Here is a 121,896-nt window from a genome sequence, read left to right on the forward strand (position 1 = left end):
GGATAGAAGCACACACCATACAAGCAAATATAAACCAGAACTTAAACAAGGTAAAACAAAGCATAGTTGTTGTTTTTCAGATCCGCCTGTTTGCAGAAAATATTCTAGAAGGGATGTATCCAGATGGGACTCGCTCACACACACATACTTGCCACAGTTGTAAAGGTCACAGCAGTAGCAGGTGTTGCTCTTCACACGCAGGTTACAGGAGACCCGAGATGCAGTTTGACAGTGGACCTGCAAGACAGATGTGTTTTCAAAATGGGATGCCACCATACTAGTACATAACCCTCAAATTCAGAGGCCTGTAAGCTGGTGAAAGCACTTCTCTCAGGTTGGCGACTCACATCTAAATCAAACGCAGTCCCACTGGAGTAATATTCACATCGGCCAGCATATAGAGGTCTGAGGTCCTTTAAAACAACAACAGCAGTATGCCATGACAGAGCTTTATCTAAAGAAATGCATTTTACATTAACATGGTGTGGAAGCACTTACTATATGTCTTGCAGCAAAAACGCCATCCACTATAGCACAACAGAAGGCCGCCACCACACCGAAGCTGATGAAGACAATGGAGGCCACCAGCTGTAAGCAGAATAGCAGTGTCAACATATTCACCTGCTGCAGTAGATCAATGCACGTGCATTCACATCTGGGCACTACTACTACTACGTACGATTTCTTTATAGATACAGCTTGAAATGGTTTGTGTAAGATCTTGGGAAGATGTGTCAATTACAGGACATGGAGATAGTGTGGTCTGATTGGATTATTTCTTTTTGCCACTTAACTTCACTGATTTCACTGCCTTTTCACAACCAGCCATTTAGATACAAGTCGCTCAATTCTGCCTGTAATCTAAAGCACTTTGCAGAGGCGTCTATCTTGTAGCTTTGTATAATACAGGACAACTAAACACATTTAATTGCCCTTATCTGAATAATAAACAATGGCATTTTGAGTGTTATTCTTGATATAATCTAAATCAATCCATCTTACAAAAAAATTAATTCTCTCTTAGAAATTTTTTCCCCCAAATGAATCCCGGGCGGATGTCGGATGTCACAATAGTGAATCACACAGTTTTACCTACTGTGCACCATTTTCAAGTCCAAAAACATGTACCTGCAAACGTCACCTACTGGTTATTTACAAGTCAAGACATTTCAGAGTGTATGAAGTCCTTCTTTGTCCAACATGCAAATTCTTCTTGGCAGAATTTGTGCGGGATGTTCTTGTAGGCCTGCTGTGACGTTATGGAGGTAGTGTGGTTCTACTTATGATCACAAAGCCCCCTTAACTTAACTTGCCTGGCAATCTGAAAATGCTGTGGTCTATGTACTGGTAAGAAAATTGTGGTATGATGTGTTGTACATGTGGTGTGACTTTTGTTTTTCTTTGTGGCATTTTGTGAAATGCCAAGAAAAAAAACCTAAACGGTGGGGGTGTTATGTCTAGTGGACGTATTTGTAATATATGTGTGATTTGGGAAGAGTGATAGTATTTGTTGAGCATGTTATGTGTTGTGTACGTGCTCTCCTCTCTCTCCCTCTCTCTCTTTCCTGTCTGTCTTATTTGCAGGCTGCTAATTGAGTTCCACCTGATGCTCATCAGCTGAGTGCATGTTGCAGAGATCCCAAACACTATAACAGAGTAGAGAAACAATGCTGGAGTGCTGAGGGAATGCACTTCTTTTCCCTGATCTAGAATTGTTATTGGGTATTTTCTCTTGTGAGTTCATGTGTAGAACTCAATGCAGTCTTGCTCTGCTCTCAACTTTTTGAATGAGTTGCATAACTGCTTGCTGTGAGAGAGTGTGCGTTGTTCTTTTCTTATGTTATCAATATTTTGTTTTCATTCTTAATGTGTGTACATGTGTACAGTCATTTTCGTTTTATTTATTATTTTTATTTTATTTACAATAATTGTTGCTTCTACCCCTAGACAAACTGGGAGGTTTGTAACATGTATAGACATTTTATATAGATTTTTAAAGAAATTAAACTTTTATTCACCAAGGAATTGATCAATAGTGACCGTAAAGACATTTATAATGTTACAAAGATTTCAAATAAATGCTGTTCTTTTGAACTTTGTTTATCGAATAATCCTGAGAGAAAATGAATCAGTTTCCACAAGAACATTTAAAGGGTTAATTCACCCAAAAATGAAAACTCGAGAATATTTTTGGTGAGCCAAAAAACAAAAACAAAATAACGACTTATTTAGTGATGGCTGATTTCAAAACACTGCTTCAGGAAGATTCGGAGCACAAATGAATCAGCGTGTCGAATCATGATTCAGATCGCGTGTCAAACTGCCAAAGGCTAAAATCATGTGACTTTGGCGCTCCGAACAGCAGATTCGATACACTTGTGCTCCGAAGCTTCCTGAAGCAGTGTTTTGAAATCGGCCATCACTAAATAAGTCGTTATTTTGTTTTTTTTTGGTGCTCCAAAAATATTCTCGTCGATTTAATATTAGTATTGAACCACTGTACTCACATGAACCGATTGAAATATGTTTTTAGTACATTAATGGATCTTGAGAGAGGAAGTGTCATTGCTCCCTATGGAGGCCTCACAGAGCCATTGGATTTGAACTAAAATATCTTAATTTGTGTTCCGAAGATTAATGAAGGTCTTACGGGTGTGGAACGGCATGAGGGTGAGTAATTAATGACAGAATTTTTATTTTTGGATGAACTAACCCTTTAACATTGACAACATTTTCAACATTGATAATAATAAGAAATGTTTCTTGAGCATAATGATGTAATGATGCCATCACAGGAATAAATTACATTTTAAAATGTAATGAAATAGAAAACTTTCAATTGTAATAATATAGCACAAACTGTCTTTTTGATCAAATAAATTCAGCTTTTGTGAGCATGAGACTTGGTGACAAAAGATTATTTATATTTGAAATATACAATTTATGTTATCATTGTAACAATACAAGTGAAAAGTTGAATAAAAAAAGAAAATATACATTTCAGAATGTCTTAGTATTTGGTTGGTCTGCCTTTTGCTTTAATGACTTCAGCACTCAGGCAGCTGGGTAAAACATGATGATCATGTTCTCCAGCATGATTTGACAATGATCCAAAGATCATCTTGTGCTTTAACAGAAACAAGAACATATGACCGTCTGTAGAAAAGGATTTGACATGCTCAATTCAACAAATTTGCTTATTTGATTAGTGACCTAGAAATAGCGCAGAAATGCCAAAACGCTTCTTTATTGTTTTACATTGTTCAAAAACTAACCATTGTTTATTTCCAGATTTTTTCAAATTCTCTGAATTCTGGACCTCACTATATATGCTCTAACCACTTCCACTATAAGGCTTGGAGGAATGTTTATCCTGCACTCATCCAGCAGTAAGCGTTCCTGTGTTTCTATGATCTGGCCAGCCATGCCATCCTCATGCATTCTTTATTTGGATTGTGGCACCTCCTATTCCCTCTGCAATGCAATGGCTTCTGAACATTCCTGCCTGGACATCCACCCCACTCCCCTTACACTGAGCTATTTCTGGGTGCATCTCACCACAAGGCCTGCAACATGTCTTGCTATTCGAGCTCAAACCTGTGAGCCTTTTCTGCCATTATGATTACTAAAAACAAGCAGTTGATTCTTGAAAATGTGTTTGTTTCTGCAAGAATTTGGTTAAAAATGTAAATTGGATGATGGAATGCACAAGCACAGAATCCAATATGAGCAGTGTAATGGAAGACTCCTTACCATCTGCCTCTTATTCTCTATCAAATGGGCGCCAATGATTCCCAGAAAGGACCCGAAGCCGAGCTGAAAATATCACAGGGTGAAACTCTGTCACGATTCAAGTCTATGTAAAATATGAACCTATTTCAAAGTCTTAAAGGTAGATGACTTCACTCAATTACGATCCCACATACAATCTCCCGTTCCCACAAAGCCTTTAGTCTTTCTCCAAGCAGTATAGTTTATTTTATGCTGTGGTCAATGGCCAAGTTAAGAGCTATATATGCAATCTAGCCATGCCACTAGCATATAGTATTTCAAAACAGTCGGTCCCTGCGGAATACCAGGAAAACACCTGTTACTTGTACAAAACATTATGGAGTATTATTTAAGCTTGCATGTTTCTCCAAGAGTGTTGAACATAATGATACTTGCTGTTGAATAATTAATGGATGAGTTCACTCAGTTCAACCTTACAGTAATGAGGTAATGGTCACCATAATGGTGGGCCAAGTGGAAAATAATTAAACATGAGGCCTTTTCCTCCCCACAGTGCTTTACATCACAAACCCATTTATAGACCAAAAGATGGTTTGCAGTCTGTTCAGCGCACGACTATGAACATTAGCAACATACTTACAATCACTCCTGGATAGTAGCCACCAACAGTGATGTTTTGTGTCCTGGTGGTAGCGGCCAGACCAAAGACCAGGATGAGTATGGAGACGATTAGGAGCATCACTGTTACTATGATGGACTTTCTTTTCCTCCTCTTAAATGATCCTGTAAATGACAATGGAGTAGGAAGATGCCACAGCACAACACGCCCTTCCCTTGGGCAACATTTTGTTACTCGTTGTCTTATTTTAGGCACGTTCGTTTTGGGGGAAAACAAAACAATCAGTGTATTTGGCCTCTTGGATGTCTGTAGTATCTGCAAAGGCTCTACCACAACCCAGAAACCCAGATAAATGTAGGTACTACTAGGTGATGTAATATGAGGATTTTCAATCACTAAACAAAAGACATTTTAATCTTAGATTGCATTCAAATACATGGTTGGGTATTTTCATGAACATTATCAGTAAATGTTCCATCGACATTCGTTGGGGACATCCGAGACACGTAGGAATGTAGGTTACGGGACGCTTATTTCTCTGTTGTGCACTGCAAGTCTGTTCTAATAATTACGATTAATAAATGTTAATCGCATTTGAACGTAAACACAAGCGTAAATTGTCCTCCGTGAGACTATAATGGTGTGCAGTCGCAGTGAATGCCATTGACCTTGTACTTACCCATCGCATCAGAGATAGGTATACCGCTGCCTTGCGCATTCAGCCCCGCTGGCATTGTAACGTCAGGATATGCAGCATTAGCTGCAGTTATGACTTCAAGTCAAAAACAAAGAACGTAGTCACTGAGACAGTTATGCCTTCCCTCAGAGTTAATGACTGGAAATTCTTTTCTTGCCGTGGCATTCTCTGACACCATTCGCCCGCCTTCTAACCACTCTTCTCTCATCAGCATCTGGGTCTGTTGTTCATGAATCCGCTGCCCTCATCCCTTCAGCAGAACGCCGCACGGAGCACAGCACTGCGCATGCGCAAGGCAGAACCCCTCGCTGTTTGAGTGGGTCAGGAGCAGTAGTGATTGGAAGTGCGGCTCATTTCGATTCGGTTCTTTCGAACGTTCCGTTTCAGACTGGATACAAAATAGATTCTGAGGTTCTTTACGTCATGGCGTTGTCACTGGCATCCCTGACTAACACGTTTTAAACTTTCGAGTGAAGTCAGGCATGGATGTTTGTTAGTAATTTCATGTTTCTTGGCGATTTGTTGCAGCCATGATTCAGCTTATATAATTTAGAACCTAAAGATAATTTTATTCACAAACAATACCATCATTTTAGATCGTTCTTATGGTTTTTTTTTAAATAAAATGCTATTTATTTATACTTACTTTCGTTTGTGTAGTGATAAAACTGTCATTAAAAAAGAAACGATATTCTTTCAACCCCTCAGTAGCTAAATATCATGGTTCACTCATCGACACTTGATTCAATGATTCGGTACCTCGAGATTCAGTGTTATTCGTGACTGTTATTATTTATTAAAAACATCCAACTCCAAAAGAACAACAAAATGTATACAAGAACGTGTTGCTTCTCACTACATAATTCTGCATATATTTATGTTATTTATAGAGAAATTCGTTTTAGAATAATTATCTTACCTGACACACGCCTACAAACAACTAGGCTACTCATATATCTAAAACGTATGCTAACAGACTGAATTAGATGAAAACACTTTAAGAATGTTCAATATAATCTAGAGAATAATAATTTTGTGTTGCTAGCTTTCTCGGCTGATTTTGAATGTCTCCAGAACCTGAAAACATCAAAGTAATGAAATTGCGCCATCAACTGGTCTTGTAAACAAACACAAATATGTTTAAAAATAAAAATGAAAGTTTCTGAGGGGTTTTGCAATAAGTTCTGAATAAATCCCCCCAATATGTTTTAAAATTTGATTAATTTTAATTCCTTACATGTATGCATTTTTGTTTATTTTATTGTTCACTCGTGCAGTTTGGCATACAGACTCCTTATTTTGAAAAAAGTAGCTCACCCATTTTTTTTATATTGATAGTATCTCACAAACTCAAATAAGAATAAAATTATAGCTTTTGAGGTGATTCTAAAGTTCAAGACGTGTGAAATTAAACACTGTGAGCCATATGTGATTTCAGTTATATATGCTTTGATTACATGTAATCTGGCATTCGTAATCAAATTACAAAAAAATTACTTGTAATCAGATTACATTTTTAAAATACTCGTAATCAGACTACAGTTACTTTTTTATTGATTACATGATTACATTATTCCCACAATGGCAATAAATTATTCATAATTCATTGATTCTCCCCACTACTTTTATTTTTTTATCTTTAAATGTTCTTTCTAAAAAAGTCTAGTGCTTATATACGTTCAGAAGGTCTTCCAAGTTTGTGGAATTCAATTGCACACACAGACCAGCCACTAGTCATGTGAATATCACTGAAAACAGACCCACACAGCTGATCACTGGATTTACAGAAATCATTTCACTTTTAAAAAGTGTTTTCTCAACATTGCAGCACTGCATATCTAATCAAGTGATGAACTTATTAATCATTATTTAAATTATCACTCTCTGAGTCATTTAACCATAGTGTCTGTCTTTCAGACACATTAAAATGTACAAATTCACAACATTTTTGTCAGCTGAACCTCCTGAGATTTTAAGTTAATAAGTTAGGACAATAATCAAATAATAATAATAATAAATTAAGTTCACAGCTCTCTGATGTCAGTTAATGGTCACATGACATGGTAAACAAATAAAATATATATTTTTATCTTTTTTAGTAAGTGTTTTATTTTGATTGTTTTTTTTTTAATTATTTATTTTAAATGCTAATTGTTTTATGATTTAACTATGTAATAGCTTTTCATTAAACTCACAAACTCCTGTGGAAACCCTGACGTAATGTAATATTTAACATACTTCATGTTGTTGATAAAGAATGGAATACATTTTCTTTTTCTTTGTATTTTTTTTTTATCAATATGGTACAAGATTATCCTATTCAACTCAGTGTGATAAATTGAGTTTAGTAATCTAAAAGTTATCAAAAAGTAGTCAGATTACATTACCTTAAAGGTACAATTTGTGATATTTTTTTCCGCTAGAGGTCGCTAGAAGCCTATTCAAAACAAAGGCCTAGTTTGATGACGTAAAGTTTTAGAGTGGAAACTTGGGACATGTGGTCTCCATATCAACGGACGGTGCAAAAGAATAGGGATTGGAGTCTGGAAGAACTCATGTTCGTGGATGCGATTATTAACGTTACCGTAGTATGAAGTAGCGCAGGACCGAGTGTTGCAGGAGCTGAACGAGGAGCTGGAGCGATTGATCAACACACGCCTCACGAGCAGCGGGACTTTTATTATGACACAGTCGCCGGCGCCGCTTCCGCTTTTCCGGTCATGAGTTTACGGGAGCTGTCCTTGTCGACAGAACCAGCGGCAGATGGTAAACAGTAAATATGTTCCATAAAAAAGTAACACAATCCACCATAAAACGTGCAAGAAGTAAATAAGGAACTGCTTGAAGCAAGCTAGTGGTTTGCTGGACGCTAGACTCTACTTCCGCATTTGTCCACGGCACTGTTGTCATGTGGTTTCTACGTCAGTAAAGGCGGTAACAAAGGTAACTGACGTCATTGACAAGCGACTGCACTGCCCCGTGTCACTGTTTAGAATGGGAATTTTCTCATGATTTACAAGTAGTTGAAAACATTAGAGATATTGTTAGTAATCAGCTGAACAAAATATATAACACTAGCCTAGTGGTTTTTGGATATTTTACTGCAAAAATTTTACAAACTGTACCTTTAAATGTGTAATGTAATGGATTACGTTACTAACTACAATTTTTGTCATGTAATTTGTAATCAGTAACTGATTACAATTTGTAATCTACCCAGCTCATATAGGCTACTTTGCTTATATTACACTCTAAAAAATGCTGGGTTAAAAAACAACCCAAGTTGGGTTGAAAATGGACAAACCCAGCGGTTGGGTTAAATGTTTGCCCAACCTGCTGGGTAGTTTTATTTAAACCAATTATTGTTTAAAAATTGCTATATGGCTAGCTTAAAATGATCCCAAAATAGTTGGGAAATTAAAAACCAGATGCAACTAGCAGCAACAATAATAGACAAAAGGTAAATGTTTATTAATAAGCTTTAATATTTTATTAATATAAATTTAATAGTTTAATAGCTTATTAATATAAGCAATTTAATAATTTTTTATTGTTTAATAATTATTAATTGAACATTAATAAATATTCATTTCCAACATACTTTGGGTTCATTTTAATTAAGCAATACAGTAATTTTTAAACAATAGTTGAGTTAAATAAAACTACCCAGCAGGTTGGGCAAACATTTAACCCTACCGCTGAGTTAAAACAACCCAATTGCTGGGTTTGTCCATTTTCAACCCAACTTGGGTTGTTTTTAACCCAGCATTTTTTAGAGTATACCCACAGAGTAAAATACTTCATATAGGCTAGTTGTAGGCTATTTAAGTAATGGAATTGAATGGAAGTTAATCGATGCTTCAATCACCCTTAATTTTTACACAAGCAATCAAAAGCATACTGCTTAGAAAGCTTTCCTGTTTCTGTAAGGAAATAAAACGTAACGTAACATTTTAACCTCTGTTCTTCCAGCCTAGTTTTGTCACAAAGTAAATGAGTGCATTTGCTCGTTTCAGTCCTTGATGGTCTTTCTTTGAATGACCTGCTCTCCACCAAAGAAAGCAGAAAGAACCAGACAAGACCGAATTTTCCATGACGCGAGTTCTTTTCAGGTTTAAAAAAATCAGCGGGTTTAGGGAGCTCAACGTGATCTGTGTACAAATATAAGCTTGATGACAACTTTATACATTTATTACGCTTCTGACGCCAACACAGACCAAAGCTGGCCCATATTTCACAATTTTGCGTTTGTCTCCTTAAAGCATTATAATGCGCGCGAATAGCCTACTCCCACCAGTTTAACAGTCAATGGGGATTGTTTAGTGAGGTGTCCTGCATACTAAACCTCAGTTTTATGTAGTTGCTGATGCAGTACTTAGTGATTGACAACGGCAAATGTAGATCAGAACAGAAACTTATAAAGCTGCGGGTCTTTGCATAGAGCTTGTTTCAGCAGACAATGAGACTATGTGGTGTGCGTGTGCAGAATTCCACACAACACCAATCCAAGCTGCTGCCAAAAAAACTCCACTTTGTATCCCACCCCCACTTTCCCTCTCCAGCTCAACTCCATTCACTATGATGCTCGACTCCTAGCAAGAAGCTCCTCGGCACCCGACATCCGCTGTAAGAGGAAAACTCAATGAAATTCACGAACACTTCTTGACCAGAATTAACGTTTGTTCGGCCAGCGTGAAGTGAACCTGAAGACATCACCTCAGTGCCTTCATCAAGACATTATTTTGGGGGGGCACTTTGAGCATTAAGGTTTTCCTTCCCTCCCCCTTTTCTTTCCTGAAGACTTCGAAATATTCGCTTATCATCAATTTTCTAAAAAAGAAACTATTTGACACAGTATTTGACTTCCTTGGACTGCTGCAGACTTGATTCGAGGATTGAAATCTCTCAGTAAATCGCTTGGACCGCTCGTATATGTGATTGGTTTAACAAGTACCTTTATTCTTCAGTGAGAGATCATGGAGCGCGACTCTACCGCGGGAGGGGCGGAGGACCTGCTCCTGGAGGACAAAGTTTCAAAACTGGCAAGTGACCATAACCACAATGCACCAGAGTAATGTGGTTACTTTTGATTAGGGATGAGGGCATTGTAATGCTGCTGGATTTAGTGCTCTTCAATATAAAGTAGTAAACATTATAGTACCTAGATAAACGTGGTTTACCTCAAATGTTTTGTATCATTTTTTAAACTCATTACTGGTACAGAAGGAGTATCACCAAAAGCGTTTTACCTGCTCATCATTGTTTAGGTAAATGAACATCATCATTAGTATAATTACACTTTGTTATATTGCAGTAGAGGCATTTGAAGCTGTTAAAAATGACTAACTGGATTTAGGCAGGAGGTATATATTTATTTATTTCATTCATTCACGATGCATTAATGTTTTTGCATACAGCTTGAAATGTAGAAATGAACATTAACCTAGATTAAGAAATGCCTCAAAAGAACATTCCACCAGTTTTTAAAGCAAATTGTATGATATTGAGAATGAGTGCGTAACATCTGGCTGAAGAGTGACCCTGCAGATCTTCTGCAGCTGTGAGAGGTTAGATCTCCCAACATGGGTCAGCGAGTGTGTGGGTCCTCTTCTGCCTCTCATAGATCAATGGGATTCTGAAACTTCTTTCATTCACACTGAATGAGATCCTACACTTGCTTTTCACTGTTTTGAAGACAAATATTTGTCTTCTGACCTTTTTTTTAAGAGCATCAGACAATATTATCCACATTAAAGTGAGTTTTTAAGTGTTTAATGCTTGTTTTTTTACACTACTTGCACTGTGTGATTCAGAAACGTACTATTTTTAACTTTCCATGTTGTCTTTAGCGTGCAGGATCACTTCATAAACACGAACTAGCTGAGGCCATGGAAGTGGAACAGGAAGGACTGGTAGAACATCAGCCTCTGGAGCAGGATGACCTTAACTTTGAGAAATGGAAGCCCAAGCCAAAGCCCAAGAGGACGCTGCATGAGAAAATCGACGACCTAAAGACTTACCTGTGGAACGCAGAAACAAAGGAGTTTATGGGCCGCTCAGGGAAGAGCTGGAGTGAGTAAATTCTATTTGAATGTACAAAATGAGAAAAATGGCAAAACAAAGGCTATTTGTCTGTGGGTGAGGGAGTGCATCTAAATTGTACTTGGACTGTAAACAAAGTCTTTAATTAGTGAGGTCTTGCTGTAGAAGCAAAGGCAAGTGAGACCATTGCTTATTGTTTTTGCTCATTATCTTCCATTTTAGTGGAGTTATTTGTAGTGGGAATGAGTTGCGGAGATGAATTGTGCTTCTGCGGTGTGTGTGTGTGTGCGTGTACACGCTGTCACCGTGGGTGCATGTGTGTCCAAGCTTACTGTTTACTTAGGTGCACAGATAGCTTAGAGACATCTTGACAAAAACAGACTGCCTGGGGAATGGTCCTCAGTGGGAGAGCGATGTCACAGTCCCTTTGCTGGCCCGGGATCACATTCCATTTACCCCTACCGTGCTTTCCTCTCCCTCTTTCCCAAAGCCCCCTTGACCTCCAGATCTCCTCCAACACACTCTCAGATCTACAGCGCAATTTAACATGTAGTGCTTTTTTTTTTTTTTTTGTCCGAGCTCAGAACTTTTTTGGCAGCGAGCATTTCCTGAAGAAGCCCGATGATGACAGAGCGGCCATTCGCTGCCGCTAAACGTCCGGTTGCTAAGCAAAACTGCAAATTCCCATTGGGATGAGCACTCTAAACAGCAATTTGAAAGTATCCTGGGGATAGCAGAGGGAAATGTCAATGCACCATTGCCCTCGTATCGAGCACAGACGCCGTGTTTGTCGTAATGCAACATCTCCATGCTTTACATGGGCATGATATGATGGGGAATGTGCTTGAGGTGGATTAAATAAACAGCCGTAGTCTTCCTTAGAGCAGGGGAGGGGCTGCTGGAGTGCTGTGATGCGTGTCCCATGAAAGGAGAGTGCAGAGGCCTCACAATGCCAGAATGGGGTGATCGGGCTCCTTGGAGCTGGCCGTGGCTCTGTATGGCTGCAAAAGACCGTCACTATGATGGCAACCGGAGGTTCACTGTGTTCCTGAGTGAAAGGACAGCTGGGAGAATTTTCACTAGGCTCAAACAGAAAGGCCTTTGTGGCTGGGGGCTGTAGCTAGTCCCTGCAAAACTGTCTGCGCAGCAAAAGACGCTTAGTTTGACGCCACATCCCATTTGATCAGCTGTTAATGGAGTCTTAATTAAAAATTAAAGGACAATGGCTGTGTTTGTTTTTTTGTTAGCTCTCAAAGTTTCATTGACTTTAGGGAACACTTCCAGAATGGAAAGGTTATGGAAAAATTATAAAAGTTGAATGTATTTGAATGGTCAATTGATTGAAAGATACATACAGATACAAAATGTTATCTCACATTCTGTTTAGATATGTACAAAGGGTTTTCTCAATGAAATCTTGCTTTTTCATTTTTTTTTTTCAGGCCTTATTCTTCTCTTCTACTCAGCATTATACATTTTCCTCGCCGCCATGTTTGCTGGTTGTATGTGTTGCCTGATGTGGTCAATTAGTCCATATTCTCCCACCTACAATGACAGGGTGATGCCACCAGGTTGGAAAAATAAGCATTTTATTTTTGGATTTTTTAAACTTTTATTTATTTATTAATTAATTTTTTTTTTTTTTTTTTACTTTTTTACTTTTAAAAAGTATATAAAAAAAGATTAATTATTGTGTAAATCTTTTATTTAATTATTTTTTATTTTATTTATTTTTAATAGAAATGATTTAATATGTATGTAATTTAATAGTAATTTGTAGATTTGTAAATCTGTCACCCTACAACAGATTTGTATTAATAATTAATAATCAAATTAATAATGATTAGTAATTGAAAATAATATATTTATATATAAATATTATATATATAAACACACACATGTATATATATATATGAATATATATATGAATATATATGAATATTATATATATATATATATATATATATATATATATATATATATATATATATATATATATATATATATATATATATATATATATATATATATATATATATATATATATATATATATATATGAATGAATATATGACTATATATGAATATATGACTATATATATATATATATATATATATATATATATATATATGAATATATGACATATATATATATATATATATATATATATATATATATATATATATATATATATATATATATATATATATAAATAAATAAATAATTTTTTTTTTTTTTTTAATTTCAAACAAAAATCATTTAAACTATTTCAATCATTATTTTATTATAATAAATTATATTATTATGTAAGTTTTAATACAGAAGTTCAATACTATCATTCTTGATGTTCACAATCTTCTCTGTCTCTTGGCAGGTATGACAATGTCACCTCATGTAGATGTAGCTCATGGGTTTGACATCGCTTTCAACGCCTCTGACCAAAAATCGTGGAAGAAGTATGCAAAAGCACTGGAAGCCCATTTGAAACGTAAGTCCTGCATGAGAGAACAAGTTGAGTTGAGTTGGGAAGATACGTTTTCTGTTCAGCAGGCAGAGATTCAAATCACTCCAGCACACTGTTTAACAAGTCCTGCTGTCTATAGAAATACTGACAAGGAGGGAAACCCTTTTGTGCACTCAGTGTAACTGCTCAATGCTGCCAGGGCCCCACTTTTTGTGTGGGCCTGTAAGTTGTAGAGGCCAGGCTGGGCGACAGCCATTGTTTAGTTAATATATGTTCTCTCTCTCTCTTCCATCTCTTTTATTACGGTTTCCCGCCATGGCCGTATCCAGCCTATGATGATAGAGTGCAGGACAGGCGGAACATTCCATGCCAAGGAAATACGTATTTCCTACAGGATGATTTAGAGGAGAGTGCTGAGCGCAAGGCATGTCAGTTTAAGAGGTCCTGGCTAAGGGAATGCTCCGGTCTGCAGGACAGAGATTTCGGCTACTCGAAGGGAAAACCCTGCATCATCGTCAAAATGAATCGGGTGAGATTACATTAGTGTAGAACATACTATACAAAAATTATTTTGTTTACAGAACAAAGCTTCCCCCTCACCAAAAAAAAAAACAATAAAAAAGCTCTAGTGCCATCTTGTGGTTAAGCCATGACTAAATGAACACATCCTTCAGTTTATAACGTAATCAGTCCAGTCTCAATTGCTAGTTAAGTGGTGTGTAAAATGCTTGTTTTCTGACAGATTCTCGGGTATCTGCCTGGTCAAGGCACTCCAATAAACGTTACATGTGGAGTAAAGGTAATAACTAATGACTAGAATAATCTGTTTATACTTTGAGTTATAAAATAAAGATACAATAAATATTCCTTTGCAGTATTTGTCATTAAACTAACAATTTTTGATCTTCTCCAATGTTTTTTCCAGAAAGGGTCAACTGAAGGCCTAGGAGAAGTCAAGTTCTTTCCAGAAAATTTCTTCAACTTGCAGTACTATCCCTATTATGGGAAACTGAGACATGTAAGTGGTCCTATTTCATATCTCAGAATTCCTCCAAATTTAATAGCATTTCATAGCATTTTCCACTATTTCTACAAACAGGTAAACTACTCTTCCCCATTGGTGGCTGTGCAATTTCCTGGAGTCCAGTACGACACCCAACTACACGTTCAATGCAAACTAAACGGCAAAGGCATCATCAACGATTCACCAACCGACCGTTTCCTGGGTAGTGTGTCTTTCACTTTAGAAGTGGGTGCATAGGATCACTGTAGACCTAGAGAAATTGAAATTAAAATTCTCAGAGTATGTTATAATGAATGAAATAGCACACTGGGTGCTGTCTTTACCTATTAGCCCTCTGATTATGCCTCCGGCAGCCACTGTGCTATTCGCGTCAGAGCTGTGTTACTACACTACTTTTTCAAACAAGGGATTTCGCAATAAGCAAAGACTAAGATTTATAGATTTATCACATTCAGTAACGTAACATTCAGTACCCAGCCACTAGAGACTGACAACTGCCTGGATTTCATTATTGGATAAATGAAAATATGAAAAGATGTCCAAATACGTAGGTCGCAATTATAGCTATTGAGGCATAATCACTCAAACGAACAGTCTACAGTGAGACATAGGCGAAACAATTCTCTAGATCTGTTTAGATTGTAGAATTAACATGTATTAAACTTTTTCGATCAGTTATTTTGGTAATTCAGATGTGTATATAACACATTAAAACATCATTTTTTAAATGTTTTCTCTGTTAAGTCACTGTCTCCATTAAATTCCCCCTCTGGATGAAAAAAAAAAAAAAAAAAAAAAAGGCAGAAATGACTTAACATTATCCTTTACTTGCTCATTTTAATGGAATAACAATCAAATGTGGTTTAGAATTAATTGATTGTACATTTTGAACTAAATTTTCTTTTGCTTTTATTTTTCGGATACTAAATTTCAGTTCCAGAGGCAAATGTATTTGACTGAAATGTGGGACAGAAATCCTGTGTCATTATTTTGAGAGCTTCATAATGAAATACAAGTTCTCAAAATTCATCTTTCTTTTGTCAAGCATGCAACCAACACTTCTTAAAAAACAAGAGTATTTCACATAATTCATCTCTGAGTGAAAATATCTGCTCAGTTACCTGTAAGAAGGATTTCAACAGTATTATTTATTAATTGTATTTGAATATATTGACATGGTAAAAGCAGTGTAATAGTGAGATGGAAATTGGTAACTGCACATCTTTGTTATTCAGTAAATACAATGAAATATCCACTGACTGACAAAGATTTTCCAGCTCATGTTTTTAAACGCACTCATGTTCTAGCATAAACAATAAAGATGGATGAGAATTAACGGAATCAAACCTTTCTGCTCAGTTTTCCATTCTCTTTAAAAGTAACATCAGTGGTGATGTGTATTGCAAAAGTCTCATGATAAATTGTATGTGATGATCCTTTTTGTTGGATAAATGACAAAATGAACTCAAATCATGTGAACAAAAACATCAGCACTGCACGCAATCTTTCATGTGCATCCAGTGATAAGCAGTTTACTGTAATATGCGGGTCAAAGATAGACGCTTCTAGTATTCCAGTAAGAGAAGCGGAATTTATGATATCAGTAATGTTTATAGCAACACATGCTGATCGAAGTCCATCAGGGGAAACTAGGAGGTTTATGACCGTAAAAGTCATGTGAACCATGTAAAACTACAGTGGCTTAACGTCATGTCTAACAGATTGAGAAATGTTGATTTCATAAAGTCAAAGAAAGAGAACAAAGAAAGAGGAAGTAGAAAAACAAAAAAGCTATTTTATTTAATTTTTCCACTCTGAAACTTGAACCAACATTCTTAACCTGACAGATATAGGTCCTATAGAGAAGGAACAGAGAAATGGCAATGCAACTAAAAGGCACGCTATAGTACAACAATGATATTCTGTGTTTAATTGTGTTCATTTTAACAGCTAAATCCTTTGGGCAGGAAAGAATGATGAAAAATGCATATACATGAAATGGTTTGGACACAGTATTCACTATGCTGAGCAGGAAATAAGACTGAAAATGCACTGGAAATTGTAGCTTTGGTCTTAGAAATGGTGTATTTTGTACATTTTATGCATGTGTGCAGAGAAATGACAACTAAATTCACAAACCCATGTACTAACAGGCCTATTGTAACACTTCCAACATTCCCTGAGAGGGACCTAATGAATCAACAAAAGCATAAATCAACAAAATACTCATATTCAAATGCTGGTAAGTGTCACAAAAAGTGTCCCTTTATAATACTATGTGCTAAGTGCAAGAGTGTGACTTATCATTAGTTCTGATAATTAAAAAAAAAAAAAAAAGTGCCAGGATACTTTTCACTCCTAATTTCGGCAAACAAAAATTTCCACAAGAGTACAATTACAGAATTCATTTACATTCAATGGTTAATAAACAAGGGATTTCTAATTCTAAAATCGCATCATTCATTCATAATAGTTCACATGAATATAAGTCACAGCAACCAGAACTGAGCATCCTTAGAGCAAGAAACTGCATCAAAAATCCCATAAAAAGGGAATCATCTTTTTTTTTTTTTTCATGCATTTAACATACAGCACAATGCCAGGTTATTTAGACAGCTTGTGCTTACACTAAACAACTGAATCATGCCTCTTGACATTGCTTTGAGTGTGATTAAGCAGAAATATACCACATCATTCATAAAATGGTTAAATCGTACACAGGAAGTGATTAGAGCAATCAAATGTGTTAGAAACTGGGGTATCAGTGTTTAGCTCCAGCAAGTGAGGAGGGTCGAGCAGTTTGCAGGGCAAAAGAAGAAGCCAACAGGACCAGAAGAGAGAGAGGAGGAGGAGCAAATATAAATGGTAAAGGACTAGCCGGGGTTAGAGGTAAGATGGCAGCAGCTTGGGTTGTTATACAGACTGGTAACCAGTGCGACTCTTCCGCCGGCCAATCAGGTAAGAGATAAGCACTAGGATGATTAGGAAGCTGAGAGCCACACCCACAGCAATGGGAACGAGGAAACTTAAATCAGAATCCAGAAAGCATTCCTCAGCTGGGAGAAAAGGGAGAAAGAAATGGGTGGTGAGTGACTTTGGAAGTAACGGTACGGTTAGGCACTCAAATGATTTTATTCACAACAGAAGAGACAATTCAGTCAGATCGATGTTGAACAGGTGTTCTATTATGTGCCATACAAATCACAAATCTACCTTATAAATCACATTACAAAATGTATTGGCAAGAGAACACAAATTTATATAAAATATTTGACTCATTTCAAAATAACTTTGATGTGCACAAACTGAAATTACTTGATTTCTGAAGTTCTGCAAGATTTGCCAGCACTTGCACGGACACTTTACATATTCTCAGATTATTATTATGAATCAAATTGCTCATAGCCAGAGGTTTGACTTCTCTTTCTTCCAATCACATAGGCCAGTAAGACAATAATAATGAGGACAGCCAGGGCAACTCCCACCGCTATAGGGACAATGAAGTTATCAGGCTCATCTGCTTTGCAATCCTCAGCTGAAAATAAAGAGAATGAGTGAGGGGAAAAAAAAACAAAACAAGAAAAAAAAGCCATTATGTTTTAAACTGCAATAAAAACACATCTGAAACATTCTTTGACATTTGCATGAAAGTTTGTTAAAGGGTGAAAAGATGGCCCACACCAGTTTTAATGTATACACAATTATCTTTCTCCGTTTATTGCAGCTAAAAGCCAATTAAAACAGCCATTTTCATTGCAAAACAAAACAACCAAAATCTCATGAAACATCAAATATTAGGGCAGTCAGATAAGGAATCCCTTTTTACAAGTCTGCTGGCAGAAAATAGTCACAAAAGTATGCTCAGGGAAAAAACAAACAAATATATATATTCATTTTTATTTAAAAAGTTATTGATAAGTGATTGCAAGCAAAAGTAATTTCATCAAGCAAGGCACAAAATTACCAGTAACCAGTTTGGAAGGTTTAATTTATCCTGGCTATAGTGAAATACATTAACACAAGATTCTGTGCAGGTGGTGCATAGACTAAATTAGAATAGTGCATAAACAGTGTGAATGGAAGAGAGAGAGAGAGGGAAAAGGGGTGGGGGGGGTTGCATTACATGTAACAAAAGCAGAAAGACACGAGAACGCAAATTAAACTTATTCTTAAAACTAAATTATTCTGATCCACAGCCACTACCAACGCAGGTTCAAGCAGGTGCAAAAAAAAAAAAATTATCTTGCAGCAAATACAATTCACAGTTGTATTAGCAAAGAGCAGCACATATCTTTTAGGCTAAAGGAGCTGTAAATAATTATAGTAAAGAGTAGCTGACAAGATATATTTATAATTCATCGTCCCTTTTTAAACCCCCCCCCCCAAAAAAAGTTAAACTACCAAAACTATTTAGTAACAGCATTTAAATGGTAGTTACCATTTCTTTGTTTTGCGCTTTACACCAAGTCACTCAAAAACACCAGGCCTACTTTTACTACAATGAAAAAAAAAAAAAAGAAAAAAAAAAAAAGCTTGTCATGAAGTTTAAACATTCAAGCTTTTGTTTTTCTGTTCTACAATTTCAATAGTTTGAAAGGGCCATCCAGCATGTTTACATATTTTCTCAGTGTAGCAATCTCCCACACAGCTGCTCTGAATACACGATGAACATATTGCAAAAGATGATCTCAATAAATGTGAGCAGTCAAGTCACTATAGTGCACAGTAACAACCTGTTTCTTGAACTGCTTTTAATATTAAACCAAAATGCCACAAGACAGGTGAATAAAAACACTGTTTCAGCCTAAAGCTGTGGACACAGTAATGATGGACTTGGGCACAAAGTAAAGGAGCTAAATCAATTGCAAAATGAAAATTAAAGGAATGCCTAAGAGAAGCAAGTGCAGGGTCTGCTACGGAGCAATGATACTTTAAATTGGCCACAACCCACGATCTATGAAACAACATTGTTCTTGCATATAAATATTTTGCATGGTACCATGACTGTAGCACTAATTTGCATTTCAAGAGAAAAATAATTGGGCTCTAAGCCAAAACCCAAGACCATGCACTTACTTCACAACACAAAAAAAAAAGGGGGGGGGGGGGGGGGGTGCACACAATAATTTCACAATAGGGAGCTCTGGTCCTGGAGTGCCACTGTATCTTCAGATTTTAATGTGTTGCAGTTTAAGGGCCAGAGGGTTAATTAATTGACCACATAAGGACAATACATTTTTTGACTCCTGTGGCCCCGAGTCAGTTGCCAATTGAGATTGCACAAAAACCCACAATATTTACAATGGTCCAGGAACAGGCTTGTGTGTCCCTTAAAATGCTCAGGATTTGATTCTTTGATTTTGTTGCATTACAATGTCTGATATCCAACATAGGTCCTTCGTCGACCAATCACGTATGCAATCACAACAATGACAATCAAACCAGCCAGAGCGGCACCAACAATGATTGGGATTAAGAGGCTGGTGTCATCCATTGAACATTCATGGGCTGCAGACAGAGAGAATATGAATGAACATAAGATGAAGCTGCCATCTTCTAATTAATACCACTGCAGATAGTCATAACACTTCAGACATAAAAATCACTTGATCTGGTAATACTGGGCCTCACTGGTAGTTGTACAATTAAGCATTTGTTTTTAGAAGAAAAAAAAAAATGATTCGCACATACAATTTTTATTTATTGAGCAGCAAATCAGCATATTAGAATGATTTCTGAAAGATCATGTGACACTGAAGGCTGGAGGAATGATGCTGAAAATTCAGCTTTTTCACAGGAATGTTCTCTTTTTTTAAAAAAATAGATTAAAATAGAAAAATTTGAAATTGTAATTTTTGTATTATATCAAGTAATTCCAACCTTCAGTATATATAAAAATCCTACTTTATATAGACCAATCATTCATCTGTGTGTTTGTCATGTTAATTTTTGCATATACATCCTTCCTAGTATCAGTTATCTTGCTGTAGCTAGTCACATCCATTCTGATATCATCACAGGAAACCATGGGTTTATCAGATTTAGCTGTGCTTTAGCTGTGCATGAGGGCAGAGCCTGCATTTCAAAATTCACACTAACTGCTTCAGTTTACATAGAACTGCTTTAGTTTTTCACTGGTCACAAACCACTCTGAAAAGCAATGCTCAGTGAAACAGTGTGCCTCTAATGAGGTAATTAGCTCAGCTTTATTCTTTAGCATCACAAACGCACTCAAATACATACCTGTGCTAAACACGTTCTTCTGGACTGCGAAGGGCTGCACTTGAAGCTCGAAGGTTTTGACGGTAAGCTTCTCGGTGATGTTGTAAATCAGCTCTTTTTTGCACATGTATGAGCTCCCAACAGATGCCTCCCACAGAGACAGATTATTATTGGAATCACTGAAAATGCTCCCTGTTGAGGTCACACCAATCAGAGGACAGAATATGATTACATGAGAAGAGATGCAGCACCATTAGTGATGCACAATATATTGGTATCATATTGGCTATGGCTGATATTAGAGAAAAAAAAAAAACTTTAAAAACACTAGTTTAAAAAGTAATCTTTAGCTAGTCTCAAAATGAATATCCATTTCTTATTCTGTACATAATGGGGATGCCTAAATTCACTTGAAGTCATTTTAAAAATGCCAATTTCAGTGTTGCATTTTTGTTTTTTTTAAGACAAAATACTAAAATAGATATCAAAATATATACACACAATAACATACTCAAGTAGAATTTTAATATTGGCTATTTATCGGCTTATCTGTGTATCCTTGGGCAGTATGGAAATAAATGTATATAAAAATAAGTTTTTCCACATTAATCTTACCATTTCCAAGATCAACAGAGAGCATCAAAGCATGTAGACGGAACTTGTCTGAAACCTGTGAAAACAATAGTAATCGGATATCAATGTAACATTGAATTGGCAATTTAGTATTAATTGGCATGAAAACATAAGTTTTCTCATGAAGGTCCACCCCAATCCCATCCCTAAACCTAACCCTCAGTGGGGCATAAGCAAATCATGCAAAAATGAGATCGTACAAGACCCCCTGTGGTGAAAATCAAGTTATTAAATGTTTTTAATACATCACGCACAAATCAGTCAACACCATTGCTGAGAAATTTCTCCTTAAAACTGCAGTGTACAAAATCTGGTGGGGCTTTTCCCATTATTCTTATGCTCTGTGGACATTTTAACAATGAGCACAAGAACATCTTTAAGAAAGGACAGGAAAAATCTGGTACATATAGGGGGTGAATTATGTTTATGAGGTATTAGAGGCACAATATGCAAGACATTTAGATTAAAATATACAAAAATCACTAGAACCATTTTTTACACTTTTTTTTTTTTTTGGACTTGTGTACTTACATTTTAACCAGCATAAAGGACCTGCGTCACCTGTCAATGACATATCCACACTACCCTTGATTTCCAGTTTTACTTTCGTAGAAACCATGGAAACACCAAAGCCACTTTAACATACCTTTTATTAGACAGGTGAGCAACTGTTTGGATATATTTATCAACTAAAAACTAATTGTTTTATAGCTCAACACGGACACGGCCCTATCATACACTGCAGCGCCAGGCACTACGCAAGTGTTTTTTGCTAGTTTCAGCCTGACAGTTATTTTTGTTACTTAAAGGGCAAGTTAGTAATATGCGCCTACAGGCGGGTGCACAATGCACATAAACTCTACTTATTACACACATGCAGCAGCACACAAGCCAAATATTAAAAAAAAGGATTACAAATGTAAAAGATTATTATTGTGTGCATAAAGATAAAAAAGCTTTGGTGGAATCCGGCTTGTCCCATAGATGGTAGATCTGTTTCCTCGCTAGAGAAGCGTTCAGTTTTTCCGTTTGCAAATTCCTCCACACAACTGGCTTTTAAAGTGAATGGGAGATGAGACTCTTGTTTATTGCACATTACACCCAAAACACCCCCATTACTCATTAAAAGAATAGGGACAACCCTTTTAGACCATGCACCAGGAGCGCGGACCATTTTTCCCCATCGTTAAACTAGCAAAAGTGGATTTGGACACGCCCTAAGAGCACCTGCACCATGCACTTTAGATCATGCGCCTAGATCGTTAAAATAGGGTCCTTAGTCTTCTCGTTTGAACTATTGTTTACTTGATTTACCATAAGTGCCATGTTTGTACCATTCCTCAAAACAATATATTTAAGTTAGTTGCATGTCATTTAGCAACACAAGTCATCCAGTTTTAATATGACATTCTAATATCAATCTAGATTACTGCAAAGTGCAACAAGTGTCTCATACCAGCCAAAGAGTGAAAGCACAGAGTAGTTATAACTTTCAACAAACTCAAATGTATTTAGTATGATTGCTTTAACTATGTAGAACAGCAGCGTGTTACCCCACATACACAACGAAAAGAGAAGCGGCCAACTGCAGCGCAAACATAATAAATGCTCCACTGGATTCCCACAGCTATCGGCCCACGCTGCTTAACCACAGTACTTTTTTTTTTTTTTTTTTTTAATAAAACTTTAATACATTAGCTTATCCATGAATGTGATTTCTACCAGAGTTTGGACTGCGGTCTATCAGCTGTGGAAGTAAAGAACTCCCATGATTCCACGCTCATTCACGGCATCATCAAGCTATGCCTTTGTTTTAAATAAACGACCTCTAGCAGCAAAAATTACATATTGTGCCTTTAAGATGTTATGATGAATTATGACTTGCTCTACCGACTTCCTGTGATGTTCAAAGCACTAAGGATTCTGATTTTTAGAAGGCAGCTCTATGAGATGGTGAATGGGAACATGGTTTTTAACATTACCACATTAGATAACAGACATGATTAGCCTTTGGCTTGACAACTACAATTATGTGTCCAACATTGTAGAGAGCGATACATAAGACGCATTACCATTCTGATACATCGACTTTTAGACAAGCCTGTATAATTCGCTCTCCCTCTTTCTTCTGAGTCAGTTTCTGGTTCAAACATACATGGCTAAATAAACGAGTATTTCCATGATTTTTAAGGGATAAAATTGACTGCAGGTGGACTTTAAGAACTGCAGTGAGAGTGTGTCAGTCAGATAATAAAAACAACCCAACCCTGACCCTGAATATTTATCTCCCTTTTCCCCTTTTTATATTTGACTCACTTTTTAAAAGACTTACGTTTGTGAAGACAAAATGAACTGTGACTTCCTTGGACTTCAGTACAAGGGAAGAGTCATTTCCACCATCTCCGCAGGTTCCACTCACTTCCGTTACATTTGGGTCAAGATTAACAGTCTGAACGCTGGCATTCTAAATGGCAACAATAAATTAAGACTTGCAGTGGTGTGACCGTTTATTACAACAAATTTGCAGACCGTTTCATACATACCCCACTTATTTTGAAGCTGAACTGAAGGCCCATCTTTGCCAACAGACATGTGACGTTGTTAGACTTTACGCTGTAGTTTCCAACAGTTGGGTTGGTGACAGGAGGAGAGGTCGGAGTAGTGGTCGGAGCAGCAGTCGGGGCTGTTGTAGCATTAGTGTGTGCGGTAGTTGGCGCTTCGGTGGTAGAATTAGTTGTGTTGTGATGTGTGGTAGTTGGAGGTTGTGTGGTAGAATTTGTCGTGTTGTGATGCGTGGTAGTTGGAGGTTGTGTGGTAGTCGGAGTTTCTGTGGTAGTCGGAGTTTCTGTGGTAGTCGGAGTTTCTGTGGTAGTCGGAGTTTCTGTGGTAGTCGGAGATTTTGTGGTAGTCGGATTGGTCTGCATGATACCTGGAGCTTCTGTAGTCACACCAGCATGAGTTGTAGCTGAAGAGGTGGTTGGAGAAGCTGTAGAAGTCTGCGTGACTGGGGTGAGTTTGCTTGTACTGGGCTCTGACGTTTCAATTAACGGTGATGTCACCTGATCATCAGCATGCACAATACCTGTGGAGGGTGAAAGTAGAATATAGGTTAATGTACTCATTTCCTCATACTCAATATCATTGTGGGGTTTCCCCATGTGACATTGAGAATACACAAACCTGCCTTTTTATCGTTCCAAAAGTCAACTTATACATCTTATTGTATAATAAATGCTGTTAAATATATGAAGACTGGTTCATTAATATTCCAAAAGTGTAAGACAATTTAAGCACACCATAGCCTGTCAACCACCTCCATGCATAAGGAAATAAAAACAGCAATCCAAGCACATTCCAAAAGCTTCAACTTCCCGACTGACTGACTGGAAATGGAAGCAAACTAACACTCAAAAGATTGAAATTTATCTGCTCTTGTATTGCAATGCATTGCCTTAAGGCTGAAATACACCAGACAGCTTTTTCCCCAGATTTTGGGCAGTCAAGAGTTCATACTGCATTTAAAAAAAATAAATAAATAAATAAAAATCATGTCATGCAAGTTGGGCTCAGATGGAACTATGATTCCATACAGTCAGAGGATATCATGTTTGATATTTTGAGCTGATTTTAAAACACATACCCCCGGTTTCACAGAAAAGGCTTATGCTTGTCCTAGACTAAAATGCATGCTTGAGCGGTTTTAATTGAAAGCAACTTGTACTGACCCATCTTAAAATGTCCATGCCATTGTTTTGTCTCAAGATGCACACCTGTAATGTTTTTTTTTTTCTAAGTGTACATTTATAAAAGCCATTTAAATATCCTAATTGATCTAAGGCCTAATCCTGGCTAAGCCCTATCTGTGAAACCAGGCCATTGTCTTGGTTTGACAAGCATCTTTTAGCAACAACAACCTGAAAGCCTGGTAGTGTGTAATCTTCAGTCATTGATGCCCAGTTTGTCTCTGTAACCATTCACAAAGCTGGCAAGTGTATGATGCCAAGGGTTTTAAAATCTGTTCAGGTTTTAGAAGTTGCGTAACATATTCCAGCTTTAAGATCACAGGCACTGGGTGACTGTCCCATATCATAGTTTGATGAAATCATTAACCTGCTGCTTTCAGCTAAGGAAGTCTCTGGTGCTTCACAAACAAACCCATCACATGATGATGAATGTGTGGCAGAGAAATACACTGAACAAGCACTTCAGGATCACATGCTTGTGAAGTTAAATATGTGGCAAGTGAGATAAATCTATGGCGTTATTTCCTTAATTTTAGCTGAACACGGTTTAATTAAAGTAATTACTTAAAATCATTAAAGTGAAGATTGCAAAATCATTTTTTAAAGTTTGCCAGTCTGTCTCAACACTAACGTTAAATGAAATCCGTTATGACCGAAAATCTTATCTTATCATTAACGCACTTCAGTTATTATAGCAGCACGTGACTGGCTTTATTACAGCGCTAACTAGCTTGAATTAACCCGGCTGTGTCTGAAACCTAGTGAATTTCCAACCTATATACAATTTCTTGACATTAAAAATTAAAATGTTGCGTCCAGGATGCCCATTATTGCTGTCTATGTAGAAAGCGACTAGGTTGAGACACAAACACAGGAGTTTTTTTTTTACCGCTCAATTAATTATACAACGTTAACGTTACCTAAATATATTTAGCCGTTTGTTGTTTTAATCTAAATTCGCTAACAATATAACGTTAGCAGGTAAACAACAGAAGTTGCATGATAACGCTCAGGGTATCTATTAAAAACGAATGCATGTAATTTTATTAATTACTCTAACTTTTAAACACATTTATACAGTCAAAGACTGTAAAATATGTATCCCACAAGCTGACAGCCATTCTCATTATCTAACGCGTTTCTACTTGCGTAGCTAAGAATTCATGCTAATGCTAATGCTAAAGGCTCTCGCGCTCCTGTGGGCCTGAGTAAACCTCCCAAAAATAAACTTCAATATCTGCTTTTGTAATGTGACAACGTCTGAAATAAAGCACTCAACAACACAGTCGTACGTACCACTCAGCAGAATAAAGAGCAAGGTCACAAAACCGCGGACAGCCATTGCGACGGATGGATGTTTCCTCAGAGCAGACAGACAGTAATCGACGCCCGGACCGAGTGTGACCCGGTTCAGCAGCGCTGTAAGCTCAGCCTCAAACCTGCGCTCATATAAGTCATATGACAGGACTGCGCTCTCCTCCTCCTGCACATGTGCCTTACGTCGAGATTACGAACACTGGTAATTTGCCAAACCTGTGTGTAATTAATAAATCAGACACAGAAACGTTTTATGTGTGTGTCAGAGCGCAATTAATAAGACTGTGGGTCTAGTAAACAATAACATACAAAAGTTTTTGTGCTGTGTAAAGATTTTAATGTTATGAAAATATGTTCTGATCACTCAAAACTATTAATATAAATATTTTATAGACAATATATTATTATAAATATAAATATTATTATAGTCATTTTGTTATTAATACCAAAAAATATCCATGTAAGTGCTGATTTCCTCTTAACCCATAGTCAGGTTTAAAGGAGCACATTTTAGAGTCCCCCCCCCCCCCCCCCAAATTGACATTTAGCCCATATAATTCTTCCTTTATTAGCTTTCATATGTGTGAAATTTGTCAAATGAAATTTCTAGGGCTAGTTGTCACATCTTTTTCTACTTCTTTTGCAGTAAATATTTCATGGTTAGGGTTATTTTTGATCATCAGTTTCTGTATTGACACATATAATCGCCTTTGTATTAGGTTCAAAATATGGGTAGCCTGTGATACTTTTCGTTGAGGTCAAATTTACCATAGATCAATACAATTCACCAACAAAACAAAACTACAAACACAACAAAACCAAAATCTCTGGTAAAAACAGCAAACTTTTAACACTGATACATCTCACACTTTACATAGGCTAAGTAAAAATAAATAAACATGAGAACATATGATTCATAAACTGTGAATATTATAAACCATTTTGTAACTATTTTTCCTTAATGCATTTTAACCATTTCCGAATACTCAAAAACCAAAGGTTAACTTAACACATGTTGAACTTTTGTGACCCAATAGTGGGAAAATTATACAGTATATTCCACACATTTTTTTTTCATATAAATTAAAACAGTAAAACTCAATTAAAACACTTTTGAATCACAAAGCGGCAGCAAAAATGCAGTTAATATACATAATCAAACCATGATAGAATGAATTTTATCAAATTAACATTATTTGAAACTCATTTGACATCCTGCCCCCATTAAAATCAAACTGCCCTGACCTGACATTTCTGGATAATATCCTTTAAACCTTTCAGTAAAAATAAACCTTCATTATACAGTTGACCACAAAAAAATACAGTGATATTGAAATTTTAGCTTTTACACTTAATGGTCCTTTGATTGTTTTCAACGATTTAGTCCCATGGGGTCAGACTGACCCCAAACTTTTACAGAGCAATTGCATAAGGAAATATATTTTTTTTTACATGATAAACTATATATCATTTACTTTTCATCTATGCATTTATGCTGTGTTTTTGTGGATATTTTGTATTTTATATTGTTTTTTTTACCTATTTACTCTACAAATACTTAACCATGTCATAAATTGGCTTATGAAAAATTGATTTTTAATGAAAATCACTTTAATGATTAACTTAATTAAATTTAAATTGTATTTGGACATTGTTGACATATGTGTTAAGGATAGAATACTACCATCTATTAGGTTTGTGGAAAAACTTTAGGAATTATAGTTAAAGAAAGAAAGTGCAATGACCACAAATATTCAATAGAGGTCAATTACACTGTATGTTTGTGTTATGTGTGTGTGTGTGAGATAGAACATTCATTCCACTTTGTGTTCATGGTCAAGGACCAGACCTTTATTTACATGTAAATTTTTGCAGATTTAGGCCAGTTTTGTTGATTTTATTTACCAATTTCTACAGAGATGCCCTCTGTTGCTGTCACACACATGTGTGTGTGTGTGTGTGTGTGAGATAGAACATTCGTTCCACTTTGTGTTCATGGTCAAGGACCAGACCTTTATTTACATATAAGGATTTTTTCAGATTTTGGCCAGTTTTGTTGATTTTATTTGCCAGTTTCTATAAAAATGCTCTCTGTTGCAGACACACGTGTGTGTTTGTGTGTATTTATATGAGATAGAAAGTTCGTTCCACTTCGTGTTCATGGTCAAGGACCAGACCTTTTTGGAAATGCAGAACATTTCAGATTTATTCAGGATTTTTTTTTTTTTTTGACAAATGAAATGAAAAAAATAATAATAATAATTTACATATATACATTTTTCATATTTACATATTACATTTTCCCATTCTTTTTCAATGTGGGGTCAATCTGACACCAAACTCTGACATCACAGAGTTTCATGTCCCTGAGATGAAGGGAACACTTTTTTTTTATAAACGAAGGAAACTGTCAGCGGGGTCAGATTGACCCCAAGAGCCGATTAAGGGTTAAATATATAATTTACAAACATTATAGTAATCAAAGACAATCTTTGATGAAATATTTCAATTGTTTTTGAGAGTTTAGGGACTGAACTGCGCATTATGTGTTGGCGCCCCCTAATGGAGGATCGGAAACGTCAGGCCTCGCGCTTAACCAACACGCCTCAACAGCAGCTGCGCACAGCAACGGTCGAAAGTACTTCCGGCGGGTCAGCGTCGCCTCTTAGAAAAGTTACTATTTACCCGCAGACTTTTCCTCAAACCTAAAATACCAGCCAATCTCCCGAGCGGAAAGAAAGCGTTCAGCAGAATGCTTTAATGCAAACAGCCCTCGACAAAAGCAGTTTGTATTCTAACGGACTTTGTGCAGCGCACCGGAGTGTGTGCTCGAGCGAGAGGAAGCAGTATTCAACCATCTTTCCTCTGTTGGCAATAACAAGAGCAGAGAAGGGTCCAAGTGGGGCTGCACTTCTCATTTTATCCTCTTTTTCTCCTTATTCACACACGGAGACGCGAGGTTTTACTTTCCCCGACCGAGACCGAGGAATATAAAGCGTCCATACCCGGGATCGTAGCATTAGTAGATTAGCTATTTGATTTAGTATTTCTTTTTTCATGTTTCCAACAGGTTTACCTTCCCCTAATCCCCCACCGCCAGCCCAAGAGCCCAAACCGGCAGCTTCTGATGTTCACAACGACAGTAGCCTAACATCTTCTAAGAAGAGGAAAATTAACAGTTCCGAGAAGGAAGACATTGATTCAATATCTTCGTCTCCTAAAGCCATTTGTAATTCCTCCTCCACAACGTCCTGCTCTTCCAGTTCACAACAGCAGCAGCACATCCAGAAGAAGTTGAGGTTCGAGGACCCGCTGGATTTGATCGGACTGGATGTGAAGATGGCCGAGGAGTCGTGTAACCCTGCCGAGTCGTGTTCAAAGGCGAGAAATGTGTTCCTGACTGGAGGTGTTGGGCATCATGCGAACGGACTAACCAAGTCTGTGGGCTCCGCCACCTTCTCCAACAGTAAACCCGGTGCTGCGAAGAAACTTGTTATCAAAAACTTTAAAGGTAGGCGAAGAATTGTTCTTGTCTTCTTTGAAAACAGGCTGTGTTTGTTGCAGGCTGTGTCTCAGAACTTTGACCAAACGCACCTGAGTTGTCGAGAAATCATGCCCAATGCAGCCACGACTAATACAACAGTAAACAACTTTAATAATTGCCTTATAAAAGAAAATGCTGTTATGACTGAGGCCAGCTTTTACTACGCACTCATATAGACGTTCAGAATCTGACTGCTTGTTTTTTTTGCATCTTAACACATCCTTTTTTCTGTTATTGTAATGTTATTTTTTTATATATATGCTTTTAATATATATAATGCTTTTAAAATCTTAAATTAACAACTGTAACAACTTTTTTCTTCAAACTGAGGGAAGTCAAAAATATTTTCAGTAGTATTCAACATTGCCTATCAACATTTAGTCCCCATAGCCTTAATTTTGAAACTCAGCAACCCAGGTGAAAAAATACTATAGTGCTTTTGAACAATATTTTTGTAGTATACTGTATATTTTATAGTATTTACAACACTTTGTTAATGAATGCTAAAGCTTGCTGTAGTATTAACTATAGTGAACTGATAAACTAATAAATACTGTAGTATACTTCAGTTTTTACTACAGTAAACTGTAGTGTGTTTTAGTATAATATACTCTATAGTTGTAGAAAACTTAGTACAGTATTAGGTAAAGTAATTTGATTATATTATTATAGTTGTTATATTACCACAGCAACTATAGAATTACCACAACAAATTAATTTAAGCACTTTACTATAGTATGGTTCAAAAACACTATAGCAATTACTATAGTATTTTTTTCACCTGGGAATAATCATGTTGTATATTTTAAATCATTTATGAAAGTTAATTATTGATGTAATATTCTTAAAGTACACAATTGTCAACAGTATACAACTAATACAGTGGTAAACAACTTATTTTATTCAAGGAAATGTTACTGTCATGAATAAGACCAGATTTTTATCGGTGCGATCATAGCCTTTCTGTAATTTGCATTTGTTTATAGAGGCACATCACTTGTGTAAACAAAATCAAAACCTGAAACGCTTACCAGATTTTTGTTTCTTATGCAATCTAAGTGTTTGTACACATCCTTTTCTTTTGTTATACTTTATTAGAAAAGCCCAAATTACCGGAGAATTACACAAATGAGACCTGGCAGAAGCTGAAGGAGGCGGTAGAGGCCATACAGAACAGCACTTCAATTAAGTACAATCTAGAGGAGCTATATCAGGTAGGCTATGTGTTTTATGTATTTGTTTAATCATTTAGTAATATTATATATGGATTCTAATGTTATTTATTCCCTTTTATCTTTCCAGGCTGTTGAAAACCTGTGCTCCCATAAGATATCTGCTAAGCTTTATAAACAGCTCAGAGTGGTCTGTGAGGACCATATCAAGGCACAGATTGACCAGTTCAGAGAATATCCTTTTCCTCGCTACACATTTACATTCAGTTTCTTGCTGTATTGCTGGAGAGACTGAAAGTAAAAAGCATGAACCAAGGTTTAAAAATGATATGATTATTATTATTAGAAACACATTATTGTGCACTGCCCTTGAGTTGGGGTCAGTAATATTTTTAAAATGTTTTTGAAAGAAGTCTCTTATGTTCACCAAGACTGCATACAGTATAAAGAGTAATTTTGTGAAATATTACAATTTAAAATATTATAAAATATAAAAACTTTTCAACAATTTTAAACAGTTGCTGAAAGTTTGGCATAACCTCCATCAGCGCTTTTGATAAACTGGCATATGGTGCATATGATGATCTAAAATACGGAAGAGGATTAGGGCCAAGCAATAATAAAAAAATAAAACGATCTCGAGATTAAAGTTGTTAAATTTCGAGAAAAAACTCGTTAAATTTCGAGAAAAAAGTCGAGATAAAATGTTGAGAATAAACTCGTTAAATTACGAGAAAAAACTTGATACATTTAGAGAAAAAAGTCGAGATAAAATGTTGAGAATAAACACGTTAAATTACGAGAAAAAAGTTGTTAAATTACGAGAACAAATTTGTTAAATTATGAGAAAAATGTCATTAAATTTCGAGAAAAAAGTCGATAAAATGTTGAGAAATAAAGTCATTAAATTATGAGGATAAAGTCATTAAATTACGAGAGAAAAGGCGTGAAATTATGACGATAAAGTCATTAAATTACGAGAGAAAAGGCGTTAAATTATGAGAACAAATTGGTAATTTAATGAATTTGTTCTCGTAATTTAACGACTTTTCTCATAATTTTACGAGTTTATTAACATTTTATCTCGACTTTTTTCTCGAAATTTAACAACTTTAATCTCGAGATGGTTTTATTTTTTTTTATTATTGCTTGGCCCTAATCCTCTTCTGTACTAAAAATATGAGGAAACATTTTAAGAAAATTATGAGATGAGGTCAGTCACTGGTATTTAATTAGGACTCTTGTTATAGACTGCTGATCATAATTGTGGCAATTTAACTTAACTCTTTTCCTACGGATGCCCTAGACAGTGTTCTGTTCCTCAAGAAAATAGACAAATGCTGGCAAGATCACTGCAGACAAATGGTTAGTAAAGTATATCTCATCACTACATTTATTTTGAATAAGTTGAAAGTTGGTGTTTTCATTAACATCTCCTATGTTTAGTTGTTTACCTGTTTGCAAAAATGCTTTTTATACAAAACATTGTCTTTTCTTGTAGATCATGATTAGGAGTATATTTTTGTTTTTGGATCGCACATATGTTTTACAAAATTCAATGCTGCCATCAATCTGGTAAGTGTCCACTCTTGGTGAAAGATATTGAATTTGTAACACTGGCAGTGTCACCCATGCTGTCTTTATTTACCAGTGCTTTGTTGCTCCTAACTCTGGTGATTAAATATACACTTGTGTTTCATCTTTAGGGACATGGGCTTGGAGTTGTTTCGTTTCTATATCATCAGCGACCTGAAGGTGCAGAGTAAGACAATCGATGGGATTCTGCTGCTTATTGAGAGAGAGCGGAGTGGAGAGGCTGTAGACCGCAGTCTCCTGAGGAGTCTTCTGAGCATGCTCTCAGATCTGCAGGTTAGGTCACCTGCTTTCTCATTTGTGCTCAGTGTTGCATGTTGTGTTGTATGTTTATGTTGTATTTATGGCATAATGTTGAAAAAGACACATTTTTAATACTATTAATAATAATTTTGACTTGCCCTTCAATTTTTTTTAAAGTGCAAAAAACGGTTGTGTTTCCATAAGTATAGCAGCTACTCATTAAACACTGCATATTATAGGGCTATTGCTAACTATAGGCAGAGCAGGCAGTTGCCCTCTGCATTATGAAGGGCCTCTAGCACTGTATAACGACGTAGGTAATGGGCTGGCGAGGGTTTCATGTTAACATTGGGCATTCCCCACCAAGTACAATATTCCAATTGTTTTCTTCTTGTTTAAGCACATTAATAATAATGTACTCATTCTAATATATTAATAAAATCATCTTTTCATTGCTTTTAGGTTATCACTGCACAAATGAACACACTACATTTAAGGAAAATGATTAAAAAATTAGAAGCATTCTAAACTAATGCGCTTTCTTCGCTGTAGCTCACGCACACACATTCATTATTTCTGTATTGCTCAAGTGTGAATCTCTGATTAAGGGGTTGCGTCTCTTGATATCAGGCCACCCCAGTTAGGTTCCTCTGCGGATCAGATTAAAACTTGTTCTAGTCTATGTATTATATTCTATTAATTAGGGCTGCACGATTAATCGCATGCTATTCTCACGCGCATTTCGTCATTAAAGCCGGTTCCCTGATTACCGCTAAATCGCCATCACCTGTTTTTAAACGGAGCGCCTATTAATAGACAGAGCCGTAGTTCACAGACAAGCCACGCAATATCGCGTTCATATCGCAGGCGATTCATCTGCGATATGAACGCGATATTGCGTGGCTTTTCAGTGATCTACGGCTCTGTCTATTAAATGCCGCTTCATTTGAAAGCAGGTGATGGCGATTTAGCGGTAATCAGGGAACCGGCTTTACTGACGAAATGCGCGTGAGAATAGCATGCGATTAATCGTGCAGCCCTACTATTAATTAATTTCAGCACAGGTTCACTGCTGTGCATGTGCTGCGGAAGCAGCTGTATCGATATCGACAATTAGTATGTGACGATACATAGTTGTATTGATGTATCAAACACAGCCATATCCGCAAGGAATTTACTTATTGTATTTCTTGTTGTCTGCTCAATTTCAATGTCATAAGTAATCTAAAGTCATTAAACCCAATAACTCTCGCATGACAGGCAAGAACAAAAAAAAGTATTTTGTACAGTCTGGTTAGTTCAGCAATGTATTTTTATATTTGTTACAAATAGTTGTATTTGTTTATATTAGATGTTAACTTGAGAATTTTTTGTTTGTTTGTTTTTACAAAACATTTGCTTAAACAGTAGTATATGATGCAAAACATGAAGAATTATGAATATTAATACATTTTTAGGGCCATATTAATGTAAGTATTCGTAATTCACATTTTTGCTTTTAAACGCTCAATATACATGGTTCCATTTATCTCCATGGTAATTTATTTTCTTAAACTGAGGGATGGATCAAAATATTATCAGTATTAATCAGCATTATGCCACATGCAATTTTTTTTTTTTTTTTTTTTTTTTTACTCCGAATTGATCATGTCGCATATTTTAAAGCATTAATGAAAGTTATTTTTATTATATTTAATTATTTAATTGCTGTTTACTTTAATACTACTTTAATACTATTATTTTGGTTTTCTGTAAGTGAATCAAAACCATGGCAAATCTTGTACAGCTCTTGTGAGATTTTGTCTTGATGTCCTGATGTCATTCAGCCCTTAAATTCAGCCCTTAAATTAACAGGCCAAACCTGTTAGTGTTAGTAGGCTACTGTTGTAATCACACCTTTGCTCCTTTTATGACAGATTTATCAGGATTCATTTGAGCAACGCTTTTTGGAGGAGACAAATCGACTGTATGCTGCAGAGGGCCAGAGGCTCATGCAGGAAAGAGAGGTTCGTTTTTTTCGTTTTTTTTCCCCCTCATTGTTGTATCAAATTCTGTGGAAGTATTTTTTATCATGTCTCATTAACTGGAAGTTGGTTTAAACTGATACTTTGCTGCAGGCTGGATTTGTAATTATTATTTTTAAATGATGTACTCGCCCTCAATAGTTTCAAAATGACTTACACCCCTACTTCGTTAGGCTGTTATTTTTTTCTGTGGAAAACAAACAAAAATGAAATAATCTTTTCCATACAGTCACAGTTCATTGTGACCACAGGCTGTTAAGCTCCAAAAAAAGACAAAGTAAAGTATTCCATTAGATTTGTTCTAGTCTCCCGTGGCCATATGTCTTTGAGAAGATTACCAGTGAATAAGTCATACAGACCACTTTTCTGGTCCTTTTCTGTCTGCTTTGGTCTCTAGGAACTGTGATTGTAAAAATATCTAAATGAAAATGTTTCGCAATACTGATAAACATTTGTTATTTATATTTTTGTGAACTATGCTTTTAATTAGATTTATCCCCTGATCTCCAAAATATTTTTGTTTCAGGTGCCAGAGTATCTCCATCATGTCAACAAACGTCTGGAAGAGGAAGCAGACAGAGTCATTACATACTTAGACCAGAGCACACAGTAAATATGCAGAGAATATGACTAATAAAAGTCCTTAAGCTGGCAAAACAATATGTGAATGTTTATTATCTTTATTTGTAGAAAATCCCTCATTGCCACAGTGGAAAAGCAACTGCTTGGAGAACACCTCACTGCAATACTTCAGAAAGGTATCACCCTCATAGAATAAAAAAAAAAGACTGACATTGTGTTTCTTGTTTAAAATTAGAAGTGATTTACATAAGTGATTGTTTTCTTGGCAAACTCAAGGTTTAAATAACCTGTTGGATGAGAACCGTATTCTGGATCTGTCTCTGCTGTATCAGCTCTTCAGTCGTGTGAAAGGCGGCGTCCAGGTTCTGCTGCAACATTGGATTGAGTACATAAAGGTGTGCAAGGGACACTTCTAGATGACATAACACATCTGGATTTTATGTGCACATTCAGGTTCACAAGTCATGTCTTTTTTTGTCTCAGGCCTTTGGAAGCACAATTGTCATCAACCCAGAGAAAGACAAGACGATGGTTCAGGAGCTTCTGGATTTCAAGGATAAAGTCGATCACATCATCGATGTATGTTTCATGAAGAATGAGAAGTTTGTAAATGGCATGAAGGAGGCCTTCGAGACCTTTATCAACAAACGGCCGAACAAACCTGCAGAGCTCATAGGTCAGTTCACAAATGTTGTTTTCCCACCAATCATTAGTTGTGTTTCCATCCAAAGTTGCAAATTTTTCTTTTGCACAAAATTTGAATATCGAACATTTGCGAATAAAGCAGCATTTCCATCCCATGTTTTTCTGGGAAATTGCCGTATCTGTAATACAAATGGAATTTGGAGAAGCCTCTATGGCTCTTTTGTTCCAACATCATAAATGACTTGTGCCTCAGAGCATGCAGACGAAACGCAATAAACACTGTGATGTTCTCTTGCATTTGGGTACCAGGGGCCGTATTCACAAAACATCTTAAGGCTAAAAGTAGCTCCTAACTTGCAGATTTAGGAGAAATAATGGGCGTTACAGTCCTAATTTTAGGAGAAATTTTTGCTCTAAGAGCGCTAAAACTAGCTCCTAAATCTGTGAAACGTTAGGAGTAGTCAAGAGGACTCCGAAGTCACTAAGACCAAATCACAAACAGTCCTAATCCACCTAAAGACACTGTACACCATTGAGGCAACTGCGATAGAGCCTTAAGTGCTGAACCTTTTCTTCATAAATGCAATACATTTTGATTTATAGATTTGAATCTACGATGAGATGCCAAAAAAAAAAACCTTTAACAAATAAATAAAAATTGTCTGATTATCTGTGGCAATGGTTTTCATTAGTTCACACTTACAAATGATTTATAGAGTAACACATATATATATATATATATATATAATAATATAATATAATTTGTTGCTTGAATTCTGCATTCCCTTGAGATGCAGACACCCAAGAGGTGGACATTTAACTGTATATACTAGTTTAATTAGTGACACTGCCTACATTTTAAAACCTTTATGGCAGCAATATGGCAACATTTTATTTTGACTATGGCAACATTTTTATTAAAAAATATTTATTTGAATAATGCAACATTTGTATTTTAAAACCTTTATTTTAATGTGGAAACATGACACCTCAGTCTACAATATTTCTATGATTAAATCGCTGACTTCAGCCAATCGCTGTGTGTATACTCCATAGCAACGAGGTCAACCCCGCCCTTACTCTTAACTTAAACTTTTACTAAGGAATAGACTGAAGTCTTGTCTCAGCAGCTTTGTGAATAGGTTTTAAGAGAAAACTCTTAGCTAAGAACTTTTACTGCTATTTAAGAGAACTCTTAGTAGTAAGATAAAATGTTTTGTGAATACGGCCCCTAGTGTTTGGGAATGCAATCGTGTGAGACAGGGAATTGGGAGGGAATTAAACCAAATCATTCTGATGACAGACTTTGTTTGATTCAGGCATTTCAGAATGATCAAACCAACATTTGAGATGCTGTGCAGTGAAATTGATCCACTGCTAAATTCAATTATCCAATCTCATTTGTTGAAGCAAAGTAATTTTATCAATAAAACTCTTTGGTCAATTTAAGCAAGGTCATCATTAGAGTGCAGAGTTTTGAGGTGCGTGCAGCTCATGCGCGCAAAACATCCAGCAGACATGTGGAAAAAATTAAGCAAGCGCGCCGTATCGTTCTTGCGTATGTGCTGATGTCATAAACCGTTTGGTCAGCGCAGCGCTGCTTCAAGTCAAACACACCTAATGACTTCAAGACATGCAATAGATTAGGTAGGCTAGCCAAAACTTAATTAACTTAATTAAGGGTCAGAAAAGACAGAAGCAAGTGATTTTACTGAACATAAGAACTTGCTTGTGTCAACGCCGCATAAAAATACATACATTAAACGAGTAATAAGATCCAATGGATGATTGATTGATCTTCCAGTGCTTTTTCAGCTGTGTGCTCCTTTTCTATGGCGCATGGTAAATCAAAGCCTGTCAATCTGAGCGATCAAACCAATCCAAGCACACTCCAGCTGTAAAACAGTGTCCGAATTGTCTCTATACATCGTCTCTACCCACTATACCCAAGATCCAGTTTCCATTGGTTGGACTTTCAAATGATGTTGGAAAACACGTGACCACGACGTGATCAGAATAATGATGTCCTATAGCTTTAGGCAAGCAGCATGTCACTCAGTGATCTGATTGCAATGTTATGTTTGGGCTTGTTCGAGACCACCTGCCTTATATAAAGGTGCGATCTACTATGATTTAATAAAAAACTGGCGCAAAATCTGTATACGTGGCATGTATTGGCGGCTCTTTTTCATACAAATACTAAGTGTAATTTGGTCTCTAACTGAAACCAATATGCCTGTTGTATTCTGCTACCTTTTTAACATTATAAAACAAGTATATTTGTTATGTACGGTGATTTTACAGATCACATTTTCATGTAAAGCAGTTATTTTTTCAGGCAAACAAAATTGAGCACTTCTAATATGTCCACAAATTTAAAAGCACTTGTTTAGTGATGGTCATATTCCCTATATTCACTGTAAAGCCAAGCTTCTAAACTTTAAAACAAAACCTGCTTTGTGTTGGTTAAACAAGTAGCTAAGTAACGTTATGAGTTATTAGCGCCCCCTACTTCAGATTTAAGAGGCTGGTTAACGATTAATTGATCGTTAATTTAAACGATGATCGATTGTGCGAATTTATGTAAATTGACATACCTAGCCTCAACTGAGTGCATACGTTTTTTTGTTTTTTGTTTTTATGCACATTTTTTAGAATTTGCATCTTGGTATTTCCATCCAGCATTTTTTTTTTTTATACGATATCCAAAAATGCACATAATAGTAGGTAGATGGAAACATTGCTATTGAGGGTTTTTATTTGATTGAGAGCTTGCAAATTAATATTCACTAATGTTGAGATTTTATGTTCTTTAGCAAAATATGTGGATTCAAAGCTTCGTGCTGGAAACAAAGAAGCAACTGATGAGGAACTCGAGAAAATGCTGGACAAGATAATGATCATATTCAGGTTCATTTACGGTAATACATTTAAACTTGATGCTCTATTCCAAAGGCCTAGAGAGTTTTCAATTATTAAACAACCGTCTAAGCTTCATAGACTTTCTCATTTCTCTCTTTTAGGGAAAGATGTCTTTGAGGCCTTCTACAAGAAAGACTTGGCAAAGAGGTTACTGGTTGGAAAGAGTGCCTCTGTAGATGCAGAGAAATCAATGCTGTCAAAACTGAAGCATGGTAAATTACATTTCTCTTTTCCTGTTTTGATTCTTAAACCATCCCATCATTATCACAGGTGTTTCAACTGACTGAAGCCAATTGTTTTTCTTGTAGAATGTGGAGCTGCATTTACTAGTAAACTGGAAGGAATGTTCAAAGACATGGAGCTGTCAAAAGATATTATGGTGCAGTTCAAACAAGTAATAATAATATATTTTATTTTTTTTTCTTTTATTTATGTTCTCTTTTTGTGCCTAGTCACATCTTACAAATATCTCTTTTTGATTCTGCACCTCAGCACATGCAATGCCAAAATATTCCCGGGAACATTGAGCTGACAGTTAACATCCTCACCATGGGTTATTGGCCAACATATGTCCCTATGGAAGTGCATCTGCCTCCAGAGGTCTGTTCTGATCAATATTGAGAAATGGGAGCTTTTGTCAGCTTCTAATCAATTACTTATATTATTAATAAATGATCTTTTTTTAATACCCTTCACTCTCCAGATGGTGAAATTGCAGGAGATTTTCAAAACGTTTTACCTTGGCAAACACAGCGGACGTAAACTACAGTGGCAGTCGACGTTAGGACATTGTGTTTTAAAGGCAGAATTCAAAGAGGTAATGCACATTTTATTTTGAAAATGGCAACTGGGCATGATTACCAGACTATTGGTAGCTGATCGTGACGTATAAAACAAGTTTAATTAATTGAAAATGACCATTCTCAGAAAAATGACTGGCTGTAAGAAAAACATTTTTTGTTTTTCACAGGGTAAAAAAGAGCTTCAGGTGTCTCTGTTTCAGACATTAGTTCTGCTTATGTTTAATGAAGGGGAGGAGTTCTCTCTGGAGGACATTAAACTGGCTACAGGCATTGGTATGGATAATTGTGACAAACAAACTTTGTCTTGTGATTTGTTTTGTAAAATCTGTGTTGCAATTTATCCCATTCCATTTAATGCTAATCTTTAAGTTAAATCTCACAGCCTTTTACAAACTTTCAAAGTGTTTAACAAATTTGACACAAGATCCTCAGATAAATAAAAATACACAAACATTTGCAGAGGACAGTGAGCTGAGGCGGACTCTGCAATCACTGGCCTGCGGGAAGGCGCGTGTCCTTACCAAAATCCCAAAGAGTAAAGACGTAGAAGATGGAGACAAGTTCTCATGTAATGATGACTTCAAACACAAACTCTTCAGGATTAAAATCAACCAGATCCAGATGAAAGAAACGGTACTGTCTGGCACACCTGTCATTTTGATTGCTGTTGTGCTGTTGGCCTCTTGGTCTCATCCTTGTTTGCTGTCCCTCATAGGTGGAGGAGCAAGCCAGCACTACAGAGAGAGTATTCCAGGACCGTCAGTACCAAATCGATGCTGCCATTGTTCGAATCATGAAAATGAGGAAAACTCTCAGCCATAATCTTCTGGTATCTGAAGTGTATAACCAACTTAAATTCCCAGTCAAGGTGAGGTCACAGAAATGTTTTGCTTGCACAGTTAGTCATGGATAGGCTATAAATGGATACCGTGCAGCTAATATATATATATAAACTGTGATTTAGCAGCCAGGCAAAACAAGAATACTGCAACAATCACCAAGTCGTATACACAATGCAAGAAAGATTTATTGTGCAATGTAGACCACTTCATGTTCATGCATTATAATAAGGATATTTACAATCACATGTTGCACATTATCTGTCAAAGTTTTTTTTTTTTTCTTTCTTTCTGAGAGGGGCAAGTATGTATTAAAGATACAAGTATGTATAAAAGTTTGGGGTCAATAAGATTTTTTTTTTCCCCCAAAGAAATAAATATTCAGGTATGATCCATTAATTTGATTAAAATTGACAGTAAAGACTTAGTCCTGGTTTCACAGACAAGGTTTAGATTAAGCCAGGATTAGGCCTTAGTTCAGTTAGGACAATTAAGTAGCTTTTATAAACATGCCTTAAAAAAAAAACATTTCTGATGTGCATCTTTAGACAAAACAACGACACTGACATATTTTAAGAAATGTCAGTGCAAGTTGCTTTCAGTTAAAACAGCCCGAACATGCATTTTATTCTGGGACTAGGTTTAATCCTTGTCTGTGAAACTGGGGGTTAGTGTTTTAAAAGATTTGTATTTAAAATAAATGATGTTTTTTTAAACTGTCTATTTATCAAAGAATCCTGAGGAAAAAAAAAAAGAAAAAAAAGTTTCCACAAGCAGCAAAAACTGTTTTCAAAATTGATTAATAAAAAATAATTCATGTGCAGCAAATCAGCATATTAGAATGATTTATGAAGGATCATGTGACATTGAAGACTGGAGTAATGATGCTGAAAATTCAGCTTTGACATCACAAAAAAATATTAAAATAGAAAAGTTATTTTAAATGGTAATATTTCACAATATTCCTGTTTTTACTGTATTTTTGATCAAATAGTTGCAGCCTTGAATAGTTGTGTATAAAACACAATCACAGGAACACTTTTTAGCTTGTTGTGGAATTTGTATGAATATGATATAATAATGACAGTTTAATGTGAATTCTATCTAGCACAAATAATCATGATTACAGTCAAGGGAAATAATCAACAGTTATGATTTGTTATAATCATTTAGATAGCACTTAAATTGTTGACAGATAAATCTTTTTTTCCATCTCAAGATTTTATGTAATATGAAAATATGAATAATGTTCTTAATGTCACTAAAACTGCAAATTAGCCCAAGACTAATTTCATATAAATCATATGCCACTGTCACTAAATTTTGCTTCATCTTTTTGCAGCCTGCTGATCTGAAGAAGAGGATAGAGTCACTTATTGACAGGGACTACATGGAAAGGGATAAGGAGAATCCCAATCAATACAACTATGTGGCTTAGAGAGAGAGAAAGAGAGAGAGAGAGAATAAGAGGGGAAGATGAGGGATGGTAGAAATGACAGGAGGAAGATGCTCTCAGTGACGTTGTTTACTTCCCTTAGCACATGGAACCCCTTATTCCAGTTTTTGTTCACATTACCATCTTCACCACAGTGACCAACAACTGAATCAGTTTTCTCTTCATGGCTTTGACAGGGTAGGGTGTGTTTTATTTCCCTCAGAAAGGAATGTCCAAACAAAACAAAAAATAATTTTGTTACAATGCTTCAAAGAATTGGACTAACCTGAGCTTAAAAAGAAAAGTTATTTATTTTCAGACTCTGTTTCATGGCTGTTGTTTGTCTGTTTTTTTCTTTTTTTTTCTTTTTCTTCTTCTTTTCATTGTTAACCCACGAAAATATTATAACATTACCTGTGCAAAGAAAACCAGAACCAGATTGACGGAATTTGACTCATTTGTTCAGTCAGTGTTGTATTGGGTAGCAGTGTATGAACATTGAAAACAGGTTTTCTCTTTGCCAATGTTTGATAAATTTGTACAATGAAAAGAAAGTTCAGCTGATTGGTCACAAGCGATTTATGTTCTGTGAATGTGATTTATTGATCAATAGAACAATTGAGGCTGATTGGAAATTTCACAGTATGTGCCAAGATTAGATAAATCAAGCACTTGTTTTGTTTGTAGGAATGTTAACGCTGCTAAACACTAACTTGTACATCTTCCTTTTTTTCCCCTGCTTACACCTCACATTTCCTCCTCTTGTTTATTTTGTATATACATTTTACACACAACTTTGATGTTTGACACTCTCGACTACATTGCAAATGCATTTTTTTTTCTTTGGAAACTCAGAACAAGCACAGCAGCATCATTTTATCATCCTAGTGTTTCCAAGTTTATATATCCCTTAAGTTCTGAATTAGGCCTACTTACTGAGAAGTTCCTCTGTGTGGCATCACTGGATCTGTCTGTGGAAGTTTTGGCAGTGGTGTTTTGAGAAATCATACTAAAGTGGACAGTCGTCCAGTGTCTGGAAAAGTATGCTTGTTTTTATTGCCTCAGAATAAACAACTGTATGTGTTTCCATGATCTTGTCCCTCTGATCAGTGATTGTGATATTTCCTGGATGATGAGAAATTAATACTTCTAAATAACTAGAAGTAGTCTTTTATTTTTTTCATTAATACATTGAACATAATTTTAGGTATTTTACTTAATAATAACCATACAAAACTTGATATGTTTGTTATTTATTTTTTTATTATTAATATCGAATTTGGCTGAGATTATAATTCAAGGCAAGACACATAAGGCAAAACCATTGTTTTTTTGTTTTTTTTCCATGTTCTGATCAATTTTGAGATTTTGGACTATTTTGCTTCCATAATGCATCATCTAAGACTACTGGGAAGAAAACATCCAAAATACACATGATCTATTTGCACCTGTAGATTTCATATAACTTATCATTTATCTGATTTAAATAACATTCTCCCCAGGTTTCACAGACAAGGTTTAATAGTCCTAGACTAAAATGCATGTTTGAGCCTTTTTAACTGAAAGCAACAATATGCCAGTGCCATTGTTTTGTCTCAAGATGCACACCATTAATGTTTTTTTCTAGTGTATGTTTATAAAAGATACTTAAATATCCTAATTGAACTAAGGCCTAATCCTGGTTTAGGCTAACCCAGGTGAAAAAAAAAGTACACTTCTATAATGTACTTGAAGTGCTCTATTTTCGTGTACTAATTTTGTTCTTAATATACTAAAAATTCTTCTTTAGTACTTCTTAACATCATCTTAAGAACATCTAAGTGTACTCAACTGTGTTATTTTGAGACCCCATGAAATATGAACTAAAATGTGCTTTTAATATACTATATATTTAAAAAATATATTTAGTTACCACTTTTTGTACTCTATGGGTTCAAATGTAAAGTGGTATTTAAATAGATTTTTAAAATATAGATATGGTATAATTAAAGCACATTTTAGTTCATATTTCATGGTGTCTCAAAATAGCAGAGTTGAGTACACTTATTAGATGTTCTTAAGATGATCTTAAGAAGTACTAAAGAATTTTTTTAGTATATTAAGTACAAAATTAGTGCATTAAAATAGAGCACTTTAAGAACAATATAGAAATGTACTTTTTATTCACCTGGGAAGCCCTGTCTGTGAAACCAGACCTTTATTCCTAAAAGCATGGTGAACATTTATCTATTTTTTTCTGGCTGTTGACATATTTTCTGATTTATGGATTGCTAAAAATAGATATCCAGAACCCCCTCTCTAAAAACTTTAAATCTGTCAGCAAAATGAAACATGAATTTTGAACCAGGCTTCATTCAATGTTCATATTTCTGTTCTGAAAATGTATGCAAAATAGTGCATATTTAATTAGATAACATTTTGCATATTTCAACAAAACATTTTAGAAAACAACATATAATAGCCTACAAAACAATTGTCTTAATGTGCTGGGATCAGTTATTTATTTTATTTATTTATTTTTTTGTGCTGATTTTGAATTGATACTTACATGTATCAAGCATAGACTGTAAAAAAAGGTATTAAGTCTACGGCTCTGATCTACTGTATGTTGTCATGCTGCCGTGCCGTAAAATGTTTACCACTGTCGTAAATGAAACAGGAATCACCTGCGGTTAACGTGAAGCGTGCAGTTCATTAAACCATCTTATACTGAGTATTTAGTTTATTATTTTTTGGTTCTCTAAGATCACATAGACAAGAGGACAAGAGTGACCGATTACGACTCGCAAGGATGTTTAAAAAGTAAGCTTGAGCCGTTGTCAATCTTGTAAATAGTAGCTAACGCAACTTAGCATTGTTACAGTAATGCAGTGTTTCATTAGCTCAGTAGCTTTGCCATCTCCGTAGAGGTAAAAAAAATATACATTGCATGTATTCTCGGTCAAGTTTAATATGATATTGTAACTTAATATGTGCCCTTAATTCTGTAACCGAGACAGTAACCTGTTTAGCTACACTGCTAACTTGCTCTGTCACAGCTCACTTGTAAGGTCCATTAGTAATGATCCATCTGTATTCATGTGTTTTCACACTATTGATATTTATAACTTGAAAAGATGGTAAGCAAAATGAATAATGTTTACATAAGTCTTTAAACATTTGAGGGTAATTGTTATATCAGACCTCTAGACTAGAATAATTTCTTTATTTTAACAAACAATACTTTAAAAAATAAGATTACAGAGACCTGCACCTGTGTCATCTGCATTATATTCTTTTATTTCTCTTTGTCTTCATAGATTTGATGAAAAGGAAAATGTTTCAAACTGTATTCAGCTGAAGACATCTGTAATTAAGGGTATAAAGAATCAACTGTTAGATCAGTTTCCCAACATCGATGATTGGCTCAACCAGATAATGCCCAAAAAGGACCCAGTCAAAATTGTGAGATGGTAAGAGTTTCACAATATATGGAGTCGGTGTTATTGATATGCACTACTGTAATGCAGTACTAAAGGATTAGCTAATTTGACATCAGATGTGTGATATTTTGTTTATGTTTCCAGTCATGAGCATATTGAGATTCTTACGGTAAATGGAGAGCTGCTCTTCTTCAGACAAAGAGAGGGGCCTTTCTATCCCACCCTCAGACTTCTACACAAATGTAAGACAGCTTTAATTTTAGTAGAAAGATGCTTTCTCTGCAGAAAAGATTTTCTCGGATGACAGCAGATTTCTTATGTTACGCAACTTACACTTACATTTCACTTTGTCAGACTAATGCTTGATATTCACGTGTCTGTTCTCCAGATCCCTTTATCCTGCCACACCAGCAAGTAGATAAAGGAGCCATCAAATTTGTTCTGAGTGGAGCCAATATCATGTGCCCAGGCCTTACATCACCAGGAGCCAAACTCTACCCTGCTGACACAGACACAGTAGTTGTATCTTTTCCAACTGTTGTATTCATTTTTTGTTCCTTAAATATTTTCTGCACTTGAAGAATAAATCCTATTGATTTATTCTAAAGGAATAGTTCACTTAAAAATAAAAATGTTTTTTTTTTTTTACTCTTAGAATCTTCACACCAATTACAAAAGGACATAAAAAGCACCATACAACTCCTTTAGATATAAAAAAATAAATAAAAAATTTGGTCTGTTCATCACACAAAGGAATCGTCTTTTACTACTTTTATGGTATATTTGTCCATTTGAAATGTATTAGATAAAATACAGAAACAAAATACCTATTTTCAATTTTAGTTTAAGTTTTTTTTTAATGTGTTTTGATTCAGTTTTTTATATTTCTATTTAGCTTTTTCATAATTTACTTTCATTATTAGCTTTAATAATTCTAGTACTTTAAATTGAATGTATTCATTTCAGGTAGTTTTCAAGGCAACATTTTGTTTTTCAACTAATATTTTTATTTAATTTCGACTTTCAGTTACTGAAAACCATAGCAACACTGCTGTAAATATTTATTTTTGAGTGAACTATTCATGTAATATATTTGATTGGTGTGTGTATAGCGCAGGTTGTTGTCCTTAAGTATTTGTTTTCAGGCCATAATGGCAGAAGGGAAGCAGCATGCACTCTGTGTGGGAGTCATGAAGATGTCTGCAGATGACATGTAAGTGTAATTTGCGTTCTGAATTCCCATTAAAGGGTTAGTTCACACAAAAATGAAATTTCTGTCAGTAATTATCCACAAGACCTTTGTTCATCTTCGGAACGCAAATTAAGATATTTCTGATGAAATCAGAGAAATCCGTAGGATAATGACAGGGTAGAGAGGAAATTGTTGAATAAAGTTATTATTTTTTTGTTTTTGCGCACAAAAAATATTATCTTCGCTTCATAACATTAAGGTTGAACCACTGTAGTCACATTGACTATTTTAACAATACTACTTTTCTGGACCTTAAATGTGGTAATTTCGTTGCTTTCTATGGGAGATAAAAAAAAAAAAAACCTGATGAACGAAAGATAAACGAAGGTCTTGCCGGTTTGAAAGGACATGAGGGTGCTTAGTGACAGAAATGTCATTTTTGGCTGAACTAACTTTAAATTTTAAAATGCAGAACCACACACGCATGTCTATGAAAACAAGATGCTATTTTAAAAAATTTTTTATTTTAAAAACATTCTAAATATTCTAAAGACATTCTAAAATGTTGAAATCTTTAGTTCCTCTAACCTCTACATCATTGTTTCTCAACTGGTGGGCCGCAACCCAAAAGGGTGTTCACAATACTGTTTTGAGTGGGTTGTGGAGTGTGTAGACAGTAAAAAAGTAACAAAGCACAAAGATTATTGCGATTTATTGAATGGGATGTGCGCTACATGTTCTGTTCATTCATCAACTGAAAACAGACTAATCGATTCTTAGGATTTAAGAATCAAAATCGGTAGGTAAAAATTAGAATCGATTATTTATTTATTTTATTTATTTAATTTTTAAATATGTCATATTAAATATGTCATTTTTTTTCATCTCAAGATACACACCAGTAATGTTTTTTCCATGGCATGTTAAAAAAAAAAAAAGCTACTTAAATGTCCTAATTATGTCCTAAATGACCTAATGCTGGCTTAATCTAAACCCTGTCGAGGAAACCAGGCCTAAATGTTTTTTTTCTGATACAAGATTTATGAAAGCTGTTTAATCTTATGTATTAACAAAAACTAGCTTGGGACTGGTATTTACTAATCTTACCTTTATAAGAGAAATTGAATTGACATGTAGCCAAGTATGGTGAATTTGTGCTCTGCGTTTCACCCATCCAAGTACACACACTCAGCAGGGAGTATTGAACACACACACACACACGTGAACACACACCCAAAGCAGGGTTAGGTGCCTTGCTCAAGGGCATCTCAGTTGTGGAAGAGAGTGCTGTTCATTCATCCCCCCCCCCATCTACATTTCCTGCCGGTACTGAGACTCAAACCCGTGACCTTCGGGTTATAAGTGGGACTTTCTAACCACAACTGCCCTATAATACTGTTTATTCATCAGTGTTAGTGTGTGGTGTGGCAATCATTTTTGAGAAACAAGTTTGCTTGGTTCAAATGACAAACTTTGGGTTGCGGCTTAATGACCATGGAAAAATGTGGGTCCCATGGCCAAACCAGTTGAAAACCACTACTCTAGATTGCTGTGTAAATACAACATGTATAAAAGAAGAAAACAATACATGAAATTAATATAAATCTGACAGCATCATTTCATCACCTGACTCTACAGTTTATTGGTTATGGAACACTAAATGATTTTCTTGTCTCACTTCACTAAACAGAGAGAAAGTAAACAAGGGAATTGGAATCGAGAACGTTCACTATCTGAATGATGGACTGTGGCACATGAAGACGTATAAGTAATGACAGACATGAGGATGTGGTGGAACTGTTTGGACCCCTTGTCACCAGGCTGCTACTGTTTACATGAATGGACTCAACTGTCTACCATACCGAAAGCTTTGAAAACAACCCCATTTTAATGCACGAATAAAACCCGCATTCAAGTCATTCCAAACTGAAATGGTCTGTTGCTACAGTGAGAGCTCGATTGTGTCTTGGCAGCTTAAAACCTATTTAAAGAATATTTGTATGTATACTTCTCACTTGCCCAAAAATGTTGGTATTTGATGGACCAAAAATGCGTTACACATCATCTAAATCAACATGACACTATATACTATGCATCATATACAGTTTGATTCAAGACCTATTTGTGGTTTTATAGTTTGGACCCATGTCTTTTTGTACTAAAGGCAGGAAACAGACATCTATGCCAGTGAAACTCAAAATCCCATGAGTGGCTGATGTTTCTTTTAAAAAGCACAAATGCCTCTGTTGCACTACATCCACATCATATTTATGAAAATTTAAACTACTAAAGCTGACTGGATAAATTTACTCAAGTGGCAGGGGTTTGACTGCTGTTAAAGAAAGTGTGAATACAAACAGCTTGTGGAATCTCCACATGTAATGGAACTGAATTGAAAGCATTTAAACCTGGATGGATCTAAAAGGAAAATCAAATTCAGTTGAATGTATTTAGAGACAAAAATTGAAAAAAAAAGTCCCACTTTTCTACTGGAAAAGAAGACAACTTGAAGAACAGGGAAGATGAGTGAACGTAGCGTCATGCTGAAATATATGCTAAGCAATATGAAATGGTTTATAATGCAGTGGGAAAATATATGAGTGAATTGCTGATGTACAGTCATACCATACTCTAATTTCATTTTAAATTTAGTGTTTCTACCATTGAATCAACAGTTCTCACAGGGATAAAATAAGCCAAGACTGCAAAGATGGAAAAAAAATTGAAAAACTAAATTTAACGCACTGTACCATAAACATTTGCCTTTTGGAAAAATTGCTGATCTAGGGGTATTTGGTACTGATACATTATAGCAGTTCTGTATAGTGCAGACACCTGCTTTGTTTTGACTGAAACGTGTCATCGAATGAGGATAAAAATACAATAGCAGGGGATTTAATAAACTGAGTGGCATATCAGTAGATGCAATAATTGATCTGACAATGGATGACAATCAGAAAACCACTGAATTGAGGGTAAATCACTTATTGATACTCCTGGTCTCTTTCACACCACACTGTCAAATGCAGATATACAGGAAGAAATTGAAAAATGTATTACACTGTCAGTTCCTGAATAATAATAATAATTTGTTACTTTTATATAGCGCTTTTCTCAGTATTCAAAGCGCTTCAATATGCTGGATCAGGTGTATTTAATTAGAGCTGGGCCATCCAGGAGTTTAACACTCCTGATTAAAGGATAAAAAAAACAGGAAAATGCTGAATATCACGAAAAAAACTGAAGAGGTGTTGGAGCCATAGCGGTGTGAACAAGTGCATATGATGCGGTTGCACTTTGGGTGACAAAAAAAAAGGACCAAAATACAACTTCATTAAAGAACAACAACAAAAAAAAAAATGAAAAGATAAATTATGAGATTGAATAATAAAAATCACAGTATGGAAAACAGCAAAAAGAGATGAGGAGGATATAGAGAACAGAAAAACAAGACCAGAAAAGGATAAAAAATGAGCAAAATGTGCTGTGAAACGAGAAAACATTAAGAGATTTTGATTTAATAAAGAAGATCAAAAAGAAAAGAAAAATAAAAGGCTGGAAATGACAGCATAGGAAATCGAGAAAATGGGAGGATGATGAAAAGAGATAAGTGAAAGAGGAAAGAAAAACAAAATGCTTGGAAAAATATATCATTAACTGCTGATCAGCCCATAGCTGTTTCTAATTTTCATTAAATCACTGTCACACATTTGATGCTTATTCAGGCGTTTAATGTGGGAACAACTACCCTTAACATCAAACCTAACCAAGACACCATTTCTGAAACAGGACAGCTCTTTCAGTGTCAAAAATGACTCCAAAACATCATTTTCATAATTTTTTATTAAATAAAATAATCCCAACCTACCAATATTGATGTAATCTGTTGTAAGATCAAACATTCATGTAATGACGATTTAATGTTTTATGGGTGTATTCTTTTATACACTGCACTGCTGATAGCACTCTATTTGTAAACTGTACTATTCCTTAAAGCAGGTGAGAATCAGCATCCTGATGTTTACTAAGTAAAAAGTATCGAAGTGTACGATGAAGTAAACCAGTGTGCGATGAAGTACATCTGAATTATAGAAACAATATTTTGATATGTAAATAGACAATTTTCTATGCAAAAGTAATTTCACAAACTCAAGCGTATTTGGATTACACTTTTAAACCACATTTAACTGACTTCAGACACTTGCTATAGAAACGGCCTTTCCCTCTGATATTTTATATTAGGGCTGCACGATTAATCGCATGCTAATCTCACGCGCATTTCGTCAGTAAAGCCGGTTCCCTGATTACTGCTAAATCGCCATCACCTGCTTTCAAATGAAGCGGCATTTAATAGACAGAGCCGTAGATCACTGAAAAGCCACGCAATATCGCGTTCATATCGCAGATGAATCGCCTGCGATAATGAACGCGATATTGCGTGGCTTGTCTGTGAACTACGGCTCTGTCTAATAAAAGGCGCTCCGTTTAAAAACAGGTGATGGCGATTTAGCGGTAATCAGGGAACCGGCTTTACTGACGAAATGCGCGTGAGAATAGCATGTGATTAATCGTGCAGCCCTATTTTATATCCAAAATACTGTACTTCATTTTAAAAATCACCAAAAGGTTCTTCATTTTCGTTCCTATCAGTGTCCCATTGTTAGGTCCCAGAAAAGAAAGAAAAAATTAAAAATAATTTAAACACAGCTGGATAAAAACACAGTTATCATCAAATAGATCATATAACGTATACATTTTGCATTTTCTTTTGAATTTTTAGAAATTGTAGAAGTCAATACCATTCATGAAACAGCAGGGACTTCTGTGCATATGGCACAGTGCATATCTGATCCATATATGTGCCATTCATAAATCTAGCAAATTTTCATTTAAAATACTACCAAGTGCACAAAATTTTACAATATTGGCCCTCATGTTTAAATCATGTTCATATGCAAACCATTAATCTTTTGCTTTAACCAGAAAACCCCTCAACTTACACACCAGCACCAACCTTCAGCGCACACGAACAGAAATAAAGTACACATCACAGATAATTCAGCCCTGCACCCAGTTATCATCAATATTTCAGTTCTGTGTCACAGTAACAGTTCAAATACGGAAATGTCAATCAGTCATTATCAGAGTCTTTAGGAGGCAGAAATGTCAAGGAATCATGAAAGTCGTGTCCATACGGCCGGAGTCTGTAGACGCCATACATCAGGACCTGCATCTGGCTCGGAGACATGCCACCGAAAGTGATGGCCATGTCAGGGCAACAGGCCTCCACGACGTCGGCTGGGTTTTGGCCCATGCTGTCGGAAATCATGGAGCTGACGCTCTTCTTGTTAAAAAGCCCTTTGCCTTGCGCATCCTCTCCATTTTCAGCGAACACCCCGCTGTACTTCAGGCAGGTGGCGAGCTGCTTTTCTTCAGGCATCTTCCACAAGGCATTTCCTCGCTCTGGGCATTTGTCCTCATCTTTGAATATTTCAATCAGCCTTCTCACTGCTTCGTAGCTCAGCACAATCCCGCTGTCGTACTCCACATAATCCAGCTCTCCGGACTTTTCCGTGTGGCCGATGTAAAACGGCTGGCTTGAATCTTTATCCAATACCAAATACTTAAGGTTCTCTATAATTGCAAATGTGGTGGGCCGGGCCAAGAAGAACCAGCGCAGGTCTCCGGCGTTCTCGAAGGCGTGTTTGATGGCTTTGCGCATCCTAGCCCACTCATCCTGCTCCTGCAGATCAAACGCCTCTAGAGCTTTGGAAGATTCGGATGTGTAGAACACAGATTTGTCGCAGTGTTTGCTCCAAGTGTCGTTGGCTGTGGCCCAGTGGACCAGGAGCTTGGGAGTGACCATGATGAGACAGTACACTCGAACCTGCTGGGTGAGAGCAGACATCTGACCCTCTGATAACTTTTGCAGTTCTTCTTTGCTGAGAGGTTTCAGATGATGATGGAGATGCAGGTGACCTTCTGAGTGGGTTCCTGGATTAAAGGTCTCAAAGTAAGTCATCACCAGGCAGAATAAACCCCCTAGGGCCATTCCTTTCATAAACGAACTGCCCTCAGACATCATGCTGCAATGTAACCCTGTAATAGATTAAAACATGAATAAAGATATAATGATCAGATAGGCAGTATGTGCTATACATATGTTCAGCAATAACGAGAGAGAGTATATGATGATATACGTTGTATGTTGAAAGATAACTTCAGTTTTGTTTCTGGTGACAATACAAAGCTATTTTCACAAAGCAAGCAGTCAAGTTTACTGAATACTGTTTACTCAAGAAGCAAACTTTAAAAACAACCAACTACATCTAACTACAAGAACCCATTAAACGCTTAACCAAAACTACACATTCTAATAATTAGTTAGTTATAGTCTGATACCTTTCACGAACGCAGAATATTGCTCACATTAGACGCTACACCGTCACATTTAGTTCCGCACACACAACCGGAAAACAACAAAAATGTAGAATCCGTTCTGGGGTCAGTTTTACCTGTCCTCCATCAAATTAATTTGCATTAAAAGCTGGTTGCAGTCCACTGCCTCAGTTAGAACACGGATGTTTAAGCGGATGTTTAATCTGAGGTATAGGCACTGTGGGAAATGTTGTTCATTTGTGCTGTCTCACTGAGAAGGACACGGTGATAAAAACTACAAACGTCGTTTTCCTGTAAGTAGACAAGGGCGGAAATGATTTGTGTGCTTTAAAAGTTTTTACAGAATATATAGGCTAACCACTTTTATGTTAATACACGATAACACCCTCGGCATATCTTAAAATATTCAGAGAGAGAGAGAGAAAAAAAAGCAAGAATCAAGCAAATAACTAAACGCTTCACGTTTGATTCAAGTAACTCACTAAAGGGATTGTTCACCCAAAAATGAAAATTATTCTGTCATTTATTACTCACCCTCATGGCGTTCCACACCCGTAAAACCTTTGTTAATCTGCAGAACACAAATTAAGATATTTTTGATAAAATCCAATGCAATGATATTTCCTCTCTCAAGATTCATTAAAAACATATTTAAATCGGTTCATGTGAGGACAGTGGTTCAATATTAATATTATAAAGCGACGAGAATATTTTTGGTGAGCCAAAAAAAACTAAATAATAACTTAGTGAGGGCCGATTGCAAAACACACCTTCAGAAAGCTTCGAAGTGTTATGAATCAGCGTCTCGAATCATGATTCGGAGCACCAATGTCACGTGATTTCAGCAGTTTGACACACGATCCGAATCATGATTTGACACAGAAGCAGTGTTTTGAAATCGGCCATCACTATATAAGTCGTTATTTTGTTTTTTTGTCGCTTTATAATATTAATATTGAATCATTGTACTCACATGAACTGATTTAGATATGTTTTTATTACATTAATGGATCTTGAGGGAGAAAGTGTCATTGCTGGCTATGCAGGCCTCACTGAGCCATCGGATTTCAACAAAAATATCTTAATTTGTGTTCCGAAGATTAACAAAGGTCTTACGGGTGTGGAACGGCATGAGCGTGAGCAATAAATTACATTATTTTCATTTTTGGGTGATCTAACCCTTTAAAATATGAATGAATAAATGATTAATTATTAAATAAATTGACATGTCTTAAACATATTTACTTGCTGTTTACATTATTTACAGTGTAAATAATGCATTAATTGCTTACAATTGCTAACTGAATTACATACAATTACAAATACTTGTAATGTAGTGAGAACGATTTCTTCAAATAAAATGAAAATTGCTAATGCGTGTGGAGCCCCAAGAAAATGACAGCCATGACAGCACGATATTTAACTAATATTTATTTCTTTATCAGTCTTGTGGCTCATTTTAAAAGATCATGAATGGAGAAAGACGCTTTGATGAAGCAGATGGTGCAGTTGCAGAATCCACCAGCAGAGGCCAGGCCGCGGGGTCAAGAACATTTGGCTGGTTAGCATGGCTCTGTTAGCCCCTGATAGCAGATGTCATTAGTATCTACACCATCTGGTTACAAAAAGCATCTTTCTCCACTGACAGTCATTGAAATGAGCCTTGTATTCTGACAACAATTTTATTTATTTTTTACCTTGGTTTGAAGGCTTGTGTATTCTGGCACAAATCTGCCACTTACTTGTTAATGTTGGTCAGTTCTTGTATTTTCCTTGTGTTGTCTCTCTAAATCCGTCACCTCTTTTCATTTTTATAAAGACAGAGTCTTTCTCTCTCACTTCATGCTGATTGATATCTTTCTTTTTTATTGAAATAATCTTTGCTATAGCTCTTATTTCCCGCCTACGGTCTCTAATAAACTGGTTGAACTCCATCTCTCATGAGGTGAGCATTTTACATATTTACGAGATTACACAAGCAAGACACAGGCTTTACTTTCTGTGCAATATCAGAAGAGATAAATTACTCATGCGATAATCACTGGTGCATAAACAACTGAATAAAGCATCTTTTGTTTCTCACCTGCCATCTCATTTGCTGAATACTCCAAAAATGATTTAGAGTACAAGAAAGAAAGAAAGAAAGAAACAAAGACCACTAGGTAATGTGCTATTAATAAGTCAAAATAGGTTTAATTTTTTTCTTTGCAGGGCACGGAAAAAAACTAATGGCTGTTTTCTAGGAAATCATTTACATTAATATGAACAATTTTACAGACAATAAATAGACACATGAGGGACAATGAATACAGACATTACACAAACAACAGTAACAACATGTATATCAACAATAGACCATTTAATAATCAAACAGGTAGGCTATAAAAGAATTATTACTGAAATAGGCCACAAAATTAATTAAAGCTGCAAGCAGTGATGAAAGGGCCCTCACACCCGGGCTCACCGCCACCCGTTGGCCTTAGGAAAACAGTGAATAGTGGGTGATATGCATGTAAGCGAGTAAATACAGGAGAAATATTGCAAAGTCATTTCGACATGCCACACTTCCTGCTGCCAATAGGTGGCGCTGTGACTTTAACTGAATATTGCCATGTAGATGTCTTTAGGCTAGTACTATTATCAAACGTGAAGTTTGGAGCAGATCGGACATTGTATGCCTGAGTTACAACAACTTCCTGTTTCGCGGCGTTAATCGCATACATTAGCACTTAGCCAAGATTTGCATGATTTAACATGTTTCTAGCATGTTTGGTACTATGTGGCATATTGAAATGTGTTTCTGGGAGTGAATTACAGCGCAAAACATGTCATTTCCTGTTGCCAGCAGGTGGCGCTGTGACTAACTGAATATTGGCATGAAGATGTCTTCAGGCCAGGACTCGTATCAGACATTGTATGCCTGATTTACAACAGCTTCCTCGTTCATGGTGAAACATCAGATTTTGTCAGGCCGCCACGGACATGCCGTTCAACGAAAACTCAAGATCTTCGCAATTTAACATTGCCAAGGCCTTTAGATTAGACTTACCAAATATGATGTTGATCTGATTAAAGCTCTATGAGGAGTTAATCACAGTGTAAAACATGTAATTTCCTGTTGCCCGCAGGTGGCGCTATGACTGTAACTGAATATTGCCATGTAAATGTCTTCAGGTCAGGACTCTAATAAAACATGTGAAGTTTGGAGCAGATCGGACATTGTATGCCCGGGTTACAACAACTTCCTGTTTCATAGCAAAACATCAAACTTTGTCAGGCCACCACAGACACGCCCTTCAGCGAAACCTCAAGATCTTCGCAAATTAACGTCGCAAAGGCCTTTAGATTAGACTGAGCAAATATGATGTTGATCTGATTAAAGCTCTAGGAGGAGTTTGTTAAAGTACAACATCTGGAAATGGCAAAAACAGCACAAATTTTGCAGAGAAAACTCAAAATATCTGACTTCCTGTTGAGTTTTCAGGGACATTTTCGAAGATACTGGTCTGTTACATCTGTCTACTGAATTTCATACTTATACGCGAAACGTAGCGCGAAGGGCGCTTAATTGAAATTTTGTAGGTGGCGCTATCAAGCCATTTTGCCACACCTAATTCTGAAACACATATTAGACATAAATTTTCACCACTTCTGACGCTTGTGCAAAGTTTCATGAGTTTGAGCATGTTTAAAAATGCGAGAAGAGAAGAAGAATTGACTGAGCAATTACAATAGGGTCCTCACACCATCGGTGCATTCTAAATAGAGAATGAATGTGCTCAAAATATCACATTCCTTAATGGGCTCAGAGGTAACAATATTTCTCTTAGTCATTTTGAATGATTGCTTTAATGATAGGTTGGATATTAGTATTGGTTGACAAAATTCCTTTGTTCCCTGTACAGTGAGACACTGGCCCTTTAAGAAGAGACATTTCAATCTAGGCGTGTTTCCTGCTCCCGATGAGAATCCAGGCTTGCTTGCATCCTACGACGCGAAATTGGAGGAATGATTATCTTACACATTACACGAATAATTTCGGTATAATCGTCATAGATCACAAAAGGCTTTACCTAAATTTATTGTGCACCCTTTAAAGAGAAAAGGGACGGATAATCCTCTCGGGATAGACGCTTTTAACCAACCTAACCAATGACATAAATGTCAGTCGGTCAAGGTCCACTCTCACTCCAGATGTGCTTTTAGCATTTACACGTTTATTTCACGTCAGCTTCGCTTTCTCGTTCGAAATCTGAACGGAAGCACTTTTAAATTGTGCCAGTATGGGAAATCTCCACTTTTGGATGAGGATTTTGCTTTTTGGTATCTGATTGGGACTTTAACCATGGATTTAAGTACAGAAGAGCAGATATGTAGAGCGACAGACGATTCATGAGGAACAAATCCTACAAACAAATCTTACACGTGAAGGAAGAATTACATTCTTGCGAAGAAGCTCCTGTATTTTTATTGCTGATAACTTTAAGCATTCGTTAATCTCAGGTTAATTATTTAGTGGACGCGGTTGTGGTTTATTTCGGGATAAATTGATAAAAGACAATCTGACTGTACATTCGCTACCATGTCGGCGGTGATGATATCACGGAAGGTTACTCGAAAATGGGAGAAATTACCTGGGAAAAACACCTTCTGCTGCGATGGACGGGTTATGATGGCTCGGCAGAAAGGAGTATTTTACCTGACCTTATTTCTCATCGTTGGAACCTGTTCTCTGTTCTTCGCCTTTGAGTAAGTGCATGTTATTGGTGATTATTATTATAGACCTCGTTTACACTGCAAGCGACGCGACTAACCACCGGAGCTGTCGAGACTGCACGCGCGCGATATCAGTGTGGACAGCTTCGTTTTTCTTTCATTACAATAGGGGTTTTGCAGTGTATATTGCCTTTGTATAATGCCGTTGCAATAATGAAAAAAGTAACAATAAAAAATGAAATATTCAGGCGCTTTTGTAGTCACAGCAAGCCATTTCTCTGTTGTGCCAGCTGAAACTGAGGTTACTGTACACGCCATGGCTGTGTATTCATATGACAGTAGAAACGAATCGTTCTTTTGTGTCGAATCTTTTCAAAGAATTGGTTGAAGAGGTTCAGAACGATTCGAATCGCTCTCAGCAGTTCTTGAATCAACAACTCGTCGACTATTTAAACAGAATACACAGTGTTATGGAAACATTCTAAATGTTACAAAAATGTAGGCTGCTGGAATTGTTTACAACTTTATCTAGTTAATATAGTTTATATCCTTTAATAATTATACTAAGTAAATATGAACGATTTTATTAAAAAATATGTATACTATATATGCATAATAAAACAAATTGAATGTTTCTTTCACTTGTTAAACTAATTAATTAATAATAGCCTATTCAATTAATAAATTAACATTATTATAGCAAGTGCAAATGCGTGTATAAACTAAGCTATCATGCTAATCGGGTTTCTGCTATGCTAGTACATAAGCTAACTAATACAGACATTAATGGTCATAATAACGTAGTTCAAACCGCATTTATCATAACATGATTTTGTAGGAATTGTAATCAGTCGCTAAACTCAATACCCAATAGGGTACCTCAGAGATGACGTGTTTTTGTATGCAAAACCCGGAAGCGAGTTAGCATTTTAGGACTTCCTGTTCCATCTCCCTAAAGTCTATTGGTGCGACCCAATTCGCGTACTTGTGCACTATTCTATGACGTTTTTAAGTATAAATAGTGCGAGTAGTGCGTTCAAGCTAAAAGTTCCAAAAAGAAAAAGTACACTTTAAATACCCGGATGATGCACTAAAATTAAAGGAAAAAACAAAGTGTGGAATGTTGGACACTTCGTGCACTCAACAGTCGCAGCTTTAATTACGTAGCAGAGGGGAAGGGAGGATCGGACTCCGTTGTTAAATGACAAAATAACCTCATACAAGTCACGCACTACATGGATGAGTGCATAGTGCACAAGTACATAGTGTATAAGTGCATAGTGTATAGTGTGTCATTTGGGACGCAACTTATGGGTTTTTTGAATGGGTTTGCTAAATCGCCTGAAGTAAGGTCTGTGGTGAACAAAGCCTCTAAATGTTTTCAGGTTTTGATCTATGACATAAAACACACCAGTTATAACCTGCTTGTGATTTTTTTTAAACCTTTATTGTGTCTTAAAAACGGTGGTTGCTAACAAGTTGCTAAAAGGGACTACTTTCTTTGGCAGGGACTTTAGACATCATCATGACAAACAGGACATTTGGACAGCATTTCTCATAAAAAAATGGATAAGTATTCATACACAGCGCAGATCATAATCAGCGAGCATGTTTTTTTAAATAAAGTTTGAGGAAGCTTGGTGGTGGTGACGTTGATCCGTGACCATGGTGTGCTGTTGTCCGTTTATAGCCTACTGTTAGCCTTTTATATCTGACGACTTTATTTAGGCTTCAAAATCTATAAATGTTGTGTTAACTTGTAAAGATTATCTTGATAGACAAAACGTGTAAGTGTCATAACCCTTTGTTAAACACAGAGCTTATTTTCTGCGATTTTCCAAAAGTCTATGGGAAAAATGAATAGGCTTTCAACCGAGGGAACCCGTGCGCCGCTAACTTCCGGGTTGGCCTACGAAAACGCGTCATCCCTGGGGCACTCTATTTCGAGGAGGATCTGATTTGTCTCCAGGGTTTCCAGGTTTTCACAACAAAATCACCTAATTGCTACTCAAAACTAGCCCAAAACCAGCCCAGTTGCATTTCAGGGTGGGTCCCACGGTAAAAAAAACCTATTCCAGGGGGTAAATATCATGTTATTTGGGGTCGCTTCAACCTGCGGACATGAAAACAACCCGTGGCAACAGTGTAAAAGTAGCCCAAATCTGCGGGCAAACCGCCGACTTGGCAACACTGTTTGTCACCACACCTGCTCTTTTGAGAAAACTGATCGAATGAACCAATTGGCGGGAATTAGTCAGACTTACCATCACTATATGTAATGTAGTCAACTGCTATTCATTAATTCATTAAAAAATACATGATTTATTGCCTGTAAAAGACAATAGGTTTCATTAAGGGAATGAGATATGAGCCTTTTTGGACCCTAATGTGAACCTAAAATAATTTAGAATATATAGATATTAATATATCTAAATACAGATTTGCTAATGAAAGATACAATTATTTCAAGTTGAATGAGATCCTTTGCCTGTTGATGGATGGGAAATTAAGAGCTGTGTCAATAGCAGGTTGCTGTCCATGTTGATAAAGCTGGATGTGAGCTTGGTTGGGTGGATATGGGCTCCCTTGTGTGGACTGTGACGTCTGTGGTCGGTGTTTCCTGAGACTCCAGTGCTGTGCTCCTCCATTAGGCCTGATCATCAGCATACAGGAAACAATTCCCTCCACAAACTCGCAGTCATGAATGGAGCTGCTGCACGCCATGTTCATATCACTGTCACTGATAATTAGTCCTCATGGGCCAGACATATTAGCATAGAAACTGGTCTGAGAGCTAAAGTTGAATTTCAAATTCCTAATAGAGGAACTGGAATGTTTTTTGTTTTGTTTGTTTTTGGAACTTACCATTTCAGTTCATCCTTAGATTTTTCATTGTCTATAACCAACTCCAGAATTGAATATCTTCTCTATGGACTTGAATTGATATTAGGTTTGAAACCATGTGATAATGTTTTATGAATACTTAAAATTGTATTATGAGTATTTTTTTTTTTTTTTTTTCAAATATAGCTTTCTAAGATTGTTATCAGCCCTAGATAAAAGTCTGGATGTGAATATAACAAAAGAATCACAATTATTATGAGGGTATCATCTGAGGTTAATATGGTCTACAGGGTCTTCAGTTTCAGTAGTGCACATTAATTTTATGTGCACTTTATCTTTTATTTAATACAGAGCATGAAATTCCAGAAGAGACAGACATTGTTTATGGAAACACATTGCTTCCAGCTATTCTGAACTTACAGGGAATTATTTATCGAGTATTGCTGAATGCTGACATTATTGTGTTCTGTGTCCTGTTTCTGGACAGTTTATTTCTCTGCAGGCTGAGTTTCAAGCACAAGACTGATTAGCAGGGCTGGACTTTGCACCATTTTTCTAAAGTGGTTCGTCTTTTGCTCTGTCTTCTTAAAGACAATGTATCCCACATCCCCTCCCATTCCTCTCCATATGTGTCCCTGTTTGCTGAAAGTCTCTGCACATAGGCCTATATTTTAATTTTTGGCTGTATGTGTAAACAAAACTGTAGGTTGCAATGCATTCATGTTTGTCGTGATGGAATATCAGATTTAGAGCAGTGAGAGGAGAGTTGATTATTTAGGCTTGAAATTCTGTGTGAAATCTGCAATGTGTCTGTGTGTGAAAGTAGACAAGACATAGTGTGCTGATTCTGCACTCACTTTGTCGATCCACTATTGACTGAACGGAGGAACCACTTGCTATTGATAACTTCAGTTTAAAGGTGAACTGTGTAATTCAATGTAAAAAAAAAAAATAGTTTTTTATTATTATTGAAAATATTAGATTCTTTCAGTAATATTGTAATGTGCTTTGTCACAAAAATGATATAGCTTTAAGTTATTTTTTATTTTTAGTTTAAGTTTAATACTTCATAATCTTATTTTATTTATGTTATTTGATAGGCAACATTTCTAGTTTTAGTTTAAATTTGTAATAAAATATCTATATTTATATTTTAGTTTAAGATTAGTTAACAGTAACAACACTGAAAAAACCTTACAAGTAGAAACAACTTAAAATAAGACATTTATTTACTGAATTCCTGAAACAGCAACATGACCTTTGGCATGAGTTTGGTGCAAAACTGTATGTTTGCACATCAATGTCAGACAAAGAGTGTTCAGGAAACCTGTTTGAAAACAGACATTATTTTTGCAATTTTGTTCAGTAATGCTAGTGATGCAGACTTAGACACTTTACCTTTAAAGAGTTAGTTCACCCAAAAATGAAAATAATGTCATTTATTACTCACCCTCACATCGTTCTACAACCGTAAGACCTTCCTTCAACTTCCGAGCGCAAATTAAGATATTGTTGATGAAGTCCGATGGCTCAGTGAGGCCTGCAAAGCCATTCAAACTCTCAAGATCCATAAAGGTACTAAAAACATATTTGAAACAGTTCATGTGAGTTCAGTGGTTCCATCTTAATATTATAAAGATACTTTTTGTGTGCCAAAAAAATAATTTTTCAACCATATCTATATGGACTGATTTCAAAACACTGCTTCATGAATCTTCTGAGCTTTTTTAATCTTTTTTTTCTCGAATAAGTGATTCAGATCTCCTATCAAACAACTGCTGAAATCACGTGACTTTGGACCTCCGATTCACTGATTCGATTCGTAAAGCTCTGAAGCAGTGTTTTGAAATCGGCCCATATAGATATTGTTGAAAAATTATTTTTTTGGGGGGTTTTTTGGTGCACAAAAAGTATTCTTGTCGCTTTATAATATTAAGATTAAGAACCACTGAACTCACATGAACTCTTTCAAATACATTATTACCTTTATGGACCAGTGGCTTTGCTCTCAATGCAAGCTTCACTGAGCCATCGGATTTCATCAACAATATCTTAATTTGTGCTCGGAAGATGAACTAAGGTCTTACGGCTGTAGAACGATATGAAGGTGAGTAGGTTAATAAATTACATTATTTTCATTTTTGGGTGAACTAACCCTTTAACATAATTCCGTCTTCTTAATGAAATAATTTTACACCAGTACCATAGTAGCACTTCATATATTGACAGTGTTCAGATTCCGTTGATTGTGTTCGCCAACTCATTCTTTCACCTTAGAAGTATGTGGTTCAGGTTTCACTCTGCCTTTGTCCTGTATGTTTGTTTTATGGCTTTGTTGCTCAGCAGCTAAAGGGTTAGTTCACCCAAAAATGAAAATTCTCCTCCCTCATGTTGTTCCAAACCCAATTTAACAATTTAACCACCACTTTCAAGGTCCCAGAAAGGTACTAAAGACATTGTTAAAATGGTCAGCGCGACTACAGTGGTTCAACCTTAATGATATGAAGCGACGAGAATACTTTTTGTGCGCAAAATAAAAAAAAAATAAAAAAACCTACTTTATTCACCGATATCTTCTATGCCATTCTCCTATTTTGTTTATGTTCAGAACGCTGACTTTTATTCTCTCGTATTCTTGTCGCTTCATAACATTAAGGTTGAACCGTGGACCTCTCAGATGTCATCAAAAATATCTTAATTTGTGTTCTGAAGATAAACGAAGGTCTTGCAGGTGTGGAACGACATGAAGGTGAGTAATTAATGACAGAATTTTCATTTTTGGGTGACTTAACCCTTTAAATGTCTATACATTTTATGTGTATCATTGAATGGTGGATAGTTACTCATGTTGTTGCTGTTGAATTGTTAAGTGTATGACTTGGTGTTTGTAGTCAGTGCCACGGTCTGTGTGAGCTCTCGAGGGCTGCCGTCTGTTGCTGTCCCTCTGCAGGGGTCTTGAGGAGAGAAGACTGTTCATCCATTTGAATTTTTGTGTCCCTGTGTTATGTGAATGCAAAACTGGAGCTGTGGCAAATTTGTCTCCATGAGGGATTAGGATACTGCTTTTTTTGGCCAGTAACGTGTAATTCATTAGCTTCGTGAATCACTCGCTCTTAAATTGGCAATCACTTTATGAAGAATTAACAGAGGCTGTGCATGAAATTTTCAGGCATGGCAATGTCATGGTACATTACAGCATTTTATATCTGTGTGACAGAGCTGAAATAACCTTTTGTACTTTTGTATCAGATTATCCACACCTATTGTGCTTTAAGCTTTCCTGAAAGTCACTTAACACCGGGAAAGCCACTGATGTCACATCAGGATGTAAAATTGCAATTTATTTGTTCACATGCAAATCTTTGTTATTGTCAGTGCTATTATTACATACTACTTTAATATCATGTCATCATGTTTTGCAATGCAAAATTCAAATGGATGAGGTGATTATTTGCATGTTGAATGTTTTCCTAGAACTTGCAGGACCATTCAGTCCTTAAGAGTTTGTCCTACTTTTTTTTTTTTTTTTTTAGTTATTTATACATCAATGCATGTTTCCATCCTTAGAAGTAATAACAAATAGAAAATCTTTCTCTCAGTATTTGGTGTATCTGTTAAGGAAGCTTGGTTCTGCATCAGAGTCAAGAATAGAACATGTGATTGTGTGATAGTTTAAAATAAGGAATATAGTCATATATCTTGAGCACCAAATCAGCATATTGAATTGAATTGAATGAAAAGTTATTTTAGTATATTTTAAAAGGTAATATAATCCTGTGAATTTTTTTGTTTAAATTTTCAGTGTCACATGATCCTTCAGAAATCATTCTAATATGCTGATTTAGGTTGTCACAATGAATCTACATGTTGTTTTTAGCTATCGTCTGCCTTTTTTCTCCCCTCATTATGCTTTCCGGTGAAGTACCGGATGTTTGCGCTGAACGCTATCAGTAATGATAATTGTCAGTCCTCCCTGCCCCCACCGATCTCCACCTAGAGACCAGCCTGACCAATGAAGCAGCTCTATTGATTTTATGAACACACAGATAAGCCTTTCCTTATAGCCAGCCATAAAACTTGTGTTGTGCTTCATGTTGTATTAAGTGTGGAAAACAGTCCTTTTCACTGTTCTCGGTGGAACAGTGTGTGGATAATTCACTAAGGACAAGCTGTGAAGGCAAACACAGTTACAGGAGTGGCTTTGATTGTGCCTGATTTGAACTACACATGTTTAAATGTCTTTATCCCACAGTTCTATCTATGCAATCATTTTAGTCTTTCACTAAATTTCCCCCATTTTGTTGCATACAATTCCACATGAAGTCAAAACTGACCCTGTTTACTTTAGTGATGCATGTTTCTGGTCTTATTGTGAACTCTTCATTTGGCGTGTTATTTCAGACACAACAATGTTTTTTCTTTGTACCCTTGATTTTGAATGAAATAACTTGCACTGATACTGTTTGATAATGCTAAGTCAAATGGCTGTTTAGGGATTGTTTTGCAAACTGTCATTCAGTCTAGCTCTATTGTGGTATGTGTAACGCCCATTTTTTGTGATCCAATTGATTACCACCCTACATTTTTTTCAGTTTAATATCCTGTTCCAGAACTGTCACATTATGGTAGTCAGATTGTTTGTGAATGGGAATTTGTGTTGATGTTCAACAATTAAGTGTTGATTATGCATATTGAGGCACAATACTTGCTGTGTTTTTTTTAATGTTCTTTTATGGAGGAAGTTAAGTGCTAATTATGGTGGTTAAATAACCTTGTACGTCAGTAGTGACGATAACAGAATCTTTAATATTGGAGCTGCTTATCTCTGGTATTGATTATGGGGAGAGAAGTCACATCCAGCACTGCATGATGGGTAATGTCCGGGAAGCTCAGGGCTGTCATAGGAACTGATGATGGCGCAGGTTCAGGATGGATAAAGTCATCAGCAGATGACACACACACACACACACACACACATGTTTGTTTTTGTGAATTGTGGGGACTTTCCATAGACTTCAATGCATTTTACACTGAACAAACTGTACATTCTATCCCCCTACCCTGCCCCTACCCCTAAACCTAACCCTCACAGGAAACTGTGCAAACTTTTACTTTTTCACAAAAACTCATTCTGTATGATTTATAAACCCATTTACATTGTGGGGACCGCTGGCTGGTCCCCACGATGTAGGTGAACTCAGGTTTATATTACATCATGGGGACATTTGGTCCCCACAATGTAATATAAACAAAAGCACACACACACACACACACACTGTTCTCCTCAGTTTTGCTCTGATCTGCCCCAACACAGCTTTCACAATAATAAATGGTTTTCCCTGCTGCATACTCAGGATCTGGGCAGTGGAAAGTTTTATCGACCAGCTCTGCTCTGGATTTTTCTCGCTTCTCTGTATGTTTTCCACTCTCATAGTTTAAAATGTATCAGACTAATCTGACCCGTCCCACAGGTAGTTTTCCAGTGTATTGATGGCTCTGGTATGCTGATACACCAGTGTGTGAAGCAACACAACTTATAACATGTAGTCTGACTGGAAATAATCTTTCTGTTGCTAATATTTCTTACAGCTGCAATCTGATGTACTGTTCCTAAAGCAGTAAATATGACGTGTGAGGAGACAAACCCACAAGCTAGTAAGCTAGACTGGTTAAACCGGTGTTCTAGTATGCATTGTAGGAGGATTAGATTGGCACATTATAGTTTGTATAAAACTCTAGATTCATCTTGTGTATTATAAGTTGTACTTGTAAGTCTAAATGAAGTATTTAACTAGTTTGTAAATCTGTTTGTATTAATGATGCATCAAAATATGTGGCTTGAGGAGAAATGTGCTACTACTTTAAGTGATTCAGATATGATTTTTGCCTTACAGACTACAGGAAATACTAAATGTCTTAGACTTGTGACAAATAAAAACATTATACAAATATTATACATTTGTAGAAACAATTCTCACTCAGAAACTGATAGTGAATTTCACAATTAATTACAAAGAAATAGAAAGAAATTACAAAGCAAGTAACATATTGAAGTGATTCTGGTTTATAGAGTTATAATTATGGATATTTTTCTTACAAAAACACTTAACTTCGTAAGGCCTTTAGTAACCCCCTGGAGTCGATTACTTTTATGATGGATGTTTGGCTGAAAGAAGAAAGTCATATATGAATATTACATTAAAAACTTCAGCAAATACTAGAAAGGTTGCCATGGTATCTCACTGAAAAAAATATGTTCAAGTTACTTATTTAGTACTAAAATTACTAAAAATAAAATTAAATTGAAGCTAAAATTAGTTAAAACTTAAAATTAGCACATAACAAAATTGTTAAACTTTAACTTTTTGTGATTAACTGAAAATCTAAAAGTTTATTAATTATTTATAGTAATATAATAGTATATAACTAATGCTTAAAGGTGCCCTAGAACTTTTTTAAAAAAAGATGTAATATAAGTCTAAGGTGTCCCCTGAATGTGTCTGTGAAGTTTCAGCTCAAAATACCCCATAGATTTTTTTTAATTCATTTTTTTAACTGCCTATTTTGGGGCATCATTATAAATGAGCCAATTCAGGGCTACTGGCCCTTTAATTCTCGTGCTCCATGCCCATGGAGCTCGTGCTTGCCTTGAACAGTGCATAAACAAATTTACACAGCTAATATAACCCTCAAATGGATCTTTACAAAGTGTTCGTCATGCATGCGTCGGATTATGTGAGTATTGTATACTGTTATATTGTTTACATTTGATCCTGAATGAGTTTGAGGCTGTGCTCCGTGGCTAACGGCTAATGCTACACTGTTGGAGAGATTTATAAAGAATGAAGTTGTGTTTATGAATTATACAGACTGCAAGTGTTTAATAATGAAAATAGCGACGGCTCTTGTCTCCGTGAATACAGTAATAAACGATGGTAACTTTAACCACATTTAACAGTACATTAGCAACATGCTAACAAAACATTTAGAAAGAAATTTTACAAATATCACTAAAAATATCATGTTATCATGAATCATGTCAGTTATTATTGCTCCATCTGCCATTTTTCGCTATTGTTCTTGCTTGCTTACCTAGTCTGATGATTCAGCTGTGCAGATCCAGACGTTCTGCCCTTGTCTAATGCCTTTCATAATGTTGCGAACATGGGCTGGCATATGCAAATATTGGGGGCGTACACCCCGACTGTTACGTAACAGTCGGTGTTATGTTGAGATTCGCCTGTTCTTCGGAGGTCTTTTAAACAAATGAGATTTATATAAGAAGGAGGAAACAATGGAGTTTGAGACTCACTGTATGTCATTTCCATGTACTGAACTCTTGTTATTTAACTATGCCAAGATAAATTCAATTTTTCATTCGAGGGCACCTTTAAATAATACTAGTCCCTGTATTTTACTATTATTGTCTTAAACTGTGCGTAATCAACCTCCCACAACACTATCATAGTGGGCAAACACAAATTGCATTTTTATTACAAAAATGTAGTGCTTTGTATTGTCATTACTAGTCATATCTTCTGTCTCACTGTATTGTAGTTATTGTTAGAGTAAAGATGTCATTTTCACATGCAGAACAGCAGTTTTCCCCCTGAGAGTGAATGTACTGTGCCTGTGATGAGATGTACCATTAAAGTGATGTATTAGCCATACATTATATTAGTATAGCAGGTCTACATTGAAGGAGAGAGTGGTGTAGGAGAGCCAGGGTGACCCTATTAATAGCTCAATGCAGTGGCCTGTGGAGCCGACCAATCTGCTGCAGGCTGAGCAAAGGAGGCACTTTTACCGGACCCAAGTCATCTGCAATTTATGGGAGCAACCATATTCATTGCTGTATGGCTGTCTGCCTGTGGGAAAGGAGAAAGCACAGTCAGTCATAGTAAACATCCACCCTGACTGCTTCATTGTTGGCTTTAAAAAGACAGTCTTTAGGGATGAACTGAGCTGGACAGATATTACAAAACCTCTTCATCAGCGATCTCCTATTTTATTTCAGGGAGAAACAGCCAACTAATTCTTCATCAGAAAGATAACAAAAATGTTTTTGTGTTAGATTTAGGAAAGTTAAAGCCCAAAACATTGGCAATCCAATTGAAATGTTTTTGCTTTAGTGAAATTAATGTGTGAAACTAACTTTTTGTAAGGAAAAACTCTTAGCAGCATTTATGTGATAAATGTGGATTGTGCAATTTTTCATTGGCACTTGCATCATCAAACAGAATCTAAGAAATATTTTATTTTAATTCATTTTATATTATTTTCCATTCATTCTATATTATATTATATTATATTATATTATATTATATTATATTATATTATATTATATTATATTATATTATATTATATTATATTATATTATATTATATTATATTATATTATATTATATTATATTATATTATATTATATATTATAAATTAATGTTTTCCAAACACACCCTTATCTTTTAAGTAAAGCCGGCTTTGGCCATCTGAGACTAATTTTGTGAATCCTACACGATTCCTCTGATTCTCTGATCCTCAGCTAAATTCTGTAGTCTTTGATAGTCTGTTGTCGCCGACAACCAAACATGTCAAACTAGCAACCGTTGCGATCACATTTTACCTCTGCTGCAATTAGTGTGACAACAACAAACCACCACTTGCTCCACGCACGCATTTCTTTTTTTTCCCCAGTTTTCTTTTCAAGAAAAGCCATGATCAAAATGAATGCTAGAAATTTTTGTTTGCTCCAGACGATTCTTCTTGTGCAGTGTTGGGGAAAGTTACTTTTAAAAGTAATGCATAACAATACTGCATTACAGCATAAAAAGTAACAAATTGCGTTACTTAGTTACGTTTTATGGAAAGTAATGCAATACTTTATTTTTGCGTTACTTTTTCTTACCTGGGCTCGGCTTGTTTGTTTATTTTTTAATGACAACAAAAAAAAATCTATTTTTGGCAAATGAATAAGCCTCAGGCTGAAGAGTGCATATTTACATCTGTACAGTAGAGGGCGCAGCTCAAACAAACCTTTCAGCTATGCTGCCGTTCTGGATTAAAGAAGAACAGGATACAGGTCTATGATACAGGAGAAGGAAGTTCAACTCTCTTATTTCTCAATCTAATGTAAAGTAATTTTTGCTTATTAAAATGGTTGAAGTAGATCATTGAAGGTCAGCAGCAAAGACATTGGTTAATAAAGTGAGATTAAATACATTAAGTATATTTGTGTAATTTAATATAGTAAATTATTACAGGTTTGTGTAAAAAATTGTGTGAGATTGCATTTTTTCAAACAATTTTTTTTGTTTTTGTTTTTTCATTTTGAGGAATACTGAATGTTTTTGTACAAGTGAGATGAGTAAATGCATGTTCACATTTAGTCGAGAACTACAAAAACCATCATGTTAACATGATGTATTTCTCTCAACATGGGGACAGGAGAGCTGTCAGTCAATAAAAGTGAAAAAGTAACTTGCGTTACTTATTTGAAAAAAGTAACTTAGGTATTTTGTTGTAAATTGAAAAAGTAATGCATTACTTTACTAGTTACTTGAAAAAGTAATCTGATTACGTAACTCAAGTTACTGTAATGCGTTACCCCGACACTGTTCTTGTGTGTGTCCATTTTTAACACAATTCGACTGCCGTACAGTCTGAAATTAATGGCAACTGATATCCTACAGTGTGACATGGCTTACACGGGCATCATGTTTGTACAGTCTGACAAGCAACAGTCACAAAGGACTATTATAACTCGCACAGTGTGCACCCAGCTTTAGATAAACAGATAGTCCCATCCCCAAACTCACAGCATTGGCTGAGCCAGTGTTACTGTCGGGTTGCTCAAACATTTTCCTAATTTGTTTTGTGGCATTAATAGCACAGAAATTCCATGCTTCACTTTTTTCAACTAGAGTTATAGCTGTTATGCTTTATATGCTTTATATGCTCATTTAACCTGTGTGCTGTTAATTTCATGTTGTCATTGTCATATTTTGTAACCCTGCTTGTTCTCTTGTTCTGTACAGGTGCCCGTACCTGGCAGTGCACCTGTCTCCGGCCATCCCGGTGTTTGCAGTGTTGCTCTTCGTCTTCGTAATGGCCATGCTGCTCAGAACCAGCTTCAGTGACCCAGGGGTGCTGCCACGGGCATTGCCGGAGGAGGCCAACTTCATTGAGATGGAGATCGGTGAGTGTGAGGCTCACTCAGTTCAGGAAAGAGGATTTGAGGTTCAATGCCACAATTTGTACGATCAGTGCTATCTGGGGGTGTTTTGACCCAGTGAGGGGAAGAACATGAATAGTGTAGCAAGCGTGTGCCGTAAGTGGGACGGTGTAAGCCCAGACCTGCTTATTAATTTATTGTTTTGTTTTGAGATTAAAAAGCTGAGTGCGCTGGGCCATGAACTCTGAGTTCATCTGTGAAACATTATGTTCTTCTTGACTTCAAGCTTGATGGGTTGTATATAATGGTTGTCACATTTATTTATTTATTTATTTTGGATAACCTCAGGGGGGTATTCCAGAAAGCAGGTTATGTGACATACCTGGGTATGTTTAAGAGTAAGCAAGCGGATTACCTCAACTTTCAGTTCCAAAAATGGAGGTAACTTTTAGGGTATGTAAGTAGCCTTAGCAAGTTAGCTTAAGAGGAATTCAGATGTGTATTATATTATCAATATGGTTATATTAATGTATCTAAATTTGTTATATAGTTACAGTTATATACACAATGTTATAATATACAATATCATATATTGTATAATATATCATATTATATCATCTCACACATGGATCTGCTTTTTATCCTTTATAACAGGACATTTTCTATGCTATAATTTCTATAATAAAATGCATATCATATATGTGATATCTTATTAAATAATTAGCATCAAACAAACAATATTAAGATTAAAAATGATTGCATAACCACCCAGTAGGTGGTGATGTGCACCAAGTAGGTTATGTAAATCGCCATTAAACAAAAGAAGAAGAATGAAGTAGAATGGCGCGCTTTTTCTTAGCGTCTGTTTCCATGGTGAATCATCGATTCGTCGCTCTGTTGAGAATGTCTTGTGTGTTACCCGGGAACATACTCTGGGTTGGCTGAACTTACTCCCGGACACATTTTTGGAACCAGCATACCTCGAGTAAGCAAGGTTTGGGTTAATCAACAGAGAGTTCAGGGTATATGTGACAGTAAGTTAACCCTGCTTTCTGAAATACACCCCTGATATTGAAGAACAGTTTAACTAAGGTACCCAAAGATGTATTTTGTAACATTTAACTTTTAGATAAGTACTTAAGGAATAGTTCTTCCCTCATGTTGATCAAAACCTGTATGACTTTCTTTCCTCTCTCAAAGATAAAATAACATGTTTACGCAACTATTTTTCCATGCAAGATTAAGAAACAGTGACTTAGGACCAGGGCCATAACAGCCAGAAAGCTTGGACTCCTCTCGCTGTTCAAACAAATAGGGCTGTGCTCCTCTTATATCGAAATCCTCCGATATTTCTCTTTTAAAACTATTGTTTTAGACTTCTAATTTGTGACGAGTGTTTTGTTTTGTTCTCTCCTATCATGGATAGATGCATTTTTTTGGCTTCAAAATATCATTATAAAGCTTGGAGAAGCATTTTTAAATATATCTCAGATTATACACCTAGGATGGCTTGAGGGTGAGTAAATCATGGGATCATTTTCATTTTTGGGTGAACTTTTCTTTATTCTCTTAAATCCCTTTAAATCCTTTAATTATTTAATTCCTTTAAATAAAAATAGCATACCCCTACACCCAAATGACCATGTTCAAGACATGGTCTTTTGTGCATCAGGAAGGACAAAAAATAAATGCAATCACTAAAGTGCTATATTCTAAATGATATGTTGGCTTTGTGTGAGGAACAAACCAAAATTTGAATTGTTGTTCACTGAAAACATAACCTTAAACGTAACATACTAAATCTGATTTGTACATGTTCTACTGAGTCTCTTAAAAAATTGTCTCGCACAATTCTGAATAAGCACAAGTGAGATTTCACAGCTACAGAGGACATGAGCTGCTCCAGGAGAGTTCAAGTTTGAGTCTGATCTATGTACTTTTGATCCTGCCTCTCCCTCTACACTTTCCTGTTTTTCTTCACTTTACTATTCATTAAAGGCACAAAAAGTCAAATAAAAAATAGATATTTTTCACATGACTGTGCACACCCACACAATGGAATATCTCAGCTGCCTTGAACAGAAACCAGTGTTATCACTATACTGAGTGAAAGTTATATTTTTTGTAGGAGTGTTTGGCAGAAACTGCTGAGGGTCATTGAAATCCTAGGGCACACCGGAGACATTTGTCTTGCCTTTTTTTAAACAGCATGGATTTTTTCCCCAAACATTCATTGTTAAAGGGTGAGAGAAATTGCCTTAGATTATCTTAGACCTTTTTCCATCCTCTTCCACAGTGAGTCAAGTAAACTGAAATGCCCATTGGATTTCATTCCAAAAAAAGAAGGCAAAAGTATCCATTTGCCCTGCAGCAAAAATATTAATTTTTAGAAAATAGGACTATAATAAGGAATTGTGCATTTATAGTTTTTTTTTGCAAACCTGTCCTACTTTGAATGTCACAAAGGTTAACGTCACTGCGTCTGACTAATTAAATGCGATTAGATTAGATTAGAATAACTTGCTGCTCTCATCTTGCTAATTTCACTTCTAGTGATTCATTTGTGTGGTTGTGGCTCTGTGGGAATAGTGCCTTCTCTAGTTCAGTCACCAGCGTGTCACCGTAAAGATGAACTCATCTCCCTATGCTCTCCACCCTCACTCCTCTCCGTTCCACCTCCCTTGTCCCAACTCCCCTCCCTGGTTTCTCTTTTATACAAGAGCACCGTTGTTACACATCAGCACCACCGCTGACGTTCAGACGTGCCATGGGGCGGTGCAGCATTTGTTATTACTGATGTTCACTAAACCAGGACATAATTTCCTTTGACTATTCCCCTGATAACCCGCAGTATCCTCTTATATTATTAAATATACACTAACCCCTATTTTCACTAATTTTGTGGAACATGTTCACATTTAGAATTGTTCTTCAGCTCTCTTTAATAGGGTTGTGTCGCATACTAAAGTGATTAAATGGTACAGGCATAAATTCAGGCTTAGAAGCATAAAAATTAATACATTTTAAATGAATGTTGAAATTTAGAAACATGTCCTGTATGAACAGCCCCTAAACTAGTGGTTTTCAACCTCTTTGACCCCACCGTCCACAACAATATTTGAAGGCCCCATGTTTTAGACTTCTAATTTGTGACCGGTGTTTTGTTTTGTTCTCTCCTATCATGGATAGATGCATTTTTTTTTTTGGCTTCAAAATATCAAAGATAAAGATATCTATTTTTTTTTTCTCAGAATTTCTACCCGATAAATTATTTTAAAGCGTGACATAACTGGAAATATGTCTTTCCAGGTCTAGAAATCATATATTATTATAAGTTACCAAATATATCCACGTTATTTAAGATCACTTAATTGTGATTAAAGTAGTTTAATCAGATTTTTTTTCATTCGGTAATTTGTCAGTCATTTAAGTACAGTTTATATCAAATTTCAGCAAATATTAAATAGATTTTTGTAGTGTTGTCAAAAGTACGGACTTCAATACCAAGTTGATACTGAAATTTTAAAAATGTGAGCGCTGTTGAGCGGATTCGTAAACACCTCTCACAAATATGTCTGTGATTGGCTACAATGAGCAACGCTTCAAAAACATGTTGTAAATAGTCAGTAAATAGAGTGCCCCAGGGATGACGCGTTTTTGTAGGCCAACCCGGAAGTTAGCGGCGCACGGGTTCCCTCTACTGAAAGCCTATTAATTTTTCCCATAGACTTTTGGAAAATCGCAGAAAATAAGCTCTGTGTTTAACAAAGGGTTATGACACGTACACGTTTTGCCTATCAAGATAATCTTCACAAGTTAACACAACATTTATAGATTTTGAAGCCTAAATAAAGTCGTCAGATGTAAAAGGCTAACAGAAGGCTATAAACGAACTACAGCACACCATGGTCGCGGATCAACGTCACCACCACCAAGCTTCCTAAAACTTTATTTAGAAAACAACTTTATTTAAAAACATGCTGCTGATTACGATCTGCGCTGTGTATGAATACTTATCCACTTTTTCATGAGAAATGCTGTCCAAATGTCCTGTTTGTCATGATGACGTCTAAAGTCCCCGCCAAAGGAAGTAGTCCCTTTTAGCAGTTTGTTAGCAACCGCCGATTTTAAGACACAGTACAAGTTTAAAAAATCATAACTGGTGTGTTTTATGTCATAGATCAAAGCGTGAAAGTATTTAGAGGCTTTGTTAACCAAAGACCTTATTTCAGGCGATTTAGCAAAAAACGATTTAACAAAAAACCCATAGACTTTACGGCGTTGGAACCGGAAGTCCTAAAATGCTTCCAGATTTTGCCTACAAAATGCGTCATCCCTGAGGCACTCTATAGTCTTTGACGCTCTTCACTGAGCGTTTACACAGATACAAACAGGAGCGTTTTGAAAGCAGAACATTTTTGTAGAAAGTAGTGTTCAGAAAGTTATATTTCATTATATAAAAAGGAACTAAATGCATTATCAGATCAATAACAAAAGATTCCTCACAAATTCTTGACATTGAATTGCTGAATGTGCTGAAAGCCCTGGTTTCATTTCAAATGATCAGCCACTCAAGGCTATTTATTTATTTATTTATTTTTATTTGAGAGCACTATGGTGAGCCAAAATTTTGGTATTGATTCAACTGTACCCTCTTAAAATAGGGCAGTTTTGTTTGAGTACTGCAGCAGGGCAGGGCAAAGATTGATTTCTACAAATTTCCTCTGCCGTCTCTGCTCCATTTCAACATCCCAGCTTTAATATGCTATTTTTAGATGAATGTCTGTGTGGCTGATTAAAAGTGGCTAATGCTGGATCAGATGCGAGTATGGATGTGCTGTTTTAGCCAACCCTGGCGTGTGGATTAGGAGGCAGCTGTGTAGTTCTGCCTCCTGAGCACATGCTAATGCTGCCACTTCCCTAGAGTATAAAAGTACAGAGCTGACAAATGTAAGGAAATTACCTTTTTCCACTGCATGCTGAAATTCGAGTCTAGTCTTGTAAATGAAGTGCTTTGCCTTCATTATTGTCGCTTTCAGAACAGATGAAAATTAGTCATTTTGAGCAAATGCAAATGTAAGGAAAAGGAATAGAAAAGATGAAATTCTTATATCAATAGTCTGGATATGCTTTCAAAGCATTCAGATCCAAGGAGACAAGAAGTCATAAAAAAAGTTTTCGTTAATATGTACACCCCAGAATTTATTACATAACTTTTGCATTGTGCTTGTTCCATCTTTCTTCTCACAAAATCAAATCATGATCATTTAAATGAATATTTCATGTCGATTTATTTACTGATTTGATAGCCATTTATTAAGTGGGATAATGTGCAGATTATTGCAAAATAAACCCTTTCAGGATGGTACAAGATGCTCGCTTCATGTCATGGTCTAAAAGGGTTTATTTTGTGATAATGACTGGCTTATCCCCTTTCATGTTTTTTTTTTTTAATTCATGCATTGGACTGGTAAATACTTTCTCTAAGAAGAGCATTTTAACGTCAACATTTTAACATTCAACTTTAGTACAAAAATCATACTTATCATACCTGCACCATAAATAAAAATGAACCTATTTTGTATTTGAGGGTGTGACCCTTTTTTCACAAAGCCACACACACACTTAAGTTCATGGCTTTGATTTATTGGTGTGTTTTATGTGTCTTGTGTCATTGAGTCATACTACTTGAAATGCCCTTGAGTCCTGTGAGTGTTCCTTCAGTGGCTGTGCATATGGAGCGGTTGCTGGTCTCCAGTTTAATTGTTTCTACCCATGTCTTGCAGAAGCGGCCAATGGGAACGTCTTGGCTGGACAGCGACCTCCGCCCCGCATCAAGAATGTGCAAATTAACAACCAGATCGTCAAGCTGAAGTACTGCTACACCTGCAAGATCTTCAGACCCCCTCGTGCTTCTCACTGCAGCATCTGTGACAACTGTGTGGGTGAGTGTTTGAAACATTAACCTTTTGTACTACAGTGATGAATGGTACCTTAAAGAGTGTGGCTTGTTGAGAAGAGGTGTGCTTTTTTCTAAATGACTGAATTTTGGTAGTCAGTATTTTTTTTAAAAAGAAGTTAATACTTTTATTCAACGAGGATGCATTAAATTTAGAGAAAGGCACATTAAAGGCGTTTACAGTCAAGTCACCTCTATTTATATATCACTTTATACAATACAGATAGTTTCAAAGCAGCTTTACAGTGATAAGTGTTTCATTTATAACATTATAAAAGATTTCTATTTCAAATACTATAAATTGTATATCAAAAAATCCTGAAAAAACGTATTATGTTTTCACAAAAATATTAAACAGCTGTTTTCAACATTGATAACAGTACTACATTTTTCTTGAGCACCAAATCATCAACATATTAGAATGATTTTTGAAGGATCAGGTGACTGAAAAATGTAATGCTTTGCATTCACAGGAATATCAAAATAGTAAACAGATATTTTGGTATTGTAATAGATTTAACAAATTATACATGGGTCATTGATGAATAAGGTTTTTAAAAGTGTTATTAAGTGTTAACAATGAGATTATGTGGTTTTTATAATCAATTAACCCTACTTTTTACAAGATGGACAAAATTAGTCCCCAAAAAAGTCAGTCGGTTTAACCAAAAGGACAATCAAACATTTTATATTTGGTACAAGTTTTTAAAATATTACAACATTTTCTGTGTTTTATAGCGGTTGTACCGAATGACCTGATTCTTCAGGACTTGCATATGAGCAAATGAAAACATGAATTTTTCAAATAGTTAAAAGCGAGTTAGTTACTTTATTTCACAACCATGTGGTCCTTTGCAGGTGTCTGAATGATGTCACATCCTGTCACATGATATTGAACGCATGACTTGATCTAAAATGGTCCCTTTATTTTGGTTACACTGAATGACATCAATGAAATTCTTTCTCATACACATAATTTTAAAGCCATTTTGCACTATGTCGATATATGATGTTATAAAATCATGTCAGAATAAAAAGCATATACATTTATTAAATTTTTAAGATATTTTAATCACAAATGAAATCGCTGTATTGGCCTTTGGACAGTTAAACCGAATGGCATTTTAACACTTCAAAGTCTTTAAAATAGTTTATTAAATGTTTGTTGACAGTTTCACTAGATTTATAATTTGTTTTGTATCCATAAAAATAATTTGCTGCAGTTATGGTTGTTTGTCAGGTAATTGTATTTTTACATACAGTATATTCTTTTTTACTCACAAGAATTCTTAGCTTTGATATAGTTGCCCATGTACGTGCCATTTGATACTCCAGTATAATAGTGAATTGTTGAGAGATGAGTCAGACAGCACACTCACTCGCTCACACATATTAAGGTTAGTGAGCTACATATGCTGATATTAGAGAGTTCACTGAGGGCTCAGTTTTGCTCTCTTTGCACAGTCATCCTGAACACAGGGCCATTTGTTTGGGCGGCCCTGCACCTGCCGCACACACACAATCTCTGGTGGTTTGGGTACCATCTCCACATATTTTTAGCAGCTTAAAATATCTCTTTCTGAGAGAAGATCCACCATCACTGTTAGAATGTAGAAACTGACTTTCAGACTTTCACAAATTAATATGAGAAAGTATGTTTGTAAAGTCTCAAGATTCTGTGCGTCTTTCCCTCAGACCGGTTTGACCATCATTGCCCCTGGGTCGGAAACTGCGTAGGAAAGAGGAATTACCGATATTTCTACCTGTTTACACTCTCGCTGTCTCTACTCACCATCTATATCTTCGCCTTCGACATCGTCCACGTGGTTCTACGTGAGTATCACAGCAAGAAAATGTGTGTTTGAGTGTATAGGTGTACGTGTATATCTTTAGTGTAGACATGCATAAATAGATTATTTGAAAGAGGAAATTAAATTTTCATGTTATCGATAACCATTTAAAATGCACAGACGGTACACCAGGTTTAATGATCAAGGTTTCTGGGAAAACAAGCGCCTTTAAGCGACACTCAATATGCACGTGAATGCTGTTCTCTCAGGTGTGGTATAGTCCGGGAGCATTCAGGATATAAGACACTATGCTCTCTGCTTTTCTTTGATCTTTCTCTTCTCAAAGTGCATCATAGACGGCAAGGACGAGAGCGCAGCAGACAATTTGCTCTGATCCTGTGATCTAAATATCAAAGTAAAACACATCCTAATTCATTTTTAAATGTAATTCAGTAATTTGGTTTTAATGACACTGTTTACATGCACATGTTTTAGACAGTCTGAATAATTTCAGTCAAACTGCAGATTTTGAAAGTGCGGTTTGACAGAACTATCTGTTTACTGTGCATTACATGTACTTTAAACAAAATGTCTGTACATTCAGAAAGCTGCTTTTTGTATCAACGTTGCCATAGCAACAAGAAACTTATGAGTCTTATGAGAGAAAGCACATACTTAACAACAAAATGAGATCTCTCTTATTATAATAAACAAAGCTGTCTACACTGCAAGAGCATGTTGAGTGTTTCTATTTGAATCTCTGAAGAGTGAGGCCTATCAATTTATTTTCCCAATCCACTTTAAATACTTTTTTCCCTTCAAATGTTGTATGTGCTTATCATGTTTATGCTTCCTTTTCATTATGTTTTTAAATCAGTTCTGACCTTTCATCAAATCCAGTTTGTGCTGTTTCTGGTGTCTGGCCTATTAATTTTAAATAATTTAATCTAATTTAATTCTTACCATATGTATCTCCAGTCATCGGTCTCTTTCATTGTAGACACAGTAGGCAACTCCAAAGCAGAATTGCGTTTCTAACATACAGAATCTAAAAATATGCCTAGAAAGATTTCTTCTCATCAGATGGAGGAGAGTTGCATTGTGCTGCACACAAGGTTTTTTAATCTGATTGTAAAAGCAGTTGTATTTAACGGTTTACATGGCAGTTAATGTTCTAATGAACAGGTTAAGATATGCACCACCTCTCGGATTTTAATTTAATTTGGATTGAGGACAGTCAGATCATTTATTTTCAGATTGAGATTTTATTCTAATTGAAATATCAGTATCTGATTTATTAAAGTATTAGTACTTTATGTTGTAGAAGTTATGTTATTATTTACTCATCTTCATGTAATTCCAATCCAGTATGCTGTTATTTATCAAAATAAATGTACACAAAATAATATTTCTAAATATTCTTCACAGCATTTATAGTGAACTTGTCCAGTCAAGATCCAAAAATGTTAAAAAACACTGCAAATGACCCTAAAATGTGCTCTGTATTGCTTTTGTATGATGTACAGAACTATATTTAAGTTTAAATTGCTGGTTGGACGCAATAACATCAAACGTCATTGGTTCTCAAGTATCACATAACCAAATGTCATCATGCCAAACCTTCACCATAGGTGTCATATTTAATTTGAGAGCTGTGGAGAAGGTTAAAACATTAGTGAAAAATGTCACACATTTTGTTCTGTTTATCTTATATACTGTATACAAGTAAGAGACTACTGATTTTTATAGTTTGTCTTTTATCCTTTTTTGAGTTTGATAGCCTGTAATGGTGAATAATGACAAATTTTTGGGTAAACTATTCCTTCATCAGATTATGAGGCTGAAAGCAAATATAGCTACTTGGGTTGAAAAGGTGCATGTAAACGAACAGTGCAAAATATCTCGGCACTGGCAGAGTGTGGGTGGATGTGCGAAAATCTTCTGAACATGTAATGATGGGAGAGAGAAAGCGAGATGCTGAGACCTCTGATGCAGTGAGTTACTGCTTGCAATGCATGCATGGATACATGATTTTTTTAAAAATACTATTTTGTGTGTTTTATAGGATCTGTGGATTCAGGATTTGTGAATACCCTTAAAGAAACTCCTGGAACATATCCTTTCATTTGAGCTCCAGAGCCACTTGCTGAAGATTTGAAAACAAAATGAGCTCCTCATAAACCTGCCATGTTTTAAATGATATATCAAGCTAGCACATATTTTCTTTTCAAAATGTAATTTTCTTTTGTATTTTTGAACAAAGACATTTAAGTTTTTTTTTTTTTTTTTTTTTTTTTTACTGCATATTGTAGATATTTTTGATATATTTGTTGTTTCCTTGACTCCCCGTTGCACTGTGTTGGAGGTTCTGGTGTGTTTTTTCACCCTCTGGTCTGTGGTGGGATTGACTGGCTTTCACACCTACTTGATCTCCCTCAACCAGACCACCAATGAGGATGTAAGTCTGTTTCTTACCTGTCTGTTAAAAAGTCCACTGTCGGTTCTTGACTTCTGCTGCTGTCACACGGCTGGAAAGATAAACAAATGCCCCAGAGCATTTCAGCACACTAGATCCAGCAGTCACCTTGGCAACAGTGCCTTCTCTGCGATAAGAAAGCACAGAAAACATCTCAACAAGAGTTTTATGTACAGTATATACAGTATTTATGGCACTGTTTATGAACAGGGTACACACTGGTGTCCTATTACGTTTTCAAAGCATTAGAGGCACAAATTCTGTGTTTTTATAGTAACTGTTTGCTGTTAGATAAACCATTATGTAACATAAGATTAACCTGGCATGAAAAGAAGCTTTAAACGCATCAGATATTTATGCACATCATAAAAATGATTTCTTATTTGACTGCATCCATCATTCGTTGAACTGATATTTAACTCATTGTAGTAAAATATTTTTAGCTAATTTTAATTATGAACTATTAATTAATTATAAATGAAATGTGTTACAAAAATATTATTAATATATGATTAAATATATTGTTGAGATGATAAAAAATAAATGAAAAACATGACATTTGAGTCCCACATTTTGCTAATGCTGTTACTACATGACTTTCCTCATTATTTAAATAATTTAGTCTAATTATAAATTTTGCAGTCCAGTTACATAGGTTTCATTTTTATTTTATTTATTTGAGATTTATTTAATTTTGATAATTAGTTGATGTTTATTTGCTAGACAATCACAGAAATCAGGTTTATATTTAGTTGAAAAAGTATATTTAGCTGCAAAAGTCACACTAATTTAGTAACAGGTTTGCAAAAATTAAAACCCCCCTAGAAAATAATAAAAAATAAAACTGAAATCCGATCAACATTTTCTAAAGGTTAAGCATTTTACAAAAAGAAAATAGAAAAATGGAGAGCTTCATATCCTGTTGTGTACCCTATCCATGCATGCTCAAACATATGCATATATAATGTACAAACGCACACATATATTGCATATATATGTGCTTGGATTCCCTGCAGCAGTTTGAGTGCTCTGATTTAGTTTTGCAGAATCTGTAGTTCTGTGGCACTTTCACACTTGGCCCTAATGATTAATTTAAAATGTTTTCTTGCCATATTTGCCCTCTGGCCCTACTTTTCCTGTTAATGAGGAGTAAAAAAAGAGCGAGAAAGCAAGGAAGCTTGAGAGAAGGATGCAGTTGCTGCAAGTAATATGGTGTGACATGATGGTTGTTCGCCTTTGATTTTGTATAAATTGGATCCTGCATAAAATAGATTTATCAATACCCACAGACACAATCATAGTCGCCATTCAAATTCAGATACAATTAAACTACATGATACTGAAACCTGAACCTGGTAACTTCTGTTCGGGAATACCACACATTAAACTTAGAAACTTGAGATGATTTTTTTTTTTTCTTCTTCAGATTTGCCTGTGAACCATACATACATTTATATCTAGGAGCAGATGAAACACTAACAGCATGACTTTTTAAGATGAAGAACTTTGAAGTGCTTGACTAGATCAAATGAAATCCATAGGGAAGAAGTGGCTAGAACTAAAACAGCACATTTAAATAAAGGATAACAAATAAGAGATTCTTTTTTATCAAGCCTCCTTTTTGCACAGACGCTTTATAACATAAAACATCAGAGTGAAGATCCAGTAGAAGTCTGGAGGTTCAGTCAGAATGTGACAGCAGTTCTGACATTGTGCTGGTTTTCTTTTCAAAGTTTTAAGTCCTTCTTCTCTACTTCACAGATCAAAGGTTCGTGGTCGGGAAAGAACCGTGTGCAGAATCCCTACAGTCACAAGAACATCATCAAGAACTGCTGTGAGGTTCTGTGTGGCCCTACTTACCCCAGGTAGGAACATTAATGTAGTTTTGCTTGTATACTAGCTCCAAATTAGTATTTTGATACGTCATTGCATTAGACAACAAAATATGATGTTAATTTCGAGAAAAGCTCCAGAATTTCATTGCAGATGCTACATGGTTTGTGCCACATCTAAATACAGGATTATATATCTCTGTCTTTCTCTCCTGCTAGTGTGTTGGACAGAAGGGGTGTGATGCTGGAAGACTCGTCAAGCCCCGCCCACTCTGATGCGTCTGCTGCTTCTACCAATAAGAACAGCAACCCTGTTTCACAAACCACAGTAAGACAGCATTTTTATAAGTGTGTGAGTGAACAAGCCAGGGTATATTTGGCAGAAATGTTGCTGGCTGCCTTGCTGTGCATTGAGTTGTGAGTCTGCAAGAAAGATCCTAAATCAATTACTCTAAGAGCTGGGAGGGTTAGAAGGCCAGGGAAAAGAACCATGTGGAGTAAATGAATGCATTAAGCGGTTTTAGCTTGATGTGGCTTTTGTAGTCATAGTGCTGAAGTCTGTACAGCTCTGCATGTCCAATGTATCAGTAAAAATATAAATAAAATATGTTTGGTTAATTGGTTCAGGGTTGCCATGGTCATGTTATTTTTAACAATTTCTATATATTTGTTCTAGTTATGCTTGGCTCTAAAATATTTAATTGGCTAGAAGTTGATTTTCGTTAGTGCAGTCTGTACAAAATATGTTTTTATCGTTATCATCTAATGATTGTCAAGGGTTAAATTGCTTTAGAGGTTTCAGATGTTCAACTAATCATTAGATAAGCATTTCCTAACTATTTTGTCTTATGTTCTCTCACAGAACCATTTTAACTCCTTTTTTCCCTTTAAACTTTCATTATAGTGAAGATAAATCAGTATTATTATTATTAAAGGTGCCGTAGAACATCTTTTTAAAAGATGTAATATAAGTCTAAGGTGTCCCCTGAATGTGTCTGTGAAGTTTCAGTTCAAAATACCCCATAGATTTTTTTTTAATTAATTTTTTTAACCGGCTATTTTGGGGCATCATTAAATATGCGCCAATTTAGGCTGCGGCCCCTTTAAATGCTCACGCTCCCCGCCCCCGGGCTCGCGCTTGCCTTAAACAGTGCATAAACAAAGTTTACACAGCTAATATAACCCTCAAAATGGATCTTTACAAAGTGTTCATTATGCAGCATGTCTAAGCGCGTAAGTATGGTATTTATTTGGATGTTTACATTTGATCCTGAATGAGTTTGAGGCTGTGCTCCGTGGCTAACGGCTAATGCTACACTGTTGGAGAGATTTATAAAGAATGAAGTTGTGTTTATGAATTATACAGACTGCAAGTGTTTAAAAATGAAAATAGCGACGGCTCTTGTCTCCGTTAATACAGTAAGAAACAATGGTAACTTTAACTACATTTAACAGTACATTAGCAACATGCTAACGAAACATTTAGAAAGACAATTTACAAATATCACTAAAAATATCATGATATCATGGATCATGCAAGTTATTATTGCTCCATCTTGCATTTTTCGCTATTGTCCTTGCTTGCTTACCTAGTCTGTTGATTCACCTGTGCAGATCCAGACGTTCTGCCCTTGTCTAATGCTTGAACATGAGCTGGCATATGCAAATATTGGGGGCGTACATATTAATGATCCTGACTGTTACGTAACAGTCGGTGTTATGTTGAGATTCGCCTGTTCTTCGGAGGTCTTTTAAACAAATGAAATTTATATAAGAAGGAGGAAACAATGGAGTTTGAGACTCACTGTATGTCATTTCCATGTACTGAACTCTTGTTATTTGACTATGCCAAGATAAATTAAATTTTTAATTCTAGGGCACCTTTAATATGATTAAATTGGCCATATTATGATGATTCACTTAAGAATCAAGTAGTTTCCTCTTTAATAGGGTCCCCAAAGTATATAATTTTTTCTTAGGGGAATTGATTTTGAATGAAAACTTTTGAAGACATACCTACTGTGAGCTTTGAGATTGTTAATTGATGGTATATGTTTTTGTTGAAGCCATCACATTATTTCAATATATTTAAAAAAAAAAAAATCATGTTTAACAGTGGAATTCTTGGTGAAAAACAACATTACCCATGATTCTGCACAGAAATCTCCACCAATCAGAGAATCAAAACAAGCAAATTGCACAAAAATAATTCTGTGGCAACTTCCGACTCCCATGAAGCACTGCAAATGATGTAATCTTAGAGTTAGGGTGTGTCTCAATCAGTTCCCTAGATCCCGAGCTCGTGAATCAGTATATCGTGTACACGAATTCGGGCACTGGTAAGGACAGTAAAAGATACTGGTTCACTACACATTGGGACACTTATGACTCTATTTCCGGCGACGTGACAACGTCCTCATTGTACAACATCACTACTGGTATTTATGTACAACAACAGAGCTGATATTTTCTGACATTACTTGTAATGTTATTTAAAGTACGTTAAGATTAATTATTTGCTTGTTACATATACGTGCAACATTTCAGCCGTGAATAAATTATAAATGTTAGCTAGATTATGCTCATTACTTGCAATGTGTGTTTATGCTGAAATATAATAAAATAACGGTTTGTATTTTTAAAAACATCTATCGCGTATCGTTATGTGTAGACACAGGGTTAGTCTCTCACTCTCAAACTACTGAAAAATGTGTAAGCAAATATGCATATTTTTCAATAAACTAAAAAAATATTGTATATATATTGAACTATTTTGTTTTGTATTTCTTAATAATTTGAATTTGTCGTTTGCAATGCTTTTTGGGGTTGTAGTTCTTTCCCTCATTATCATCCGTTTAGAACACAGTCTTGTACCTTTGTCTTTTTGTCTGATTTTCCGTCACTAACGTCACATTTAACGTCACTCCTTGATTACTTACGGTGTGTTTCCACTTCCTGCAGAAATCCTCAGCTCCCCTGATTCCCAATGAGCACACCCCTGATGAAGCCAAACCCGGCATTGGCGCAGGCCAGAAAAGTGCCAGCTCCCCTAAAGAAGAGAAACCCCTCTCGCCAACGTCCCCCAATGCCATCGCCCCTGCAGTCATCAAAGAGTCGACCCACTAGCTTTCTCCAGACTTCTCAAACTTCTGAATGTGCTCACATGAAGGAACACGCACAGAAAAACTGTTCGACTCTGACGTTCAAAGCAGTGGCCATTGTTCTCTGATACTCTTTCGCAGAGCGAGTTTTCCCGCTTGGATCCTGCGCTAGCACTCGAGACTAGATCTGGAGGTCTTGAGACTCTCCTCTCTGAATCACAGCATGATGAAACTCACAATGAGGGAAATGGGGAACCAGAGACTGAATCGGATGAGAATGGGCTACCCCTGAAACGTAATAAGGACATTATTTCCCTCGAAAGAGCTTGTGAAATGTTTGGTTGTTTTTTCAGTGTCATTACCTGTTTCTGTATAGCCTGCCTCCATTATTCCTAACCATTTGTGTGCCCTGTAAGACCCATGACTAGCTTCTATAGTAGTTTGTGCAAAATGCCCACTGGATTAGACTTTTTTTGTTTTCAAAGTGTTATAAAGGAAAAGTGCTTTAGTCATAAACTGACATTAGGTCCAACAAAAATGCTTTATTCTGTTAATGGGGTCATTTGGATCAACTTAATAACTCAGTCAGTTATATATATATATGATTCAACTCAATGTCAAATCAGAAAGTTAGGCTCAGACTTGATTTTACAATCAGCATGGATGGTGGAAAGTAGAGGCTGTGAGATGTATGTGCCAGTGAGTACAGGCCGATCTGCATCAGTAAGAGTGCCTTATCTATGCTCTACCATTGCATCTACAGAAGACTCCATAATGCCCCAGTACTACTCATACCTGTACATGTAAGTCAATTAACATCATTTTTATACAATGCTAATGATCTATCAGAATGCAAAAAAGCCATGGAGTTAATGTACATAATGTAAAAATGACTGAGAAGCTGCAAATTCCCTGAGAAGTGGAAAACATGCCTGATTTGTTATTACTATTATTTTGATCTACTACATTCCCTCCATATTGTCTTACTTAACAAGGTCTTTCCGCAACCGCCTGACATTTGAGCATCATACTATCTTTCCCCGCTTTCCTTTTCTCTAAGAGTTGGATATTATTACTCGAGGCCAAGTGGCGTGTTTGTGCACAAAATAAATGAAAGATAAAGTTTGGTTTACATCTGAAAATGAACCTTCCAGAGTCTAGACATGGAAAAAGCCAATTGACCAATCCATCTTCAGTGTCATTTAAGCATGCTTTTGCATTCAATTGAGAAATCTCTTCAAATTGTGCTTGTTTTTCATTTTCCACATTCTTTTCACCATGTTTAAGGTAGCAAATTGTGTATTGTACTCGCATTTACTAATTTCACTGTAGTATGTTGATGGCCGCTTGTAAGGGACAGACCTACAGACATCAGGGACCTATGGACTTATATATTTTTTGTTTCTCATCATAACCAGCTATTTGTTTCAGAGAAGGAAACATGGGCAGTATTGTCATTTGGAAAAGCCAGCTTAAAATGGTTGCCAGTTCAGTGCCATCTTAAAGCATTTAGGAGTGTGTGAGCTGGAATGTTTGTGAGATGCATTTAGTTTGATTGTTAGTACCTCTACTGGTGTTAAAAAATGTGTTGAGGGTAAAAGTTCATTATTGCTGGAAATTTAGTCCTACATAACTAACAGAATGTGCTTCTATCAGATGTTTAATTACACTGTTGATGTGAATATTCATTTGCTAGGCTGAAGGTATTACTGAGTATACGGAAATGTGCTTAAAGTTGCGCTGAATCAATCCCACAACTTATTTTTTATCATCAAACATGTCATAATTATATGTTAATTTACTAAACGAGGCACAACAAAATCGAAATCTTTAATGCCAAGTCAGTGTAACGTGTAAGTTTGGAATATTAGCAAATTATGGTCTGCTCTAGATATTTGGATACAATGCATAATGTACACATTGTACGTCATCACAAATTGGGTTATGTTCAGTTTGCTTGGTAATAACACTGTGATCATGTATATCCTCATACTATTCACTTTCTACTTTATGAATTTGTGTGTGTATATGTATGTTCATTAAATTATATGGTATTATTACAATTTCTTTGTGGTGTAGTTTCAAAATTTAGTTTTTTTTTTTTTTTGTGAAAGAAAACCCTGAAGGTACAGACATCGATATAAAGACAAACGGAATGGTAAAAAAGAAATACAAGTATTAAATCAACAATAACAGGTTTGAAAACAAAAATAGCCATATCGTAACAAACATTACCACAAACAGGAACCAAAATCATTGACTATAGAAGCAAAAGAATAATATGCATGTACATAAACAATGTGCTTTTCCTCTTTCATGCCTAGCAAAAAAAATTGAGTGCACTAGTTGCGTATTACCTGCGTACATTCATTACGACAGAAACAGAAGTATAGTAGTATATAAAATGCTACTTCATAGCTAAAGGTATGATGATGATGAAACTTCTCAGATATTAGAGAATCACAGTTAGATCAAACATAATACATGTAGGCCTGGTTTCACAGACCGGGCTTAGCCTAAACAAGGATTAGGCCTTAGTCAATTAGGATATTTAAGTATTTTTTATAAATGTACACTAAAAAAAAAAAAAAAAACATTACTGGTGTGCATCTTGAGACAAAACGATGGCTCAATACAGGTTGATTTCAGTTAAAACAGCTCAAACATGCATTTTAGTCTAGGACTAGCTTAAGCCTTGTCTGTGGAACCATGGGTCAATTTACCAGAAAAGATGGCTTATGTATTTAATATATAAAATCAGTATTTGGGTTACCATCATGTTAATCAATTTATGTAAGAACATAGCCTTGGATTTAATCCATGGAATATTGCTTTTTGTGCGAAGTCAGTTTTTCAAAATTCCTCAAAAAACTTTGTTTCAGTTAGATTTCAAAGCCTTTTGAAGGTTTTGAAGATATATAATGTGGTTCAGACTTTCTGAGCAATAAAGTCAAAGAGAAAAAGATATCCATAGATGATAGTATCTTCAAGACCTTTATGCCATCTTCTAAGAAGACTTATTGGCTTCTGTATAGGCTGTGCATATGAAATAGTTTTCTTCATGGAATATAATCCAGCATGTGGTTATGACACTCTCAATCCATCAGCGAGAGGTTAAAAGAGTTTTAAAGAAGCAAAAACAAAAGAACATTCAGGTGGCTTCACTCTGTTTGATTCTCAGGACTATCCTCCACCTTCATCTCCTCCAGTTGTTCCTGAACGGCATTGAGCTTTGTTTCTGTGTCCGGATCTGTTTCTGGCTCCGGTTGGGATTCCACCTGGGGCTCCTCACCGCCGTTTGTCAGGTTCTCCGTGCTCTCGTAACAACCCGAGTCCCGTGGCATTTCAGTCTTTTGCTCCTCGTTATCGGATTCATCCTCCGCTGGAGAACAGAAATGATGTTAGTACAGACCTCAATTATAACTATGTACAAATGTTGGACACAATTAGGATAACAGTCTAGACTTAGACGTACAGTCATGAAGCAGTTCTGCTGCTTTCAATATCTTTACTCGTTGCTCAGGGTCTGTGATGTTCAGCTCGTTCAGGTGAGACTCCTTCAGGCCGGTGAAGTCCTCCAAACTCTGGAAGCCATGCATGGACAGAAGAGATCCCAGCTCCTGGGCACACAGTGGAATCATTTGTGAGAAGTCTAAGAGCAGATGTACTATACTATGATGTGGCAAACAAATTTAAAAGAAAACAGCAATGAAAGTAACTTGAGGCTTACAGTAAGGCCTATTCTCTCCAGAACTTCCTCCAAGGTTTTTGGTTTGGGTTTCTGGCGTCCGTGACTGTGGCATCGCTTCCTCTTTGGCGGCGTATCCTCCTCTGGTAGTATTGTGACGTAGATGAATTTAAAGGAGCCCACTTTGTTATTAAGTTTACCAGTCCAGGTGCCTACTGGTGGCTTCTCAATGATCTGGATAATGTCTCCTTTCTGTGTGTTTTGAAAAATATCAATGCACTACATACAATATATATGCTGCATACTGCAAATATTAATTTAAAAAATAAAATAAAAAATAATATACTGGTTGCTTTTAATCTTTTGATTGGGGACTGCAGTTTTCAAGCTATATTCAAAAACATTAAAGGGTTAGTTCACCCAAAAATGAAAATTACCCCATGATTTACTCAACCTCAAGCCATCCTAGGTGCATATGACTATCTTCTTTCAGACAAATGTTATATTAAATAATGTCCTGGCTCTTCCAAGCTTTATGATGGTAGTCAGTGGCGATCCTGATTTTGAAGCCTTCCGTCTGCTGGAAGCTAGTTATTTTAGTTTTTAAAGTTTTTATGAGTATAATTCAGAAGGCCTTTATTAACCCCTCTGAGCCATGTGGCTATCTTTTATGATGGATGGATGCACTTTTTTTGGGCTTCAAAATCTCATCCTCTATTCACTGCCATTATGCTTGGAGGAGCCAGGACATTATTTAATATAACTCTGATTGTATTCGTCTGAAAGAAGATAGTCATATACACCTTGAGGGTGAGTAAATCATGGGGTAATTTTCATTTTTGGGTGAACTATCCCTTTAAATACAGGTTGTATGGACCACATTTTGATATTTTTACAGGGCTTTTGCAATGATTTTGAAGGCTGAAAGCTTCAGAATTATGTGCATTGTAATTGTATGGAAAAGGGCAGCCAGCACTGTAAAAATATATTTTTTTTCAAAGTTTTAAATAAAAGATAATTGGAGTATGTTGAGAATAGAAAATACTTTTCTAATATTATGAAGTTTTTTTTTACTTCTAAATGCAGTGTTTAATTTAATGTGTTACTGGCTGTTTCTTATTTGTTAATTATTTGTGAAATTTACTAGCTTCTGAGTAAAAATCTAAACTTTTTATTTTTATTTTTTTTTTTAGAGTTCCTCAAAATGTCTCTTTTTGTGTTCCACGGAAAGCAAGACAAGTGTTTTTATAGCCTATAGCATATTACAAAATGGTAATTCAAAGTGCTTTACATGAAATATCTCAGAAGCTTAAAAATAAAACTAATGAAAAAATCTATTTAAAATGAATTAAAAACAAGAAGAAAGGAGAATACATAAATTGAATAAATGTTGACATTGTTGATAAATGTGTCCAAAAATAGCACTTTTTAAAAGGCTGACCTGTAGTTTGAGAGATTCCATGTCATATGGACTGGGGGTGAAGTCAGTGTGGACAAGGGCTCTGCCGCAGAAGGGCCCTGTGTAGGTGCTGTCCTCCAGTCTCATACTGTCTCTCTGGCTGAAGCCACTGTCCAGACTCTGTCTGTCAGAACCTGCACATCAGGGAAATAAATCAATCATCCTTACATGATCCCGGTTTAGCTTTATATTGAACCGTTCTGAGATGGCTTACATCCAGAGAGCTGGCGTGAGAGAGGGCTGTGTATTATGTCCTCTGAACTGTTGGAGCACACAGATATTCTGTTCCCAGCAGTGAGATCTGGAATCCAGTCGCTTGGAGACATCGGAGACATGGAGCCGTCCTCCCCACTCTCATTCTGAAATCGACAAATGTTACAATTAACTGTTCATTTGAATTCTTATCCTCATGAATTTCTTTGTGACATAACTTTACACCACATCCTGAGATTGCTAAGTGTATAAAATATCCTGATATCATCCACATGGGGGAGACAAATTCAGTCTGTTACATTAATGCCCGGTTTCACACACAAGGCTTAAAGGGTTAGTTCACCCAAGAATGAAAATTCTGTCATTTATTACTCACCCTCATGCCGTTCCACACCCGTAAGACCTTCATTAATCTTCGGAACACAAATTAAGATATTTTAGTTCAAATCTGATGGCTCCGTGAGGCCTTCATAGGGAGTAATGTCACTTCCTCTGCCAAGATCCATAAAGATACTAAAAACACATCTAAATCAGTTCATGTAAGTACAGTTGTTTAATATTAATATTATAAACCGACGAGAATATTTTTGGTGCGGCAAAAAAACAAAATAACGACTTATTTAGTGATGACCGATTTCAAAACACTGCTTCAGGAAGCATCGGAGCATTATGAACCAGTGTATCGAATCATGAATCGGATCGCGGTTCAAACCCGCCAAACGGCTGAAATCACGTGACTTTGGCGCTCCGAACAGCAGATTCGATACACAGATTCACTGTGCTCCGATGCTTCCTGAAGCAGTGTTTTGAAATCGGTCATCACTAAATAAGTCGTTATTTTGTTATTTTTGGCGCACCAAAAATATTCTCGTCGCTTTGTTTCGGATTTGAACTAAAATATCTTAATTTGTGTTCCGAAGGTTAATGAAGGTCTTACGGGTGTGGAACGGCATGAGGGTGAGTAATAAATGACAGAATTTTCATTTTTGGGTGAACTAACCCTTTAAGCCTAGTCCCAGACTAAAATCATAAAATATGTCAAAATCATATCTTAAAATATGTCAGTGCATTGTTTCACCTCAATTGAAAGATTATTTCATTTTTTTTTCTAAGGCACGTTTATAAAAGTTACATAAATGTCCTAATTGTAATCCTAAATATAAATAAAAATAAAAAATAAAATAAAAAAATAATAAATTAAATTAAATTAATAATACACTGTTTCTGGGATTGAGATATTTGAACAGAATTTTACCACCAATTTTAAATGTGAATTTAAACATGGTAACATTTTACAACAGGGTTCAGTTAATTAATACATTAGGTATCATGAACTTTTATAGCATTTATTATAAATATTAATATAAATTAATGCTATTTTTAAAATGCAATTAAACATATAATTTATAAAATATATATTTTAAATATAATTTAATTTATACAACTTGAAAGTGTTTTAGCAATTAACATTAACCAATGATTAATATGTTCTGTAAAAGAATGTATTGAGAGCCGAAGAGAATGTATGCATAGTAATTGGGCTTTCAACTCACCCCCTCCTCTGCAAGGGCTTTCTGTACCATCTTGGATGTTTTACGAGTCATTGTGCGAGATATGACATTTCTCCATCTCTTTCCAAGTTTCCCGTTACTTTTCCCTGAATCCTCAGGTGGTGCACCCTCCAAATGCTGTAAGAAATTTCACAAAAATATGATGCTTTTAGTAAATGTGAACTGATGTTTTTACTGTGCACTTGCTCAGTATAGCTACTAAATTTGTTTACTGACTCATCAAACTTCCTCTTGTCTAAAAGGAGCTACAGGCAATGAATAATTGTTGCTAGTCTGGTTGTTCTGTCCACTGTATCCTGGCTCCATCGTGGTTTTTAATGAATGTTTTCAGTTCTTTGATGTGTTATTCATAACTCATTTCTAATATGCCATGTTATGTTCAGCAGTGCCATGCCTGTCCTAACTGAGCTGAATCAGCACATATTTTTTGTGGTATAACCACAGTAAGTGGTATTAGTTTTAAAGCGAAGGGCCCCTGTTCTCAGGAGGATTTCCAGTAAAGTTTGTGACGTTGGTTTTTGTGTCACTACCACAGTGAATCATGTGGCTCCTCCTCTCTGAGCTCTACTTCTTAATGTCAGATGCTCTTTCGTTTACTGGGAGGACAATTTGTGCAGTTATCAAAGGAACAGACAAAAACCAAAAGTACCTGTCAGCGTCATGGGGATTTTACAGCAGTCTGTTACATTATCTTTGTGTTTTTATTTCAGCAGCACCTCACTTCACTCCCCTGCAGAAGGCTATTCCACATTATTCAACAGAACATTGTTTTAACAACATATATGAATATTTATTATAAATATATGGGGTCGGTAAGATATTTTAATGTTTTTGAAAGAATTTTCTTATAGGCTAACCATGACTGCATTTATTTGATCAAAAATAAAGTAAAAATAGAAATATTATGAAATATTATTTACACATTAAGTTCCAATATACTGATTTGCTGCTCAAGAAACATTTCTTATTATTACTTATTACTCAAACTATTACTAATTTAATGCATCTTTGCTTAATAAAAGTATACATTGATTTAAAAAAAAATATTTAAATGAACGGTAATGTATAATATAAATATATATAGATAGATGTAGATATAGATATATAGATATAGATACTGTATATATACACATATATATATATATATATATATATATATATATATATAAATAAAATTAAAATGATACCAAAATCGTCTACTCTTAGAAGCAGACAGAAGGCTAAGCAGGCTCTCTGCATGAATGGCTCATGAAAGGATGACATCCTGTCTAGATATTTTTAACAGTGTAGTTTTGAGATGAAGCAGTTATTCAGTTTAAGGTTAAAGCTGACTTTGCAAATGAATGTAGATTCTGTTTATGCTGTTGTTTTTCATCTCTGAGACAGTAGATATTTGTCAATAATTCGCACAGCTACACATTATTTAATATTTTGATACGCATAATACTTTGATACTCATACAGCAACATCATTTCCATATATATAAAAAAACTACTGCACTTACTGTTTCATCCAAGGTAGCCTCAGGGCTCACTACAGGAGATGATGGCTTTGGCTTCATGAAGTCTTTGAAGCTGCTGGATCTTTGCAGAGACAGCTATGAACACAACAGTTTCTCATCAGAGACTACAGTATGGACACAGTCACCTCTACTAAACTGTAATGTAGACATGCATTTTCTGTAAAGCTGCTTTGAAATTATATGCATTGTGAAAAGCGCTATACAAATAAATGTAAATTGAATTTAATTGATTTGAACAGTAGTGTACAGTGTTCAGATACAGACGGATGGATAGACAGACAGATGATGGATGGATAGATAGATAGATAGATAGATAGATAGATAGATAGATAGATAGATAGATAGATAGATAGATAGATAGATAGATAGATAGATAGATAGATAGATAGATAGATAGATAGATAGATAGATACTGTTCACATTTTGGCCTTATGGTTGAATGCAGAGTCATCCAGCATTATGCTGATGAAATTTGATATGCATCACGAACAAATTCAGTTTGGTTTAACTGATAGCTATGTTATAATGGCCATTAAATGTTATTGTATTTCCACAAGCATATATCCTGATCAATATTTGGAAGCATTATCAGACCTCCAGAGCAACATTTGAGCAGAAAACGCCACACTATCTTTTTCCAGATCCATAGACCAGATGCAATTATAAGCACAAATTACACTTGCATCAAATTGAGAGTGTATTGTAGGGTAGAAACGTATGCCTTTGAATTGTCCATGAAAAATAAACTGTCATAGGAAATCTTTACACTTTACAGTGTCTGCGTCAATGTAACATCTCAGTGCAATTGAAAACATAGCAAAAACAATGTGCCAGTCTATATCAGATCTGCTCATACTTTGTACTACAAAGGGCCAAAAAAATCACATTTAAAGGGATAGTTCACCCAAAAATGAAAATTCTGTTGTCATTTACTCACCTTCAAGTTGTTCCAAACCTGTATAAATTTCTTTCTTCTGTTGTACACAAAAGAAGATATTTTGAAAAATATTTCTAACCAAACAGATGTGGGATGCCATCGACTTCCATAGAAGAGGAAAAAAAGTCAATGGTGCGCCAAAACTGCTTGGTAACAAACAATCTTCAAAATATCTTCCTCTGTGTTCAGCAGAACAAAGAAATTCATACAGGTTTGGAACAACTTGAGGGTGAGTAAATTATGACAGAATTTTAATTGTTTTTGGGTGAACTATCCCTTTAATTGAGGGCTATTGGACCGAATCGAATTCAAATTATTTCTTACTATATTATATTAACTTTAATTTGAATATATATATATATATATATATATATATATATATATATATATATATATATATATATATATATATATATATATTCTATAACTAAGTTACTTTTCAACTAGGCCTACAGGTCAAGTGGCGGTCATTAGAAGAGTGTTACTAGACTGTCTGTTTAATATCTGCACTTTATTTTGATGGTTCCCCAAAACACATTCTAAGTAACTTTCCAAGTTCGTCAACTTATTCTAATAACCCTAACCCTACTAATACTGTAATGAAAGTTAGTTGACACGTAGCTGCAAAGTTACTTATAGATGTCTAGAATGTGTCAAGTGTCAAAATAATGTGTAACCATATTCTGATATGGCATGGTAGGCCGAATCAAAGGTCATCATGGTCTTACTTTGGCCCATGAGCCCTGGTTCAGGCATTTCTGATCTACATGATAAAGTAATTACATAGTACTTGATGTTAATTTATATTATTCAGTTATGTAAACCACTGTATTGCAAAGTGTGGCTCCTTAGAGTAGAACCAGAGTTGATTCATTCATAATTAAGGCACTTTTTAATAAACGATAAAATCGTTCAGCGTGGGTTTTGTGGGCTGCAGTGCATATTTGTTCCAATTTGACTACTTCTGTTATCTAAACCTTTCACTGTGCCACTTTTTTTCAGCACAGGAAGTGGGCATGTCGCAGGCAACACGCAGCCAATCCCTGCAGAGCTGTGCACTATCTAGACAACACACAACAGGCTGCAATCTGCGAAGCCAACCAAATGCAACAAGAGATTGTTCAGCCGGTAAAAAAGTAGTAAAAATGCTTTTCTTTGAAAATCATATTTTTAAATTAAATAGTTGCATGTTGAAACACTGTTTGACATGTATGTGACAAAAATATTGTAACATGTCACACTATTAACTTCCCTATTAAAAGTGTGACAACATTCTGCATCATCATAAAATGTTGAAATATATTTTTGACAGATCTCGACTGTAATGATTACTCATAATCTAAACCATGACCAATGAGGAAACTGCAGCAACTGAGATGATGTGGTGGTGAAGTGTTTTCATTTACACCATGGCAATGAACTTCAACTGTGTGACACATCTTATGCTCTGGATAAGAATATGATAAAGACAATGGATTAAAAAAATCTAAATAAAAGATATCAAAGTAACCGTGATGCCCAACAGCAAGATCTTCAGATCTGGCTTTGCTTGGGTTGCACGCATTTATGAAGCACTTGCAGTTTCAGAAGAGAAATATCGAAACTGTTGGTTGTTACACGCAAGATGTGAATCAAACGGAAAATAAGAGTAATGCTATAGAAGCAGTTAACCGCTGAAATAGAAAATCTAGAGTTGTGAAGACGCACGTAAATGTCACTTTGAATTCAGGAGATGTTTGGATGCTTTGCTCTGATGAGGTATGAACTGCTTCAGGATGTGTGCTGCGGTCTGATGTGTTTCTACAGGAACTGCTGCACAGCCATGCATTTCACCCAGAACAATCATAGAGTTTCAGTTCTTAAACTTAAGAATGACAGGGCTGAAGACAAACGGGACATATTACAATAGGCCTATTATTCACATAGGTGAATGAAAACATTTTAAAACCCCTCTCAAAGTACTGTCAATTCAAACAGTCAGCAACAAAACCACATGTGCTCTGCTCCGATGCATCTTTTTCATTTACTTTTTGTGTTTAAACAGCCTGTTATGTGTGTTTGTGTTCTCTCAGGAGAACATCATTTGATGTTCATCTCAAGAACATCATTTTTTCTCTTGCTTCAACTCTTCAAAACAGGGATCAAGACACAAACTCTTACCTTCTTCTTTTGGACCTGAGCCTGTTCCTTTTCAGATGCGTTGGATGGTTTCCGTCGCAACATGTTGATCCAGTAGTGGGTGGGCAAAATTCTCCTGACTCTGAGGACCACAACTATAGCTGTGGCAGTATGACAATCGCTTGTGCTACACTAATTTCTGTCAGTCTCGCTGCCACGGTGCCCACTCACAGAGTGACAAAACTCACCAGAGGAGGAAGAGGTAGAAGAAAAGCTCTTCTCTGATCGCTGGAGTGGAGAACTAAACGCTTGAGGAAGTCACATGACTAGACAGGAACTTCTTTTTTAAAGAGGTGGCTTTGGTTGAAATGGTTCATGTCAGATAAAAACAAACCAGAGATAAATGACTTATTACTTATATATTCAGTGATACAGAACATCTTCAGCCTGAAGAGCATAAGGAATTATTTTGTATTTCTTAAGATGAACAATCACTTAAGTCACTGATATATACATACATACACACACATATATATATATATATACTCACACACACACACACACACATATATACACACACACACACACACACACACACACACACATATATATATACTCACACACACACACACACACATATATACACACACACACACACACACACACACACACACATATATATATACTCACACACACACACACACACATATATATATATATATATATATATATACAGAGAGAGAGAGAGAGGGGAAGTTTATGAGTGTGAGCTGGCAGAGAGTTATTTTTGTTTGTTTTACACCACATGAGATGTCTGACTGTTTCACTCCCTCCAAAAATGAACCTGTTATGAGTATGAAATATGTGGACAAAAGAAGCCAGTGTTTACAGCACATGTAAGCTTCCAGAAATGCAGTACATGACTTTAGATTAGAACAGTAATTTCAGTTGTACAGGCAGCGGTCAAGCATACTGACAGCTGTAGTGAGGTCATCGTTTTCAACACCTCCTGTTGCTGTAGTTCCTCTTTATGTATGGTCACGCTATACACAGAGCCTCGACTAACAAAGAAAACATGACAAATATAATCGAATCCATCGCCCTATTTTTTTGTGAAGATAAGGAACAATGTTCAAAGTTGTTTTGAGCTGCAGGAGAACAGCCAAACAAAAGAGTGCAGAGAGAGAGAGAGAGAGACTAAGCGGACGTCTCAGAAACCACATTCACACCTTTCTGTGGTTCTGACGAAACTGTTGCCAAGCAACAGCACCTCTGCAGGCATGAGACCTTCACATGCAGCAGTGCTATTGACAGCAGCTCGCTTCAGGCCTGTGACAATTAAAGGGGATTGCAGAAGCTGGTTTCTCAGAAAGATGTGTGGCTGCTGTGATGTCGGTGTGAGTGATAAGACAGGACTTGGTGTCATGTTATTTTCAGTGCTCTAAACCATGCCATGCTCTAAAACCAACACGACCAAAAGAAACTGAAATGAAAAATTTAAACAAACCGCACATGACACATTGTGCCAATATTTTAGAAAGGAGTCATTTTTACACAAAGCAATTTTCTTCAGTTTGCTGTGGGATTCGTGGAAATAATTATGTTTTTAAAGGTGCCCTAGAATTAAAAATTGAATTTACCATGGCATAGTTGAATAACAAGAGTTCAGTACATGGAAATGACATACAGTGAGTCTCATACTCCATTGTTTCCTCCTTCTTATATAAATCTCATTTGTTTAAAAGACCGAAGAACAGGCGAATCTCAACATAACACCGACTGTTACGTAACAGTCGGGCTCATTAATATGTACGCCCCCAATATTTGCATATGCCAGCTCATGTTCAAGGCATTAGACAAGGGCAGTCAGTATTAATGTCTGGATCTGTGCACAGCTGAATCATCAGACTAGGTAAGCAAGTAAGAACAATAGCGAAAAATGGCAGATGGAGCAATAATAACTGACATGATCCATGATATTTGTAAATTGTCTTTCTAAATGTTTCGTTAGCATGTTGCTAATGTACTGTTAAATGTAGTCAAAGTTAGCATCGTTTCTTACTGTATTCATGGAGACAAAAATGTCGTTATTTTCATTTTTTAAACAATTGCAGTCTGTATAATTCATAAACACAACTTCATTCTTTATAAATCTCTCCAACAGTGTGTAATGTTAGCTTTAGCCACAGAGCAAAACCTCAAACTCATTCAGAATTAAATGTAAACATCCAAATAAATACCATACTTGCGCGATTAGACATGTTGCATGACAAACACGTTGTAAAGATCCATTTTGAGGGTTATATTATCTGTGTGAACTTTATTTATGTTGTTTTAGGTAGTCGCGAGCTCGCTGGCTGGGAGCACGAGAATTTAAAGGGGCCGAAGCCTGAATCGGCGCATATTTAATGATGCCCCAAAATAGGCAGTTAAAAAAATTAATAAAAAAAAAATTTATGGGGTATTTTGAGCTGAAACTTCACAGACACATTCAGGGGACACCTTAGACTTATATTACATTTTTTGAAAACACGTTCTACGGCACCTTTAAATGATTGCTGACAGTATCTAAATAAAGTGTATATTCTGAATTATGGTATCTGATATTAATGGTCATAAGTGTGAATTTGTGGCAGTGATAAATGTTAAAGCAATGCGGGACGATAAATTTTGTACAATGAATACAATTATACATAAAGAAATGTTATTTCAAAGTGCCAACGCAAGAGAATAAAAGGTTATATTGATAGAAACGTTCAAAATCTTCCATATATGAATACATTATTGATGACTACAAGATCATTTATGTAAAGTATTTAGCTCTAGTTTTGCTAATTTCAGTGTTGAGTCGAGTTGCAAGTATTTTTTTATTTGGACACATAGATAGTCAAAGTGGATTTTACTAGGACAGTCTTATTATTAAAAGGTACTGAAGTTGTTACCTCCACATAAAATCTTACAATAAAAAAAAATATATATATTTCCAGCCTTTTCAAAACACGTTAATGTAAGCTGAATTAGTATTTATAGTGATAATGTTACTTCAGAATAAGAACAGGACAATGGAATCAAATATTTGTTTTTATTAACCAGAATTCAGGCCAGATGACGAAACTGTAATTTAAAGCCAGTTCTTCATCATCACTGCATTTTTATATTTGTTGCTCATGTGCTTTATACCTTTGGATACTTAAACTTTTAGCTAATCAACAGTGCGGGGCGTAACGCATTACAAGTAACATGAGTTAGATAATCAAATTACTTTTCCCAAGTAACTAGTAAAGTAACACATTACTTTTAAATTTACAACTAAATATCTGAGTTACTTTTTCAAATAAGTAACGCAAGTTACTTTGTTTTTTCATTTATTGACTGACACCTATGGAAGACGGTCTGGCGGAAGCTAGATATTTTACTTCATAACTTGTTAAATATGGATTTTTGTTTTACACAAATGCATCGCTTTGTTTAAGAAGGCATTTATTAACCCCCCAGAGCCATGTGGAGTATGATGGATGGATGTGGATGGAAGCATTTTCTTCAGCTCATACTCGTTGGTCCCGTTCATTGCCATTATAAAGCTCGGAAAGCGTCAGGATATTTATTAATATATCTCAAATTGTGTTCATCAGAAAGGTGTCATACACACCTAGGATGGTTTGAGGGTGAGTAAAGCTTGGGGTAATTTTCATTTGAACTAATCCTTTAATTTAGGCTTTTATTCACATATAAACATTGATTAGTGAACATGAACAAAAGCTCTACTGAACCTGCAAGAACAAACCTCTGTCGGAAGCTCAAACCTGCTGCGTAACACGAGAGAATAAACCTCATTGGTTCTTGTGAAAGCTCAAATGTGCTGCGTAACACACAAGAATGACCCTCGCATGCGTCAAGCAAACATGCATGAGCATCCGCTTACTACTGATGTGTGAGTTGATGAATGTTTATATCTGAATAAAAGCCTAAATTCAAACTGTTCATCACATAGAGTGATTGTCTCTTTGGAAAATTCGGACTAAACCGCTCAATTCATATGGATTAGATTTACGATCTCTTTATGAACTTTTTGAAGTGTCAATGTGGTAGTCGCGTAGCTGTCTATGGAGGGACAAAAAGCTCTCAGATTTCATCAAAAAGATCTTTATTAATGTTCCGAAGAACGAAAGTCTTACATGTTTGGAATGGCATGAGGGTGAGTAATTAATGACAGAATTTTCATTTTTGGGTGAACTAACCCTTTAAGAGAGATCGGGATCGAGGTCCAGAGTGCGCTGTAGTTCTAGACTATATGCATTTACTCATGTCATTTGCGCAAAAAGAGATTCAATATTCATCAAAATGATTAAAAACAAAATGAAATGCAAACTCAGAATATTATGCAAACCTGCGATAATTAAAAATGTTAAATTACACAAATATACTTTATGTATTTAATCTCACTTTATTAACTAATATCTTTGCTGCTGACCTGCGATGATCCAATTCAACCATACTAATAAGCAAAAATGGCTTAGATAAACATCACCTTTGTTTTTCTTTTTTTGTTTTTATTGCTGAAGTAAGAGTCTTCTCCTGTGTCCTATTCTTCTGCAATCCAGAATGGCAGCACAGCTGTTTGTTTGAGCTGCGCCCTCTACTGTCCCTTATAAAGGGCCTTTACATTTGCCAAAAATATAAGAACTTTTTTTGTTATTAAAAAACAAGCAAGCACGCGCAGCCCAGATGAGAAAAAGTAATCTAACACATTACTTTCCACACAATTTGTTACTTTTTTAGGGAGTAACTCAATATTGCAATGCATTACTTTTAAAAGTAATTTTGCCTAAAGCTGCTAATCAAGGTTGTGCATCATACAATATGCCAATATTGTCTATGAAATTACACTCTTGGAGTAATTTATCTCTATTTTTGTGCTGAACAACTGGCACAAATGGGCCAGCAGAAATAAAAAAAAAACCTTAAAGTTGAAAAAAGTGCAATAATTTTTGTGGTAGAAGTAGGTGTGATTTTGAGTGTTATAAGTTGTTGGTGTCTGCATACTATTTTCACTCAGTGGAGTGGACTTTTTTGGATACCTACAATTATGACTGTCAATTATGAGAACACAGAACACGTAGAAATCAAATGTAGAGGAGATACAATAGTAGTATCATATTTTAATAAACTATAAATCAACAATGATCATCTAAACATAAATTTGGCATACATACAACAGTAATTTATATTTTTTAAATGAAATGTTTTTAAATTAAATATGTGCAAAAACTTTGTCGAAGTGCATAATACAATATTAACACTAGTTCAAACAAACTTAAGGCCAAATCCTAATGATGTCTGGTAAGTTAATTGAAAATATCTTGAAATAACCAGATCAATGAGAAGAAATAGTAGTATTCAACATTGGTGATTTTTTCTCTTTGTACCTGAAAATGGGTTTGTTGTAGCAGCCCACAGTAGGAGCAGAGGCAGTACTGAATGCTGTGGAGGTCAAGCTCTTCAGTACGTATTTACAGCAGATTATGCAGTAAAACAGAGGCCAGCATTGTTACTAACAGTGTGACTGAGGAGATGACAGCTGAAGCTCCAGCTGTAAGGAAAGGTGTCGTGTGCTTTATCATCCAGTCATACTCCTCCTTCAGCCCCTGCTTCTCCAGCTCGGGACCCACCACGCTCCGGATGGTCTCATAGTATGAGTTCAGCCAGTGCAGCTACAAGACAACAACAAAAACAGACACATAATCTGCACTGCCAGCCATAAAAATCAACAACTTTACACCTTTTTTTGTTTATGAAAGTAAAAATAAGGCTGTTTCTTTTTTAGTGAACCCATGCACAACCCCCTCCCAAGATGTATTTCCAGTGAAGAGCACCTGTGGTGACTTTTTCAAAGGAAACCAACACTAGAAAACAACATATATTTAAACACACAAAGCTGTGGTTTTTAACCAGTTTAGTACCCATGTTTTACATTGGAAACCAAATAGCACCAAACGCCTCCCAACAGCAACAAAATTGTTTATGAAAATAAGTTTATGAAAGTAAGCATAGATGTATTTATATAAAAAAATAATAATGCATACAGAAAGATTACTATTATTTCAATTGTATTACTGTACCTGCTCAGGACTTAGAAGAGATGTGTTTATCAGTTTTCTGTCATAAGGCACCAATGACACTGTTTCAAATGTCAGGTAACTGCTGCTATGCTAGAAGAGAAAAATAAAAGGCGCACATTATTAATATTTCATTAGGCACTGCCCTTGGTTGTAGCTTTTACAGAGTTCTGGACCCCAGTTAGTTGGATGTACCTTTGTAGTAGCTGGAACAGTGACAGCAATGTCCTCTATCCTTATACCAAAGTCATTCTCCTTGTAATAACCTGGTTCTAAAGGAGAGTTTGTCAGTATAAAATGGTAATTATCAAAGGCAATCATAATGAGCTGCTTAATGATTCCTCACCAATTGATGTAAACATCCCCTCTTGAAATGGAACATTATTGGACTGAAAACCCACAGGCCCTATCAGAGAGAAAACAAATGCATCTACATAACAAGATTACTGAGATAAATATATAACATGTTAGATAATCAGACTTACATTCATGGACTCCAAAGTAGTTCCCTACACCATGTCCAGTGCCATGACCATAATTTAAACCAACTTCCCACAATGCTCTTCGTCCCAGCATCTCCATGTTCACGCCTATGGTGGGAATAAAAACACACGAATGTCTAGCACATGGCAGGTTTTGTGGTTGGCACTGTGAGATGTCTGCTATGAACAGGGCGCCCTCTTGTGGAAGCATCATGGCACGGTTGCTTGAAGGGAGATAGTGATTGAAGATAAGGAGATCCTTACCTCTAGTTCCAGCAGGAAAGATGTTTCTTGAAATCTCAATATTTCCCATGAGCACCCTTGTGTAGGCCTCCTATCAGAGCAAAACAGGGAGAAAGCCTTTTTCTTTTAGTCTAAATATAAATATAAGCATCAAATTATGCTCTGCATCATCAGTATCTCCATTTGCCTGCCATTCAGTACCTTTTGAAAGTCAGTGGGTGTACCCCAGTGCACAGTACGCGTTATATCAGTGGTACCATCACTGTAACAGAGAATCAGATAGCTGGTTTAGTGCTTGATTTGTCGGGTTAACTTAAATAGTAATTAACTAACCTGGATGCCTTAAAGGGGTGGTTGATTATGATTTCACTTTTTTAATTTTAGTTAGTGTGTAATGTTGCTGTTTTGAACATCTGCAAAGTTATAATGCTCAAAGTTCAATGCAAAGGGAGATATTATCGTCTAAAGAATTAGCTGTTTAAGGACTACAACAAACGGCTGTTAGGGACTACAACGAGCTTCTTTCCGGGTTAGTGACATCATTAACCATAACATTTACATAAACCCTGCCCCTGAGAATACAAAGGGTGTGAGGCCTCTCTCTTTGTTGCCATGCCATCACTTTAAGCCGGACTGCTTCACAAATGAGGGTCAATTCAATGCTGGATTTGCACAAAAGATTAACATGACGGCACATGCTAGTCGATGAGTTAAATCAACTCCACAGCAACTACATAATTTTATCCACTAACCATTCAGAAACGTCCAGTTTCATTCTAAAAGTCTAAAAGTCTCTCCATCAGTGTCCGACTCCGGTTTGAACAATGTAAGGCTGAACACCGTTACTGACAATCGTCATTTTAGCTGTGTGAGATTCTCCAACTTTGTTGTTGTTGAGCAACCAAAGCGTGTGCTGTTAAAGCTCCGCCCTCTTCTGGAAAGGGGGCTGAGAGCAGCAGCTCATTTGTATTAAAGAGACACACAAAAACTGTATTTCTGCTCACACCCAAATTGGGGCAAATTTGTCATGCTATAATAAATTATCTGTGGGTATTTTGAGCTGAAACTTCACAGACACATTCTGGGGGATTTTTATTATATCTAAAGGGGGCATTATAGGTCCCCTTTAAAATTTTGAGTTCATTGAAACAAAAAAATTGAGTTAATGCAGAGAAAGAGATTTTGTTCTCTCTCTTTCTTTGTTTTTCTTTGTCTTTTAGTTTCAATGAACTCAACATTTTAAAGGTGCCGTAGAACGTGTTTTCAAAAGATGTAATATAAGTCTAAGGTGTCCCCTGAACGTGTCTGTCAAGTTTCAGCTCAAAATACCCCATAGATTTTTTTTTTTATTAATTTTTTGAACTGCCTATTTTGGGGCATCATTAACTATGCACCGATTCAGGCTGCGGCCCCTTTAAATCTCATGCTCCCTCTCTCAACTATAAGTGCAGTTATACAGTGCATAAACAAAGTTCACACAGCTAATATAACCCTCAAATGGATCTTCATTCATGCTGCATGCATGCATCGATTCCTGTGAGTATATGGATGTTTATATTTGATTCTGAATGAGTTTGGGGCTATATGCTCTGTGGCTAACGGCTAATGCTACACTGTTGGAGAGATTTACAAAGAATGAAGTTGTGTTTATGAATTATACAGACTGCAAGTGTTTAAAAATGAAAATAGCGACGACTCTTGTCTCAGTGAATACAGTAATAAATGATAGTAACTTTAACCACATTTAACAGTACATTAGCAACATGCTAACAAAACATTTAGAAAGACAATTTACAAATATCACTAAAAATATCATGTTATCATGGGTCATGTCAGTTATTATTGCTCCATCTGCGATTTTTCGCTATTGTTCTTGCTTGCTTACCTAGTCTGATGATTCAGCTGTGCACAGATCCAGACGTTAATACTGGCTGCCCTTGTCTAATGCCTTGAACATGGGCTGGCATATGCAAATATTGGGGTCATACATATTAATGATCCCGACTGTTACGTAACAGTTGGTGTTATGTTGAGATTCGCCTGTTTTCCGGAGGTCTTTTAAACAAATGAGATTTATATAAGAAGGAGGAAACAATGGAGTTTGAGACTCACTGTATGTCATTTCCATGTACTGAACTCTTGTTATTCAACTATGCTGAGGAAAATTCAATTTTTGATTCTAGGGCACCTTTAAGGAAACCAGATTACTGACTATTCCAGTTAAGCTCACAGTGAGCTTGGTTATGGGTCGTGTTTTTGCACACAAACAGAACTTTGTACTAATAGTAATTGTGAAGCTCACAGGTACTGTCCTCCAGAGTCAACAAGATACATCTCATTCACTGTCAACTTCCTTGCAGTTTCAGTAGATGGACTGTAATAAATGAAAATAGTGCAATGGTTTGAAAATGACTATAAGTAGCTATAAATAAATGGAATATAATCAAATAGTAAACAAAGAAAATTACAGAGTTAAACATAATCAGAGGGCAGGAAAAGGGAGACATATTTTATTACCTGTAGTGAGCAAGAGCAGCATTAGGTCCACTTGCAGAAATGGTTTCAAAACTCGGCCCTCTGCTATTCTTCTGCTTGCTGCCAAAACACAATGAAGGGTTTATAATTCTCAAGAAAAGGGAAGTAAATCTGTTGTAATGCAGCACAAAGTGATTTACATAAGTAAAACATCTTCTGAATTAATATCCTTGATGTAGGAACAGGTTCTACTTGTGCAAATGATGTTATGCCTACATTAAATGTTAATGTTAAGTGCTATAGTGACTGTAGTTTTATCCTTTTGAACTCTCTTCTCAGATTTTCAGGTTTTTCTCCTTCAAATTAGAGTTTGTAATGTTGATCTTGGAGCTGGTTCTCTAATACTGACAAACTGAATGGTAAATATACTCTTGGACTCCTGAAAACTGAGCAATCATTGTTAACACCATGTGTTTTATGTGTGAGTGGTATCAGTGATGAGAATCTGTACCTGCGACACTGATCAACAAATTGTGCTGCTGTGAGCTCGGTCTCTGTGCCTTCTGGAACTTTCTTTTCAAGCCACAACAGAAGCTGCATGACTGCGACTGCGTCCCTAACCTGTGGGAAGCCAGAAAGGATGTTCAATCATTGTGGCTGAATGCAGTCAACTGAGGTCTGGCTCTAGGCCATAAAACACCAGAACGAAGGTGTTTGTCCATGCATGTTATCAGATGCAGTTGTTTTAGATTAAAAAACTCGTTCTGCAAAATAGACCATTGAATATAGCAAACATCATGAGTAAAAAAGATCCCAATATGTTTGATGGAGGTTTTACGATAAGGAGAGATAACACATTGACTGAGTTGGATCAAGCTGCAGTGAATGGAGTCTGTCTGGCCTCCTAATGTGGCTTTATGGTGTGATAAAGTGCCCCTCAATCTAGAAATTATGATAATTCAACACAGGCATCAGTAAACAGTGTCCATCAGGCTGATGATTTCTGAAGTCATTTGGGGAGAAGACTGTCTGTAAGGTACCATTTGTTACCATTAGTTAACTACATTTGTTAACATAAACTAACAATGAAAAATACTTCTAAAGCATGTATTAATCTTAGTTCATGTTAATTCATTATTTAAATCAAAAGTTGTATCTGTTAATATTATTTAATTGAACTGAGCTAATGTGAACTAACAATGCACAGTTGCATTTTTTTAACTAACACTAACAAAGATTAATACGAATCTACATTGTCAGGTAATGTTGGTAAGTGCATTAACTAAAGGGACCTTATTGTAAAGTGTTACCATGTCCTCTTACATGAGCTTCTTTGAGAATTCGCTGCTCTGTCACATCTTTCACTGCTTTTGTGGTCAGTACTGGAGAGTAGGTGCTGGTCAGTAGTTTGTCCTTAAAGAGAAAAGAGAAATTCATCTGTGGTCAAGTATTGTCTGTGCCTGTGGGGCACAAGCTGCGTTATGAAACCATAGTTTCAGTCCATCCATTATCCATCCATCCATCTTCAGTATCCATCCATCCATCTGCACTTTCTATCCATCCATCCATCCATCCATCCATCCATCCATCCATCCATCCATCCATCCATCTACACTTTCCATCCATCCATCCATCCATCCATCCATCCATCCATCCATCTACACTTTCCATCCATCCATCCATCCATACTTTCCATCCATCCATCCATCTACACTTTCCATCCATCCATCCATCCATCCATCCATCCATCCATCCATTTTCAGTATCCATCCATCCATCAATCCATCCATCCATCCATCCATCCATCCATCCATCCATCCATCCATCCATCCATCCATCCATCCATCCACACTTTCCATCCACACTTTCCATCCATCCATCCAGCCACACTTTCCATCCATCCATCCAGCCACACTTTCCATCCATCCATCTTCAGTATCATCCATCCATCTACACTTTCCATCCATCTATCTACACTTTCCATCCATCCATCCATCTACACTTTCCATCCATCCATCTTCAGTATCCATCCATCCATCCATCCATCCATCTACACTTTCCATCATCCATTCATCCATCCAGCCACACTTTCCATCCATCCATCTTCAGTATCATCCATCCATCTACACTTTCCATCCATCTATCTACACTTTCCATCCATCCATCCATCCATCCATCTACACTTTCCATCATCCATTCATCCATCCATCTACAGTTTCCATCCATCCATCCATCCATCTTCAGTATCATCATCCATCCGTCCATCTACAGTTTCCATCCATCCATCCTTCCATCCATCTATCTACACTTTCCATCCATCCATCCATCCATCCATCCATCCATCCATCCATCCATCATCCATCTACACTTTCCATCCATCTACAGTATCCATCCATCATAAGTATCATCTATCCATCCATCCATCCATCCATCCATCCATCCATCTACACTTTCCATCCATCCATCCATCCATCCATCCATCCATCCATCCATCCATCCATCCATCCATCCATCCATCCATCCATCCATCCACACTTTCCATCCATCCATCTACACTTTCCATCCATCCATCCATCCATCTACACTTTCCATCCATCATCCATCCATCCATCTAGTTTCCATCCATCCATCCATTTTCAGTATCCATCCATCCATCCATCCATCCACACTTTCCATCCATCCATCCAGCCACACTTTCTATCCATCCATCTTCAATATCATCCATCCATCTACACTTTCCATCCATCTATCTACACTTTCCATCCATCCATCCATCTACACTTTCCATCCATCCATCCATCCATTCATCCATCCACACTTTCCATCCATCCATCCATCCATCCATCCATCTTCAGTATCATCCATCCATCCATCCAATCTACAGTTTCCATCCATCCATCCATCCATCCATCCATCCATCTACACTTTCCATGCATCTACACTATCCATCCATCCATCTTCAGTATCATCTATCCATCCGTCCATCTAGTTTCCATCCATCCATCCATCCATCCATCCAACCAACCATCCATCCATCCATCCAACCATCCAACCATCCATCCATCCATCCATCCATCCATCCATCCATCCATCCATCCATCCATCCATCCATCCATCCATCCATCCATCAGGCCTATAAATCTTCAAAACCAGTGGAGCAACTTGTCCTAATATCTCCCACACTGCTCTGCATGTTTAAAGGACTAATGATGTCTGAGATTGTATTTCTTGAGATCTGCAGTTTTCCTTTCACATCAGGAAGGAGTTACATTATGAGAAACTAAACTTTTGTTGTTGCCTCTGATGTAACGGTCACAATATATATTTACATATCTGTCGATAAAATCATTTATTTTCAGTCAAAATAAAGTGGCTGAAATAGCCGTGCAGCATATCAAAAATAGAAACAGCTCCACTGATTATAGCAATCTAATTTTGTCACACTGTCACATGTGCCTGATGCATATCTAAACTTTTTTGATAGATGCAAGCGCACACACACTAGTGGTCTCCTAGAGTACAGTTACATATTTACATTCATGGTAAAAATATACCTGCTTTATATAACAAAGGCAGAAAGTGACAATTGATAACTAACACTTTAGGGGCGGTGTATGGAACCATCCCTGCAGATAGTTTCAGACTCCTTATTTACATGCTGTTTGAGCATCCAAGCTGACATGCACATACCAGCAGTCTATATTTTGGATCTAGGTCTTACCTCAGGAGTGATGAGCTCATACAGGGCTTGGTTGGTGTACTCAGTACCCACCCACACCCTTGTGTTGGGTCTCTGTAGATAGTTCCTCAGGTACGTGCGCACAGAGCTGTACTCAAGCAGCTGCACACAATAGGCCTGGTAGCACGAAGCATTCAGGTACACCCTCAACTCTTCTGATATTCGTTCATTGTGCACAAAGAGCCTGGCAAAGGAGGTTAGTTAGAAACTGAACACCAACTAATTATAGTGCTGTTAATATGAAAGAGAAGAACTTGCCATATCTCATCCATTGACAGCAGAGTGTAAGAATAGAAGAATGGATTAAAAGGGATGTCGTTGCCTCGTAGATTAAACAACCCTGAAAATAGAGATGTAAAATGAAATGCTTTGTCCTGACAAGAGTTTTACAGAACGATTTAGAGAAAATCTCTTGCATTTGGCTTTGTGTCGTGCTTTGGTGTGCTTACATGCAGTCTCATCCAAAGCAGAAAGCAGCACAGCGGTGGGCTTGTATGGATTGTCACTCATTTGGGCTCGTATCTGCTCTACTTTCATAGGCCAGGTCCTCTCTGAAGAACCAAACAAACACACACATGCTCAATGTCATCTTCAACTACATCAAAACCTTAAACAGTGCACACAAAAATGATTGAATGAATCAAGAATCATTATAAAAATAAAAAATGAATCAAAACTTTCCAATGACTACTTATCCACTTAAAAATATGATTTAAAAGATTCTTGGTTTAAATTATTCATTCATGACTGATTCAGTTCTTACATGCTGATGGAAAAAAATATGAGATGCTGAGGGAAAAATCATATATACATTTTTTTGTGTTCTCTCGCAAATGCTTTTGAATGCAAAGTTTCTTGTGGCAACGCAAAACATTTGTGAGAGAACGCAAAAACATTTACATACAATGTTTCCACCCATCCCATATTTTTTTCGTTCACCATAGGTTCTCAAGTTCACCATATTGACTCAATTTTAATTTATGTTAACTAATAATCTTCCTGCTGGGACTAAATCATTTTGACCAGTTTCTCAAACAAAGCTATCATAAAAAATCTGAAGATTTTTAAAAGGTTAGTTCAACTGAATTACCCTCATGTTGTTCCACACCCGTAAGACCTTCGTTCATCTTCGGAACACAAATTAAGATATTTTTGGTGGTGAGTGGTGGTTAAATGTCTGTTATTTTATTTTAAATTATTTTTGTTTTGTCATCAAAAATATCTTAATTTGTGTTTCGAAGATGAACACAGGTCTTACGGGTGTGGAACGACACAAGGGTGAATAATTAATGACGGAATTTTCATTTTGGGGTGAACTAACCCTTTAAATGCACAACTCTCAATACTTTTTTGTGTCTTCTTTGAAGCTTGTAAGTCTCTTTTATGGAAAAGAGCGACAAAATTTCTCCATTTATGTTCCACAGAAGAAAAAAGTCATGCAGGTTCGGACCAACATGAAGTCATGTTTAGGTGAACTATTCCTTTAATCAAGCCTCATTGACTTTCTCTTCGCACCAGAATGAGCTACAATATCTTCTCAGTCTACTGTCATTGCTGTAAGTTATATCACTGGTCATTAAAGATTAAATAAGAGCTTTATTGCTCTGTTTGTCATGATCTCATGGTCCTCTGCCCTGTTCGCTTGGAACTTATCAGTCAAGTAATGCTGATAAGACATGCACACACCAATAACACTGTCAGGTAAGCGCATGGGATTGTCAGGAGGCAGAGGAGGTCGATCTGTCCATATTTTATCCACCAGGTTATCAGGAATAGACTTCAGGATCCGGCCCGCTGGAGCCAGGTTGGTATTGTAGACGCCAAATGTGTCTGCAGTAACAAAGAACAGTGACCAAATGATTCAGGGCTCATTTTGATGATAATTTTTGTTACTAATATGAAAAAACAACAATATTACACACTTCAGCTTATCTTATTTTAAGAAAATAAAGTATTTTATTAGCTGTGTTTGCTCACCTACAGAGAAGAGGAATGGGTCAAAGCCCACCTGATCTCCCTCAGGGATCTCTAGGATTAACCAGTTGGTGATGCTGCGAATGGAGGCTGTGATCCAGTAGAGTTAGACCAGGAAAGAAAACACTCAGATCAGTTAATGTGAACATCAGATGAAAAATTAGGAGAAAAATTCTACACAGTAATCAACATTTTTCAATACATATTAATTGGAATATGCTCCTCACCATCACGCTCTAACTCCCAGTTACAGTCCATTTGTCTCTCTGCTTGAATCCAGTAGCGGCTATCGGTCCACAAAACAGCCTTGTTTTGAGTAATTACTGCTGTGCCTAGGAATCAGAAACAGACACTGGTTAGTTATAATAGAATACAGGAGCGGGCCATTTGTTAAGGTCCAAAGTGACAAACATAATGTGACTGAGAATGATACATAGTGATACAGTAATATTATGATGGGTTAGCTGTGAAACACACCTGCAGAGCCAGTGAAGCCAGACATCCAGGCCAACCTCGCATCTCTGGGGGCGATGTACTCACTCTACCAATAAAATCAGTCAGTTACTGTCACAGAGTTAATGTCTGAGAATGAAGAACATTGAAAGAGGAGCTGAGGTTTAGAAAGATGGTCAAACATGTAGGGCTTAGACCAAAAATGGCTACAGAAGTGACAAAAATGCCCCGTATTCTGTATTTAAAACGTGGTGGCAAAAAAAGTTGAATCTAAAAAATGTATCTGTTAACATCTGATATATTTCATATTCTATTCTGTAGACATAATACCTGTAGCTGTCTCAGAGTGTTGAATGTATGGTTCCTATGAATGAATAGTTTTTATAAATATACACTCTAAAAAAATGCTGGGTTAAAAACAACCCAAGTTGGGTTGAAAATGGACAAACCCAGTGGTTGGGTTAAATGTTTGCCCAATGTGCTGGGTAGTATTTAACTCAACTATTGTTTAAAAATGTCTGTATTGCTTGCTTAAAATGAACACAAAGTATGTTGGAAATTAACATTTGTTAATATGTTTAATAAATGAACTGAATAATAAGTTTAATGAATAATAATTACACAATAAACATTTATTAAATTGCTTATTAATAAATGTTTACCTTTTGATTATTATTGTTACCTCTAGTAATTATGCTTCCGATTTTTAATTTATTTTGGGTTCATTTTAAGCAAGCCATACAGTAATGTTTAAACAATAGTTGGGTTAAATAAAATTGCCAGCATGTTGGGCAAACATTTAACCCAATCACTGGGTTTGTCCATTTTCAGCCTAACTTGGGTTGTTTTTAACCCAGCATTTTTTAGAATGTAGTTTTTGATAAAAATGCATTTGATTATAACTGTTAAAATATTAGAATGGTAGCACTTTATTTTACAGTGATGTAATAAATGTGTAATAACTAGGTACTAATCCTGAACATACCCATAAACCTAACGTTAACCCATTACCTTATATTAACCAGTTCTTTCTTAGTTAAGTACACTGTAAGTACATGTAAGTATTGTAAAATAACGTGCAACCATTAGAATTTATTTTGACTTTGACATTTATTTGACATCCACATAGCATGTTTTGTGTTTTTTAATTGGTTAGGGGGAAAAAAAGAAAAAATCAATTCCAATGAGGCTAATATTAACCCTTAATATGAAAGTTAATTTCAGACACTGTTTAGTACCAGATGAGCATCTGTAGCAGGGATGATGTAGGCAGAGATGTTCAAGCGGATCATGGACTCTCTCAAGTCACGTAGCCTCAGAGTTGTGTTTACAGCTGTTGTTGGCAAATACTGGAACAAAAGGAATTAAACTTTTAAATATATTCCAACAAAAATTATTAACAGTATCATTCGATGAAATGAAAAAACGCTATCCTCATGAATGTTAAATATCACAAACTTAATGCATTCACTCAGACAATGCACAGAAATTCGCAGAACACACGCACACACACTTCACTGAGATCAGATTTGTGTGCATGACCTAAAAACAGTTCTTATCAGAGGAGAAGATCTCCTCCCTGAGAGGCCAGATTATTTTCTCTTCCCACTTCTCTCTGGGCTAAAGACGAGTTCTGGCAGTGGGCTGAATCAGTTGTGTAGATATTCAGTGGAAAACATGGACAGAGTAAGGATATATGTGGAATAGAATACCGGAGGAATTGCTGAACAGTTCCTCTCGCTGCCTGGCCCTTCTTCTGCCCGCACCGCATGTCCGCCTCCTGTGATGACACACGAGAAGAAACACATGCAGAGTAACTGTTTTAAACTCACTGTAAGCACATGTGCTGATCAAAGGGCAGCAATGGTGGTTAAACTTATACCTTTATAATTCAAGATAACAATGCTTTCACGTCCTAATATGATTGAAACAGTAAAAGCATATGCACGCATGATTCTTGGTAACAAAACTGTTAAATTCTGATAATAACACACATAAAATCTCATAAAACAATATGTAAACAAGCAAAATATAGTAAACACACCACATCTATCACCATTCTCTGAAAGAAAGAACATTTAATGTACAGTCCCTTACATAATCATATGAAAACAGATTTGTTTTATGATTAAAATGAGCAAACAAACTACATTTTACTGCAGAATTCATTTTTTAGGCTAATGAAATGCAAATGTATTGCCATGAATAAACCAAACAACATGACACAACAACAGATGGTGAACTGAAATGTTGCCTTAATGAAAGCCTTACTCATACAATGCATGATTGTCGCATTCTTGTAAAGTTACATCACACCATCAAGACAAAATCGGCATCACATACACACATTTTTTTTTTTTTTTTTTTACCTCCAAGAACCACAAGACACACAGCTAGTATCCAGCCTGAGGAGCTCATTTTAGACCATCTGCTCCAAGCAAGTCCACACACAGAGTGTGACAGCAGGGCACGAGTGTTTCTGTCTTGTGAGTCCGTGCGCGTGTGTGAATGAGGGTGTGTATGTCCTATCTGAAACTACATGTATTATCTTGACTAGGAGGTTTCCTAACCAGAGCCATGTGCAAATAGCTGAGGGGGAGGAACTTTGGCTGTGAATCTAATCTTTACTACAGTAATAAAAGCATGCTGTCTCTTCTTTCTATGCACTTCTTTAATGCGCAGTACATTTACCCAGGCATGGCGAAGCAATTGCAGGTCACATATAAATTATAGCCAGGGTCTCCTGTCACATACTGTAGTCTAGCACTTCACTGCTCTCTTCTGCTGTCTCACTGTAAGCTAACAACATCACTCTGCCTTTCAACGACAGGAAGTTTTGCAAGAAAGTTTTTATTGAGTGTACACTTAAAGGGATAAGTCACCTAAACATGAAAATGATTTCACTATTTACTCACCGCCATGTTGTTCAATTTCATTTTTTCCTTAGTGGAACATAAAAATAGAAGGTTGGCTGAATGTTCAGACTGCACTTTTCTATTCAATAAAAGTGAATGGGGATGATGTTGAGCTCCAAAATGACCTAAAAGCACTATAAAAGCACCATAAAAGTAGTCCAGCACTATATTACAAGACTTATGAATGCATATGAGAGCTTTGTGAGAGAAACAGATCCAAAATGAAAGACCCCCTGTGGTGAAAATCAAGTTTTTAATATGCTTTAAGACAAACCATGTGCAAATTCATATGTCAACACCGTTGCTGAGTATTTTGTCCTTAAAGGTGCCCTCGAATGAAAAATTGAATTTATCTTGGCATAGTTAAATAACAAGAGTTCAGTACATGGAAATGACATACAGTGAGTCTCAAACTCCATTGTTACCTCCTTCTTATATAAATCTCATTTGTTTAAAAGACCTCCGAAGAACAGGAGAATCTCAACATAACAACGTAACAGTCTGGGTGTACGCCCCCAATATTTGCATATACCAGCCCATGTTCCCAACATTATGAAAGGCATTAGACATGCACAGCCAGTATTATCGTCTGGATCTGCACAGGTGAATCAATAGACTAGGTAAGCAAGCAAGGTCATGATATTTTTAGTGATATTTGTAAATTGTCTTTCTAAATGTTTCGTTAGCATGTTGCTAATGTACTGTTAAATGTGGTTAAAGTTACCATCGTTTCTTACTGTATTCACGGAGACAAGAGCTGTTGCTATTTTCATTATTAAACACTTGCAGTCTGTATAATTCATAAACACAACTTCATTCTTTATAAATCTCTCCAACAGTGTAGCATTAGCCGTTAGCCACGGAGCACAGCCTCAAACTCATTCAGAATCAAATGTAAACAATATAACAGTATACAATACTCACATAATCCGACGCATGCATGACGAACACTTTGTAAAGATCCATTTGAGGGTTATATTAGCTGTGTAAACTTTGTTTATGCACTGTTCAAGGCAATCGCGAGCTCCGTGGGCGGGGAGCACGAGAATTAAAGGGCCACACACCCTGAATCGGCTCATTTATAATGATGCCCCAAAATAGGCAGTTAAAAAAATGAATTTAAAAAAATCTATGGGGTATTTTGAGCTGAAACTTCACAGACACATTCAGGGGACACCTTAGACTTATATTACATCTATTTTTTAAAAGTTCTAGGGCACGTGGCAAATGGGAACATGGTTTGTGTAATATTATTGACACATTATTAGCTGTTTGATAACATAGTCAAGCAAAAGGCTTATCATATTAATTTCTGTTATGTGTACGACGTTGTAAAGAGCGATACCTTTGTGCAGCATTTACCTCAGTAAGTTGACCGAGTGGATCTCTGAGCTGGTGTGAGTGGAGGTGGGACTAATTTGCATATTCATTGATCTGCATATATTAAATGAGGCTAGGGTGTAGAGTTACATTCAAGCTATTTAAGGAAGTCATTTTTTTTTTCACAGGAAAAAACATTTAGCTATGCCATTTTGGTGAGCAAATATGACTTTTAAGGGATAAAATTATTGACTACAGGGGGACTTTAGGTCATTATACACTTAAATTGTCCCATTCTGCCATAGACTTAAAATCTCATTCACACTCTTTTTGAAATATTCACACTTTTGTTTTTGAAATATTAAATAGTTTTAAATAATGTAACAATGATTTATTTTGTGATTCAGAGAATTTTTAATATATACAGGTGCTGGTCATATAATTAGAATATCGTGAAAAAGTTCATTCTTTTTATTTAAAATTATTTAAAAAAATGAAACTTTCATTTATACTAGATTCCCTACATGTAAAGTAAAACATTTCAAAAGTTTTTGTTTTAAATTTGTTGATTAGAGCGTACAGCTAATGAAAGTCCAAAATCCAGTATCTCAAAATATTAGAATATTTACATTTGAGTTTCATTAAATGACCATCCCTACAGTATAAATTCCGGGTATCTCTTGTTCTTTGAAACCACACTAATGGGGAAAACTGCTGACTTGGCAATGGTCCAGGAGACAATCATTGACACCCTCTACAAAGAGAGTAAGTCACAGATGGTCATTACTGAATGTGGTGGCTGTTTACAGAGTGAAATATCAAAGCATATTAAATGCAAAGTTGACTAGAAGGAAGAAATTGGGTAGGCAAAGGTGCACAAGCAACAGGGATGACCACAAGCTTGAGAATACTGTCAAGTAAAGCTGATTCAGACACTTGGGAGAGCTTCACAATGAGTCAAATGAAGCCGGAGTCAGTGCATCAAGAGTCACCACACTCAGACATCTTCAGGAAAAGGACTACCAAGCCACTTCTGAAACAGAAACAACGTCAGAAGCATCTAACCTGGGCTAAGGAGAAAAAGAACTGGATAGTGAACAGTGGTCGAAAGTCCTCTTTTCAGATAAGTAAATTTTGCATTTCATGTTGAACTCATGGTCCCAGAGTCTGAAGGAAGACTGGAGAGGCACAGAATCCAAGCTGCTTGAAGTCTAGTGGGAAGTTTCTGAAGTTAGTAATGATTTGGGGGGCCGTGACGTCTGCTGGTGTTGGTCCATTGTGTTTTATCAAGTGCAAAATCAATGCAGCCATCTTCCAGGAGATTTTGGAGCACTTTATGCTTCCATCTGCTGACAAGCTTTATGGAGATGCTGATTTCCTTTTCCAGCAGGACTTTAGCACCTGCCCACAGTGCAAAAACCACTTAAAAGTGGTTTGCTGACCATGATATTACTGTGCTTTATTGGCCAGCCAACATGCCTGACCTATATAAATATCTATGGGATATTTTCAAGAGAAAGATGAGAAACAGTCGATCCAACAATATACATTTGATCTGAAGGCTCAATAGTGGCTCAGCAGTGCCACAGGCCAATCACTTCCATGCCACACTTCACTGATGCTGTAATTTGTGCTAGGAGCAAGTCATTTGCTGTAATATGTGCTGCCGACCAAGTATTGAGTGCACAAATGAACATAATTTAAAGAACTTGAACTTTTCTGTTTTGCAAATCCATATTTTGATTGATCTTAGGAAATATTCTAATATTTTGAGATACTGGATTTTGGACTTTCATGAGCTGTACGCTCTAATCATCAAAATTAAAAAAAAAAAAAAAAACCTTTGAAATGTTTTACTTTATATGTAGGGAATCTAGAATATATGAAAGTTTCATTTTTAAAAATAATTTACAATAAAAAAAATGAACTTTTTCACGAAATTCTAATTATATGACCAGCACCTGTATATAAAATAATTTGAAGTAACTCAGAGGTCTCCTTGGAAGCTTGCTGAGAAACAATGTGTTACACCTGGTCTGACATGACATGGCATATTTAAATATACACAAGAGCTGCAGTGGAAGGGATGATATTCTCCAAATAATTACTGAAATTTAGGTCTGTTGCTCTCTTTATATATCTCTCTTTTATTGTACAGAAAAGAGCAGGGTGAGAATTCTGCCAATCATATCCTGTTGTGTTTACCACAAAGAATATTTAGAATGACATCATTTGAATTTTGAGTTCACTACCCCTTTAAATGTCATTCCTGAATCTACAGTACTGTGTGCATTTTTCATCAAAAAACCCTCCAACAGTAAAAAAAGAACTTTGTTTTCATATCTAATGAACAATAAGCTCAGACAAATCAAATAATGCTGCATGTCACTTGATTGTTATATGAAGACAATTGTCTAGACAGAGATAATTACTGTGCCACAGTCAGATGCAGTGAACAGCTGAGATGCATGTCTGGCCGTTCCTCTGCCACAAGATTCATCACTGCATAGCAACAGTGTCATTTGCAGGCTAGGAGGAGATTTACCTCCTTACCGAGATGTTGTATTCTTATGAGCAGATTATTAATACAAAACGTCTTCATTCAAGTGTTCAGAAAGTTCCGTCACATGACACCAAGGTCAACACGATACCAAAATCGACCCTATTTACAGTACTTTTGAAGTGAACATGTTAATTCAAATTATTTATCTGTGCATTTTAAATATTTTGTTTGACTTCATAATCTTTAATCAAAAGATAAAGACACTATAAAGATAAAAAAAGATTTCCTTTTCCAGTGACATCACATCAATAACAGCATAAAATGCTATGACAAACAATAAAACCCAGCAAATGGCAGTTAATCATTAACACAAAACCACACACAATCAGTAACAATAAGATAAAATCATAGGCCCAACATTTCAGAGCTCCATTATCAGGGGCGTCTTGTGAGTAAATTTACATAAGATTAAAAAGACACTCTGTTTGTTACACAATATAGTGTGTAACAAACAGAGATAGAGCAGTATCCTCATCAAATTTAGGTGTAACTCATGAACCAGCAGGGGGCAGAGTTGCTCCATTAGTTTTTTTTGTTGGCTTTAGCGGTTCCAACTTGATATGGTGGAAATATTATACAGCATAAATGCCATTGATAATATTATTTGCAATTATATTGAACCCTAGAACTCAAGAGTAGGGACATGAATATTAAAGATATCTTAAATGACATTCTTGTGTATGTTGTGATGCAACTGAATACAAATTACAGTGATATGAAAAGGCTACATGACTGATTAAAATTAATCCAAGCAGTAAAAGACTGGAAAGATTAGAAAAAAAATTAACAAAAAGCAAATAGAATGCTTTTAAAAAGAAGCTAAGGGCACATGAATTACAGGCCTACATTCATCTCATGCTTCTCAGTACTTTTACAAGAAATTTGTGTTGATTTTATTTGCATGGTTGACACTTTGCTATTGCTGCTTATTTACATAAACAAAAACATGCTATTGCACATACTTACATATTAAATTGCACATGTTTTATTAAATTGCACCCTAATTTACAAGCTCGTAAACACAGACAGACTCCAGTAAGTATGTAGATTTGTGTGCTCAAATGCCAGCGAACCTCCCCTGGAACCAGTGGCTGTCTTCATTATTTGCTCAAATGAGCACAGTGCTCAAAGTTATAGATAGATATTAATAAATGGTAGCCCTGGCAACCGTTCCCTGGTAATGTGGAGCAGCACGGGGAGCCACAAGCAATACCTCCACTGACACAGAGCAGCAGAGCCCAGACGGCCTTGCACTCACATCCATAGATCACTGATCTCAGATCAGTCCTGAGAGCAGCTCAATGCAGTCACACACTTCATTTCCCACTGTATGCACTGTAATCTGTGACTCAGGTAACACAGCACAGTCACATGATATGTGTGTCAGGTACTGCACAGTTAAGTCCATTACAACTAAAGGAACTATGCTGTTATATATAGTGGATTGTTGCGGGTGAGGTATGCTATTACTTTTGATCAGACATACATTTTTTGTTTGGTGGATAATAAAATAAGCATTGGTGGATAATAAAATAAAATGCCACAGACTTATATTGAAGAAGGGACCTGAGTCATATCTAAGGACTAGAATATGATACAATGAAAGAAAATGAAACAAAACACAATAAAACTAAGGAACAAAGCAAAATAAATCAAAACAAACAAACAAACAAAAAAAAAAAAACCCCAAAGCAACAAACACAATAAACCCAAGCAGCAAAGCAAAACAAAACAAATTAAAAGAAAGCAACAAAACAAAATAAAGCAAAAAAAGCAACAAAACACAATAAAGCTAAACAACAGAGCAAAACAAAGCAAAGTGAAACAAAACAAAGAAACAAAACATATCACAATAAAGCTAAGCAGAAAGCAAAACAAAGCAAAACAAAACAATGCAACACAACAAAACAAT

General features: G+C 36.1%; 9 protein-coding genes and 1 long non-coding RNA gene across 18 annotated transcripts in view; 5 read left to right on the top strand and 5 right to left on the bottom strand.

The window, feature by feature from the left end:
* The window catches only part of tmem255a (transmembrane protein 255A), a 9,496-nt gene extending 4,291 nt beyond the window's left edge, over positions 1–5,205 (bottom strand). Inside the window, exons 1-6 of the mRNA XM_067375070.1 lie at positions 5,031–5,205; positions 4,373–4,515; positions 3,754–3,816; positions 499–588; positions 348–413; positions 149–237 (exon numbers count right to left, since the gene is read on the bottom strand). Of these exons, the coding sequence (XP_067231171.1) occupies positions 149–237; positions 348–413; positions 499–588; positions 3,754–3,816; positions 4,373–4,515; positions 5,031–5,085 (506 nt within the window). The 5' untranslated portion in view covers positions 5,086–5,205. The remainder of the gene's footprint in view (positions 1–148; positions 238–347; positions 414–498; positions 589–3,753; positions 3,817–4,372; positions 4,516–5,030) is intronic.
* Positions 5,206–9,651: 4,446 nt separating this feature from the next.
* atp1b4 (ATPase Na+/K+ transporting subunit beta 4) lies at positions 9,652–17,488 on the top strand. 2 transcript variants are annotated; one of them, XM_067387458.1, is made up of 8 exons: positions 9,652–10,090; positions 10,898–11,120; positions 12,533–12,661; positions 13,465–13,578; positions 13,884–14,083; positions 14,297–14,353; positions 14,480–14,572; positions 14,654–17,488. In XM_067387458.1, the coding sequence occupies exons 1-8, from the start codon at positions 10,025–10,027 to the stop codon at positions 14,813–14,815; spliced, it is 1,044 nt and encodes a 347-aa protein (XP_067243559.1). In that variant the 5' UTR covers positions 9,652–10,024; the 3' UTR covers positions 14,816–17,488. The 2 variants fall into 2 exon arrangements, with proteins under 2 accessions (XP_067243559.1, XP_067243568.1); XM_067387467.1 differs by lacking the exon at positions 9,652–10,090 and adding an exon at positions 10,220–10,315.
* A 3-nt stretch (positions 17,489–17,491) lies between these two features.
* lamp2 (lysosomal-associated membrane protein 2) lies at positions 17,492–26,628 on the bottom strand. 3 transcript variants are annotated; one of them, XR_010895298.1, is made up of 7 exons: positions 26,473–26,628; positions 23,977–24,515; positions 23,766–23,897; positions 21,416–21,470; positions 20,822–20,992; positions 17,894–18,113; positions 17,495–17,634 (listed from the first exon to the last, which is right to left on the bottom strand). XR_010895298.1 is itself a non-coding variant. In XM_067387434.1 (6 exons), the coding sequence occupies exons 1-6, from the start codon at positions 26,516–26,518 to the stop codon at positions 17,962–17,964; spliced, it is 1,095 nt and encodes a 364-aa protein (XP_067243535.1). In that variant the 5' UTR covers positions 26,519–26,628; the 3' UTR covers positions 17,492–17,961. The 3 variants fall into 3 exon arrangements, 2 of the variants coding, with proteins under 2 accessions (XP_067243535.1, XP_067243547.1); XM_067387434.1 differs by having other exon boundaries at positions 17,492–18,113; XM_067387446.1 differs by lacking the exons at positions 17,495–17,634; positions 17,894–18,113 and adding an exon at positions 18,926–20,086.
* Positions 26,629–29,141: 2,513 nt separating this feature from the next.
* cul4b (cullin 4B) lies at positions 29,142–43,378 on the top strand. 2 transcript variants are annotated; one of them, XM_067375201.1, is made up of 20 exons: positions 29,142–30,004; positions 31,136–31,251; positions 31,340–31,443; positions 32,505–32,574; positions 32,711–32,784; positions 32,916–33,078; positions 34,962–35,051; positions 35,596–35,678; positions 35,760–35,827; positions 35,928–36,046; positions 36,135–36,327; positions 39,113–39,217; positions 39,320–39,430; positions 39,527–39,612; positions 39,711–39,818; positions 39,922–40,035; positions 40,189–40,294; positions 40,482–40,654; positions 40,737–40,889; positions 42,203–43,378. In XM_067375201.1, exons 1-20 carry the CDS (start codon positions 29,551–29,553, stop codon positions 42,296–42,298), a joined length of 2,586 nt encoding a protein of 861 aa, XP_067231302.1. In that variant the 5' UTR covers positions 29,142–29,550; the 3' UTR covers positions 42,299–43,378. The 2 variants fall into 2 exon arrangements, with proteins under 2 accessions (XP_067231302.1, XP_067231377.1); XM_067375276.1 differs by having other exon boundaries at positions 39,527–39,597.
* A 1,556-nt stretch (positions 43,379–44,934) lies between these two features.
* Positions 44,935–48,977, top strand: mcts1 (MCTS1 re-initiation and release factor). The gene is made up of 6 exons (XM_067375381.1): positions 44,935–45,097; positions 45,595–45,747; positions 45,862–45,959; positions 46,106–46,239; positions 46,863–46,930; positions 48,600–48,977. The coding sequence occupies exons 1-6, from the start codon at positions 45,087–45,089 to the stop codon at positions 48,679–48,681; spliced, it is 546 nt and encodes a 181-aa protein (XP_067231482.1). The 5' UTR covers positions 44,935–45,086; the 3' UTR covers positions 48,682–48,977.
* Positions 48,978–51,424: 2,447 nt separating this feature from the next.
* Positions 51,425–53,464, bottom strand: c1galt1c1 (C1GALT1-specific chaperone 1). Of its 3 annotated transcripts, none has more exons than XM_067375557.1 (2): positions 53,425–53,464; positions 51,425–53,008 (listed from the first exon to the last, which is right to left on the bottom strand). In XM_067375557.1, exon 2 carries the CDS (start codon positions 52,992–52,994, stop codon positions 52,041–52,043), a length of 954 nt encoding a protein of 317 aa, XP_067231658.1. In that variant the 5' UTR covers positions 52,995–53,008; positions 53,425–53,464; the 3' UTR covers positions 51,425–52,040. The 3 variants fall into 3 exon arrangements, with proteins under 3 accessions (XP_067231658.1, XP_067231574.1, XP_067231744.1); XM_067375473.1 differs by having other exon boundaries at positions 53,312–53,434; XM_067375643.1 differs by lacking the exon at positions 53,425–53,464 and adding an exon at positions 53,110–53,127.
* Positions 53,465–57,270: 3,806 nt separating this feature from the next.
* On the top strand, positions 57,271–86,225 carry zdhhc9 (zinc finger DHHC-type palmitoyltransferase 9). Of its 2 annotated transcripts, XM_067387480.1 has the most exons (10): positions 57,271–58,057; positions 59,533–59,593; positions 70,900–71,062; positions 76,825–76,983; positions 78,693–78,830; positions 80,853–80,899; positions 81,141–81,245; positions 83,025–83,128; positions 83,315–83,423; positions 86,057–86,225. In XM_067387480.1, exons 1-10 carry the CDS (start codon positions 57,891–57,893, stop codon positions 86,219–86,221), a joined length of 1,218 nt encoding a protein of 405 aa, XP_067243581.1. In that variant the 5' UTR covers positions 57,271–57,890; the 3' UTR covers positions 86,222–86,225. The 2 variants fall into 2 exon arrangements, with proteins under 2 accessions (XP_067243581.1, XP_067243590.1); XM_067387489.1 differs by lacking the exon at positions 59,533–59,593 and having other exon boundaries at positions 70,902–71,062.
* A 3,129-nt stretch (positions 86,226–89,354) lies between these two features.
* sash3 (SAM and SH3 domain containing 3) lies at positions 89,355–98,395 on the bottom strand. Its single transcript, XM_067387501.1, has 8 exons — positions 97,747–98,395; positions 94,632–94,724; positions 93,110–93,244; positions 91,558–91,702; positions 91,326–91,477; positions 89,927–90,136; positions 89,672–89,816; positions 89,355–89,578 (listed from the first exon to the last, which is right to left on the bottom strand). Exons 1-8 carry the CDS (start codon positions 97,807–97,809, stop codon positions 89,358–89,360), a joined length of 1,164 nt encoding a protein of 387 aa, XP_067243602.1. The 5' UTR covers positions 97,810–98,395; the 3' UTR covers positions 89,355–89,357.
* On the top strand, positions 93,347–97,794 carry LOC137021238 (uncharacterized). 2 transcript variants are annotated; one of them, XR_010895301.1, is made up of 4 exons: positions 93,347–93,939; positions 94,645–94,758; positions 96,589–96,714; positions 97,659–97,794. It is a non-coding gene; the product is annotated as an uncharacterized lncRNA (long non-coding RNA). The 2 variants fall into 2 exon arrangements; XR_010895299.1 differs by having other exon boundaries at positions 96,589–97,714.
* A 4,453-nt stretch (positions 98,396–102,848) lies between the features above and the next one.
* On the bottom strand, positions 102,849–115,723 carry xpnpep2 (X-prolyl aminopeptidase (aminopeptidase P) 2, membrane-bound). Its single transcript, XM_067375768.1, has 21 exons — positions 115,556–115,723; positions 114,899–114,966; positions 114,425–114,535; positions 113,211–113,274; positions 112,961–113,065; positions 112,737–112,823; positions 112,446–112,589; positions 111,209–111,310; positions 111,018–111,099; positions 110,742–110,943; positions 108,344–108,433; positions 107,532–107,641; positions 107,063–107,140; positions 106,848–106,919; positions 104,747–104,807; positions 104,567–104,636; positions 104,306–104,410; positions 104,167–104,226; positions 104,016–104,092; positions 103,824–103,913; positions 102,849–103,415 (listed from the first exon to the last, which is right to left on the bottom strand). The coding sequence occupies exons 1-21, from the start codon at positions 115,602–115,604 to the stop codon at positions 103,215–103,217; spliced, it is 2,028 nt and encodes a 675-aa protein (XP_067231869.1). The 5' UTR covers positions 115,605–115,723; the 3' UTR covers positions 102,849–103,214.
* Positions 115,724–121,896: the final 6,173 nt, after the last annotated feature.

This window comes from Chanodichthys erythropterus, chromosome 1 (genome assembly GCF_024489055.1).
Source record: "Chanodichthys erythropterus isolate Z2021 chromosome 1, ASM2448905v1, whole genome shotgun sequence".
NCBI lineage: Eukaryota > Metazoa > Chordata > Actinopteri > Cypriniformes > Xenocyprididae > Chanodichthys > Chanodichthys erythropterus.

Bases quoted from the DNA above. Each gene is read 5' to 3' on its own strand.
- mcts1 (XM_067375381.1), top strand. The intron at 45,748-45,861 runs GTAAGAGTTTCA...TTATGTTTCCAG, and splicing joins CCAGTCAAAATTGTGAGATG to TCATGAGCATATTGAGATTC. The intron at 46,240-46,862 runs GTATCTTTTCCA...ATTTGTTTTCAG, and splicing joins CTGACACAGACACAGTAGTT to GCCATAATGGCAGAAGGGAA.
- cul4b (XM_067375201.1), top strand. From the start codon at position 29,551: ATGTTTCCAACAGGTTTACCTTCCCCTAATCCCCCACCGCCAGCCCAA. The intron at 35,679-35,759 runs GTAAATATGCAG...CTTTATTTGTAG, and splicing joins TACTTAGACCAGAGCACACA to AAAATCCCTCATTGCCACAG. The intron at 36,328-39,112 runs GTCAGTTCACAA...TATGTTCTTTAG, and splicing joins CAAACCTGCAGAGCTCATAG to CAAAATATGTGGATTCAAAG.
- sash3 (XM_067387501.1), bottom strand. From the start codon at position 97,809: ATGTTGCGACGGAAACCATCCAACGCATCTGAAAAGGAACAGGCTCAG. The intron at 94,725-97,746 runs GTAAGAGTTTGT...TTGTGTTCATAG, and splicing joins CTCAGGTCCAAAAGAAGAAG to CTGTCTCTGCAAAGATCCAG. The intron at 89,579-89,671 runs GTACGTCTAAGT...TCTGTTCTCCAG, and splicing joins AGCAGAACTGCTTCATGACT to CGGAGGATGAATCCGATAAC.
- xpnpep2 (XM_067375768.1), bottom strand. From the start codon at position 115,604: ATGAGCTCCTCAGGCTGGATACTAGCTGTGTGTCTTGTGGTTCTTGGA. The intron at 112,590-112,736 runs GTGAGCAAACAC...TTGTTACTGCAG, and splicing joins CCCATTCCTCTTCTCTGTAG to ACACATTTGGCGTCTACAAT. The intron at 104,411-104,566 runs GTAAGGATCTCC...TTCCCACCATAG, and splicing joins CTTTCCTGCTGGAACTAGAG to GCGTGAACATGGAGATGCTG.
- lamp2 (XM_067387434.1), bottom strand. From the start codon at position 26,518: ATGGCTGTCCGCGGTTTTGTGACCTTGCTCTTTATTCTGCTGAGTG. The intron at 24,516-26,472 runs GTACGTACGACT...CACCCTCCACAG, and splicing joins GCTCTTTATTCTGCTGAGTG to GTATTGTGCATGCTGATGAT. The intron at 23,898-23,976 runs GTATGTATGAAA...GTTGCCATTTAG, and splicing joins TCAGCTTCAAAATAAGTGGG to AATGCCAGCGTTCAGACTGT.
- atp1b4 (XM_067387458.1), top strand. From the start codon at position 10,025: ATGGAGCGCGACTCTACCGCGGGAGGGGCGGAGGACCTGCTCCTGGAG. The intron at 10,091-10,897 runs GCAAGTGACCAT...TGTTGTCTTTAG, and splicing joins AGGACAAAGTTTCAAAACTG to CGTGCAGGATCACTTCATAA. The intron at 11,121-12,532 runs GTGAGTAAATTC...TTTTTTTTTCAG, and splicing joins CCGCTCAGGGAAGAGCTGGA to GCCTTATTCTTCTCTTCTAC.
- c1galt1c1 (XM_067375557.1), bottom strand. From the start codon at position 52,994: ATGATGTCTGAGGGCAGTTCGTTTATGAAAGGAATGGCCCTAGGGGGT.
- zdhhc9 (XM_067387480.1), top strand. From the start codon at position 57,891: ATGTCGGCGGTGATGATATCACGGAAGGTTACTCGAAAATGGGAGAAA. The intron at 58,058-59,532 runs GTAAGTGCATGT...TTTCTTTGGCAG, and splicing joins TCTCTGTTCTTCGCCTTTGA to GGACTTTAGACATCATCATG. The intron at 83,424-86,056 runs GTAAGACAGCAT...CACTTCCTGCAG, and splicing joins ACCCTGTTTCACAAACCACA to AAATCCTCAGCTCCCCTGAT.